The sequence below is a fragment of the Babylonia areolata genome, chromosome 2, assembly GCF_041734735.1.
Source record: "Babylonia areolata isolate BAREFJ2019XMU chromosome 2, ASM4173473v1, whole genome shotgun sequence".
Taxonomy (NCBI): domain Eukaryota; kingdom Metazoa; phylum Mollusca; class Gastropoda; order Neogastropoda; family Buccinidae; genus Babylonia; species Babylonia areolata.
In genome coordinates, this window is record NC_134877.1 from 53,782,817 (window position 1) to 53,909,216 (window position 126,400).

The 126,400-nt window shown below is 40.3% G+C and overlaps 2 protein-coding genes across 4 annotated transcripts; one reads left to right on the forward strand and one right to left on the reverse strand.

The window, feature by feature from the left end:
* Window positions 1-36,059: 36,059 nt before the first annotated feature.
* On the forward strand, window positions 36,060-96,475 carry LOC143275160 (uncharacterized). Of its 3 annotated transcripts, none has more exons than XM_076579160.1 (19): window positions 36,060-36,189; window positions 46,924-47,035; window positions 49,644-49,889; window positions 51,282-51,430; window positions 56,640-56,870; window positions 58,287-58,430; window positions 59,251-59,349; window positions 61,869-62,039; window positions 63,112-63,254; window positions 64,206-64,335; window positions 65,124-65,240; window positions 66,372-66,467; window positions 67,339-67,522; window positions 68,230-68,337; window positions 69,555-69,656; window positions 70,732-77,868; window positions 82,577-82,645; window positions 90,528-90,601; window positions 91,618-96,475. In XM_076579160.1, the coding sequence occupies exons 2-19, from the start codon at window positions 46,972-46,974 to the stop codon at window positions 91,729-91,731; spliced, it is 9,378 nt and encodes a 3,125-aa protein (XP_076435275.1). In that variant the 5' UTR covers window positions 36,060-36,189; window positions 46,924-46,971; the 3' UTR covers window positions 91,732-96,475. The 3 variants fall into 3 exon arrangements, with proteins under 3 accessions (XP_076435275.1, XP_076435277.1, XP_076435276.1); XM_076579162.1 differs by having other exon boundaries at window positions 70,774-77,868; XM_076579161.1 differs by lacking the exon at window positions 36,060-36,189 and adding an exon at window positions 36,277-36,556.
* Window positions 96,476-100,445: 3,970 nt separating this feature from the next.
* On the reverse strand, window positions 100,446-121,115 carry LOC143275196 (ras-related protein Rab-24-like). Its single transcript, XM_076579167.1, has 8 exons — window positions 120,907-121,115; window positions 116,270-116,401; window positions 115,395-115,463; window positions 114,609-114,755; window positions 110,497-110,596; window positions 109,760-109,810; window positions 107,855-107,914; window positions 100,446-106,906 (listed from the first exon to the last, which is right to left on the reverse strand). The coding sequence occupies exons 2-8, from the start codon at window positions 116,390-116,392 to the stop codon at window positions 106,842-106,844; spliced, it is 615 nt and encodes a 204-aa protein (XP_076435282.1). The 5' UTR covers window positions 116,393-116,401; window positions 120,907-121,115; the 3' UTR covers window positions 100,446-106,841.
* Window positions 121,116-126,400: the final 5,285 nt, after the last annotated feature.

A 126,400-nucleotide genomic window follows, 5' to 3' on the forward strand; every position in this document is an offset into this window, starting at 1 on the left:
GCGCGGGCTTCCCCTCCAACCCTTCCCCACCCATCCCAGCGACTTTCTCCCTCTTGTTTGTCCGCAGTCACTCACTCCGCTTTTCTCCCATACACGCTCTCTGTCTGTCCGTCCGTCTGTCTGTCTCTGTCCATCTGTCGCTGTCTTTCCTTGTGTCCCCTCCTTATTCAGTTTCATCCCAAGTGCGAGCGTAGCCAAAGATGATCGACAGAGACAAAAGAAGCAAACATGTGCGACCTCAGTCGACACTTTGTCTCAGCTGTCTCTGTGTTTGTGGACCCCAGAGGCGTTGAAACCGTCCTTACACGTGAGGAAAAAGACACTGCAGTGGAGGGTTCATTTGACGAACTTGTCGCCAGTTAAGATCGTTTTTTGTCAGTGTGTTTTGTGGTCAGTGATCATACATGAAGAATGATTTCTGATTGCATTTGATCATACCACTTTCATTGTCTCAACAGTCGACGACAGCTGGGATATACCTACGACTTGGAAAAATTGCTTGAGCTTTTTGTGTTCAACTGAGTATCGAAATCACTAACTTTGTGTTTCATAGTTTGTAGTAGAAAAATTGCTTGAGCTTTTTGTGTTCAACTATCGAAATCACCAACTTTTTGTTTCATAGTTTGTTAGAAAAATTGCTCGCTTTTTGTGTTCAAGTATCGAAATCACTAACTTTTTGTTTCATAGTTTGAACATTATTCACGATTTATTTATTTGACTCAAACCACTGAGTAACAAAAAACCAGGATTTTTCACTAAACTGACCAGCGGCCGGCGCAACGCAGTCTGGTGGAACACGTGTAACACAAAACAACCCCTCCTCTCCCCTCCCAAGACAGCACCGGGTCAGTGAAACTCAGTTACATATACAGATTGTGGTTATCAGTTATCAGATATATTCAGTTTGCGACGGTGAATTCATTACGATAGTTTCACCCCTAGACAGGCAACAAAAAGTCATTACAGTCTTCTACATCTGCGCAATATCTGTCAAATCATCATTTTTTTTTCTTTATTTTTATTTTATTTTATTGTTCTTTACCGTTTTACAAATATGATTATCTGAAACTGAGGCCGGTGTATCGCTCAAGCACTCGGCCGCCGGGAGCTCTGTGCCGCTGCGAAACGTCGTGTATTTGACAGTTTGCTGTCCTCTATTTCTTCAGTTGATAGTTTCCATTGCTACAACCAAACACCGTACAATGAAGGCAGTGCCATCGTATGCACAAAAAGAAATCTAAAATATTTCGCAAGATGTCGAAAAAACGAAGCCTGCTGTTTGCACGTTCCGCCGCCTCCGTCTCGTTGCTCGCAGATTCGGAGAGCCAATCAAATTCGAGTGTACACATCATGTGACGCGCCTCTATAAGTCATGCAAGCACGGGAATCTCCAGGGGTCTGATGTGCGTGGACTCCCTCCCCCACTCGCCCCCCGGCACCGATCCGATTTCTAGCACACACACGCACCACACACGTTGCCTCAATTTTATCAAGCAACTCTCCCTTTATCTTTTTATTTCTTCTTTATTCGCTGGGGTTTATTTCAGTCACTGATGTTATTAAGTGTTGGCCTAAAATGGAATGGAAAACAAATATTAACTTCCTTCCTGGCTTCCTGACGCTTCTGAGAGAATTTTCTTTTTCCAGCAGGGAAAAATTATCATTATTGTTATGATAGTTATTGTTATTATTATTAATATTATATGGTAGCCAGAAAAACTGATACTGACTTTCCCATTCAGTCGTCATGTGTTTTAAGCTAGTAGTTTACGAATTCCAGAAACACTTAAATTTACCTCCCCACCCACCCCACACAAACACACCTCCCGCCCTATTTTCTCCCGCTATTTGCGACTGAAGAAATTTCAAGAATTAATAACTTCGGGAAATAAATAGGTATACCGCAGGGAAATATTCTAGGACCAGTACTTTTTACTATTTTTAATGATGACCTTCCAGACTGTGTAGAATCATCTTGTAAAATCCGAGTTTGCTGATGATATTAAAATATATAATAAACCATGCAGCAGTAACACCCTGCAGCAAAATCTAGACAAACTCCAGGCTTGGACAGAGAAGCTGAATCTGTATTTTAATGTGGACAAATGTAAAGTGATGCATGTTGGTAGAAGAAATCCAAACAGGACATATACTATGCAAGTGAATAACACTAAAAACATAGTAAAATCATGTGACAATAAAAAAGACCAAAGAGTCACTTTTGATAGTAATGTTTCATTTGACCTACATATTCATAACTGCATGAAAAAAGCAAATCAAATGATTGGAATAATCAAAAGAACTTTTGATTATCTTGACTGTGATATTTTTTGTGTGTAAAACTATATAAAGCTCTGGTGCGACCTCACTTGGAGTATGGAAATTATATATGGTGTCCTTATCTGAAGCGACAATCGATTGCAATTGAGAGGGTACAGAGAAGAGCCACAAAGCTTGTAGCCTACATGAATGTAGGCTCATGTCTTATAATAATCGATTAACGTATTTGAATTTACTTTCCCTTACGGGTCAGTAGGATATACGTGCTGATCTCATTGAGACATATAAGCTTTTCAATAGTCATGTTGATGTATCTTGGGATCAGTTCTCTGCATCTCAGTACAGTTCCACAAGAAATACTGATGGAAAAAAGAAGTACAACGTTCAAATACTAACAAGAAAGTTTTGCTTCAGTAACCGAGTTACGAATGTATGGAATCAACTGCCACTGCATTTAAAACATGCACCATCAAGTAACTCATTCAAGAATCAAATGGACAATTCTACAAAATTCTTAAGTATTTTTCGAGAGTTTGATGAATAAATAAAATGTCATTAAATGAAGCGTCGAACCTTGACCAAAGTCTGTAACAGAATGTGTCATGAGATTAAAGAAGGGGCTGTTTATAAGCTTCAAAGCTTGTTTTTGTCCCTAACCTACTACTACTACTACAATTATAAAGTATTCTAAAACCTTGAAGATAAAGTTGAGATTTAAAAAGTTTAATCCTTAGTTAAAGGTACCGTAGTTTTATTTTAGTGTTGTTTTTGTTGAGATTTAAAAAGTTTAATCCTTAATTAAAGGTACCGTAGTGTTTTTTTTTTAACCCGGTGTTCGGTTCTCTCTCTCTCTCTCTCTGTGTGTGTGTGTGTGTGTGTGTGTGTGTGTCCGTGGTAAACTTTAACATTGACATTTTCTCTGCAAATACTTTGTCAGCTGACACCAAATTAGGCATAAAAATAGGAAAAATTCAGTTCTTTCCAGTCATCTTGTTTAAAACAATATTGCACCTCTGGGATGGGCACAAAAACAAAACAAAACAAAACAAAAAAAATGAAGCCTAATTATATGCAAATTGCATTTACTGTTATATTTATATTTTTTGTATTCTCTAAACTTGGCACTTTGATCTGATATTCTGACACAACAAGAGCAGTCATTATTGTCATTTTTTTGTTCAAACAGGAACTTCTTTTGCTAAGCATGGAAGTTTTATTTATTTTGCAAACGTTTTTGCTGCAGATAGTAAAAAAGGGAAATTACTCTGTAATTAATGCTGGGCAACTTAATTTGCCACAAGTGAGTCTTGAAGGCCTTGCCTCTCTTGTTTTAGTGTTGTTTAGTCACAGTTGTTAAGAAAATAAAACAAGTATACAGGACTCTTTCCGAATGGGGAGAAAACGACTAGCGTTGTAGCTCAGCGGGAGAGACTGTGTGGAAGACTACTTTTTCAGAGGCGCGAAGATTAGCCAACCTTCACCAGCTAGACAGCCAATCAAACTCCGGTTCCAGTAGACCTGTGCTAAGTTTAGCTGCCTGTTTTCAATGCGAAGCGTGTTTCAGTCATGTGACATCACATGGTCCATTGAAATAATTATCTCACTTGGTATACTGACCAACTTATTCTAAAACTGGAATGAAAACAGTACTTAGTAATCAGCTGTTTTTTTTTATATCATGATAACTGTTTTTTTTATGTCCTTTGAAATAAAAAATCTTATATAGTTTTTAAAGAACTTAATGTGGGAATGGAATCAGCCCCACTGATATATATATATATATATATATATAGTTATATAGGTCTATTATGTGGTCAGCCCTCACGCTGGCAAGCTGTGTGTGTTGCTTTCTGTTCGACGGGCGCTTGTATTTTATATATTATTCAATAATCGGCGCATGACTGCTCAGTGGCACGAGCAGGGTGTGCAAGCTTCTTGTTCTCTACACACACACACACACACACACATATATATATGGGATTATTCATAAGTGTTTGAGTGTTTGTGTGTGTGCCATTGCCAGTGTGTGTGCAGTGTGCTGGTGCCATTGCCAGTGTGTGTGTGTGTGCCTGTGAGCGCGCGCTCGAAAGACTGAGTTTCAATGAGTGTTCCCGCCATTTTCTTTCGTGTTCTATTTAAGTCTTTTGCTTCAAATTCTACTTATATTTCCCCCGCACGACTATGTAATTTCCTTTTATTATCATCACTATTATTATTCATTTATTCATCTCAGTATTTATCTATTATCTTTATTATAATAAGAACAAGAGAGGCAAAGCCTTCAAGACTCACTTGTGATACACTTTTTAAAAACATCCAAGCTTTTTATGTATTGAGTATAATGCATTTACTGTTATATTTATATTTTTTGTATTCTCTAAACTTGGCACTTTGATCTGATATTCGACCCAACAAAAGATCTGTCATTATTGTCATTTTTTGTTCAAACAGGAACTTCTTTTGCTAAGCGTGGAAGTTTTATTTATTGCAAACGTTTTGGTGTCGGCAGTAAAACAAGGGAAATTACTCTGTTGGGGAACTTAGTTTGCTTTAAACTGATCTTTCTCATCTTAAACATTACATTTTGAAATTATACTCAATACATAAAAGCTTGCATTTAAAAAAAAAAAGTGCATCAGAAGTGAGTCTTGAAGGCGTTGCCTCTCTTGTTTCAAAATGTAATGTTTAAGATGAGAAAGATCAGTTTAAAGCAAATTAACTCCACTAGCATTACATAGTAATTTCCCTTTTTTTCTATCTGAACCAAAACGTTTGCAAAATAAATAAAGCTTCCATGCTTAGCAAAAGAAGTTCCTGTTTGAACATAAAATGATAATAATGACTGCTCTAGCTGTTGGGTCAGAATATCAGATCAAAGTGCCAAGTTTAGAGAATACAAAAAATATAAATATAACAGTAAATGCAGTTCGCATATAATTAGGCTTCATTCTTTATTTTTTTGTGCCCATCCCAGAAGCGCAATATTGTTTTAAACAAGATGACTGGAAAGAACTGAATTTTTCCTATTTTTATGCCAAATTTGGTGTCAGCTGACAAAGTAGTTGCAGAGAAAATGTCAATGTTAAAGTTTACCACGGACACACAGACACACAGACACACACACAGACAACTGAACACCGGGTTAAAACATAGACTCACTTTGTTTACACAAGTGAGTCAAAAAGTAGATCACTGACTTATCATTTCTCTTCTTTACTACTGATTTTTTCCCCCCAAAGGCCGCGTGGCCTGACCGAGTGTCTTAGGTTACGCTCTGCTGGTCAGATCTGCTCAAGTTGACAGATGTGGTGAAGTCCTTTTTTTTTGTCAGTGTTAATAAGATTTGTTATCATATGGAATAAAAAGAATTGGTGGATGTGGTTTTGATAACTTGAGAAAAAAAAAAGCACAATGTATGTCTGTGTACATCTGCCTAAATCTGTCTCTAAAACAGTAGCCGCCATTGCTACAACAAATCACTGTACTGAAGTACCATGGTATATGCACAATATGAAAATGAACTCAAATTTGAAGCAAAAAGTCGAAAAACGAAGCCTGCAATTTCGTGCGTTCCGCGAATGTTGCTCGCGATTTTAGAAAGCCAATCAACTTCGAGCGCATGGATCATTTGACGCTCGTCTCAAAGTCATGCAAACACGGAACTCGCCTTTTTTTTTTTTTTTTTTTTCTTTTTTCTTCTCCAAATCATGTGCCTATGAATTCACAACTTCACGATAGGCCGTTTTCCGGTTTAAAGGGCGCTGCCATAGCCGTTACTATAAATAGTCCGTATGCAGTCATGTTCCGGTTTACATTGACAACATGAACAGAGAGAGATGAAAATGCGGTAGGCAGTGGCCACCACCATTCAGCACATGGTTCTTCCTACAGTAAAATAAATAAATGAAATGCTTAATGATGGTATAGAAAAGCCATATTACGACCACAACCCCATCTTGATGCAAAACTGAAAAAACTACTGCAGTAAACATCGGCCCTGACCTTATCCCTGAAAAACAGATGACAGAAGGCGAATGAGGATGTGTCAACTTTCTAAGTGACGATCGATAATAATACTTTATGCACTCGGCCAATACACGTGTGTAAAATAGAAATTGTCACTGAGCATTCACCGTGGTGTTAGTTTTCTCCTGAAGCAAGCTTTCAGGTGCGACCCATAAAATGTTGGGAAGTCACTGAAGCTGCTGTAATCGGGACATTTATAAAATAAAATATAAAGTATGTCTTTATCTATAGTCTAATCAGGTTTCTGAAATTAGTGATAATACTTTAATTACACAATATTATGTTTGCCCAGTTTTAGGGATATGTCAATGAAAGTCAATTCTAGGAAAAGTTATGTTTATCAAAGTTTATCATCATGCCTAAATGAACTATGAGCATGCTGTCTACAAAGGAATAAATGATACTAGAGCGCGCGCACGCACACACACACATGCACGCGCGCATACATGCATATTACAAACACTATACATGTTAATGTAGTAGGGAGCTCAGTTTTCATTGAAATTTACAAATCGGATAAAATTCACACCCAAGCTACTGCTGGCTTATTTCACAGTGGTGCTACAAAGTGTCTGAGTTAGTGATATTTAAATCTTTTACTTAATTTTCCCAAATTGGAGTATAACAACAACAACAACAACAAAATTTAAAGATAATAATAAAAGCATTAATAATAATAATAAGAAGAATGACAATAATAATACTAATAATGATTTTTTTAAAAAGTAGTAGTAGCAGTATAAAAATAGTAATAATAGTATTTATAAGGTGCAAACTACCTAGTGTGACCAAAGCAATTCCCATGAAACAATACATAAATACAATAGTGCATAAAACTATTAATGACAGACAACAGCACATGAAGATATACAAGAAAACTTTGGATATAAAAATACACATTGCAAATATCAATAAAAAATAATAAAATACACCTTACACACACTCTCTCTCTTTCTCTCTCTGTGTGTCTGTCTCATGCAAGCACACAAACACACTTGGTGTAGCTCAGTAGTATTTAAAGGGAATCTTTGGAACAATAATTGTTCTAACTTTTGTCATTAATGCTACAATACAATTAACAGTCAGGGATTGGTGGTGAAAGAGAGAAGTGAGGAGGGGGTTAAAATGGTAATAAAATTAATTTGCTCAACATTATCTTCAAACTAAAGCCCATTTCACCAGGGAGTTCTAAAGACTGACTGATGAATCCCTGTCAAAATGGACAATTTTGCTTTGGTTTTACCACAAACTGTACCTCTATCTTGGGGGATGTAAAAGTCTTAATTTACCACCCCCTCCTCTCTCCTTTGACATAAAATTGATGATAATGATTATCAAAAATATGCACAGCCCTGTGTGTGTGTGTGTGTGTGTGTGTGTGTGTGTGTTGAGTGAGAGAGAGAGAGGCTGAGGCAAAAGAGGGATGACAGAATGAGGTAGGGGTGTGTGTGTGTGTGTGTGTGTGTGTGTGTGTGTGTGTGTGCCTGTGTGTGTGTGTGTGTGTGTGTGTGTGTGTGTGTGTGTGTGTGTGTGAAATGCTTAAAGTTGTTTTAGGACACACTGCACTGCATCCACTGTAAAACAGCCAAGATCAGTCAAGCATTAACATCATAAGCAAATAAGCCTGTCTGCAGTATTTTCATGGATATAATATATTGTTTAAAATTAAATGTTTACTTAGTTTTGAAAATTTATTAGAGTAGACATATTGATTAAGCTCCCTAAATCTTATCTTGGACATTTCTCAAATTCATAGTACACAGAGGAAAAAATGGACTTTTGACATTCACTGTTACATTTTTTTTAGCATGATTTACTTTGACATTGGGTATGGATTAGTTAATAACTTTGTTAATCATCATATATTTGTGTTCATGACAATATCACAGGTTCTCTGTACTTATGGAGGAGCAATAACAAAAACATTTTTTGAATTTGTAAATGGCTCATACATTGGTCTATTCTTATTTTTAGCCTGTCCTCACTCAGAATGTCAGAAGAAGAAAAAAAAAGATAGGGAGAAAATTTTGCCCTTCCTGTAGCCTTTGTGGACAGAGAATAAATAAAACAGGTAGTAGTGTGTACTATTCACTCTGCACATAAAAGGTTGCACAGATTAGTTGCAAAAGAGCAGATCAATGTAAATGTTTAGGGATTGGAAAACTGTTCAATCCAAAGCAGGCCAAAATCACTGAAATACTGATAAAAATCAAAGTTACCAGCTGGCTGTAGGGGCTCTGAATAAATTGTTAGTCATGTATGAAGCATTCACTTTTGTTGTTGTTGTTGTTGTTGTTATTATTGTTGTTAAAGTTGCTGATAATTCTCATTCCTGACCACAAGTGGGGGAAAAAAGAGGATATAGGGGTGAAATGGTAGATCAGCAGATGATCAGCAAATTGAAGAAGAAAATGATAATCAATGGGAAAATCTGTGATATAAATATGGTGCAAATATTCAGAATTTACTATATTTCTTTTCATATTATCTATTCATTGACATCGGGTGAAGACTTTGAATTATTTGGTAAGGCAAGGAACTTAAAGGAAGGCATAAAAGCCCTCATGTGGTCTTGCAAGTTTAGCAGTACTCAAAGCAATATGAAATTAAATGAAAATTTGTAAAATTCCTAAAATACCTAAAACTGAGCATCATCCTGACATCATCAGTTTTAACCAAAGAGACCCTTAGTACTAGCAGTAATAATTTCAGATACCACCAACTTTAATTTCATTTAGTCCACTTGACAATTATATGCCATTTCAGGACTGATTAACAATCATGTTATATCATTTTATTGTATTCATAAGAATATGGATACTTCATTAATAACATATATAAATTATGCACATGGCAATTGTTGCTCTCTTTCTCTGCCACACAGTTTACACATATAGGCCTACACAATTCAAGCACTATCATGACTTTCAAGATACATACTTTTCAGAGCCCTCAAACACAAAATTTATCGTTTTAATCAAATTGTGCTTTGATTTTGTCATTGATTTACAGATCTACAATTTTCTTCTGTGTGTGTATGTGTGTGTGTGTGTGTGTGTGTGTATGCACGCAATTTATAACTTGGCACACGCGTTTTGTTTTTTTTGTTTTTTTTTTGCGTGTGTACGTGTGTGTGCACGTTCACGTGTGTGCGTGCGCGCGCACGCGCACGCGCACGCTTGTGTGTGTTGGCACAAAACATTGTCAGCTTCACATGCTTCAGTGTTGTTCACGGACGGACTCGACATCAATTCTGCCTGTCAGACAACACAGGCCCGATAGTGGCGTATTTAAGAGTGTGTGTGTGTGTGTGTGTTTTTTTTTGTTTAATGTCCCGTCACACATATCGGTGATTGAAGTGTGTGTGTGTGTGTGTGTGTGCACACAATTTATAACTTGGCACACGCGATTTTTGTTGTTGCGTGTGTACGTACGTTCACGTGTGTGCAACTGCTGTAAACAGGAAGACCACTGCACACGCACCGCTCAGCCATTTCGGATTCAGCCGTTTGAGGATAATGTTGTTTGGGAGCGTGAACTTGATTACGTTTTTGTGTATATTTAAAAGTCAGGCACTATGTATAAATTAAAAATCAAGCAAACCAACGTCGATTTTCGAATTTCGAATAAGAGAACTTATGTCGTATGCCGTCTCTAATTTTGTGTTGTTTTAACAGAAATGGTCATGTTGTCATAAAACAAAATAATAAAAAAAGTGAAATGACCAATCAGAAGTCAGTATGAGTGCCGTGTTTTCCTTCCGGCAAGTGACTGTTCACATGAACATGTGCGATCACTTGTCAAACGCGAGCGAACTGTGCGGGTCCAGCGGTCAAATGTTCCATTGACTCTGGTGAGTTAGATCTGAAACTTAAAAAAAAAAAAAAAAAAAAAAAAAAATCAGTATTTCTTATAATTTCGTTATTGGTCTTGTTCTGTTGTTGTTGTTGTTGTTTTTTTTTGTTTTTTTTTTTGTTTTGTTTTGGAAGATTTTCTCCGAGAATGGAAATGGTTGTTGGATGTCAATAAAGTGGGTTTCCAACTTCATGTGGTGTTTGATCAACACGAGATGAACCGGTTGATCACTTGAGTTAATGTTAACCGATGTTATGATCTTAGGAAGTTGAGGTCCAGTTCGGACCAATTGATCTAAAATATTTTTCAAACACTGTTCGGTCGAAATGAGTTTTTATAACACGTCAGGTTTAGATAATATTTCAATGCACTCTGCCTCACGTGTATACATGCGGTCACTTTGCTCATACCATGTTAGGGAAGAGACAGCTGACGTGAAATGTTTGGTCCATGCTGGTGGACTGACAAGGTCCTTTTGACTCAACTTTATTGTTGATGCACAAAATATTTGATTTATTTTTTCTTATGCTGATCTCAAGCAGGTATCACAGAATCACAGAAATGTTTGGCTATAGGCTAAAAGCCTTTTGCCCTCGTAATCAGTGTCCATTTATGTGCTTTTGGATCACTTGTTGTGAACAAACCCTTGTTTAAATCTGGCATAATGTATACAATATTTATCTACAGCTCAGTAAACATTTATCTCTGTGGAAAATACATGGTTCTTAAACTTTTTGTCAATGTGATTTTTGAAGGCGTTTACCGATGGTGCATTGATGGTGTCATAGGAAAGGTTATTCCACAGATTTATGATACGGTTAGTAAAGAACTTGCGGAACTGGTCAGTTACGAAATTAGTTTTGTTTATTTTGAAGTTGTGCCCTCGAGTTTTATCGTAGTTAGCCATAGTAAACAATGAAGAGGTGGTGCAAGGATCATAAATATTGTGCATGATCTTATATACTTCAATGAGATCACCTCTTAATCTTCTAAACTCAAGGCTAGGCATATTAAAAAGAGCCAGGCGCTCCTCATAACTAAGATCATGAGTGCTAATAGTAACCAGTTATACACTTGGTAAATCTGCGTTGAACTCCTTCAATCATATTTATGTGCTTTTTAAGGTAAGGGCACCATACTGAGTTTCCATATTCAATAATGGGTCTAACCAGAGCTTTGAACAATGGAATCATAATTTCGGGAGATTTATTAGTTATAGTTCTCACAAGAAGACCAGAAATTTGATTTCCCTTTTTCACTATATTATTTATATGTGCCTCAAAGCTTAGTTCTGGGTCCATCGTGATCCCTAGATCTCTTTCCGCTGTTGTACTATCCATTGTTCGAGTTACCCCCTTTTCCTGTATCGTGTACTGATACTGTGGATTATTCTTTCCAAGGTGCAGAACTTTGCATTTCTCGCTGTTAAATTGCAACAGCCAAGTATTTGTCCATTTAACCAGATTATGTATACACATTTGCAAGTGATCTCTATCTTCTGTATTTCGGATGGCAGAGTAAGCCTTGGTGTCGTCTGCAAAAATTTTTACTTTACAATCTACCTCACCAGGCATATCATTTATAAAGTATATGAACAAGGTTGGGCCAAGAACACTACCTTGTGGTACACCACTAGTTACCTTAACCTTTGATGATTTACTACTATTTACACTTACAAACTGTGATCTTCCATTTAGAAAATCTCTGATCCACAATAGTAGCTTGCCTTTTATCCCATAGCCTCCTAGTTTATTCATGAGTCTGTGATGGGGAACTGTATCAAAAGCTTTCCTTAGATCAAGGTAGACTGCATCGACTGGTACCTTCTCATCTAGCATGACTAACCAATCTTGTAATGTAACAAGTAGTTGTGTAACACACGAGCGCCCTCTGGTAAATCCAAACTGTTCTCTAGATAACAGATCATGTTTGGTTAAATGTTGGCAGAGAGCGTCTCGAATAAAACCCTCAAAAACTTTACAGACAACTGATGTTAGACTGACTGGACGATAGTTACCCGCAGAATTTTTGTTACCTTTCTTAAAGATAGGACGTACTTCTGCTTCTTTCCAAGCTTTTGGTATTTCACCCTTATCTAGTGTTCTATCAAACAAGATCTTAAGTGGGTGAGCAATAACTTCAGCAAGCTCTATTAATACTCGTGGGTGTATCTCATCAGGTCCTGGGGACTTTGATGGGTTTAGGCTCTTTAGAGCTTTTTTCATCTGTTCAACTGTGACCTCCACGTTGGAAATTTCAGTAACCTCTGTCTTACATGAAAACTCTGGGACATTTACGTTACTCTCCTCGATAAAAACACTAGCAAAAAATCTGTTTAGCACAGCTGCTTTTTCTGAGTCATTATGTGTTAAGGTGCCATCTTCCTTTATTAGATTAGCAATTTGTTCTCTTGGCAGAGTTTTACTTGCAACATAACGGAAGAATCCTTTTGGATTATGCTCAGATTCTTTAGCTAATTTAGTTTCCTTAGCTTTCATGTTTTTTCTTGACTCCCATTTTACCTGGTTTCTAGCACGTGCATATATTTTATAGTTCTCACTAGTGGGATATTTCTTATATTTTTTAAAGGCTCTACGCTTTTGATGAATTTTATCTAAAAGTGACTGGGGAATGGGATCACGTCTTTGTTTATTGGAGGGTCCTTGTTTGAATGATTTTTTTGGAATAAATTTGTTCATGGACTTTATTATTACATCATGAATAAATTCCCAGGTTTCATCCACAGATGTCTCATTTTTCAAAAGGTCATCCCAGTTTATCTCACCTACGTAATGCTTCATGCCTTCGTAATCTCCTTTATCTAGTTGATATTTCACAGAGTGACCAGATGGATGTTCCCACTTGATCTGAACATCAAAGTAGAGGGCAGAATGGTGGCTCTTCCCTAGAGGGGGCCAGTAATCCAAAGTGTAGATGTTTTCATAAGAGTTAGTAAACAACAGATCTAGCACATTAGGTTTTTGTAAACCTCTATAATGAGTGGGCTCGGAAACCATTTGTACAATGTAATTTTGTTGAACACAATCCAAAAATTTCGTAGCTGGGTGGTCCTCATTTTTACAACTTATCACATTTTGCCAGTCAATTTCTGGATAATTAAAATCTCCAGAGACAATAACCTTGTTTTTAAAACTGTTAAATACATAGTTTATTAGTTTAATTACACTAGCATGATCCTCATAATCTGAGTTGGGGGATCTGTACACTACACCAAAAATGATGTGCTCGTTACTACCAGGTAATGATATTTTACAAAAAATTGAAGGAGAAAAGATCCTTTCAATTTCTACAATCCTGGACACCTCCCACCCTTCCCGCACGAACAGACTGACACCTCTTCCCTTGTTGTTTGTAAAACCTGTATAACCAGGAAGTACAAAATTTTCAATTTTAACCTTGGAATTTTTTGGTAATACTTCAGTTAAAGCAATAATGTCAAAGTTGTGTATGTTACACAATAGTCCCAGTTCATTTAGTTTGTTTGTCAGCATGTCAGCGTTTGCATAATAACATTTCAGAGAAGAAAACTTATGAGAAAAAGAAGAATTGTTTGTTGGTCTATGTACAAAACACGTATTTACATTGTTCTTTGTTCCCTCGGCACTGGGAAGTCAAATCTGGGCAGGGCTACTTGCCACTGCTCCTCCTGCTTCTTCCCTCCCCGCTAAGTTCCTGTCCCTTCCGCTCTTGATTAAAGCATCTCTTTCAGCACGAGACATCACATCACCTTTATGCCAGACCACATCCTCTCCATTGTCTTTCCGCTGTCTAAACTCATCTCTCTTAACTTTATCTGCTTGTCTTTCTTTCTGAGTCTTGTCAGCAGCAATGCCAACAGACTTGAATGAGTCATGCTCTCTCAGTTTCCTGGCATTTCTCAGGATGTGTGTTTTGCATGCAGTATTAGTCAGAATGACCTTGATGGGTCTGGGTCTGGGGTTGGGATCACTTTGAGTTTGATCCCTTTTTCTGCCAAGTCGGATGATGCCATTCGTAGCCACTTTGCTACTGTCAAACTCTGGACTTACATGTGTAAGGATTTCTGAGATCTGCTTTGCATCATGCACAGCTGTGTCTCCCTGTGCCTTACTCTCACATTCTTTTACATTGAACAACACAATGTTGTTCTTCCTTTCCTCCTTTTCGTGCTGCTCATCGAGGTACTCGTTGACCTGCACCCGGATCTGATTTTCTATTCTGTCCTCCTTTTGCAGCAGCTTCAGGATTGCCTGGTTCTGCTGTTGGAGGGTTTTAACAATTTCAAAGAGTGCCTCCAGCTTTGCCCCCTGCTCTGCTATTCTGTCTCCAGGAGTGACATTTTTGCACTCTACCTCACAGAGGCTGCAGAACCATTTGAAACTTGTTGGTTTGGCAGTTTCCAGGAAGTCGTACACTGAGGGAGACACCTCAGTACACCCGAGATGGACCCATCCACTACACCTGTCACATTTAATAGATCTGGCATTTTTGCCAATTATTTTCGTGCAGATGCGGCATGGGGTGGGTACATCATCATCGTCCAGGTATACTATAGGGGAGGTGGTGCCGGATGAATGGCACTCAGCTGCAGAGCTCCCGCTCTTTGAGCGAGTCTTATCTCCAACTTTGGTCCAGTGTGCTTGACTGGCCGAAGGTGCCTTGGCACTGGCTAAAGGGCTACCATCATAACTTTTGTTACGTACTCCCTTGTTTCTGGTGTTAACCATCTTGAAATTTTGATTTTCACACACTCAGTCCCTTGGGATAAAGCAAGTTAAACTCAGATAAGATGAACAAGTAGATCACTCACCTTTATTTAGTTTCCAACAAATTGAAGAAGTTTTTGTCAGGAAGGATAGTCAAAATAAAGAAAAACGAAAAGCAGTGCAATAACAAAAAGTGGTTATTTAAGAGAATGGTGAGAGTAGTCGTGTCTCTGTTAAGTGTCACAACGTGATCGAGTTCACTCAAGTCATGCCACCATCACATCCACCACACAAACTAGCTGTAAGAGCCAGTTAATGGGCTTATTTCACCCTTTCTGCTAAGACCAGTTTTTTTTACACCACAGAAATAATAACTAAATAATTTGATGCCCAAACAATTAGAGAAAATGAGAGAAATAGGGTGAAAAACTGAGGCGGTAATTCAGTACACGTTCGCCATCATATCAATGTATGTAATTGTAAGCAACAAGTTTGCAAACTGGCACACTCATGGTGTTCTTTTTCCAACTGACAAACTTCTCAACTACTCAAGGTTACAGTGGTGGGGAGGAGTTTTTCCAGAACATAAGTTTATGTGTTGGCAAACAATTTTATTGAATATGAATATCAATAAACTAGAATTTAATCTCGAGATATATTTTAGACCTGGTAGGCCTGTTCTTCAGTTTTGAACTTGAAGCATACATAGTAGTAGTAGTAGTGTAGGGACTGGCAATTGACTGCCTAGGCCTCACGGCCTTTTTTTTTTTTATGTCCTCTTCTTCTTTTTCTTCTTCTTCTTTTTCTGCGTTCGTGGGCTGCAACTCCCACGTTCACTCGTATGCACACGAGCGGGCTTTTACGTGTATGACCGTTTTTACCCCGCCATGTAGGCAGCCATACTCTGTTTTCGGGGGTATGTCCTCTTCAATATCGGTCTCCTTTTATTTGTGGGATACATATGTTTTCTTTTACATGTTTTGTAAATCACTCATCAAAGTCAGTAAATTTTTCTTTTAGATTGATGTTCATGTCAAGATTTTTGAACACATTAGTATTTTGTGCAATTTTAGTTTCGATTGGTAGTGCATTCCATATTTGTGAAATTCTGTTAGCTAATGAATTTTTCCATAGGTTAGTATTACAGTGCTCTTTACAAAATTTCATCATTGAATTTCTTGTACTCTCATAATCCGACATTCTAAAAATATTATTCACATTGACTTCATTAAAGCAATTTAACATTTTGTATATTTCTGTTAAATCCCCTCTTAGCCTTCTTCCCTTTAATGAATGCAGATTTAAGTATATGTTTCTGTTGATAGCTCATTGATTTGCATTCTTTTAATATTTTAGTTGCTCTTCTTTGTACCCTTTCTATAGCTATAGATTGTCTCGAGGTATGGGTGCCACACAATATTACCATTTTCCACTTGTGATCTAACTAATGCTTTATACAGTTTAAGAAATATATCTTTATCTAAATAGGTAAATGTTCTCTTAATTATTCCTATCATCTGGTTGGCTTTATTTATTATATTCTGTATATGTATGTCAAAAGATGGTTTATTATCAAAAATTATGCCAAGGTCTTTCTTACTTTGACATTTTTCAATGTCCTGTGTGGTGTCTTCTATTATCATATGGTATTTGTTTTCTGGATTTTTTCTTCCCATATGCATTACTTTACACTTTGATATGTTAAAATATAGATTCCATCTATCAGTCCAGTCTTGTAACTTATATAAGTCCTTTTATAGTGTAGTATTATTTTGTGCATTGCCGTAAAGTTTAGTATCATCAGCAAATATTTTGCATTTGCTTTCTATACTTTCAGGAAGGTCATTTATGTATATTGTAAAAAGCACTGGGCCAAGTATGCTACCTTGTGGTATACCACTAACAACATTTTCATTTGTTGACATTTTTTCTCCAGTTCTAACTACCTGTGTTCTTTCTGACAAGAAGTTTTCTGTCCAGTTCAGTATGCTTCCAGTAATACCATATGAAGCTAATTTTGATAAAAGTCTTTGGTGTGGTACATAGTCAGATGCTTTTCTAAAGTCTAAATAAATTATGTCTACAGGTTTACCCATATCATTTTTGTGAGATCTCTCTGTCTAAAACCATGTTGACAGCCTGCATACAGATTGTTTGTTGTCATGTGTGATACTATAGCATCCCTGATAAAGGACTCCAAAATCTTACACACAATACAAGTCAAGCTCATTGGTCTGTAGTTTCCTGGTTCATGTTTTGACCCTTTTTTATATATATATATATATATATAGCTGTTACCTCAGCCATTTTCCAATCTTTCAGTAGGCGAGCAGATTCAAGTGATTTATTATAAATCATACTCAAAGGAAGAGCTAACTCTCTGCTCAATTCCTTTAATATTCTTGAAGGCATTTTGTCTGGTCCTTGTGCTTTGTAGGGGTCTAAGGCATGCAGCATCTTTTCTACTGCCAATGGAGTGACTCTTAAGTCACAAATATTAACGTTTTCTCCAAGGTTGGGTAAATTTGTCAAGGTCTCCTTAGTATAAACACTTGCAAAGAATGTATTAAGTGTTTCTGCGTTTTCTAGATCGTTTTCTGCTCAGCTTCCATCTTCTTTTTTCAGTACCCCTACTCCTGTACTAAGTTTCGTTTTTTCTTGCACATATTTCCAAAATTTTTTAGGACTTTGCTTACATTTTTTGGCAAAATTTCTTTCATAATCTTTTTTAGCTTTTTTAATGATTTTGCAGCATTTATTCCTTTAGTTCTTAAGAAACGCTTATACAATTTATATTTCTTTCTGATGATTCTCATTATTTTATTGTTCATCCATGAGGGTTTCATTTTTTTTCCTGTCTATTTGACACTTTTGGTATATAGATATATTGCACCATACACTTTCTTCAAAAGTAAAATTTGTTAATGTAGGACATTCTTGTGCTTTTAAAGATTTGGCCACACCTCTTTTCATTGTTATTAGTAAATATATCATAATTTGGGATATTACAGTGCATTTTAATATTTAATCTATTGTTCTGGTTTTTTTTGGAACTGTTTCTGTGAGTCCAATAACATGCGGTTTTATTTCACCTACTCTTATCTTGAGTTCCTCTATCTTATTGGAGAGGCTATCTGCATTACTATATAAGAGAACACAATCACAGGAAAACATAGATCACATTTTTGGTGGCATGCGTGGACTTAGTACCTCTGGTGGCTTTCTGGATCACACAGTGTGGGTAGAGTGACCCTGTGGGTGTTAAGTCTGCTTTTGAACACTGAGTGTTGGTGTTGTAGCCGGGGTGGCTGAATTCTTTGTTGGGCCAGCTTAGCAGACGACTTTTGTGACTCGCCGAAGGTTACTGAGGAAGTTGAAAAATCGGTCACAAGTTATCTCCCTTTACATGGAGCCATATGATTTTTGTCATCAATTTGTTAAATTATAAACAGTTTCATATAGATGAGATTATAGTTTTTATGTTATTGGACTTCAGAAAGATCATACTTCTCAACTGTAATGATATCATTTGGCCAGAAAGCCTATAACTCCTTCAAATTAATATTTATGTGAATGAATTTTGGCGCGATCTTCGAAATCCACTCAGTTGAAACATACAAAATACCTTCGTTTTCTACAAATCAGTATAGTTGCCGTGGATTTTAGATTGTGCATTAAAATGTAAATGATTAAACTTTCTTCTCGTATATCGCTTTCCGTGTACACCTAAGGTATAGGCATGCAATGGTACGAAATATCTGACAGCGTTTCGGCCCCACAAAACTCTTTTCTTCAAGCCATTGGAATTCGTCAATGCCGATTTGAGCAAAATATATATATATATATATATATATATATTTACAATACCTAGACATTTTTATAGCGTGTTTGCTGATGTTTACATTTCTGTTATTAATCTGATTCATATCATACATGTATAATTGGGTTGTAGTTGGTTTAAACGAAGTATTTCATTGCCGATCACTGGCGTCAGAAGCACTTGGCGACACGGGAGCTGTCCATTGAGTTTTCTCTTGAATTTTGACGTAAGAAATCTTTACTCTGGAAGCAGATTCAATAGATGATTTTTATATAGCTGGAAATTCAGGATTTTCAGTTGCTTAACTGGTATAATTATATTACATATCGCGACGTATTAATTGTTGTAATGTACAGAAATGACACATGAACTCGTGAAAAGCTCGTTCACTCAGTAACTCTTTTTGTTTACAGTTTTTAACTACATTTTTTGTAGAAAATGGTTTAGCTTAAGCAAAATGCTCGTCTCTTGCAGTTTTATGTGATCTGTAATATGTCTTTGTTAGTTCCCCAAGCTGAAAGTCAAACGCCGCTAAATTTGGTCAAACAAACACAAGCCTGGCCCCTCAAGGCTCGCGGAGGGCCGGTCTCGTGAGTCCACACCACTTCAGTGGTGTAACCACCCATGTTGCTCATCGTGAATCCTTCACACACATCCATATCTGAAATTGTTCTGTCACAATCTCAGTGCCAGCAGTTTACTGGGAACAATGCATGTGAAGTTGCCATGAAGGAACCCCCCACCCTGCTCCGTGATGATGTTTTAGTGGTGGTAATTGTGATGCAGCATTTGCAGGATGGCACCTACAAGTCTTCCACTGACAATAAATCATTTTGTTGGGAGCCAGCCTTGATGAGAGCCTTCTGAAGTGCAGATCACGACCGTCGCCCTTGAACAGCTCTGACACCAAAGGCTCTGACACAAACTCACTGCAGGCATGGGAGTGGGACGGGGAAACTGAGGCACCAAGACAGCAGGGCATGAGTGATCACAGGAACCGAGACATTATTTTCAGATTGACAATGGGTGAATGGTGATATTTCTGTGAAGATCCATTTAACTTTGGGACTACTTGGCAAGGCTGTACACTGCAATTCCTCTCATAATGATTATAGCCTTGTGCCAATCAGGCCTGAGAGATTCAGATACCTGCAGGGTGGGTGAAGAGACCCTAGCAGCATTCCCTGTAAAGGGGTTCCCATCCACATCTCCCCAGTCACTAGTCTCCAAAACTGACTGCTTCACCATGGTAGCTGGTGTCTGTAATAAACAATTGGGCAGCAACACATCCTAGGTTAAAACCTGGGACAGTGGAATTTACTTACCACCCTACTTTTGTTGTTGTTGTCAGTTTCATTGAAAATTATATTTACTGTTAAAACCCCCCTACACTTTCATGTTGTCATCTTCATCGTCATTACAACAGTTCCATTTCATACATTTCAGCTTTCTGATTGTTAGAACTGTAATTAGTACATTGTCACTGGAATTGAGATGCTGATCCACAAGAGCGTTGAGAGACGGTTTGAGTTTAGCTGATGTCTGGTTACAAAGGTTAAAGGTTGCATAGCTGTTTACAGCCATCAGGGCAGTGTAATAACATCTACTGTGTCTAGGGCTCAGCATAGTATTATTTGTATTTGTATTTCTTTTTATCACAACAGATTTCTCTGTGTGAAATTCAGGCTGTTCTCCCCAGGGAGAGCGCGTCGCTACACAACAGCAAACACCCATTTTTTTGTATTTTTTCCTGTGTGCAGTTACATTTGCTTTTCCTATCGAAGTGGATTTTTCTGCAGAATTTTGCCAGGAACAACCCATTTGTTGCCGTGGGTTCTTTTATGTGTGCTAAGTGCATGCATGCTGCACTCAGGACCTTGGTTTATCATCTCATCCGAATGACTAGCGTCCAGACCACCGCTCAAGGTCAAGTGGAGGGGGAGAAAATATCGGCGGCTGAGCCGTGATTGGAACCAGTGTGCTCAGATTCTCTCACTTCCTAGGCTGACGTGTTACCTCTAGGCCATCACTCCACACCTTTAGTAAGGTGGGGTCTAATCCTCTCCTGCTGTTTTCACCTTCCTCAACCAAGTCAGGTTCTCATTCACACCTGGGTGGAGTGAGGAAAGGTGGAGTGAAGTGCCTTTCCCAAGGACACAACACCGGGAGGAAACAGGGGATTGAACCCTAACCACTGGATCAGAAATCTGAGGCCTTACTGATTCTGCCACTCATTTACTCATTCTGCCATTCATTTACTTCTATTTCTCTTGTGTCTTCAAATGCTTGTAACCTGATGTTTTTCTTGTACATTATGATTATCATTAGTATCCAGGTACATGATAACCAAACAATGTAAGTATTCTGTTATAAAAAAAAAAGCCATAGATATTATTCTATTACGTGTTGTAGCTATGTTCACAGCAGAATGATTTGTTTGCAACCTCCTGTAGTCAGCTTGCGGTATGACCTACCAATTTTGTATGTCAGGTAGTAATCGTGAGATCTATAATGAACGAATTTATATATATATATATATTGCTCTTTAATTTTTGGCCAGTTGGCTCAGTTCAGCTTTTTCAGTGGTGCAGGACATTATATTGTGTTTTGCTATTGTCTTTTTGTTTGTGTTCCCCCCCCCCTCCCCCGCTTGTTTTAAAATGACACAGTTTTATGTTGTTGTTTTTCTACAGAATTTCACCAGGGATAGGTGACTTGTTGCTGTTCTGTTACATGCACTGTCCTACTGAACATCACAACGAACGTCCCCGGGAGCAACACACACACCAAGAACAGTTTTTATTACTTGTGAGAAACTGTCAGTGGAACAAAGTGGAAGAGGCCACTAGGCAAGGAGTGTTCCTGGAGCTGAGGACGTGGCTGTGAGGCAGGCAGTGAAGCGCCGTCACTGGAGTCCTGCCTTGTGCAGCAGGGAGTAAGTCATATTGTGCAGATGGCTGCCAGGCAGGGACAGTGGGACTTTGTGAAGCTGCTGATAACAAGTGGCTTGACTCCTGATGAGCAGGACTGGGTTTGCAACAGAGTTTTGGAATGTGGTCAGTCTGACTGTCTTGTTGATCTCCTCCACCAGGGTGTCAGCTCTGCCTTGCGTGAGAGAATTATTGACTGTGCAATAAAGGCTGTGGCCTCTCTCAGTGTTGAGGATGGTGCAGGTGTCTATCTAAAGATACTGGAAGCTTGTCAACCAACTGAAAGAGAACTGGGAAATGTAATCAAACGTGCTTTCTATGATTTAAGCTTTCTCCTAATTGTCAAGCAACTACTGACAGTTTTCACCAATTCAAGGAGACTAATCAAACAAATTTTTCCCACCATTCATGTGGGAACTGCTGATGTAATTTTTATGCACACAGTCTTGTGGGATGATGAACCAGATTTGGCATTTCACTTGTATGTAAGTCAGCAGATGTGGGAAAATGTTGTTTATATTTACGGAGACTCCCGTCTCACCACCAAAGTGCGCCGCTTTGCTCTGAAGCAAGCTATCCAAAAACAAGCATGGATGGCTGTCACAGAAATGACAGGCAGATCAGTGACAAGTGAGCGTGATCGACGTCATGCCTTCCTGCAAGCTGCACGATCGGGAGAGTGGCGCACTGCACTGAAGATCAGCAGACAGTGTGCCAGAATGAACAGCAGTGACAAGGTCTTTGCTCTGAAGATGTGGGCTGCTTTAGGTCTGTGGGAATGTGTAGAGCCTGTTTTTGAGACCTGGGGCTACCGACAGCAGATTTTGCTGTGCATTCTGAAAGAATCTATCGAGGCAGGGCGACTGGATGTTTTCAGGAATATATGTTCTCAAAGAGGTTTTGACACAGCTTTCATTTGCAGGACAGCTTTAGAAGAGGGCAAGAAAAACTTTGTGTTGGAATTCTGTCTGTTGATGGCTGATGAAAAAACCTGGAAAGATGCATCAGAATTTGCAGTAAAACAGCAAATGTGGGATCTTGTTAAATATTTGCTAGGAAAAAGAAATCACCAGTGGACGTCAATGAAACATTTTTGGAAGATGGAGGGTTTTAGGAAATGTTATTGGGTGCCTGATGATGCACAGGATTTGGCAGAGCTGTGTGAGGCATGCCTGTGGGGCATCAAGGAAAAAAAATATGTATGGCCAACTGTTGCTCCAGAGCTAAACTCATGTTGTGAAAAGCTGTTGCCTTTGCTGAGTCATTTGAGATTTTCATATAGGATTACACATGTGTTTGAAACCACACAGCTGCTGGAATACTGCCTTGAAACATCACAGGTGTATTTGGCTCTTGTGCTGTCTTTCCTGTCACACAATGAACACAATTTTCAGAGGATCCTGGAAAGGTTGCCTCGGCTATACATCATCTCAGGAGCATTGCAGGCTGTGTTTAGGAACGCTCTGTTTAAACAGGATTGGGGAAAATCTGCTGTTCTTCTTCAGTATCTCACAAGAGAAGAGGCCAGAGGTGTTCTGGATGAGTTCTGGTGGACCCTATATCATGATTTTAATGGACTGAGAAGAAAGTGCAGAGAAAAGGGTTGGTTTGAATGGGCAACTCTCATAGGCGTATGGGAATATCATTGGGATTATGTTCATGACGTTGTGCAATATTGCAAAGACACTGATGTTCTTGATGAGGTTGTTGGAACAGCAGCTGAAGAAAATGAATGGGGCATAGTGTCAGCACATCTGTCACGATGCTCTCAGAACTACTCTTTGCTGTGTAGAATTCTGTATTTTGCTGTAGAAACAGGGAACTCTGAGTTCTGTGAACTGTTGATTGGGAAAGTGAACCCTCTTCATGCACAATCTGAAGGACTGTCCCTGCTGTATGCGGCTGTGAACAGCATTGGAAACAAAGAAGCCATGGTAAAACTGTGTATCAGAGCTGGTTTGTCCACTCATCCTGAACAGTGGGACAGCAGTGGCAAGATGAGTGAATTTCCAGTGATGTTCAGTGCTTTACTTTCTTGCCCACAAGTTGTACACCTTTTGTACAGAGCAGGAGCTTGTTCAAACGGTGAGCTACACATATATAAGAATGACAAAATAATTGGAATAAATCAAAGAAGACATGGATATCCAGATGGATTGGAGCATGTGAATGTAATGGCCAGAACACCTCGTTCTTTGCAAGATTTGTGTCGCCAGATGGTTTCCCATCTTATTGGGTGTCAACCCTCTCGATCTGAGAGAATCTTATCCCTTGAAGTGCCATCGCTTCTCCATGAATACATTAACTTTGCTGACATTCTGTCATAGGAAGTACTCTCATTTTTTGTTTATCATTCAGTGATACTCACTGTCAGTTATACCCTCTGGCATGTATGGCAGCAATAAAGAACCACCAGTTTTGTCTGCTTTCTTCCAGTCTGAAAGGTACGGGAGGTGTGATTCAGTGCTATGAGTTCTCCTTCGACTGCTCTGTGCAAGGTGTTGTTTGGCCTTCCTCTCTTGCACCTATGTTTTGGTGTCCAGTGAAGGGGTGTCTGGGTGATGTTACATTGCTCTGTTAGCATGATGTGTCTGGTCCATTTCCATTGCCTTCTCATAATGATGCTATCTGTATTCTCTTGATGGCACTGGGTGAATAGTTGTTGATTGCCATTGGAGATGGGCTAGCAGATTTGTAGGATTCTTTTGAGGTTTTTTTTTTTTTTTTTTTTTTTTTTTTTTTGTATGAGGAAGGTTGACACCTTCGTTAGATCATCAGCTAGTCATACAGAAGCAATGTTAGTATAATAGTATTCTGCCTGACCACACTGAATGTTTATGTTCAGGAACAAATACCTAACATCTTGAATCAAAATATAATTGCATGTGATTAACGTTATGCTGTGGTAGCCTAGAGGCTAGACCCTGCTCCAGACACTAATCTCAGTAACTTTCTTAGAATATTCCAGCTAAAAAAAAAAAAAAAAAAAAAAAAAAAATATATATATATATAAAGCAGAAGCCTTTGTGCATCATTCATCATATAAGACTGGTTGTTTTGAATACTTGTGATCTGTAGTCCTGTGTAACTGATGCATTCATCTTCAGATTCATGACTCTTGTGTATTCATATATTTTTAGCTACCCCACTCTTCTACACCATTTCATAGGCATTACCACTATGTTACTCATCTTGAATCCTCCACACAAGGCCATATCTGTACTTGTTCTGTCACAATCTTGGTGCCACCAGTTCAATGGGAACAATCAGTGTTGTCATGAGGCTACACCCAACAGGAGACCCTGCAGTGATGTTCAGTGGTGGTTTTTCTGATGCAGTGTTTGAAGGATAAAATGTTTATTACACATGGTGAATCAGTCAGCTTTGGAGACCGATGTCTGGGAAGATGTGGGTGGGAACCACTTTATAGAGAGCGCTGCTAGGGTTTCCTTGCCAACCCTGCAAGTCTCTGAATCTCACTGTGATTGGCACTAGGATATAATTATTATGAAAGGCTTAGCAGCAGCAACACATCCTTAGTTAAAACCTGGGACATAGTGAGCTTACTTCCACCTATTCCTTTGTTGTTTTTATCTATTTTTATGTCATTTGCTGTGAAGATTATATTTTGTGTTAAGACTTCATGTCATCATCATATCAACAATTCCATTAAAATTACATGTTACATGTTAAAAAAAACCAAACAAACTTTTTTGTTTTGTTTTTGTAATGTAGAATGTTATGATTTTTTTATTACGTGGTCTGAAAAATAGTTCACACTCTCATGATCAAACTCAGCAGTCCACCCAACATGGCTCCGTAACCTTTCCCTAAATCTTTATCCAGTCAAGTCAAGCCACAAGATGGTGCAGAGTTAAATTCAGTCAACATGTTTGATTGCAGACAGAAACGTATCTGTGTGAGAGTGCAGCCAACAGCCAGTGTGTGTGTGTGTGTGTGTGTGTGTGTGTGTGTGTGTGTGTGTGTGTTTGTGTGTTTGTGTGTGTGTTGCTTTTGAAGTGGCTAATGAAGGAAATGCTGTCAGTGTGTAAAGTGCAGCTACTAAATCCGTAAATGGTGGCAGTATGTACTTGTTTGGGTCATTGAGTTCCCTCCCCTCCAATTTCTCTCTCTCTCTCTCTCTCTCTCTCTCTCTCTCTCTCTCTCTCTCTCTGTTCTTCCCTCTCTCCTTTAGTTTTGCTGTCAATGTGTTATGATGTTTGGATATCATGTCTTAAATGTATGACTTTTCTTACCTGAACATTTTTTACTGTCTAGTTTTGCATGATGATTGGAAAGGTTTCAGGTTCATCATTTATCATTTTATTTTACTTGTGTCTTAAAATGCTTCTGACCTGAATGTCTTCCTTGTATATATACTCATAATGATTGATATACAAAATGTAGCTACATCACATGATTTTAGTATGCAAAATGTACATGATAATCAGTCCGAGTATTTACCTATATGCCATGAGATGCCATGTGCAGAATGATTCAGGTTGGCTTTTCCAAGAAACAGATTTGAGGTATGTCAGGTAGTGATGGTGAGTTTAACTTGAACAGATACTAATTCTGTATGTTGAGGATTTTTCTTGTGTGTGTCATGGTGTGTCCATGTGTTGCTCCAACCAATTGTTCAATGGTATTTATGATGCTCACATTATGATGTGGTTTTGTGACAATGGGATGCTTTGTTCATAGTGGAGATTTGTTTGTTCACAGTAGAAATCTATACACATTTGTGTGTGATGGATAAGATGAGTTGATAAACACTTTGGGAGATTTTATGTTAAATATATGTGTGGAACAAAGTTTTCCTTGTTATTGATTGCTTGCAGTGGTTAAGCTAAATGGGGCTTGTTGTATTTGACAATTTTTTGAGAAGGGTGTGCACTGTTGGACAATGAGAGAAGGTATGGTGAAAGGTTAGATTTAACTGTATTTGGCTCAATGTCATCATATTTTTGTATTTGTTATATCCTTTGAGGGCAGTGATATCAAGCATGTGGTTTGATATTATGTTTGACCTGGACTTTGTGTATGTGTTGCAAGTGTAGTGCTAACTAATTTAGGATCTGCATTGGATGAATGTGTGCCTTCAGTTATGTCACATCATTGATGTAAGGTTATGCTCTTATGTTGAAGTTTCTTGTAACGTTAAGAATGTTGGGCAGTTGTTTTTACCATTTCATGCAATCTCTCACATTGTTGTTCCTTTCAAATTATTTTGCCACTGCTTGATGATATCTTATAATTTGCTTTTTTATGTCACATTTTGTGTGTGTGTGCATCGGGTTTCTACTGTGTCCCTTCTGTTCATGTGCTGGTGTTCATGTTTAATGAGCAAAAATCTAAGCCAGTTGCCGAGCTGGTAAGCAAAGACCGAAATCATTTGATAGGAAACTTGGTATCGGGAAGGGGAAGCAGAAATGGTGTACATTTATTTATCCTGTTGTGTCTTCTTCAATGGTGAGAAACAGTACCAGAAGACTATGTTGCAAGGTAACAGGAGTGAGACAGGATAGACAAAGTGTACTCTGCTAACAGTGAATTACATGGAAAGCTAAACTGAATTCAAATGACTATGACAGTAGCCATGGACTTGGCAAATACTATCAGTTTTTTACCTCCTGAGTGAAAGACATGACAGGACTCCTGTAAACTAAAAACTCTTAGAATGAAAAACAGTTCTATTACTGTGTCAGTTCAGTTTATTGAAGTTTGAACAAATTGTTTTATTTGATTTTGATGTAGCATGATAGGCTGTGTCCAAAGTGTGTGTGTGTGTGTGTGTGTGTGTGTGTGTGTGTGTGTGTGTGTGTGTGTGTGTGATACTGGGGAAGGGATAGCAAGAAAGAAAGAAAGGAGAGAGAGAGGGGGGTATGGAAATTTCTTACGTCAGGAAGTTAAGATAAACATACAAATACAATAAACTGATATCAGTGATAAAAACTGTTAACTTTACTCAGGAATTGAGGTTTTTATGCTGAATTTGAACTTGAATAGAAATGTTTTGTTTCACTGTGAAGACAGTAATTTCACTTTGGTTATTGATTTTTTTGTTTGTTTTTTTTAAACCTTATTTGCTTGACCTGTGTTGTGTACTTTAAAGCTTCACCTCCTGTTTTCTGTTTTGATTTGCTCTGTACTTGTATTAAATGCATGTGTCGCTTGAGTCATATATTATTGATGTTATGTTTCTATTAATATATTGACTACCAGTTGGGATGCCAGAAGCTCTATCATGTTATAGACAGTATCCCTCCCTACCTTCTGGAAATTCTGTGCTGTAGTTTCCTATTCTTTTATTGTTCTTTGTTTCTGGTTTCGGTCCTTTACTGCCTTGTTGGTTTATTCAACCTTTTTTTTTTTTTTCAAAATCAAATTCTTGAAAACAGTGTATTTCTATATTCTTAGACTATACAATGTAAGATGTCTTATTTTTTGCACCCAGGACGTGTGAGTTGTTAGTTCATATTTTTGTTCTTTTTTCCTTTCCTTTTTTTTTCTTTTTCTGTCATTGTGAATAATTTCGTGTATCATGTGTAATTTATTGTGTTCGGGTTACAAGTTACTTTTTTTGTCATCCTTTTAAAATTTTTATCATCATTATTATCTTCTTTTTTTTTCCCTTCAAATCATTTTGTCACTGTGTGATATATTTCTGTATTTCCGTCATTTTTGTCACTTTGTCGACACCCGAGTGCGTTTGTGCATGAGGAATATCTACGTACCGGATGCTTGCTCCCGTTTATGTAGGCAAGGAGGAGAACGGAACGTATGCGTGTTATTTTGTAGCAAGGAGTAGAAATTCTGTTCACTATTCCCATTGCAATTCATGAAGACTGTATTGCACAGCATTGATGGTGAGAAACATTTTCACAAGAAAGGGATTTTTACTCTGCATAATTCATTCATATCTGATTATTGACCTGTCTTTTTCACGTGCTGTTTGTGTTCAGTCTTGGACGTTCCAATTTAGATTTGTGTCCACAGTTTCAGTGTAACATTTTGTGTGTTTCCTCATGCTTTTCATTAGTTTGTTTTGACAGAGAGCCAACTATCAAAGGGCTAGTATTGTTGGTGGTATTCTTTTGCGTTGATTTTGATTGTTCTTTTTCTGTTACCTATGTAACGACATGAAAAATGAGAATGTTCTGTGACTTCTGTTACTGTGTCAGTTCAGTTTATTGAAGTTTGAACAAATTGGTTATTTGATTTTGATGTAGCATGATAGGCTGTGTCCAAATTGTGTGTGTGTGTGTGTGTGTGTGTGTGTGTGTGATACTGGGGAAGGGATAGCAAGAAAGAAAGAAAGAAAGAGAGAGAGGGGGGTATGGAAATTTCTTACGTCAGGAAGTTAAGATAAACATACAAATACAATAAACTGATATCAGTGATAAAAACTGGAATTGAGGTTTTTACGCTGAATTTGAACTTGAATAGAAATGTTTTGTTTCACTGTGAAGACAGTAATTTCACTTTGGTTATTGATTTTTTTTTTTAAACCTTATTTGCTTGACCTGTGTTGTGTGCTTTAAAGCTTCACCTCCTGTTTTCTGTTTTGATTTGCTCAGTACTTGTATTAAATGCATGTGTCGTTTGAGTCATATATTATTGATGTTATGTTTCTATTAATATATTGACTACCAGTTGGGATGCCAGAAGCTCTATCATTTTATAGACAGTATCCCTACCTTCTGGAAATTCTGTGCTGTAGTTTCCTATTCTTTTATTGTTCTTTGTTTCTGGTTTTGGTCCTTTACTGCCTTGCTGGTTTATTCAACCTTTTTTTTTTTTTTTCAAAATCAAAGTCTTGAAAACAGTGTATTTCTATATTCTTAGACTATACAATGTAAGATGTCTTATTTTTTGCACCCAGGACGTGTGAGTTGTTAGTTCATATTTTTGTTCTTTTTTCCTTTCCTTTTTTTTTCTTTTTCTGTCATTGTGAATAATTTCGTGTATCATGTGTAATTTATTGTGTTCGGGTTACAAGTTACTTTTTTTGTCATCCTTTTAAAATTTTTATCATCATTATTATCTTTTTTTTTTCTTCTTCAAATCATTTTGTCACTGTGTGATATATTTCTGTATTTCCGTCATTTTTGTCACTTTGTCGCCACCTGAATGCGTTTGTGCATGAGGAATATCAACGTACCGGATGCTTGCTCCCGTTTATGTAAGCAAGGAGAGAACGGAACGTATGCATGCTATTTTGTAGCAAGGAGTAGAAATTCTGTTCACTATTCCCATTGCAATTCATGAAGACTGTATTGCACAGCATTGATGGTGAGAAACAGTTTCACAAGAAAGGGATTTTTACTCTGCATAATTCATTCATATCTAATTATTGACCTGTCTTTTTCACGTGCTGTTTGTGTTCAGTCTTGGACGTTCCAATTTAGATTTGTGTCCACAGCTTCAGTGTAACATTTTGTGTGTTTCCTCATGCTTTTCATTAGTTTGTTTTGACAGAGAGCCAACTGTCAAAGTGCTAGTATTGTTCGTGGTATTCTTTTGCGTTGATTTTGATTGTTCTTTTTCTGTTACCTATGTAACGACATGAAAAATGAGAATGTTCTGTGACTTCTGTTACTGTGTCAGTTCAGTTTATTGAAGTTTGAACAAATTGGTTATTTGATTTTGATGTAGCATGATAGGCTGTGTCCAAATTGTGTGTGTGTGTGTGTGTGTGTGTGTGTGTGTGTGTGTGTGTGTGTGTGTGTGTGATACTGGGGAAGGGATAGCAAGAAAGAAAGAAAGAAAGAGAGAGAGGGGGGTATGGAAATTTCTTACGTCAGGAAGTTAAGATAAACATACAAATTCAATAAACTGATATCAGTGATAAAAACTGTTAACTTTACTCAGGAATTGAGGTTTTTATGCTGAATTTGAACTTGAATAGAAATGTTTTGTTTCACTGTGAAGACAGTAATTTCACTTTGGTTATTGATTTAAATTTTTTTTTTTTTATGAACCTTATTTGCTTGACCTGTGTTGTGTGCTTTAAAGCTTCACCTCCTGTTTTCTGTTTTGATTTGCTCTGTACTTGTATTAAATGCATGTGTCGCTTGAGTCATATATTATTGATGTTATGTTTCTATTAATATATTGACTACCAGTTGGGATGCCAGAAGCTCTATCATTTTATAGACAGTATCCCTACCTTCTGGAAATTCTGTGCTGTAGTTTCCTGTTCTTGTTTCTGGTTTCGGTCCTTTACTGCCTTGCTGGTTTATTCAACCTTTTTCAATTAATAATGTACAGGATAAGATACTGTTCACTTTCCCAGGAATTGAGTGTATTGCAATTTGAACTTGAATAGAAATGTTTTTTTCACTGTGAAGACATTATTCATTTGTTATTGATTTAATTTTTTTTTTTTTCTTGAACCTTATTTGTTGACCTGTTTGTGTGCTTTAAAGCTTCACTCTGTTTTCTGTTTTGATTTGACTGTATGTACAACTGCAGTGTCGTTGTCATGTATTTTTGTTGATTTATGTTTCTATTAATTTTACTAACGCTGGAATGCAGAAGCTTCTGACCTTATGACAGTATCCTAACTTCTGAAATCTGGTTCTGTAGTATTCCTGTTTTGTTTCTGTTTCAGGTCCTATACTGCTTGTGGTTTATGTCAAAAGTTTTTTGAAACTTTTTTTTCAAAATCAAAGTCTTGAAAACAGTGTCATTTTATATATCCAGACTATACAATGTAAGATGTCTTATTTTTGCACCCAGGATGTGTGAGTTGTTAGTTCATATTTTTGTTCTTTTTTCCTTTCCTTTTTTTTTCTTTTTCTGTCATTGTGAATAATTTCGTGTATCATGTGTAATTTATTGTGTTCGGGTTACAAGTTACTTTTTTTGTCATCCTTTTAAAATTTTTATCATCATTATTATCTTTTTTTTTTCTTCTTCAAATCATTTTGTCACTGTGTGATATATTTCTGTATTTCCATCATTTTTGTCACTTTGTCGCCACCTGAGTGCGTTTGTGCATGAGGAATATCTACGTACCGGATGCTTGCTCCCGTTTATGTATTGCCTACAAGGAGGAGAACGGAACGTATGCATGTTATTTTGTAGCAAGGAGTAGAGATTCTGTTCACTATTCCCATTGCAATTCATGAAGACTGTATTGCACAGCATTGATGGTGAGAAACAGTTTCACAAGAAAGGGATTTTTACTCTGCATAATTCATTCATATCTGATTATTGACCTGTCTTTTTCACGTGCTGTTTGTGTTCATTCTTGGACGTTCCAATTTAGATTTGTGTCCACAGCTTCAGTGTAACATTTTGTGTGTTTCCTCATGCTTTTCATTAGTTTGTTTTGACAGAGAGCCAACTGTCAAAGTGCTAGTATTGTTCATGGTATTCTTTTGCGTTGATTTTTGATTGTTCTTTTTCTGTTACCTATGTAACGACATGAAAAATGAGAATGTTCTGTGACCTCTGCTGTGATTTAGTTAATAACTTCATAAACTGAAAATTTCAACTGTAGTATTGACCTGATTCAACGACTTTCTGACCATCTATGTTGCTGTTGAATGAGAGAGAGAGAGAGAATGTGTGCAACTTAAACTTTGTGATACCTCTGTGTGAGAGGTATCAGTGTCCTATTATAGTGATACCACATACTATTACATATTGTGTGCCTTTGAGGCCCTTTCACTGGGAATTTGTGATTTTTGAATACTGAGATGTTGTGCTAGCTGTTTTCACTTGGTGCTTGTAATTCATGTATCTTGGAGCATTCTGCAGGAGTCTTCAGTGCATATCCAGTGTATTGCATTATCCATGCTGTTGAAGTGAACAATGTGGAAATTTTAGTTTATTGTTGAACTGTATCATTGTGAATTTGTATGTTCATGATCACTGATGGGTGCTGTTTGTCTATTTCTCATCTAGGTATCTAGCTACTATAGCTATCTGTGTGTGTGCATGTGTGTGTGTGTGCATGCACGAGAACAGTGCCTCCCTAACCCTACCCATCCCTGCCCCTTTATCATGATGAAGTTAGAACACACAACTGAACCACTCGAACACACACACACACACACACACACACACACACGCACACGCAGACATGGCACACACATGCACACACACACGCACACATGCACACACACACACACACACACACACACACACACACATCTCTGTCGGTCAGTTGAATTAATTGCATCATTCTGTTTTCTGTCTCAGTGTGATAGATATCGCTGTCGATAGGCGATTAGCTACAAAGACACTGTTATGTTCATTAGTCTTGACTAGGCTTGACTATTATAACAGTCGCTTGGTCAGTTGGTCCACCAAAGTATCTTCTCGAAAAGCTCCAAAACCCCCAAATGGTGCCACCAGGTGAGCTGGTCTGAAAATTACCTGGACAGATATAAGACCGGAAAACCGTTTTGAAATGTCACACACCTCTCCAACAGCCTGTTTACTGACTACCTTTTCAATACAGAATCAGCTAAGCTCGCATCTATCAACTTTTTATCTATTTCTGGCACTTTTTTATCTTTTTCTACCCCCCATCATGTCAACTCCATTTTTCTGATAGGCCAACTCATCTCCTTGACATCTTTTGTGTCGGAACAATGTCTTTTGGTCACCATTCTTTCTCTTTTTATAGCCCAACTGTTTGGAACCAAGTGGCTCTGCAGATCCAGTTATCGTATTTCCCTGTGTGGGTGGCCTGCAGCTCAGGCTCTTTTCTTTCCGACCCTTCAGTGATTCAAATCATCCCTGAAAACCCATTTTATTAGAACTGTTGTACAACACCATTGCGCCACTCCACTGGTCTCGGTGTGTCATGGTGGCTTCTCATGCCCACGTGCGCCACAATGTCGCGCATGTGTGTGTGTGAGAGAGAGTATCTTTTGGGATGGCATGTCACGGGTAATTGAAGACTAAAGATTTAAGGGGATGCATCGAAATCTATGTCTTCTGAAGTGAAGGGGAGGGGGACTGATCCCACATCAACAAAACAAAAGTCAAGGGAAGGAACACTTGCGAACACCCAAAATCTCGAGAAATAATGGGTTGGCATGAATTGTAGCCCTTGCACTACATTGTTAAAAAAAAAAAAAAAAAAAAAAAATCATTGATTTTTTTTTCCTCTTGTCAAATGTGGGCATGTACTACTGCACATATTGTGTGCGTGTGTGTGTATACCAGTGTGATCGGGTGTGCTGTAGGCCAGTGTGTGTGTGTTGTTTTGGTTCAGTTCGGCCAGTTTGCCGGTCTGCCAGCATATTTGCCACAGCAGCCTACGTACATCATAATGAATACTGAATGGGAGTTACTGAAAAAGCAGCTATACTTAGAAAACCTTGAGACCATACGTGTGTATATGTTTAGTTTTTCTTCTCTCTTTCATTGGTTCACAAGCGTACAACACTAGTGTGCGCGCACTGAATTGCACAAGCACACTCACACACACACACACACACACTGGCGCACACACTGTGACACCGGGCTGCCACATTCACTAACACTGACGTTGGCGCGCGCGCGCACACACGCACACATACCGGCATCGGTACACATACACACCGTGACACACAGTCACCTGACACACTACACTACACACACAAACGCGCGCGTGCACGCGCACACCCACTGACACACCGTGGGAACACGCACGCACATGCACACACGATTACTACACGTACTGACACACACATTACACACAAGCACAAACACTCACACACGGAACACACACAAATTGATTGATATATAAACACACGCACAAAGACACTCGCACACACACGCCGACATGAGGGGACTTAAACGGTGTAGGCAAATAATCAAGGGAGCTAAGACGTCGACCTGAAACACAGATATTATTTTCATTTAATATACATGTCTGTAATCTGAAACTACGACTACATGACGAAGCCCTGCAATGCACTCAAACCCTGAAAAATGCAGTATGGCAGCCTCTGATGATATCATGTCCTGAGTCATTGGTACGAACGCGAACGCCTATCACAGTTTCTGAAGGAATGCACTTTGATTGTTGCCCACTAATGTGGATGAAGAAATGATAGGAAACAGAATTTGAATTTGAAGCCCATCGCCAGTGCGGCAGATGACACCAGTATCAGCAAAACACACAAGTGTTTTCAGAGGCTACTGCTCACTATGGAATGGACAAAAAATAACTTGATTATTAGATAGAAATAGTAATTAGATAAATCAATTATCACTGAGCAGCAACAACATACAGCAACTGAATCACAATAATATAAAATGTACCGTTACTCACTGCTACTTACTACTACTACCACTACTACTGCTACTGACTTGGACATACATACATACATACTGTTAAAAAAATCTGGTCACATCAATTAGAAAAAGAAAAAAAAAAAAAGTGGTTCAAGAAACGTGCACGAAAAGGAACTGAACATTAACAGCATGGAAAGAATCTAAACGGAACTAAATAAACACCACCAAGGCACCCGAATTTAAGGCCTAGAAAAATCTATGGATACCAGCCTGACATTGTATATATATATATATGTGTGTGTGTGTGTGTGTGTGTGTGTGGCTCGATCTCACTACTTGGGAATACACGGATCGTGTACGTACACTAATTAGCTAATATACAGCCCACTGACAGAAGTTTGTCTCCAACTGAATGTGTGTGCCTGCAGTGACAAAGTTAGCGATTCAGCGCCTCCTAAAGAATTTTGTTACCCATGACTGACATGAAGGAGACGGATTCAGTTGACTCCCTCATCTCCTTTAACCCTCTAAACTTGAAGACGTCAGTGTGACAGTTGACACCACTTAAACGCCGTAGATCTTGACATTCGATTCTCTTTCGTGTTTCAGTTTTCTTCAGCCAGTACTTTGAAACAAGATGATAAAACGAACAAACAAACAAACACACGCAAAGCAAATGCCAGTGCGCACACAACAGAAAACTAGCTGTTGCTAAAACGGCCTTTATCCGATGTAAAATCATCTTATTTCACAACACACACAGACACACACACACACACACACACACACACATTTAAATGCATATATCTTAGAGATAGAAGAGGAGGGGATGGGTGCGGACGGACACAATTAAGTGGGTGCTCGAATGTGTGCATGCGTGCGCCCGGTGCGTGTGCATAATGCATGCGTGTGTGCGCACATGCATCTCTTGAAGCACACACACACACACACACACACACACACACAGTTTTATGTTCAAACAATCCGTACAAGGCTTCTCCCCATCCCGTCCCCCCAACCTCCTGATTTTTCTGTGCTACAATCAAATTATAAATGTGAACATAATCTCTGAAAATCTGCACGTTGTTTCTGATCTTTGTTGCACACATGGGCCCAGTTGTCGGCCTCACGCGAAACGGCACGAGTATGTAACGTTATGATGCAAACTTTGCAGCCAATCTTACGTGCAAAAGCGCAGGAGTGGCCACAAATGAAAGAACAGCCAGTTTCATTTGCATATTCAGAAGGACGTACAACAGAACAGGGATAGAACTGGGTGACTCAGGGAACGGGTCGACTTGTTGACAGTTTTCGGTGAAAGGTTTAGGTAAGTGGTCAAGTTGCTTGTCTAAGATTGTTTAGACCTTATTTTGCTCTGTGAGCGGCTGTTTTAATAAGACGCGCCGCTGCACAGTGAAGTAGGCCAATGCGGAAGAGTGACGATCGCTGTCTGCTAAGCCTAGCGCCAGCGTGTGTGAAGGTAGACAGGACGCCACCTGTGTGCTTTGATGAGTTGTTCAGTTGATCATTTTCATGGCAGCCATCAGTTCAGGAATTTCTGATTATTTCTTATAGACTTCTGAAGTTTCTGCATTGTTTGCTTTAGCAAAACGAGGTCTTACAGCATACTGGAGAAGCGGCACGGACGCCGCCATCTTTGGTGCAGAACTTCCCTTCTTTCCGACATATCGCAGGTGTGTCGACCGAAACACGGTCTGGGCTGAATATTGCAGGCGGTGTTCTGTAGTGTTGACTCGGCATCATGTGGGGGCAAAAATGGGGGGAGAAGGGGCGGGGAAGAAGAAAAAAAAAGAAGTAAGGACCGTGAGACTAACCAACCACTTTTAGTTTTACCTAAATTGTTAAATCAGTGTGGTCTGGCATTTTTTTTAAATCTTTCTTTTCTCCCCCCCCCTCCCGACCCCCCTCGCAAGTCATGTAACGATGCATTGATGAAGGGGATTTTTCGCTAAGTTGGTAGGTGCACGGCCGATGAGTGAACGGACTCGGATATGTGTGTGTGCACAAGCGCGCGCACGCTGGCAGTTGACGTGTGTGCATGACATGTAATTGTGGAGATGGGCGTTATCAGTGTGACACGAGAATACATGCATTATGAAGAGGTGCATGTATGTCAGAATGAGGGACTCACTCAGTCATATTCCATAAAATATGAGTGTGTATATGTGTGCACACTCACATGTGCATTCCTGCATTCATGCATGCTTGTTACATTTTCTGTCTGATTATGTGTGTATATCTGCCAGTCAGCCTTATTTGTCCATGAGTATGTCTGTCTCTGTTAATCAACTTACATTCTGTATTTCATCTTTCACTATATACATTTTCATTTTTGTGACTGATTGTGTATGATATAAAAGCAGAAAGTGGGAATGCACTTTGATATAGGGAAGGTCATGAAGTAGCTGGCTTGATAAGATTATGACCAGCAGATCATGAAACATATTGAGACAATCAGAGAAAATGGTGTCATTGTGTGGGGGCACACATGCACACACATACAGACATGCATATATGCATGCACAAAACACACACACACACACACACACACACACACACATATGAAAACAGATACACCAATCCAGTCTGTCATTTCAAAGGATATTAATTATATTTATAGAAAATGAATAATGTGTGTTTAGTATTTTATTTGATTTCTTTCAGTCGTCACAATTCATGAGGGCATTGTGTGTGTGTGTGTGTGTGTGTGTGTGTGTGTGTGTGTGTGTGACTTTGTCAAGGGGTATTTTCATGATTTTTCAGTTTTTATTTAAGTTGTGATATAGAGATTGATGTGGTGCCTGAGTGGCTTAACTATAAAGATTTATAGTTCAATCACTATAATATTTCATGGTTTGCACTCTTGCAATGCCCGGTGAATGCAGTTATAATTTTCTTACATGAAGAATTACGTATTTTAATGTATTACTATAGCTGTTTCTTTTTTAAAATAATTTTAAAATCTGTGTGTGTGTGTGTGTGTGTGTGTGTGTAAAAAACTAAAATGAATATCAATTCATATACATATATATCTGTATTTGTATTATATCTATTAACATGTATACAAATCACAGGAAAAATATGGTTTGATGCATGTAAAAGGCCATTTGTAGTTGAGTAAAAATGGGAGATGCAAGCCATGAATTTATGCACGAAAAGAGAAAAAGTTTCAAGTTCATCTTATATAGAATTTCTAAGTCTGATCTGTTTTATCCCATATTCCCAGTGCTGGTAAACAGTGAGTGATTTGTCCCTATTTTCATTTTATTGCCAAAGTAGGCAAAACAAGCACAAAATTTCATGTATGTATGCAAAAGCATTTTATGAATATGTATCTTGACAGTAGGGAGCATAAACTTGTGAATCCTGGTATTCTGGCTGCTGCACACTGCCAGCTGATGTGGGTAGACTGTTTCAAATTGCTGCTGGTAGTTTTGTAATGTTGCTGCTGCTGTTTTTGCTGCAGAAGCTGTTACAGCTGGTACTGAACTTCTATTGCTCTCAAGTATTGCTCCTGTTATTACATGCTACTGCCACCATTTTTGTTTTGAAAATGAGGAATGTATTATAAAAATTCTCTAAACTAGAAACGTAAAAGAGACAGTCCCCTTCATGTGTTCATGAGTGGCATTTGTTCTCAACGACTGAGCATACAAAGAGCTGGAGCTACATTGTTGCGACCAGAATTTAATTTCATAGAATTGTAATGCATTTGGTCACCATTATTCTCACTGATTGTGCTTTATAATGATAACATTAATAGTAAGAAGAATATAATTTGATTGGTTTTTTTTGTCACATACACACACAAACACACACACACACACACACACACACACACACACACACACACACACACACACACTCACTTTGTTTCTTTCTTTTTCGCCATTCTCTCCCTGTCTGGCTGTATCACTTTGTTATCTGGTCACACCCACTTCCCCCTCCCACTATCCAGACTCCCCCCCCCCCTCTCCCTTCTCTTTCCAGCAGTCTGTAGGGCTCAGGGGCTGCCACACACAGCCACCATGAAAAAAAGGTCAGTGGTTACAGGAGAGACTGTGCTGTGTACTTGCTGTGGTACACTCATGTACATATATATTTGGGTGGCTCTTCCTTGACCCCCCCCCTTCCCCCATTAAGTCTTCAGGACTAAGGAATTTACACACACACACACACACACACACACACACATATATATATATAGTCCTGAAGACTTAAATGAGGGGAGGGAGGGGGTGGGGGGAGGGGGTGGGGGTCAAGGAAGACCCACCCATGGGTTGGAAATGCTTGCTGCAGATATAATAGACCAGGCTCTTCAGAGTGTGTGGGAAGATAACAGAATGATAGGCCCTCATTGTTGTGGGACACAGGATGCTCATTATTGTTGTGAGCCTTGGGAAGAGTGTGGTACTGGTAGTGCTGAACTCATCCATGAGTTTGTTATGTCTTAATTGATGGCTGCACTATGCAGGCTGAAAGAATGTCTGTCCATGGGCATGTTTGTGAGAAATGCACAGATGGATCAACAGACACAAATTGTACAGATGCACAGTACAGAGACACACTGAAGCACTCACACATATGCACATGAATACTCACAGACATGGACACTCGCATGCAAATACTCGTCTGAACTTGTGCAATCACACATGCATGCTCTTGTGCATACGTGATCACGTGCGTACATGATCATGTGAGCTCGTGCATTCAAATCACTCACACATCTTAACCTGTAATGTTAGGAAGCAATATATATATTCCAGCACATTTATAACACTCAGTTCAAATCATTTTTGAACCACCAATATATATATATGTGTGTGTGTGTGTGTGTGTGTGTGTATATACACATACACACATATATAAATATATATATATTTTTTTTGTTCTTGTTTTTTGTTTCATTATCAAACATTCCAATCAACAGATACTTACATATGTAGGATTTAGTTTTCTTCTTCTTTATAATCTAAAAATCAGGAATGGTAAAATATCAAAGCAGTAAGAAATCACACACTTGTACACGTGTGTACACACACTCAGCATTTACATTTAGGCCACATTTCCCATATCCAGTTCATACTACTGCCCATTTTTTGCCCCCTCGGCCCCCCCCCCCCGCCCCCCCCCCCCCCACTCCCCTCTAGTCTTCCACTGCTCCCCCACCTCCTTCCTTTTTTTTCACTCTTAGTCACTAGTCTTAATGAACAGATGAAATATTAATGAACAGCAACAACACACACAAACTCACACATACGCACCACATGCACACACAAGCTTGCATTTACGCACATCACCATCATTATTATGGTCATTTTACTATTTTATGTTTATTGATAAAAAAGCCTGAGGTACTGAAAATGAATTTGAGGAAAAGATAGCATATAATGAGATATATATGTGTATTATTATTATCAGCATACATGTATATATACATCTCCAGGTTTTGAAATAACCTGAGGAAAACAATGTAAAACAAAGCGAGACTGACATAACATGAGTAAGTGCAGAATAAGGCAGTGCATTGTACACAGGCATGATTTCATATTCATGTCTGCACATGTTTACACACAGGTGCACTTGTGCTTTCACAATCACACACATGTTCAGGCACACACAATGTCCATCTGTGCATTTCGCACACATTTCTTTCTTGACCTTCCCCTTCTGCCTATCCTTTAAAATTTATTGCTGAAATCTTTAGGATTTCATGATTTTAAACTGAACAAGCGCACACACATGCACACCCCACCCTTTGCATTATGCACGTGCATTAACACATTCATAATGTGCTTTTCATGCACAAATATACCCATGCACACACACAGACAGAGAGCTATGCATACATATGTGTGAGCGAGCTCTCTCTGTGTCTCACACACACACACTCACATAGACAACACACAAACACACACACAAACACACACACACACACACACACACAGAAAAAACATGTCTATAGCTGCTGTACAAATATATACATGCAAACTCTGGCTCTCTGTGTGTATCACTGTATGTGTATGTTTGGAATTGCATTGTGCACTGTTGTGCAGCAAGTATGATCGGGTTGTGAAAAACCTGCCCCAGATTATGAGCTCTCTCACACTAAGTGCTCTGGAGTGTTTACACACACAGACACACTCTCTCTCCCACACCCCACACAACAGAGGAGGGGGAGAAGGTTGGGAAGAGTACTGAATGAATGAGGTGAAGTTTGACAGTAATCCCTTTGCAGCCAGTGGAATGCCAACAGAGCTGGCCTGGCTATCTCCACCTGTGCAGGCCCCCTGTCTGCTCTCAGCTCTTGTTACAGGGCACACAGACAGAGGCTTCTCTCCTGTTACCCTGCTGCTGGGGTACAAAGGATTCCTTTTCCCCCTGCCTGTCTTTCCATCTGGCCCTCTTGTTCAGTGTGTGGACTGACTCTCCACCTTCCCTGCGCCCGACCCCCCTCCCGACCCCCCTCCCGATCCCTCTCTCTCTGCACATACAGATTGCAGCCCAGGGCAGAGTGTGAAGCACTATGTTCTGTTAGGTGGATAGATTGGTGTAGTGTGTGTGTGTGTGTGTGTGTGTGTGTGTGTGTGTGTGTAGTCACCTGTTTTTCCTGTTTACCTGTCAGGGGGGTGTTTGCTTTTTGCAAAAGTAAGGGCAGGTATGAAATTCACAGATCTTATCTTGTGTTAGTTTAGTGGCTGCTACAAGCCAGTGAGAGGGAGAAGATATTTAATTATAGTGTGTGTGTGTGTGTGTGTGTGTGTGTGTATGTGTGTGTGTGTGTGTTAGAAACTGAGGGGTAGCTTAATTGTCTCCATACATGTGTGTATGCATGGATATGCATGTGTATTTAATGATGTATGCACTTGAGTATATTATATCATAATGTGATTGAATTTTCTTTGATAACGGTAGTGGAATAAGCAAACTTCATGTTCACTTTTTGTTCGGGCAAAGAAAAGTGTGCTGTTCATGTACTTGTCATTTCTGGTTATTTTTTCCCGTTATGAGTTTGTTTACATGTAGAATGTAGTAATATTTATTGATCTGAATGGAAGTTGTGTTAATTCAAAGGATCCTCACACACTCAACACACTCCCCCATCCCACAGCTGAGTGCGAACCACACATGAACATGACAATAGCCCAACGAAAAGGTCAAGAAGTAAAAGTAAGACAATAAAGTGATGAAAACATGAAAGTAGTAAATCACAGCAGGTTTATCACACAGTGAAATAAAATAACATATTTAAGAAGCACTGAAATGACAGTTCTTGTCCAAAATGCATTATTGAAAGCGATGAAAGTTGTATATGTTCTAATTTGATACTGATTTATCATGTAAGTTTGTGTGTATCATATGTGTGTACAGCTATTTATATTATTATTCATTAATTCATATTTAAGTGATTTCTTTTTTTGTTTGTACTAGATGTGGCAGTGGGGGTTACTAATAAGTTACTTCACTAAATTCAAACCATAAACAAGCGTTAGTGCTACAACTGTATGACAAAATGTAGCCATCAACACAACTCAAAAATAGTTCTATTCTTCTAATTAAGTGCATCTCAAACATTTCTTGAAACACACACACACACATACACACAGAAAAAGCAAACATGAGAAAAGCTTCATAATGAAAGTTGATTTGAAAACCTCAGTCATTGGGTGTCGCGGTCCATGGCACATTGTCTCACCTGAGCGGCTCAGGGGTCAGGTCAGGATGGGGTCATCCATTTTGTGGGGGAGAATAGGAAGCAGGTTAATATGGAGGCGTGTCAAGATGTCTTGTACACACAGTGCGGTATGGCCAGGTGACAGAGTGCCTGGTGGATAGCTTTCAGTTGTCACAACTGTGTGGGTGGTGAAAGCTTGACAGGCATACCCCACGTGTCACCTCCACCATGGTAATAGGATGAGAGAATTCAGCAGGTGCTTCCGTATTTTTGTGTATTGTATTAGGTAACTCTTACTGTTAGGTTCTTAAGCAGGAATTAACTCTACAGACTACAGATGAAAAAAGTTTTTTTTTTTTTTTTTTTTTTAAAAGAAGTTTTTTCTTCCCATTATGTGTTTAATAATAATGATAATGAAACATTTTCGTAGCACACCTTATAAATCATACAAGACATCCCAGTGTTTGAATATATGTGAACTTGCCGGACTCCAGGAAAGATGAGCGCAGCTGTGCCAGCTCATGTTCAGTCCCTTGTGTGATCTGAAACACATCTGTAGATGGTGGCTTTATTTATCTTTATTTTATTTTCTTCTTGTCAGGCACATCAAGATACAACCCAGAAATGGTTTTGTGATTGTTGACAAAGTTGATGTAGTAATATATTATCAACAACAAAATTCTGACACTGTTGGGTGTGGTGAGTTTTGTGAAGGTCAGTATAAACAGCAGTGTTGGAGGGTTTGGGGGAAATTAGTGACATACTTGATATTTATAGCCACCAGTCGGCAGGGAGAAAAATATCTTATCTCTGTGTTTGTTTTTGTTTGGGAGGGGTTGTGGGTGTGGGTGTTAGTAAGTTAAAAATGGTGACAGTGGATTTAACAGAAACCCACTGAAAATCTTTCTGAAAGTTAATCAAGTCACCAGAGGGCAATTTTATCTAACTTAAAAGTAAGAAGGATTGATTTTAGAAGGTAGAACATTTTTATGATAATCTGTGATTTTTGGCTCATGTTTGTGAATAAAATAAGATCATGTAATGTAACACTTTCAGTTGTTTGTATGTGTGTTAGATTTTAGTTGATTTCTGTTCACATAATTTTATATCAGATAAACTTTTCCATATTAGCTGACCAGTGGAACAGATGCCTAAATGCAAAAATATAGTTGTTAATATAATACAACATGCTTAGATGATTTTTTCTTGTTTAAAAAAAAAAGAAAAGAAAAGAAAAAAAAAAACAGCATACCGAATAGATCTTTTTTCATCAAGGACTTGATTCATATACTAGCAACGACACTGTGGCATATCAATCTGCCACTTTGAGCTGATGACCAGACAGGAATAGTACATTTCAGCATGTGGCAGATTGATATAAATACCTCCAGTGTCATCAGCATATATGTTGTTGCAAACTGTTCTTAATGTATGAATTTTGCAAGTTGTTTTTGAAAGTCCAGTGGGTTCGCTGTTATATATTTCTCTCTCTCTCTCTCTCTCTGTCTGTCTCTCTCTCTCTCTCTCTCTCTCTCTCTCTCTCTCTCTCTCTCTGTGTGTGTGTGTGTGTGTGTGTGTTTTACACTTGTAAAGTATCAGTTTATCTGGAAATAATTTGTTTACACCAAATTTGGCTTACGATTTTTATTTTAATGAGTTCTTTTCATATGTTTCAGGAAATACTTTGTTTACACCAAATTTTGCTTACAATTTATATTTTAATAAGTTCTTTTTTGATATGTTCAAGTGGTATGACAATACCCGTTACCACTACAACTGGGTAGGGCACTGGATACAAAAAAAACATTTTCATAGTCATTTTCCTAAACAGTACATTTGGATTTTTTTTCCAACAGGCTCTAGCACTTTTGTCATACAAACTGACACACAGCAGCATTCTTTCTCTATGTCCCATCTGTCTGAAACCAGCTCCCTCAGCAGATCAGGAATTCTTCTTTTACTTCATTAAGTTTTTTCTTGAAAACCCACTTAAAAACAAAAAAGGCACTAATGTAGAATACCACAGCACTACTCTAGTGTTTTCATTGTGTAATTCTGTTCTCTCTCTCTCTCTCTCTCTCTCTCTCTCTCTCTCTCTCTCTCTCTCTGTGTGTGTGTGTGTGTGTGTGTGTGTGTGTGTACCGGTTTTGGTCAAGCACATACAGTCCTATTTAGAGAATTGGCATTATATAAACTCACATTATTTTTCTTACTGTTCTTCATCATTGTCATCTTATTCTTCTTATTTACATCAGAAAGGTAATTTTGTCAGAAATATTTGTTTGTCTAGTTTTGTGCACATGGTATCGGACAGGGTACTTTATGATCCATATCCAACAAATATGATTTTTCGACATTGTGACAGAACGCAAGTGTCAAGCTTATTTATCTTTATTGTGCTGTAAAGATAAATTACAAGGCACATCATTGTATGATATATATATCCATTGTTATGATGACACCAGCCTGTTTGCACCCATGGCTATATAATCAGCACAACCCCCCCTTTGCTTCATTTGTTCACTGTTCACTGAATACATCACGCAGAAGCTTTCAACAACCCTAGCATCAGAAGAAAAAAGTTAACTGTGTTTCTTCAAGCGTCAAATCCAGCTGTTAGTGGGACTTCTGTTCAGGTTTCTTTGTGTTTCTTCAAGCGTCAAATCTTGCTTTTAGTAGGACTTTGGTTTGGATTTTCTAGAGCCTGCTGCAGGAGTCAAAAGCTGAACATGAAAAAAGACAGATCCATAGGGTTAGATGTTTTCGAAGAGTTATGGAAAAGGGAGTTTTCATGACTCGTGTTTGAAAACGTGTCACAAACAGCTCTCAGTATCTCCATAGTACGCACCACCAAGTTGACTCAAATATTTTTGATGATTTCTTAAGTTTATGATTAGAATGGCATTTTTCCTTTCATGCATATCATTTTTGTTTTGTTTTTTTATGCTTATTCAGTTATATGTGAGTGAATGAGTGAGTGTGTATGTATGCGCATGGGTGCATGCATATGTCCGTGGGTGCGTGTGAACCTAACAATACCCTGAGAAGCATTGAGTTTATAAATGTGTTTAATTTATTGAAATAAGGAAGTGGGGGTAAACACACCCACTGAAAAAAACAAAAAAACACTTGCAGGGGAACCCTGATGATGATGGGAATACCTTTTCAAGGGCTTTTGATTAGATAATCAGATGGTGGTAGTGGCTTCTGACTGGAAAACAGCCTTGTGATTTGTTATGATTGATGTTGTTTGGTTATAATAGTCCTTTTATATAATATAATAGGTCATTCTGTGGTCGGTTCTCCATGGTGGTTGAAACTTAACCCTTTCAGTACCAAGCCTATTTCATGGTCAGTGACAATTTACTGCCAAGGGATGTTTTGGTCCTGCAGGATGATAATTTAAAAAAAAAATCTAGTATGGAAACTACTGAGAGAAAGCGTATACCCTGTTTTTGTTCTGAAGGAAATTTGAACACACTATCCAATTTATGACAATTAATGATTTTGTGATAGGAAAATTTCCTTTGTGATAGAAAGATTTCTACAATAACGCGAAAGGAAATTTTTGTCCTGGGGCAGTTTTTTTTTTTGCACATTGGAAAGGGGAGGTAATTTTCATCCTGGGGCACTTGAGGGATTTAGAAAAAAAAAGTTGCATGTCTGATATGTTGTTAGATGCAGTTAATGTCATCTCACTTTTGCCTTTGGGCACACCTTTTGTGTGAATTTGTGTATATGAGAGGCAGGAACTAGAGATACACCTTTTCTGAAAGTTACAGCAATATTATTTTTACCAAGATTATGTTTGATTTGTTTATTTTTCTGCTTTTTTTAAATATTTTTCATCCAGTTTGTTTTATCTAATACATATTTTCTATGTGTTGTTACAAATTGTGATTGAAAGATGTTGAAAAAACAAAAAAACAAACAAACAAACAAAAACAACAACAACAGCTGAGCAGTAGTTTGTGAAAGTATTATTACAGATTGACATATAAGCTTACAGTAGGGCCAACAGCAAAGAGAGAGCTGTATGAGCATTGGTTTCTCCATTGCTATGGGAAGTCATTTACAGCTTAGTCTTTTGTGAAGGACTGTGACTCAAACTTGGAGGCCAGATTGTACTGGCTGTAAGTGCTGCTGTAGACTTGGGGGCTTGTTAGCTTTTGGGAACCATCCCAGTGCTGACTGTCCTAAAACTCTCTTGGCCTTGGGAGTAGGGATGTAACTTTGGCAAGGTACTCTCCACTATAATCAAATTCTAGCCCAGATAGTCGGGATGGCAGTTGCCTCCTCTGCTGTTGTGGTGGTCATAGTTGGATATGACTGACTGTCATACATTTTATTTTGTGTTGTGTGCAGGGAGGAAGGCGGGACTGGGAGTGAGAAGTGTGGTCACTGCCGTTCAGAATGAGTGAGGGACACCGGATGAATGGGCCTGCCAGCCCCACTGGGAAATACATAGACACCATTGGTAAGTAGACACACTGGGGCTGGGAAAAGATGTCAAGACCATTGGTATGTAGGCACACAGCCTTATCGCTTTCAGTATAGTGTTTTTAGCGAGTTTGTGTCTTAACATTAAAAAAAAGTTTTAGTTATGTGTCTTTTTCATACCACGTTTTGTTAAATGCACTTAGATATGCAGGGTAAGCACTGTAAATATACAGGTAAATTATTATTATTAAAATTCTTAGTAGTAGTAGTAGTTGTAGAGGTATAGTAGGAGGAGAAGTAGCAGTACTTGTTTCTCTATAGGTCCGCACACAACTCTTCCTGCTTTTTTTTGTCAAACCAGTGAGAGGAATCTACTTCTCATAGTTGCGTATAGCTCAGCCAGCCACATTGGGTCGTATCAGGGCTGGTATCAGGGTGCAGTGAGAGGAATCAATTTATCTTTGTTGCTTATAGTAGTTGTACTGTTATAGCTGAGGCAGCCTCACTGGGCTGTATCAGGGCTGCAGTGAGAGGATTCTGTTTATCTTTGTTGCTTATAGTAGTTGTACTGTTATAGCTCAGGCAGCCTCACTGGGCTGTATCAGGACTGCAGTGAGAGGATTCTGTTTATCTTTGTTGCTTATAGTAGTTGTACTGTTATAGCTCAGCCAGCCAACTGGGCTGTATCAGGACTGCAGTGAGAGAAATCTGTTTATCTTTGTTGCTTATAGTAGTTGTACTGTTATAGCTCAGGCAGCCTCACTGGGCTGTATCAGGACTGCAGTGAGAGGATTCTGTTTATCTTTGTTGCTTATAGTAGTTAATAGTTATACTGTTATAGCTCAGCCAGCCAACTGGGCTGTATCAGGACTGCAGTGAGAGCAGGATTCAGGTTTTGTGTCAGTCATCGGTCATTATTGCATACAATTTTGAAATGACCCATCGATGTGGCAGCTACTCGGTCACTAAATCCATCATGCTAAAAGGGCCATTGTAGATTTCCCTTATTCTCCTGCAAGACAGCCATGATTGCAGTTTCAAACTGTGTGAAATGATCACCTTGGGATGAATAAGGGGACAAAGCATGGTGTCCTGAATGAGTGTAGGGTTGTTATTTTTTAGGGGAAGGGATGGTTTGAGACGGGGGTTTTGGAGGGCGGCAGACAAAGCATTTGATTTATGGCAGCAGTTGCTCCGGAGGAAAGTTTGAATGTCAACCCTTTTAGAGTCAAGAGGGAGCATGAGTATTCAGGAAATTGGCCTGTAACTGAAAGTAGATGTCCAAACTCCAGCAACACTCTGGGACTGCTTTGAGTTTGACCCAGTGATAATGACACTAGGCTGTGGTGTAGGAAATATAGAGACCTTGAATGAAACAGTCTCAGCCTTACAGTAGGCACTGGCAGGCATTAAAATATAAAACCCCAAACAGTGGTTTGTTTTCTTTTTTATATAGAGAACTCATTGAGTCAGACACTATGGTTCTACCTCTTCTGGTTCTGGAGATATCACCTCCTGAAGATTGTACAGTTCGTGACAATACTGAAACTACTCTGAGGGGTGCATTGTCAGAACTCTTTATTTCCACAAGCAAACAAAACAACAACAACAAAACACACACATTAATTCTCAGTGATCTCTTATTAACATACATATGGTAATATAAAATCTTGCAAAAATATCTCGTTGATGCCACCACAAAGAACATTAGAGAAGAACAATTTGGCCTGATAAGCCATGTTGGCAAACCAGTATTTCAAACTTGACACTATATAAACCAGACCCAAGGCAAATATTTGTTTAGGTGTATATATGTATCATGTCTACTTTTTTCAGCTAGGTACAAGGTCAAATATTTTTGTTACTGGGGCTGAAACTTTGCATTAGGGCCAAAATCGGCCACAGTGGAGACATGGAACAGACACATTACCTAAAACAACTGTAACTTTTGAACCAGTGGATGGACTTAGTTCAAATTTGGACACAACATGTAAAATACGTTCTATTTTAAAAATGATTTGGATTTAGATGTAATACAGTTTTTTCACTAAGCAGACCATTAACTGGCTTAAAACTGCGACTGGGCAGATGTCATGGATTCTTGTGCTCACAACCCAAAAGTAACTTTCCTGGTTTTAGAAAGTTATAGTTCTGTAATGTAAGATCTTATTGATTTACATTTAACAGCATATAAACTGGTTCATTTTCATTTCTTTTGGAGGTGAGTTGCCGAATCAGTGGTGCTGTTTCAGTGGTGCTGTTTCACACTGCTCATCCTGACTTTCTGATAAACAGCCACATCCTGATAGATTCACTGCAGTCCCATGCCTCAGGGGATGCTGTGGCAGAATCAGTTAGTCTTTTGACTTCTGATTCAGTATTAAGCAATGGCCAGGATTCAACATGGTGTTGTGTCCATGGGAAAGACACATTACTCTATTTTCCTCACTCCATCCAGGTATGAATGGTTTACCTGACTTAGGCCTGGGAAGGTGAAAAAGGTGGATGGAAGGGATTGGGTCCCACCAATGCAGAGTCCCAGACAAAGGGAATATTGATTTACTGCCGCTGTAACCCTTAAAGGCTTTTGGACCTTTAACTTTAAATTTGTAACAGACTGACACAAATGTCTTGACTACCAACAGATCCCGATGACCCCGAGTACATCCGAAACCTGCAGCGGCCAGCAGAGGTGAAAGAGGACATGAAGCAGATGGAGGGGCGATCACGAGTGTCGGTGGTGCTCAACTCTCAGGCCTTCAAGGAAGAGCTGGAGGCCATCATCCAGGAGCAGATCCGTCAGGGCGGGCCCGAGTCCCTCTTCGCTCTTCAACAGATTTCGGACCTCCTCCTTCCTCAGTCACGAGGGGCCTACTCTTCTTTCGGCAGATGTGAGTCTTGTGTGGCTGTATGCGTGTGATGTGGTGCAGGGTGTGTGTTCAGAATTAAAGTACCGTAAAATTCAGTCTATTGAGCACACTGGTATATAAGCTGCACCCACTAAATTTAGGAATAAATTTAATTTCAAACAAACATAAGCCGCACTGGCTAATAAACCGCACTTATTTCTGGTACTGGAACACATACTAATACTACAGAAAAGCTGTCAATACTGTAGGTTATGAAATAAACACAAGCGGGAACAACACAAAGAAAAGCAAGTGAAAATACTGCTAGCGCCACAAAAAAAAAAAAAAATGATTACAACGAAAATAAGATCCATAATTTAGGGATAGTCACATTTATTCAACGTCATCCTGCTAACTGAATCCACTGAAATCTTTGTCTTCAGTGTCCGAGTTGAAGCGAACCAGCACAGCTTCCTCCGCCATCTTGTCACTTACATCAGCCTCGCTTTCACTTCATGAACATGAACGCAAAGTGGAGGTCGCTGCTGGTTCGCCACTTGCACTGTCGTCTGCTTGGTCGATCGTCTTCAATTTGAAGGCTGCATCATAGGCATTATGTCGTGTTTTCAGCATGATGAGGGTGTATGCTTGAGTAGAGTAGAACTGAATGCTGATCTGAAGGCTTTAATGTGTGGGGATTTGATTTATAAAACGTGAACAGTTAGCACACTATCATGAAGTTCATCCAAAAATTCATGGACAGAAATCATGATTTTGGTGAGTTGAAAGGCAGCTAAGAATAGATGAGAACGTGACACTCCCGGGATCGTTAAAATCCTCAAATAAGCCGCATCATTGTATAAGCCGCAGAGGTTGAGGCAGGGGTAAAAAGTCGTGGCTTAAAGACCGAACTTTACGGCATGCGATCAGCTCTTTCAGCAGATGTGAGTCTCATGTGGCTGGTTGTACTGTATGTGTGTGATATGGGCAGAGTGTATGATTAATAGTAGTGTGCAGTCAGTAGTAATTATAAATGAGCATCATGCTCACAAATTTTGGAATTCTGCCACCAGCGGTTGTTTTCAGAATGTTCTCAAGCTGATGTGTTTTAGAGTTCTCTTGTTCTGATTCTTGGTGTTAAACAGTGCTGTGATGGAATTGATTGATTGATTGAGTGTGTGTGTGTGTGTGTGTGTGTGTGTGTGTGTGTGTGAACTAGTGCATGAACTAGTGCATAATGTAATTTGTAAGATAAAGTCATGTGCATCACAGAAGTGCACACACACAGAGACACTGACACAGACACGGACACATATACACACAAATACACTCACACACACTTGCAGACACACATACATGTATGCATGCACCCATTCACACTGAGAATCTCAACTTTGCAGAGCTATGATAATGTGTGTTCTCATGTATTTGCAGCGTCACCTGTCATTCCTATCAATGACATCCGAGGAGTGGAGACCCTGGGCTATAGCAAGCAGGAAAAATTGCTGAGATGCAAGCTGGCCTCTTGCTACCGTCTTGTAGACCTCTTTGGTTGGACACATGGCATCTACAACCACATCAGTGTGAGTAATTTTACAACAATGTTAACACTTGTTCATGTATTGTGGAGTGGTGGCCAAGTGATAACACATTGGCCAAGGAATCAAGAAAATCTGAAATGATGGGATGAACCCCTGACTTGCCAGAATTTTCTTCCCTGCCACTATTGGTCTGGATGTTAGTCATGTGGTTGAGATCATAAACAGGTCCTGTGTGCAGCATGCACTTAGTGCGTGTAAAAGAACCAGCTGCACTAAAAAGAAAAAGTTGTCCCTGGCAAATTTCTGTAGATAAATTCTCTTTGATAGGAAAACAAATGCACTTGCAGGCAGGAAAAAAAAAGGTTGGCACTGCACTGTAGTGACATGCATGGGAACAAAAGTGTTGTCTCTGGCAAATTCTGCAGAAAGAAACCACTTTGCTAATAAAACAAATAAATTGCTGACAGAAAAATGAAATAAAAAGCGCGTTTCTTTGTGGTGACAACGCTTTTCCCAGGGAGTGTTGCCCAAATTTCATACAGAGAATTCTGTCATGGCAAAAGAAGTAACACATTATAACAGTACAATACAATGTACTTTTTGACTCATATGTTTTTTTAAAACAACGCATTTTTTTACTCTATGTTTTTCTATTAAGATTTTTTTTTTTGACTTGTGTTTGCATCAAGTTAAGCCCACAATCATTCATACACTTTACTTTCTTCACTGGCAACTATATCAATGTTAGTACACTTACAAGCTTTCATGTATACACTTTCACTCTTCACTGGTGACTGCAGTCAGGGTAAGTACTTCTACTTTTCTTTCTTAACCCTTTGACTTACTTTTCTGTTTTGGTTTAGAAGCATTTGTTAATTATATGAATCAGAATGCTGTGTAGACCAAATGAACGTTTGGGTCAGTGATTCAGTTACAACTGCCATAGATGATGTGCAGGAACAATAATCAAATTGTTTGAATGCAGTTAACATACATGTCTTTTAAAAATTTTTCTCTGATTTTTTTCTTCTTTTATTTCACAGATGTGTGTGTGTATGTTTGAGTGAGGTCAGTCTTTTCAGGCGTGGCTGCGTGTGATTGGGTGCTAGCCTGTACATTGAGTCTGAATTCACAAAGAGAAATATGTGATTCAAATGCTATTCATTCTTCCTCTTCTTCTAACTGTTGATATTATTATTATTGTTCTTTTTTTTTTTATTTTATTTTTTATTAAGAGAACACACTTTGTATTCATGTACTGATATTTATTGGTGTTTTGAAAACATTTCACTGGTTGACTTAATGGTATATACATCATTACATGTAAATAAACATTTAGATAAACCCAAGACGTTAATGCTGCTTTAATTATTAGTGACTTTTCATTATAAAAATGGCACTCAGATTTGCTTTACATAAACTCAAGAATTTAATGTTGCTTTAGTTATTAGTTATTTTCATTTTAAAAATGGCACTCAGATTTGTAAATAAAGAACGCAAATTTAAACTTAATTTCATTTGAATTAGGATTCATACCACAACATTCAAAGCATATGTCTGTAGAAGAGGGGTCATCAATAGCATTTTTGCTGTGAAGCGTTCGACATTTGTTTTCTATTGACTGTTATGGTGGAGTGATGGCCTAGAGGTAATGCGTTCGCCTAGGAAGCGAGAGAATCTGAGCACACTGGTTTGAATCACAGCTTAGCCGCCGATATTTTTTCCTCCTCCACTAGACCTTGAGTGGTGGTCTGGACGCTAGTCATTCGGATGAGACTTTAAACCGAGGTCCTGTGTGCAACATGCACTTCGCACACGTAAAAGAACCCACAGCAACAAAAGGGTTGTTCCTGGCAAAATTCTGTAGAAAAATCCACTTTGATAGGAAAAACAAGTAAAAACTGGAACGCAGGAAAAAAGAAAAAAGGTAGTGTTGTAGTGTCGCGAAGCATTTTCCCTGGGGAGAGCAGCCTGAATTTCACACAGAGAAATCTGTTGTGATAAAAAGAAATACAAATACAAATATCCATCTTTGAGGGGGAATGGAGTTTGGGGTTGGTGGAGGGGTGGTGGTGGTCAGGGGCAGGGGATATGAGGGAGACAGTACCAGGAAACAAACCTTCATTGTGTTGAATGGTGTCATTTCTTTTTTTCCTTTTTTTTTTCTCCTCAAGTTAAGTGGAGTTGAGTGTGTGTTCACTGCCAACTGCCAAGAGGTACTGGTTTAGCAAGGACAGACACATAGGCTTAATGGTTAGAGTGTTAGACTTTTAGCATGAAGATTCTGGGTTGAAATCCTGGTGGTTGTGTCTTTTGGATCAAGAGCGGAGATATTTTTTTGTGTCTCAGGTCAGCGGACTTGCTAAACCTTCATGTGTACACACATGTGAAAGATCATTAATCAGAACATGGAAGATCCCATCATTCATGTCAGAGTTTGGAGTGAATTATGAAGACATCAAAACAGAGTAAAGCTGCATAAATGTGGTCCTAAAATGGTCGTACACGTGTTTTATGAGACACACTGGTAGATATGAGTGACCAAGGAAGTTGAACACAAAAGAAGCAGCAGCAAGGAATGTCCTGGAAATTTTGATCTGTGAGTCGAAAGATATTGAGATATATGTATATCTGTATATATCTGTCTATGTATATCTGTCTATACACACACACATACACACCCACACACACACACATATATGTGTATATATGTTATATATATTCATACACACACCCACACACATATATATATGTATGATATATATCTCTCTCCTTCTCTCTCTCTCTATATATATACTCAAAGTAATAGCCCCTCCCCTCCTGTTGAAGAAATACAAGCAAAAACAAAACGAAACAAAAAAAAGCAAAAAAAAAACAAAAACAAAAAAAAACTCGTCTGAAAAACACCACATTTGAAATCCCCATACCCTTCCCCTCCAAAGAATATGGGAAAAAAAGAAGGAAAGAACACACAACCAAACTTATGATAAAACAGAAGGAAAAAAACAACAGGCAGGGCAGCCCTGCAATGCACAGCCTCGTAATTGCTGCAGCGTTGTGAAAGTTGAAAAAAAAAAAAAGAGAGAAATTTGGAGCTGTCCCAGACCAACCCTTCCTCACCCCCCCCACACCCCCCACCTCCCCAACCACCCTCCTCCCCCTCACTCTCAACATAAAGGGATGATGTGGCCCCGGCATTATTATTGGTTCGGCGGCGGCGGCGGCGCGACCTTTCAGGGTGAGGGCAGTCCACTTCAGGGGCGACATCCTGTGGCAGGAGCCAGAAACTGAAAAAGGCCATGCTGCATCACACCACACTACACCGCACCTCCCCTCCCTGTACTTGAGTGCTTGGGTGTTCCCAGACTGCCGGGAAACCAAGCCCGACCGACTGCTTGATTTTCATGGCCTCTGAATAAGCTGTTTGGTTTGGGGAGAGGGTTGGGGGGTGGGATGAAGGGTGGTGGTGGAAGAGGTGGTGGTAGTGGGTGGGGAAGGAACGTGACGTTACACTAGAGTGGCCTGTTTTTTTTATGTGTGAATTGTTTTTGAATGGCCTTGGTAGTGTTTGTGTGTGAGTTGGTGGTGGTGGTGGTGGTGGTGGGGAAGTGGTGACTGTGTGTGGTGTGTTGAGTAATAGTGTGTGTGTGTGTGTGTGTGTGTGGTGAGTAATAATATTAGAGAGAGACAGAGTGTATGTGTGCGTTCCTGGGCTTGTGATCCAGTCACAAATCTCAAAGAGGCTGAATCTTGCCTTCTCCATTGTCAGTGCCATGGGAAGCATGACTATGCACATATAATTTTATATGTGTAATCTGTCAAGCTTAAACTATAAAAGTGTACATCTAAAACAGATACAGACACAGATGCACACAGACAGACAGATACACTTAAACCCCCACCCACCCTCCCCCCACACTTATACATACACCCCTACACCAACCCCCTCCCCACCCTGCCACACCTCCACCTCCACAAATACCCCTCCCCCCCCACCCCCTGATCCCCCCTCTCCCCCACACAAAACAGAGAGATAAGAGAACTGTTCTTCCGGTCAAATATCCAGTCAAAACTGTGAATAGAGAACAAACTTGTATGTATCGAAACAAATAAAATTGGTTTAATTTGAAACTACTTTACATGTTTCTGAAACTGAGATATGGATAACATTATTTTAAAGTGCGGCTGAATTGTATCTGTTGTGTATAATGAGAACTATCCTGATTATACCGTAGGATCCATGACGTAACATTAAAAAAAAAATCTCCTTTAAATTTTTTTAAATTTTAATCTTTTTTTACAATTCTGAGTGAATGAACTGAGAACTACATAATCTGTATTATGACAGGGTGAAAGACCTTTTTTTTCTTGATGTCATTTTGCAGTACCGAATGGTTGAAGAGAAAACTGCTCTGTTTTTAAGACTAGATGAAAAATAAAACATTAAAAGACTCTTTTGGTAATGACAAATTAATAAATGGGGACCTCACCTGTTTCATGTGAGGACTAAAGACTAAGGATATTTTTGCAATAACAGGTCAAAGAACAGAGATATTTTTGCAATACCAAATCAAAGAGCAGAGATATTTTTGCAATACCAAATCAAAGAACAGATATTTTTGCAATAACAAATCAAAGAACAGAGATATTTTTGCAATAACAAAGAATAGATATTTTTGCAATAACAAATCAAAGAATAGAGAACTACCCTTTATATTTTATCTTGAGCTTATCTTAAGCTTGAAGGACCATTGCATTTTGGTGTACAGCATTTATTATTTACTTTGTGTATAAGTGTGTGTGTGGGCATGCGTGCATGTGTGTGTGTGAGTGTGTGTGTGTGTGTGTGTGTGTGTGTGTGTGTGTGTGTGTGTGTGTGTGTGTGTGTGTGTGTGTGTGTGTGTGCATGACTGAAGACAGATTTATGCAGGAAACAAATGATGAGTGCCAAGAGGCAGCTTGTTGGGCAAATGATGCTGGGAGCTTGGTCTCTTACCAAAGATAGGCACTGTATATCTATCTTTATATCTATATATCTGTCTTATTTATCTATCTATATATATATTCTTATCAGTCAATCAGTTAATTACGTTTTGTGTGTGTGTGCGTATGTGTTTTGTGTGTGTGTGCATGTGTGTCTGTGTGTGTGTGTGCATGCGTGTGTGTTTGTGTGTGCATGTGTATGTATGTATGTATGTATGTGTGTGTGCTTGCATGCGTCCATGCGTGTGTGCCCTACGGCGGGTTTCAGGTGCGAGTGAGCCAGGACCAGGAGCACTTCCTGCTGAACCCCTTCGGGATGCTGTACTCTGAGGTGACGGCCAGCACCCTGGTCAAGGTGGACGTGCGGGGGGAGGTGGTGGACACGGGGTCCACGGGGCTGGGCATCAGCAAGGCAGCCTTCTGCCTGCACTCCGCCATCCACCAGGCCCGCCCTGACATCCGCTGCATCATCCACCTCCACACGCCTGCCGCTGTCGCTGTGAGACTTGTTGCTCATTTCTGTTGTTTGTGTTGTGTTGTGTTTATGGCTTTCTGTTGTTGTCTGTTCTGCTTTTTTCTTCGGTTGTCTGTTGTACTGGTTTTCTGTTGTTGTCTGTTCTGGTGTTTTCTTTGGTTGTGTGTTGTACTGGTTTTCTGTTATCTGTTATATTGTTTTCTGTTGTCTGATGTACTGTTTTGTGTCATCAGTTGTGCTTTTTTTTTCTGTTAAGCTGTTTTCTGTTGTCTGTTGAGACTCTATTTAGATTTCTGTTGTCTGTTGAGACTCAGTTGATTTCTGTTGTCTGTTGTGTTGTATGGCTTTCTGTTGTCTGTTGTTCTGTTTCCTGTTGTCTGTTGTACAAGTTTATGTCATCTATGTTACTGCTTTATGTCGTCTGTTCTCCTGGTTACTGTCACCTGTTGAACTGTTGTCTGTCATTTATGGTACTGCTTTTTGTCACCTGTAGTATTGTTTCTGTCTGTTGTACTGGTATATGTCACCTGTTGAACTGTTGTCTGTCATTTATGGTACTGCTTTTTGTCACCTGTAGTATTGTTTCTGTCTGTTGTACTGGTATATGTCACCTGTTGAACTGTTGTCTGTCATTTATGGTACTGCTTTTTGTCACCTGTAGTATTGTTTCTGTCTGTTGTACTGGTATATGTCACCTGTTGAACTGTTGTCTGTCATTTATGGTACTGCTTTTTGTCACCTGTAGTATTGTTTCTGTCGTACTGGTATATGTCACCTGTTGAACTGTTGTCTGTCATTTATGGTACTGCTTTTTGTCACCTGTAGTATTGTTTCTGTCGTACTGGTATATGTCACCTGTTGAACTGTTGTCTGTCATTTATGGTACTGCTTTTTGTCACCTGTAGTATTGTTTCTGTCGTACTGGTATATGTCACCTGTTGTACTGGTTTTCATTGTCTGTTGTACTGTTTTCTGTAGTGAGTTCTGTTGTCAGTTGTGCCATACTGCTTTATGTTGTCTGTTGTACTACTCTCTTTTATACTGCTTTCTTTAGTCTGTCTTGTGCAACTTACTTTCTTCAGTTGTACTGTTTTCTGTCATCCGTTGTACTGTTTTTTGTCAGTTGAACTGTTTTCTGTCGTCTGTTGAACTGTTTTTTGTCAGTTGTACTGTTTTCTGTCGTCTGTTGTACTGTTTTCTGTCATCTATTGTACTGTTTTTTGTCAGTTGAACTGTTTTCTGTCGTCTGTTGAACTGTTTTCTGTCATCTATTGTAATTTATTTTGTCATCTTTTTGTACAATACAGACATTAAAAATGATTTTTTTTTATTTACATGTTTGGATAGCATCTGTCATCAGCTGGTAGAGATACTGATCATTTATCATTTCATGATGATAAAAAAAAAAATGTATATATTGTTTGATAAAAATGTGTGCAGGTATCAGCCACCAAGTGTGGTTTGTTGCCAATATCCCAGGAGGCCTTGATATGCGGGAAAGTAAGTTACCATGACTACAACGGACTCTTGGTGGATCAGAATGAGAAGGACCAACTGGCCAGAAACCTGGGACCCTTCAACAAGGTGATTCTTCAGTGTGGCATAGGGCATCCTTTTTTTTTTTTTTTAACTAAAAAACCCCCAAAAAAACAGCTTTAAAAAAATCAAAACAAACAAAACAAACAAACAAAAAAACAAAAACAAAACCCAACAACCAAAGAAAAGAAAACAACAAGCAAAAACATGGAGATTTCAGATACACAGACACATACACACCCACCAAATCCTGAGGTATCTTGACGAATCTGGTCCTGTGAGAATCATCCTTTCCTAGTATTGTAAGAATTTTTACATTGATAATATCTAATGGTAAATGCTGGTTCTGTCCATGCTTAAGTATAACTTTGTGATTGTAGTGAAGGGAGGGGGTGGAGGGTACTGCCAGACTTCCAGTTCATGTGTTCATTTTCTCAAGGAGGCACCATTGCGTTCGCACAAATCCATATATGCTACACCACATCTACTTATTATTTATTGTTTGGTGGATCATGCCTTTTTTTAATATTCATTTTGTGAACACACTGGATTGAGTTGTTGTAATGTTTTATGTTATGTTTTATATCTGGGGCGCTTTTAGCAGCATTAGTACTGGATATCGTGCTATAGAAAAGTTATGAATTATTATTATTATTATTTAAGCAGATGCCTGACCAGCAGCAGTCATGTAAAATTTTGTGAATCGATTTTGTTCATGTTGTTTGGATTTGAAATTTTTTTTTTTATGTGCGCCCCTGTTTTTTAAAATTAGAATTTATTAATTATTTTTGTTTGTTCTTCTCTTCCTCATGTTTGTATTTGAAAAATGAATGAAAACGTTGGAATAAAAGAATGTTGGCATGTTCAGGTGATGTTCCTGAGGAATCATGGTGTGGCAGCCTGTGGAGAGAGCATTGAAGAGGCCTTCCACTATGCCTTCAACGTCATGGCCGCATGTGAAGCGCAGGTAGGTGGAAACTTCACTAACTGGTTTTTCCACTGAAGCAGTTTCAGTTTTCAGTTTCAAGGATGGGTTTAAGTGTGTGGACTGATCCCTGTGTGTGATCAATTTGGCACCCCATGTAACCGAGCATAAATAATGAACATATGTAGCAGTATGTTAATGATTTGGATACATGTAAAGCTGTACTGTGATTTTGGAATGCGTACAAGTTTGGTGTTTTTAATTTGTGGATTTAGTTTTTTTTCCTGAGACTAGTATATCACATGTAGGAAACACTGCATGCCATATTATCTCACCCAACCCATCGCAGCGGAAACCAACCCTGCACAGCCAGGCTCCACTAGATTGCCACTTACACATCATATCACACCACATCACATTGTGTCACACCACACCACATCTTGTCACGCCACACCACATTGTGTCACACCACACCACATCTTGTCACACCACATTGTGTCACACTGCACCACGTCTTGTCACACCACATCACATTGTGTCACACCACACCACATCTTGTCACACCACATTGTGTCACACCGCACCACATTGTGTAACACCACATTGTGTCACACTGCACCACATCTTGTCACACCACATCACATTGTGTCACACCACACCACATCTTGTCACACCACATCACATTGTGTCACACCACACCACATCTTGTCACACCACATTGTGTCACACCGCACCACATCTTGTCACACCACATCACATTGTGTCACACCACACCATATCTTGTCACACCACATCACATTGTGTCACACCGCACCACATCATGTCACACCACATTGTGTCACACTGCACCACATCTTGTCACACCACATCACATTGTGTCACACCGCACCACATCTTGTCACACCACATTGTGTCACACCGCACCACATCTTGTCACACCACATCACATTGTGTCACACCGCACAATATCTTGTCACACCACATCACATTGTGTCACACCGCACCACATCTTGTCACACCACATCACATCTTGTCACACCAAATCACATCTTGTCACACCACATCACATTGTGTCGCACCACACCACATCTTGTCACACCGCACCACATCTTGTCACACCACATCACATTGTGTCGCACCACACCACATCTTGTCACACCGCACCACATCTTGTCACACCACATCACATTGTGTCACACCGTACCATTGTGTCACGCCCTTCTCCCACCATGAATAATGAAAATGTCTAGGGATACATTAATTTCATGCAGACAGAACCCTCAGAAACATGACGCAGACATGCCTTTTTGTCTGTATTTGTTCTGGAAAATCAACTTAAATGTCACGCATAGTTGTTTCCTTTTTTGAAAGGGGGAGTTTGAAAAGGCTGTGAAATGATATATCAAACCAGCATGGCAAAAACGAAAACATGTGAGAACTACACTGATAACCACTTTTAACAGCAATTCAGGAGTTGTGTGCTCAGAATTTTGTTGTTGTTTTTCTGTTGTCTGTATACATGTGCTGATCCGTTACTTCTAGCAAATGTTACATGGTGTTATTGATAATTTTGGTTTGTTCAGGATTTTTGGAGGCTGTTGTATTGATATTAATAAAGAATGAGGCCAGGAGATCAAATGATTAACAAACAGTGAAGAGTGGTAACTCTCTCCATTGATAGATTTTAGGGTATACATTTGGAGTGATGGCTCAGTGGTAATGAATTTGCCTAGGATGTGAGAGAATCTGAGGGCGCGGGAATGAATCCCACATTCACCAGAATTTTCATCCCCTCCACTAGACCTTGAGTGGTGGTTAGAATGCTAGTCATTCGGAAGAGAGAATATATCGAGGTCCTGTGTGCAGCATGTACTTAGCGCACGTAAAAGAACCTATGGTAACTAACTGGTTGTGCCTGGCAAAATTCTGCAGAAAGATCCCCTTTGATTGTAAAAAGAAAACAACTCTTGAAGACAGAAAAAAAAAAAAAAAATGGTGGTGCTGCACTGTGATGACATGATCTCCCCAATGAGAGCAGCTTGAATTTCACCAGAGAAATCTGTTTTGACAAAAAACATAACAGAACACATACAGTGTCTGGTAATGTGAACGATGTATGTATGTATGATAATCGTGTCTGACTATGACCATGAGAACAGTAGAGGAGGCAGCTGCTGTCCCTGCTACCCGGGCTAGAAATTGATTTTAGTGGAGAGTGTCTTGCTCAAGTCAAACCCCCACTCTCTCGGCCAAGAGGGCTCTAGGACAGTTGGCGTTGGGATGGTCCCTACAGGTCAATTAGCCTTCAAGGCTGCAGCACTAAGAGCCAGTTCAATCTTGCCTTCCAGTTTGAAATTTTATAGTTCTTCACAAAAAAACTAAGCTGTGAATTGTGAATTCCCATGAACTCAGCATGACGTTGCAGTGTGTGTGTGTGCCAGGTGAAGAACTCAGCATGACAGTGCAGTGTGTGTGCCAGGTGAAGAACTCAGCATGACAGTGCAGTGTGTGTGTGCCAGGTGAAGAACTCAGCATGACAGTGCAGTGTGTGTGTGTGCCAGGTGAAGGCCATGTCTGTAGGCCTGGACAACCTTGTGCTGGTGGACAAGGAGACGCAGGAGAAGACCTTCAAGGTGGGCAGCCAAGGGGGAGGGGGCGCTGACACCTCAGGACGCAAGTGGCGCTGTGGAGAGCTGGAGTTTGAAGCCCTCATGCGCACTCTGGACAATTCAGTGAGTAGTGGCTGATTCTGTGGTTCTTTTATAAGAATGACGACAATGTACATTTGTATAGCGCCTGTTCTCTCTGCGAGTTCAGGGTGCTTTACACGAGAGGAAAAGTTACAAGTTACACCACTCACGACCACACTCTCCCCCTCTCTCATTCCTCATTATCGCAAAGTGAATTGAGAGACACGAGAAGCAGGAAACCAAGAGTGCTTACAGATAGGTTCTGAAAAGATGAGTTTTTAGTGAAGAGCGAAATGGTGGAAGGAGAGGATTGGGCCCTGCCTACCTATGCTGATCCCTAGATACATTTGATGTGAATTCACTGTCCAAATGGCTTAAAAGTTCATGCGGACCTAGTATTTTTTTATTGATTGTTTCATTATCTGTGGGGACCTAGTATTTTATGGACTGTTTGATTCTCAAGGGGACCTAGTATTTTATTGACTGTTTGATTCTCTATGAGGAACTGTTGACTATTTGATTCTTATGGAGACCTGTTGACCTAGTATTTTGTTGACTATTTGATTCTCTATGGGTATCTAGTATTTTGTTGACTATTTGATTCTCTATGGGTATCTAGTATTTTGTTGACTATTTGATTCTCTATGGGTATCTAGTATTTTGTTGACTGATTCTCTATGGGTATCTAGTATTTTATTGACTTGTTTGATTCTCTATGGGTATCTAGTATTTTGTTGACTATTTGATTCTCTATGGGTATCTAGTATTTTGTTGACTGATTCTCTATGGGTATCTAGTATTTTGTTGACTGTTTGATTCTCTATGGGGACCAAGTATTTCAGTGACTGTTGATTCTCTATGGGGACCAAGTATTTCAGTCACTGTTTGATTCTCTATGGGGGCCAAGTATTTCAGTGACTGTTGATTCTCTATGGGGGCCAAGTATTTCAGTGATTGTTTGATTCTCTATGGGGGCCAAGTATTCTAGTGACTGATTCTCTATGGGGGCCAAGTATTTCAATGATTGTTTGATTCTCTATGGGGGCCAAGTATTCTAGTGACTGTTTGTCTGGCCACATGGTGGCTTCCTCACAAACGTGGAATGGTGGTGCAGGGTTACCGAACAGGCCATGTGTACAAGCAGCCCCTGATGAAGCAGGAGAAGAGGGAGAGGATCAACAGCGATGTGGAGGTGCCCCCTGCCTCCAGCTCCTTCACTTATGTGTTTGACGGCGACTATGAACACTCCAAATACGTGTAAGTTTGTTTGTTTGCTTGACTGTTCATTTGTGTGTGCGTTTTTCTCTGTCTTAAAGTGTGGTGTGATTATTTTTTGTGATTGTTTCTTCATATATGCATTTTTTTTCTCATGTATGGTGTATTTGTTTTCTCTGTCTTAAAGTATGGTGTAGTTATCGTTATTATTTTATTGTGTAATATATACTAGCCTGAATATCCAGAATACTGTTGCATATATTTTTATCTGCCAGTATTATTACAAGGCCTCAGGTTGTTTGTTGAAATAGGATCCTTTTCTTTTTCTTCCCCCCCCCCCCCAATCTTAAATTATGGTATATCTCTGTTACATTTGTATGAGCATTGACATTAAAGTGTAAACCCTAGTACTTACTTGAAAGTGATATGATGTAAATTGAGAAGTGAAATTGAGAATGATCTGATGTTCTGACTCTTCTTTTAGGTAAATCATTTTCAGCTGATCCCATGGTTATAGTCATGTTATCGTTGTACCCTTTGTCCAGCCAGCCATGAACGTTGCATCAGGGCTATCACTGCAGGCCCCTAATCTCTCCCCTGTTGCAGTTAAAGGCAATATTTGAAATAAAGGCAATATTTGAAATAATCTTGTGTCATATGAGTTCATCTTTCTTTGGCAATTTGTCAGTAGTTCACTCCTGTCTTCTTGATTTGAAGAAGTATTCAGATCTCTAGTCTGTGATCTGTAAAGGAACTTGTGGTTTCTGCCTCATTTTCGTTCCCAGATTCTTTCATTTTCAGGTACCATTGGATCAATATTAGAATACTTTCTGCTCTGAGATGGCCCTGAGCGGTTGGCTAACATATTAGGTGGAGATCCTTTACCAATGAATTTTGAGTGCTGTATCGGGGAAGGCAAAACAGAGTGTGGCCTTTTGACAGTGGAATGGTTGTGTGGAAATGCCTTGTTCAGAAGGGGTGTGTCTGTTTCAGCTCCCCCATCAAACTGGCCATGGAAAGACAGAAGCAGGCCTACAAGGCTGGGTGGTTGACCTCACCCAACGTCTACAAAAAAGAGGAGATTGAGGAAATCGGCACCACTACACCCAAGAAAATCACCAAGGTGGGTTGTGTCAGCAGTGATCAGAGGGCTGCGTGATCTACTGTGATTTGAGTGCATACATTGTTTCTAAATTGTGATGTGAGTGAGGACTTTATTTCTGGGCTGTAAATTGAGTTCTGACATTGTATCTAGACTGTAATTTGAGTGCAGACATTGTTCCTGGACTGTAATTTGAGTTTTAACATTGTTCTTGGACGGTAATTTGAGTGCAGACATTGTTCCTGGATGGTAATTTGAGTGCAGACATTGTTCCTGGACAGTAATTTCAGTTTTAACATTGTTCTTGGACGGTAATTTGAGTGCAGACATTGTTCCTGGATGGTAATTTGAGTGCAGACATTGTTCCTGGACGGTAATTTGAGTTTTAACATTGTTCTTGGATGGTAATTTGAGTGCAGACATTGTTCCTGGATGGTAATTTGAGTTTTAACATTGTTCCTGGACGGTAATTTGAGTGCAGACGTTGTTCCTGGACGGTAATTTGAGTTTTAAAATTGTTCCTGGACGGTAATTTGAGTGCAGACATTGTTCCTGGACAGTAATTTGAGTGCAGACATTGTTCCTGGACGGTAATTTGAGTTTTAACATTGTTCCTGGACGGTAATTTGAGTGCTGACATTGTTCCTGGACTGTAATTTGAGTGCAGACATTGTTCCTGGACGGTAATTTGAGTGCAGACATTGTTCCTGGATGGTAATTTGAGTGCAAATATTGGTTCTTGACAGTAAATTGAGTGCAAACACAGTACCATGGACTGCAGATTGAATGCAAATATTTCTTCCCCACAGTGGGTACAAGATGGAGAGACGCGAGAGCAGAGGTCCACAGCAATCAGAGTGGAGAGCGCAAACCAGTTTGCTCCACAGGGCAGCAATCCCAAGGAATTCAAAGAGAAGCAGAAAAGTGTAAGTGGATATTGGATCTTCTTTCATGGTTACATCTTGGTATCTTGGTTTCTGTGATGACTGTCTTTCAATAAAGGAAAATTCTCCCCAAAGTACTGCCCTGTCCTTGGTTTTTCATGACAGTACTTTGAAGAGTGAGCAGAAAGAAAAAAAATCAGAGAAACAAACAAAAAGACATCTGTTGCATTTTACGACAGAAAAGGGAGGGTTGGGAGCGGGATAACTGCAGGACAGTTGTGTGCATAAATACTTATTATATTGCATTGCATTTTTGTTGGTTTCTTCTTCTGTTATTCTTTCTTACTTTTTTTTGGTAGTTTTATATATTGACTTTAAACTAAAAGGAGTTGACAACTTTTTGTTTCTTAGTTAAATCAGTGGGACCAGCCCTTTGTTCACTTGCTTTCTTTTATGAGTGTTGAGTGCCTGGACACTACTCATGGGAATGGTTAAGACTGTCTTACTAGAAGTAGTGCCTCTTGACTACTACAGGGATTTGGTGATGGGGATGAATGAGGGGTAAAGGAGAGAAATGCCATCTCTCACAGCGTTTCTTGCTCCTGAAGTGGACACTTTAACCTGTCACTTCTCCCAGTATTTTACAGGGAAAACAAACTGGAAACCACCCAACAAAAGAAAACACATAGCAGGTGTGTGACATGTTGATGATAACCATGTAAAAAAAATGTCACATTTATCCCGTGTGACATTTTGTTGGTGAACTTCAGAATGAATGTCATGATGAGGAGATCTGACATTGTGTTCACAACCTTTTCAAAGAAGGTCGTGTCATTCATGTGTGACATTTTGTTTGTACCCTTTTGAAAAATGTCATGTTGAACTGGATGTAACATTTTGTATGTCGTTAACTATTTATTTGTGCAAAAAGGCTGTGTTTTTCTTCTGTTGCTGGAAAGTGTGTTGCTTGTGACATGTGTGATGCAGTGTTTTGCAGTTTATGTAATTGTGGAAAGAAACTTTTATGTGTGTGTAGATTTTGTGTGTGAGTATGCATGTGAATTTTTATGTGTGTGTGTTAACTCGTTTTGGATATATCTGTGTGTCTGTTTGTTTTTAACTGGGTAAGTGCATCTATGACTTATTTAGTGATGGATTTTTATGTTGTTACAGATAAGGAAGGATTACTATGAAGAGAAAGTGTCTGCTGGCCCACAGTCCAAGATCCTGGATGGCATTTCAGCTTGGGATGAGATGGCAAAAACAAAGGTATGTGGCAAAGAAAAGAAACACTTACTTTTCCTTTTGGTAGACGGACCAGTTTTTTTTCCATCAAGTACACCTAGTTTCAGTCATTACTTCCTTTCTGGTACCACTTTGTTTACCGACCAGAACAGTGACATGGATTACAGGATCTGTAGGATGTGTATTTGACCTTCAGTTTGTGTATGCACAGCACACAAAGGTGGATTAAGGCACTAGCAGGTCCATACATATATTGATTTTGGAGGACGGAGAAACACAAATGACCAACTCATAATTCACCAAGCACTGCTGCTAGGCTTGAACCAGTGACATTGGTGGGGAGTGCAGTGCTGTCATTTGTCTGTCAGGACCATCAGGTCTTGTGACCGTGCTTTGTCCATTCCAGCCACTGTTATTGTTTTTGTTTTTATTTCTGCAATATATCCCCGCTCCCTATGTCCAGTTCGTCCCCCATTCTCCATACCCATTGTATGAGTGTATATGGGTGTGCTGAAATGAATGAATGCCTGCGTGTCTATATCATTTTGTTGTGAAAAGACAACCAAGGAGAAAAGAAAAGAATAGAATTCAATAGAATGTGTCTTGATTACCAAGTGTACCAGTATTGCAAGGAATGTTGCAGAGGATAATACATAAAAGGTACAAACATGAATCATAAGTCATATACAAACACAAATTCAGTAGGGTTTTATGCACACATGCACATACATATGAGTGTTTATGCTTATGCACACTCATTCACACCCATGCCCCCCCAACCCCATCCCCACCCCCCACCCCCACCCCCATACAGCATATCAGTGCTTACACATACTTGACTGTGTGCCACACACTGCACATGGCAGAAGAAGAAGAATGGTTTGTGCTGTGTCAGGACGGGGAGCAGACAGTGGTGGTGGGCGCGGCATCCAAGGGCATCATCCAGCGTGACCACCAGCACAACGCTGTGGTCTACCGCTCCTATTACGCCGCCAACCCCTTTGAGAACATGACGGAGGAGGAGATTGATGCCTACAAGCAGGGACTGGAGCAAGGGAAGCAGCAGGGAGAAGAGCCTGGTAAGGGAACAGACCCACCCCCTCCCCACCAGAAAAAAAACCCAACCAACCAACCAACCAACCAACCAGAAACATTGTAACTGTGCTTGTTTGTAACAGGGAAGCGGGCGTCATTCCTGAACCAGGACAGTGTCATTGTGTTGTCTCTTTGTTTTAATCCATTCAGCCCTTGGTAGTTTACAGCCTTAACAAGCTTCCTTGCCATACTGATGGAGATAAATATAGGAAATATTCTGAAATCAACCATTTTCCCCCAAAAAAATTGATGTGTGGACACAGCTGGAAATACTGTAGAAGTTAGTTCCCTTTGCTTGCAGTTAATGCCATTTTCACTTTGAGTTATAGTAGATGTGTGGTGTGTGTGCGTGTTAATGTGTGGAAGGGGTGTGGAGTGGTGGTGGAGTTGTATTGGGCAGCAAGGCGTTGAGCTGTGAGCATTGTACTGTCTATTCCCAGCTCATGCATACTCTCAGAAGCATGCACAACATACAGTACACAATACAACATTGCAGCCAGTACATGGATTCAACCCTTGCTCTAGAAGCATAACCTGCGTGGCCTTTTTCTGATTTTTACATATAACATCTTTTAACTCAAATAATAGAAATCTGACTGATCATTCAAATCCGGTTACATCTTTTAACCCCAATAATAGAGAACTATCGGATCACTGAAATCCAGTCAGACACTACAAGTGTTGCTTACAGAAGACATCCCAGCACCCGAGGGTCAGCTGATCTCATCGGAGGAGCGGAGGCAGAACATTGAGCGGTCGCGGGAGGAAACACAGGAGGATACACAAGAGGACACAGAAGGTGAGTTCATCACAGGCATGACCTCACTCTGGGTGCTTGTCTTAACCCTCTGTTGTTGTACTGGTCCTCTTTTGTGTTCAGGATCAGTATTTTTTTTTATATGGAATTTTACCTTTCTTTTACCATTTCGCCTCTATCCATACTGTGAAATTTCTTGTGTTGTCATTTTGTTAAACACGGCATGTTCATTGCTGTTGTGATACTTGTTGATAACCCTGAGTGTTTTTTGATGTTGTAATACTTGCTTGCTAATTTCTTAAGACTCGTTGTTGTGGTCTAAATGTACTGTCGTTTTGTGGAAAGAATGTTGGTGTTGTTTTGTTTTGTGAGCTTTGTACCTGCATTGTGAGTGCTTGGTTATAGGTATGGATCATAGGGAACTGTGTGATTTATCTTCATTATTCTGTTTGGCAGTAAAGTTATGAAGGGGATTGAGAGACTGGATTTTGCATGTGGCTATTTGTGAATCCATGCAAACATGCATGTGCGACACCTTTGTAGGCACATGGTACTGGTCTTTGATCTAGTCCTTGTCAAACATGGCATAGTTGTTGGCCCCAGAGTGCATTTTGTTGAAACCCAGGATTAGCTCAAGATTACAACACAGTTATAGACTGTTACAGAATACTTGTTGTTGAGCCTCAAGGTAAGACCAAGATTACAATATGGCTATATATAGTGTATCCAGTCTTCAAATGCAGTGCCTGACTGGCTACAGTGAGAACATAAACACTGTTGAAAATTCAGAAGTCAAAAGCACAGATCACTGTATGATAGCACAATTAGAAAAGCTTGTGGGCATGATAGATTTTGCATTACTTGTATTTCGTCAGATGCAGTACCCCTGAAAATGGAATAGTTGTGTGAAATGCTTGTTTTGAACCTTGTGCAAGTTGTCTGAAGTGCTTGTTTTGAACCTTGTGCAAGTTGTCTGAAGTGCTTGTTTTGAACCTTGTGCAAGGTGTTTGAAGTGCTTGTTTTGAACCTTTGTGTCTTTGTTGTCTTTTTGTGGTATTTGCACCCGTGTGGAAAGTGGATGCATGAGTTTGAACCTGTCATGTGTTGCTTTTTTACCCCCCAGCTCCCAGTGTTTTGGCCACAGTGTTGTGTTTGTGTGTCAAAGTGGAGTGGCAGTAACACAGACTTTGAGGTGTTTGTGAAGTTGTCAGCATTTGCATGTTGTGTGCCGTAGCTGAGAGGTGCATGTTTTGTTGTAGTGAAGAGAGCACAGCCAGTGTCCCCTGTGCCGGTTGTCAGTGATGAGAATGCACTGAGAAAGGAGAGCAGCAGCAGTGTTTCACCGCCTTCCTCTCCCAAAGGTAATCACTGCGTCTACATTCACAGATTGTAGACTACACTTGACCTGTGTATGTGCAGTTGATCACGTTTTGTCCAGGGAGGACTTTAATGTCTTACGTAGTTCTAGAATCTTACTTTCTACTAACTGTATTTTCATAATAGAAAAACCCCACACAAAGAACATTGAAAACACAGGAATCATTTGACAGTAGATTTTTTTTAAAGCAGACATAGTTTGACTGTAGTTGATTTTAAAGCAGAAATTCCCCCTTTTTTTATATATAACAATTTAACATTTGTTGAGCAACTGGTGGACTTGTATCTTTATTCAACTGTTGTACTGTGTTCACAAGCAGTAGATTTTTTTTCTGCAATACATGTATAAAGGTTCTCTTTCTGTGTGTGTGTGTGTGTGTGTGTGTGTGTGTGTGTGATCTTTCTATTTAGATTTTGATGTGATGAAATTAAAATGTTTTGTCCATTGCCCTTTGTGCATCAGTAGTGAGATTAGTTTCACTCAGTACATGCTGTGTGGATGTAGAGCTGGGAAGTATGGATTTAAGATTGCGGTTTTGCGTTTTGTGCAGCATGTTTGTCTCTGATGAATGCATGTGTGCATTGAAATGCATCGGTTTTGTGCTGATCTGTTTTCTGTACTTGCGACATGTGCTTGTTCTTGTTATGAGTTTGAAGTGTTGAAGCTTGGTAGTATACCTTTGGGGCTATGTTAGGAGCTTGTCACAGTCTTTTAGGCTGATTCAAAGTGATGATAAATTTCTGATTTTGATTTTTCTATTTGGATGTTCCACAGAATCTTGTTTTGTTTTGTTTCTCTGTTTGGTTGTCTCTTTGTTTTGTAACTCTAGGGTCTCATATGTTACTTATTATTTTTGGGTCTCATATGTCAGTTGTTACTTTAGGGTCGCTTATGTTACTTAGTCTTCCACTGTCTGTCTCTGTTGACACCTGCAGCCTGCAGTCTGTGACAGCATGTAGAGATCAAGCAGGACTAGGTGTTTTTGTGTTGCTTGTGTTGTGTGGCCCCCCCGCTGTCCCAACCCCTGGACACTTAGTGTTTGTGTTGGTGACTGACAGAGGCCCAGGCGGTGAGTGCACAGTCTGCTTCCCTCCCCTTAGCCCCCAGTCTGGAGGAGCTGGGCCTGGGGGGACTGGTGGACACCGTGATGCAAGCGGTCATGGCCTCTGCTCTCTCCTCCTCTATCAGGGAGCAACTCTGCTCTCCAAATCACTGTCCCACACGCCCCAGTCAGGACCTAGCACCTCCCAGCACTGTCCCCACACACTGTTCCCATCCACCTCCTGTTCCTTCAGCAGAGCCAAGCCAGAGAGTTGTTAGCACAGAGCATGGTTCAGCCTGTGGTGAAGTGGTCAAGACCACTGTAAAGACCAGTGAACAGCAGGTTGATGTTCCTGTGAGTAAAACTGAGCTATCCCAGGCTCCGCAAATTATGACAATGCAGCTGGAACCCACCAAACTGTTCCAAGGGAAACCAGGGGATGGGGTGATGAGAATTTCTTTCTCCATCCAATCCAAAGTGACACGGCGGAGAGGCAAAGGGCCGAAGTCTTCATGGCCTGTAGAAAATGTCACCATTGTGCAGTCTCAGCCCGAGGTCATGATGGTGCAGCCCTCAGAAAGTCACCCACCCAAAGTTCTCCAAGAGCAGCAAAACGTTGTCCTTGTTCCATCAGTAAAAGAAGAGCCAACCATCAGTGTACCTGTCAGTCCAACTTACCGGCAGAAACCATCCAAAAAGCATTTCCATTCTTCCAGCAAACGTCAAGGATCGACCAAGCTGGCCAAGCCTAAAAAGAAGTTCTCTCGATGGTCACGAAGAGGTTTGACCCATCCACTGTCCCCTGTAAAAGAGGAGTTCTTGGAAGGAGAAGACATCCTGGAAGCTCTGCTGGCACGGCAGAATGTTGAGGTGGATACAGATGAAAGTCTGGAAGAGTTGTTGCTTATGACTGATGACTATAAGGAGAACTTTGTGCCTGAAGGGCAATCAGAGAAATGTCAGACCTCATCCTCAGCCGACAGAGCAGCTCCTATTGCCACAGTGGAGGATCTGGATGAGAGTGGCTCTCTGACCCCTGTCCATGCCCAAAGAGAGAAGCCTCTGGCAGAACCCGTTTTTATTGTCCCTAAGGCTGCGGTGATTCACCCCTCACGCGACTACCCTGTTCAGTGTCATTACTTGTCAGCTGCACCCCCTCCCTGTCCACCTGAAGAACAACAGTCAGCAAATGATGAGTCCAGTGCATTGATCAAGGAGACTGAGGAACCTGATAGAAAGATCACATACATAGAAGAAGAGCTAAAATTTGCTGATGAGGAAATGTCTAGCACCTTCCCAGAAGCCTCTGATGGAGACATAGCGCCAAGGAAGCAGGAAGAGGGTGTGGGAAGTGCTGGGCCACTTCCTCCAGCTTCTGGTTCCATGGACCATGTCCAAGAGAAACTGGAAACACAGATAACAAGTGAAGCACTGCCTGACTTGTGCCCCTCAAGCCCTGAAGCCCCTGTGAAGGAAGATCAGAACAGCTCTGTTTCTCCAAGTGCAGATCAGCCTGAGTCAGCTTATGATGAAACAGAAAAAGCACAAGAGCTGACTGTGGAGACAGCTGATGATGTTGAGTCATGTTCACTAGTTGTGGACACTGGTCCTGACATTGACATTGCACCAAAGTTTTCAGTTGGTCCTGTTCTTACAGCTCCATTAGCTGCTCAGGAAGAGGACTTCAGTGATATTCCAAGTGACGCCATCAGTTCTGCTGCTGATGAAAAGACCAAGACTGCATTGTTCCAATCTGATTCAGCATCTCTGGAGAACTCTCCGATAGTAAACAGCCCTACTTCGGATGGGTTCCCCCCTGAACCCATCTATAGGGAGCTGCACAGGGTGCGCAGCCTGGAGGGGGATTTGGATGAGCCAGGCAGTGTGCAGAGACGGCTGAACAAGGGCCATGGTGCAGTGCGACGTGCTCAGAGTGTGGGGCCAGCCCTCGACAGCTTGGCGGGAAAGAACCGCAATGTGGCGGTCATAGACGCTGTGCTGCACACCGTCACCATAGACCCTGCCAAAATTGCCCAGTCAGGGCAAGACGTGGCCACCTACCTTGCTGGGGCATCTGAGCAGACGTCCATGTCCAGTGACCAGAAGAAGAGATGGACATTGATGGACAGTGTGTCCAAGTCCTTGGAAACACTGGACGTGAAGGATCTGGCCAAGGAAGGGTCCATGATCTACGGGAGGTCCCTGAAAATCCACATTCAGGACGGTAACATTCCTCAAACATCCACACCGTCTGAAACAAAAGTAGAATCTTCAGGAAACATACCGGAGGATTCCAGTGGCAAAGAACAGGCTAGCCTGAAAGGCTCCCAGTTGTATAAAGATGATGTAGTGATCATCACCAAGACTCCAATGGAATTTTCAGCCATCTCACCTCAGATGAAAAAGGATATATTGGAAGAGGAGGGCCCATTGGTGACAAGTTCCCCAAAACTGGGCCGACGAAAAGAAGGCTCTTTCAAGAAGTACCAGTCCAAAATGGGCAAATCAGAAGAAACACTGCTAGAGGTTGCCCCTCTGTCTCCAGAGCGAACACACCAAACCGCCACAAGATCCAAAAGTTTCCCAAAGAACTATGGACTGATTAAGAATCGATCACGAGAAGCACTCTTGGATGATGAGCCTTCACTGCAAAAGACAGACAAAGAACGAGAACTGAAGACCAGCTCACACAGCATGGATGAAGTTTCTGACCGCAGTAGACACAGAAAGAAATCCCGCCAAGCTCGAAAGAGTGACCCGACTTTCTCATACAGTACTCAGGATACCCCATCACCGTCTGATAACTTCCATACAAACAGCCTTGGAAGAAGACGGTCAGAGGAGCTGTATCGAGATGACATACCTGCTGCTGCCAAATCTTCTGACAGTGTGGATCGGAGTGGAAAAAACAGAGAGGATAGGGATGAATCCCACAGGCAGAGGAGAAGACAGCTGTCACCAGAAGCAGGCAGAGAACAGCCAAGGAGGAGGAGTCGCCACAGGGAGGAATATATGAAGGAGAAGGAGGAAGGGTTCAGGGAGGACACAGTGGGAACACGGAACTCAGGGTCAGAGAGGAAGAGGAGGACGCATGAAAAAGAACGCACAGAGGAGAAAGAAACTGTTTTGGATGACGAGCTGGTAGGAAAACGGAGTTCGGAGAGAGAGCACAGGAGGAAGAGGGGGTATGAAAAAGAAAACACAGAGGAGAAAGACACTGTAATGGGTGACGAGCCAGTAAGAACACGAAGCTTGGGGAGAGAGCGTAGGAGGAGGAGGAGGGATCATGAGATAGAAAACACAGAAGAGAAAGAAGCTGGCAATAGAGACGAGCCAGTAAGAACGAAGAGCTCGGAGAGAGATCGAAGGAGGAGGAGGGGTCATGAAGAAGAAAACACAGAAGAGACAGAAACTGTTAAGGAAAACAAGCCAGTAAAAATGCGGAGCTCAGAGAGAGAGCGAAGGAGGAGGAGGGGTCATGAAGAAGAAAACGCAGAAGAGAAAGAAACTGTTAAGGAAAACGAGCAGGTAAAAATGCGGAGCTCAGAGAGAGAGCGAAGGAGGAGGAGGGGTCATGAAGAAGAAAACACAGAAGAGACAGAAACTGTTAAGGAAAACAAGCCAGTAAAAATGCGGAGCTCGGAGAGAGAGCGAAGAAGGAGGAGGAGTCATGAAGAAGAAAACGCAGAAGAGAGGGAGGTGGCTTTGGAGGATGAACCGGTAAGAAGGCAGAGCTCAGGGAGAGAGAGGCAGAGGAGGAGGGGTTATGAAGATGAAAACACAAAAGAGCAGGGGGCGGGTTTGGAGGAGGAGCCTGTGGGAAGGCGGAGCTCAGACAGGGAGAGATGGAGGCGGCGAAGAGACACAGAAGAAACATCCGACGCATCCGTGGATAAATCTGAGGACAGGGGGCAGGAAAGGGTGGGAAAAGAGACACACATTGATGAGAACAAAGAACAGAGGACACTGAAGAAAACCGAGGCACAGATCGATGAAGAAATCACTCCCCCACCTCCTCCAAGCACAGATTGGCAAGACACTGAAGACTTTCCTCCTCCTCCTCCTGATCTGTATGACTATGAGAATGAGGAACAGATGGAGACAGTTTTGGATGACGCTGACCCCGTAAATAATTCCCAAGATGAAAACTCACAGCTGCCAGCCTATCCAGCCAAGGACAGTCATTATTCTGAAAGAGTTGAAGAGGAAGACGAAGAGAAACAATCCGTTCATTTGAGACGACCCAGGGAAGAAGAGGAAGATGAAGAGAATAGACCCCCACGTGTGAGACGACCCAGGGAAGAAGAGGAAGATGAAGAGAATAGACCCCCACGTGTGAGACGACCCAGGGAAGAAGAGGAAGATGAAGAGAATAGACCCCCACGTGTGAGACGACCCAGGGAAGAAGAGAAAGATGAAGAGAATCGACCCCCACATGTGAGACGACCCAGGGAAGAAGAGGAAGATGAAGAGAATAGACCCCCACGTGTGAGACGACCCAGGGAAGAAGAGAAAGATGAAGAGAATCGACCCCCACGTGTGAGACGACCCAGGGAAGAAGAGAAAGATGAAGAGAATAGACCCCCACATGTGAGACAACCCAGGGAAGAAGAGAAAGATCAAGAGAATCGACCCCTACGTGTGAGACGACCCAGGGAAGAAGACGATAATGAAGACAGTCGACCCCCACGTGTGAGACGACCCAGGGAAGAAGACGATAATGAAGACAGTCGACCCCCACGTGTGAGACGACCCAGGGAAGAAGACGATAATGAAGACAGTCGACCCTCACAAGTCCGAAAACCACAGACTGAAAAAGCCAGAGAGACAGAGCTGATCTCCACTGACAAGAGCACACTAAACACTGTTGAAGATGAGGTTGAACTGAGGAACATGAAACGTGACAGGAAGCCAGCAGCAGAAGAAACCACATTCATGTCCTCCTTCAAACAGCCGGTGCGCAGCAGTCAGACACTGGGAGAAGACTTCCCCTCGCTGTTGGTTAAATCAGATTGGTCAACTGCGGCAGTCACGGAGAAAGGGAGGTCCAAAAAAGACAGCAAAACGGAGGAGCGGACAAGCCCACTAGAACCAGAAGGCACCGTGCCTATTGCTGGTAACTTAGACAATTTGGAATACAGTGATGAGACTTCCTCCAAACATGATGAGCCGGAGCCGCCCACTCCCAGTGAAGAAGAAAAGCCCAAGACGTCCAGAGCGCGTCAGAGAGCAGAGCGCCGACGTAGGAAGAATACAGATGATGACAAGGAAGCGTTCGGAACAGATGTTTCAAGCCATAGAAGTTCCAGACACAGTTCAAGAGATGACCTGACTCGTCAGGACAGCCACGGTTTCAGAGAACCGAGAGACCTTAAGAGCAAGAGAAATTCAGCAGAGAGTGAGAGATCCAGAAATATTGAAGGAAGCAGAGTGTCAAAAGACCGAGACACCAGAGCCTCAAGAGACAGTCTAAGTACACACCATCAAGCTTCAAAAGAAAACCTTTCAAGAAGAGCAAGTCGAGACTCTGAACTGGCTGACACAGATATTATGAGTTTTGACCAAGAGCCAGGAAGAGGTCGGGGAGACAGCAGTGGCAGAAACCTTGACAAGGGGGGAAGTGAAGTGGAAAGTGAACGGCCCAGATCAGAGGGACGTGTGCGAGGAAGAAGAAGTGGTCACAGTGACAGGCCCAGAAGGAGCAACAGGCTGGATGAAGAAGACAGGCAGCCCACTGTCCCTCAGATTAGAGTGCAGACAGCATCCCGAGAGACCCTGGATGAAGACGATTTTGCCCCCCCTATTCCTCCAAAGCAGCACAGGTCCATGGAACGTTTGTCAGAAATGGACCGGGCATCGCGCAGATCCATGGAACGTCTGTCAGAAATGGACCAGCTTCCACGCAGATCCATGGAACGTCTGTCAGAAATGGACCAGCCTCCACGCAGATCCATGGAACGCCTGTCAGAAATGGACCAGCTTCCACGCAGATCCAGGGAACGTCTGTCAGAAATGGACCGGGCACCGCGCAGATCCATGGAACGTCTGTCAGAAATGGACCGGCCTCCACGCAGATCCATGGAACGTCTGTCAGAAATGGACCGGCCTCCACGCAGATCCATGGAAAGCCTGTCAGAAATGGACCAGGGGCCGCGCAGGTCAAGGTCAAGGGAAATGCTAGATGTGCGTGATTCGCAAGACATGCCTCCTGATCTACCTCCAAAGAAAAATAAAAAGACCTTGTCTTGTGTCAGTGCGCATGATGGAGAAAGCAATGTTAGCTCAAAAAAAGAAAAGAAGTCCAAAAATCGTTCATCATCAAAAGAACAGAAAAAAATGCCTCCTCCTCCTGCTCTTCCTGCATCTGAAGAACATTACGGTGAAGAACCGAGGAGACGGAGAGGTCGTCCAGATTTTAATCATCTGAAGGTTCCTGGTGATTCATTCCACAGAGAAAGGTCATTTGACACGTCAGTTGAAAAAGACAGGAAATCACGTGGTTCACAGGAACCAAGAGACACCAATAGTTCATACCCACACTACGATGACACAGATGTGTTTGATGGGGCAGCACATCAAGAAAGAAAAAATCACACAGCAGCGGAAGACGGGAATGACTCTCCCACTCACACTCCCCGCCCAGCTCGAAAGATTTCAACAAGCAGTCATGGTTCCGCGGCAAGAATCGCCCGATCTGTGTCCTTTGATGACGGTTACACACCCACGATGTCCCACCCACCACATCATGACAAGTCAAGAGAATCGCTGGCCAGTGAGGCTTCATTCCACTCCACCAGCTACAGACCGCGGTCCTACTCTGGAGCGAGTGAGACCAGTCTGGCCAGTAATCCTTTGACCTATGAACCATGGCGGGCCAAAGCCGCTGCTCAGCGACAGCATGCCAGATCTCACAGATCTCGGTCACAGGGAGAGCCCACATACAGCGCGAATGCTGGTCGTCGACGCAGGTCCCGAACCCCATCTGCGGGAGATGTCAATCGGTTGTATCAGCCCCGCAGCACCCGGTCTCGACCCTCCATCCCCGATGCCCCCTCCAGAACCCCTGCCCCATCTGGCCGATACAAATCGCGCAACCCCCCTCTGATTGCTGATGACAGCTTCTCTGATTCATACGGCCATGGCTATGGCGGTGGTAAATGTTTTCTTTTTCCTTCTTTCTTTCTGTACTCCCTCCCAACCCTGCATGCCTGTTCAGTATCGTGTCCTCAAGACTGCCTCCTTCTCAACTTTTCTAGCTGGCATGTACACAGGAGAGAGATTAGTGGCCAGTGTGCATTTATCACCATGATTAACCTGTAGCCAGAGGTGTGGCTTGTTGTTTGCAGTCTGAAGCTTTTGTTGTGTGCATTTCTCTCCAAGCCGTGGGATGCTAGTCAGGAGAAAGGGGTGGGAATGGGTGACAAACTCCACGTGTCTTTTGATGAATGTTTTTATAGTTTCATTGGCGACATCAATCCCAACCAGTTAGTTGTAGAAGGATACCCTGAGAAGTTGCTCACAAATAACCAGTGGGTGCTGTACAACAGGTGCCACTGTTACAGATACGGCATGAGATAACGGTTGTCTGATACTTTGTTAAGGAGGAGGCTTTCCTTGGAGAACATGGACTGTTTCCTGCAGTAAAAAAGAAAAGCCATTAACAAACACTGTATTCGATTGATGCTATGGATATGGTGTGTATATTGTTGATATATTGAAGCACTGCTGACTACCCTTGATGATACATTGTAATCTGGAAGAGAATGGTATTGCAAAAGCTGATATATATATATATATACAGTATATGTGTGTGTGTTGTGTGTGCAAACAATAAAAAAACAAGGAAGGACTGACCAATTCATCTGTATTGTCACACTTTGTTAACTCTTAACCAGATGGGTGGGATGCTAATACCCAGTGATTTTTTTTTCAGCAAGAGCAAGCACCAGTCATTGTGATCAGATATGAAGAGTAATTACTGCTGATAGAGAACTTTGCTGTTTAAAAGGTGTTAAAATGCTATCAGCTCTGTAAAAACGACAATAGTGTGGACTGAAACAAACTGAATTGTCATTATTACTTCATTCTTTGTTTTGATCTAGTTATGTGATGTGTGTGTGTGTCTGTGTCTTTGCGTATGACTGTGTGTACATAAAATCAATTGTTACAACTTATGACAACTGTAGTCTGTATGTATGTGTGCATTGTTTGTGTGTTCTATAAAGTAGCTTCTGCCTGCCAGATGCTGAAAGTTTCAGCTGGCATTTGTGGGGCACTTTTTTTCTTTTTTTTTCTCAATCACTGTATGTATCACTGTGTGCACTTCACTGTTCCCCCTGAAAATCCCCTGTGGAATATCAGCATTTTTCTTGTTATACCAGTAGTTACTGGTTTTATTGATAGCTAATTATAGGAACTTATCTAGAAATTTGACTAAGGTAACTTAACTATGAATATAACTACATGTTTGATACTTGTAATTGTGGATAATGAATTAACCCAGAAGTTTGATGCGGGTAACAGTGAAATCTTAATGTTAGTCAGAAATATATTTCAGATGAATCTTGGTAAGTATGTCCTCATACTCCATGTGTGCAGAATCATACAATTAATTGATTTTTTTAAATAAAAAAAAAAAGGTTTTCTTTTAAACTATTGTAAAGGCATAAACTGGCTTTATTGTAAAATTCACAACTGATACTTTCTGGGTTGAAGCAAACAGGGTGTATACTACTCCAACTGAGTACTTTTTGGTGACTTGCTGTTTGAGAATAAACTTTTGTTGACTCAGTGTTTGAGAATAAATCATCACACTTTGAGTGATAAAGAGAGAGAGAAAAAAAAGAAAACTCCACTTGTCAAGAATAATATATGAATTACAAAATAATTATTGATATAAAATGAAATAAAGTATCTTACTATCAGGCAACATAGCACGATAGCAAAAGAACCAAGCATAACAGGGGAAAAGGAAATTACTTGTGTGTATGCTCTCAAAGAATACGCAGTTTGTGCAACTACCTTTCCTTTGTGCAGTCTTATCTTGCATGCTTTGTGGACCCCAACTTAAGTTCTTAATTTTTTTCACTGGGGTCATCCACAGGCTGTCAGGATTTTTATACTCTTCTAGTTGAGTGTACCACCTGGGGTATGGAAGGACCAAGCTGATTTCTCTTTCCTGCAGTTGTTCAGCTGGAATGGGTTGAGATGGAGCCAAGGTGATAATCTGTTTCTTTATGGAGGCTTTGGTTGTTTGATAGTGTATCTGAGGGTTTGGTTCATTTGATAGTCTGTTTCTTTTGAGGAGGCTTTGGTTCATTTGATAGTCTATTTCTTTTGAGAAGGTTTTGGTTCATTTGATAGTCTGTTTCTTTAGAGGAGGCTTCTTTGAGGAGGCTTTGGTTCATTTGATAGTCTATTTCTTTTGAGAAGGTTTTGGTTCATTTGATAGTCTGTTTCTTTGAAGAGGCTTTGGTTCATTTGTTTTGAGGAGGCTTTGGTTCATTTGTTAGTCTTATTTCTTTTGAGGAGGCTTTGGTTCATTTGATAGTCTGTTTCTTTTGAGGAGGCTTTGGTTCATTTGATAGTCTGTTTCTTTTGAGGAGGCTTTGGTTCATTTGATAATCTATTTCTTTTGAGAAGGTTTTGGTTCATTTGATAGTCTGTTTCTTTAGAGGAGGCTTCTTTGAGGAGGCTTTGGTTCATTTGATAGTCTATTTCTTTTGAGAAGGTTTTGGTTCATTTGATAGTCTGTTTCTTTGAAGAGGCTTTGGTTCATTTGTTTTGAGGAGGCTTTGGTTCATTTGTTAGTCTGTTTCTTTTGAGGAGGCTTTGGTTTATTTGATAGTCTGTTTCTTTCGAGGAGGATTTGGTTCATTTGATAGTCTATTTCCTTTGAGGAGGATTTGGTTCATTTGATAGTCTGTTTCTTTTGAGGAGGATTTGGTTCATTTGATAGTCTGTTTCTTTTGAGGAGGATTTGGTTCATATAATAGTCAGTTTCTTTGAAGAGGCTTTGTTTTTGTTTTATTAGTATATCTCTTTTGGGAGGCTTCGTTTCACTTTATTGTCTGTTTCTTTCGAGGAGGCTTCAGTTCATTAGGTATTCTGTTTCTTTTGAAAAGGCTTTGGTTCCAGTCGTTGATGTTCATAAACTGAGGTCTGTGAAATGGGACCGAGGTGACTTCTCCCTACAGTGGTTTTCATTGTCGTTTTTACCTGTTGGAGGCTGTGGGTTGAAGCTGGTTCCTCTGTCCTTCAGAGCTGTTGTGCAGACTGCCCTGAGACTTGGTCCAGGCTGGTTTAGAGGAGAGGCCTGGCTGCATTTATTTTCTCTCTTTCCATCCGGGGCTTGAGTTCCATGCCTTTTTGTTCACATACTGAAACCTTCAGAAACAGCCATTGAGTGGTGAGAATAGTGTTGCATGAGATGGAAAAAAAACACAAACCCCCCCCAACTATTTGTTTTCTAGAATCTGTCAGGTTGGGATAAAAGCTTTAAAAGCTGTTACTGCAGCATGTGAGTTTTGTGCTGTGTGGGGGCATGTACACAGGGAAAGGTGTGGGGTGGGAGGGGGCATGAAAGGTGGGTGGGGGATGTACGTATTACCTCATACTAGCACTGCTAACAAGACCTGTATGTAACCTGGAATAACAGACTTTAGGCATGCTAGTACTGGGCTGAGTGAACAGAAAGATACATTTATCAGTTTGTTTTTTATTTATCGGCACTAATAAAGAACAAAAAGACAACTATGCAAGTTTGATTTTATTCATTGGTACTTATGATATAAATTTATTGGTTTGAGTTAATTCATTGGCACTAAAAATATGATAATTTTATCAGTTTGTGTTTACTTTTTGACAGTAAAGAATAAGTAACAGCTACAAGTTTATTTTTACTCATCGTATTTGACTCTATTCCAAAGACATAAAGCAACCAGAACAAGAAATATTTTCAAACAAGATTGCTTTTTAGTTGTCAGAGTTCAGCTGTCAAACTTGATTTAACACATTGTTGCTTGTACAAGGAATCTAGGTTTTAAGGTTGATTTGTTCTGCTATTTTAGTGTCTTATGAATCGTCATTTTCCTGTGATCATGTTTTCTATATCAGTATTGCATTTGAGCATTTGAAGTTTGAATTACTGATGAGTATAAATTACTATAATTAGTTTGAATTACTGATGAGTATAATTTACTATGATTTTCTTTCATTTTTTGATTAACCTCTTTACTAACAGTGATAGGTTTCAATACTTCTGTCCTCTGTATGTTTATTTCATTGTATTTCTTTGAGTGCTTGATGCATATCACATTTAGTATTTCATTTTTTAAAATCTGGTTTTTTTTTCTTTTCATTTCATTTTACAATTGAAATACATGGATATATTGCAACAAAACACAAAAATAAAATGAATGAAAGTAACATGACATACATGGGGAAATAGGTAATAAGGTTGGGCATCAGAAACTGTTCACATGGCACAATGAATCACTGTATAAGCATATTGTAACAACAGTTTTTTTTTGGGGGGGGCAATTGTTTTATTATATGCTGGTGTACATACCACATCCACATATTTTGTATCACAGTGCATCCAGCAGACTTAAGGGATAGTGATCTCAACGACAAACCAGATTTCAAATATTCATGGACTGATAGTCGTCTTTATGTGATTACCATGCACATTGAAATTCAGGTAATGGAGATTTTTGCATGAGAATGTTTTCCATGTGTCAGTGTTGTGAATGATCCTGATCCCTGCTGCCCGTGTCAGTGTTGTGAACGATCCCACCCTTGTTCCCTGTGTTGATGTTGTGGCATTGTGTGCATGGCTCTGTGTTGCTGCATGTTCGCAGAGCCCGCTGAGCCGCCAACACCAACTCGTCGCTCTCAACCTGAAAGGCCGTCGCAGAAACAACGGCACCGTAAGTTTCAAGGGGGAAAGAAAAAAAAAAAGAAATGGCAAGTCCTGTTTCTATGATGGGTGATGGTGGTCTTCTTCTTCTTCTTCGTTCGTGGGCTGCAACTCCCACGTTCACTCGTATGCACACGAGTGGGCTTTTACGTGTATGACCGTTTTTACCCCGCCTTGTAGGCAGCCATACTCCGCTTTCGGGGGCGTGCATGCTGGGTATGTTCTTGTTTCCATAACCCACCGAACGCTGACATGGATTACAGGATCTTTAACGTGCGTATTTGATCTTCTGCTTGCGTCTACACACGAAGGGGGTTCAGGCACTAGCAGGTCTGCACATATGTTGACCTGGGAGATCGTAAAAATCTCCACCCTTTACCCACCAGGCGCCGTCACCGTGATTCGAACCCCGGACCCTTAGATTGAAAGTCCAACGCTTTAACCACTTGGCTATTGCGCCCGTCATGGGTGATGGTGAGCTTGGGCTCTGTGGAATACTGCACAGTCTCAAAATAGAGAAATGAAACAGAAAATATGGTGACTTGGGGTCTGTGTGAAATACAGTGCAGTTTGAAAATAGATGAACAAATGCAATAAACTTGATGGTGAGTCTGGAATCTGGGCAAAATGAAGTTGAGTCACAAAGTAGATAAATAAAAGAAATAAAAAATGATGGTTAGGTTTGGTTGTGTTAAATATTGTACAGTTTCAAAATAGATGAATGAACAAAACTGCTGAGCTTGAGCTCTGTGGGAAATATAGCACAGACTTAAGATAGATAAATCAATAAGGATTGAAATGTTAAAAAAGAATGAAGAAGAAGATAAGAAGTGAAACAGATCAATCAAGAAAGACTGAAATGTTAAAAATAAAGAAAAAGAAAAGAAGCAAAATAGACGATAAACACTACCCCCGAAAACGGAGTATGGCTGCCTACATGGCGGGGTAAAAACGGTCATACACGTAAAAGCCCACTCGTGTACATACGAGTGAACGTGGGAGTTGCAGCCCTCGAACGCAGAAGAAGAAGAGGAGAAGATGATAAAGACTGACATGATAACATGAAAGAAGAAGAGGAAGAAAAGAAGCAGCATGAGTGGGAAAGAAAGCAAGCACATTGTGAGTCCATTTCTTTGATGTGTGGCAATAGGTGATAAAACACAGGCACCATTGTGCATCCTGGATGGAGGGTAAAAACAAAACAAGAGGCAAAGCCTTCAAGACTCACTTGTGCTTCACGCTGTATCCTGTAAAGGAATCATTAGGAGGAAAAAAAAGAGATTTTAAAAATGGTTGAAAAGTGCTCTGTATTAAATATGATGGATAAGCTTGGGGGAAGAAAAAATAAAATAAAATAAAATAAATGTAATGTTTAAGATGAGAAAGATCAGTTTAAAGGAAATTAAGTCACCTGGCATTAATTACAGAGTAATTTCCCTTTTTTACTATCTGCACCAAAACGTTTGCAAAATAAATAAAACTTCCATGCTTAGCAAAAGAAGTTCCTGTTTGAACAAAAAATAATAATAATGACTGTTCTTGTTGTTGTGTCAGAATATCAGATCAAAGTGCCAAGTTTAGAGAATACAAAAAAATATAAATATAACAGTAAATGCAGTTTGCTTATAATTAGGCTTCATTTTTTTTTGGTGCCCATCCCAGAGGTGCAATATTGTTTTAAACAAGATGACTGGAAAGAACTGAATTTTTCCTATTTTTATGCCTAATTTGGTGTCAGCTGACAAAGTATTTGCAGAGAAAATGTCAGTGTTAAAGTTTACCACGGACACACAGACACACACACACACACAGACACACACACACACAGACAACCGAACACCGGGTTAAAACATAGACTCACTTTGTTTACACAAGTGAGTCAAAAAGGGTCTTATTCACTGTTGACACAAGTGAGTCAAAAAGGGTCTTATTCACTGTTGACAGTATTTCATACTCTTTCTCTAGATAATGGCTGCGTGACTGTTTTCCTTCCTTTGGTACCAGAAGGACAGCAATATCCCATCTTCTCTGAGCAGATATGCTTAATTGAATTAAGGTGTTTGTTTTATCTCTGTTGTTGGACTAGTTTAATTAGACTGAAGGCATGTTTGCTGTCTCTGTCAATGAAAGACTGGTTTGATTAGATTTAAGACTTGTTTGCTATTTTCATCTCTTTTTATTGAAGGACTGATTTAGTTAGAATTAAGACTTGTTTGCTATCTTTGTCTCTCTGAAGGACTGATTTGATTACATTGAAATTGTGTTTTGAGCCTGTCTCTGTCACTGAAGGTCAAGTTTAATTAGATTGTAGTTGTGTTTGCTGTCTTTGTCTCTGCGATGGAAGGACTGGTTTAACTCCTGTCCTCTGTGTGTGTAGATGAACACCGATTATCAGGCTTCAGGGAGACTAGTTGCTGACTACAGACGGGTATACAGTAATCTCTCTCTTCTCTCTTGTCACAAACACTGTGGTCAAAGTGGATCAGACACGCTGTGTGTGATCATTGGCCTGTAGCCTTCACTCTCTTTTTCAAGTGCCTGTGATGTTTGTTCTTTTCTGAGTTCACAACCTGTGTTGACGGTGTAACGTTTTCCTGATCGGTTGGGTTGTTTGTATTGTTCATTTAATTTTTTATTGATTTATTTTGTTGTTGTTGTTTAGTGCCATTCACCGTTCAGTCTCTAATTCTCTCACTCTATTTTTGTGGTAGATTGTGTACTAGAATGAACCTGAAGATATTCTGTTCAGTAACTATTCTGTTTTTGTAATGTTCATTTATATTGTGCACTTTGTAGAAGTCTGTTAAAAAAAAAATGATGTTACTTTCTCATTGGGAAAAGGGCATTAAAGATAAAAGATGATTATATTGTGAGTAGAGAGGGAAGGGAGGTAACTTATAGGTCTCCTTTTATTGGTGTTTTTCTTTCTTATTCATTTATTTATTTCATTTATCCTGATAATCAATCTGTATATCAGTCTGTTTATAAATCTGTGAATAAATCTATCTATCTGTCTATCTGTCTGTTTATAAATCTATGAATAAATCTCTCTATCTGTCTATTATTTACCCATTTTTACAACAACAACAAAAAAAGCCCCTGGTATTCATGTAAATGTATAGCTGATATATAATGGTGATTATTATGCTTTGGTGTATTTAATGTTATAACATGATGTCTTTGGTACAAGAAAAGAAGAAAAAAAAGTATTTAGTACCCATGAATGTGTGCACAGTATAAGAGGGTGTAAGTGGGATTCCTCCAGGAATATGTTTCATAAAGTGAACCCCATCAGTGTGCTTTCGATAGTTAAAATAATGAATCACCACACAGTCCTGAGATTTTAAGTCATTGACCCCTAGTACAGTAGACAACTTTGACTCAAGGTACCTTTCTGCTTCCTGGATGTTTTCAACTTACAATTTGGACCAGATGGGGGAGCAGTCTTTACTTTTCTACTTCTTGTTTGTTTATCTTTGGTTTTCAAGCCTTGTCAGTTTTACTTTTTCTTTCCAGACTGAATCATTTACATTTTATCATATGTTTTGTCAGTCTTATTTCAGTTTTACTTAAAGCAGAGGGTTTTGCTGAGACAACCTTTAGGCTGTAATTGTATGTATGTATCAGAAAGGCTTGAAAAATAAATTATTAGACAGACCTGTAAACCCACCACATGTAAAAACACACCAGTCTTTCAATACTTAGTTTTCATGGAGGTGAACCTGGTTACAGTCCAGTTGTCTTTTATTAGGGTTGAGTTTTGTGAGTGTGTAGATATACAGAGTGTATTGTAGAGTTATGAGTGGGTTTGACTTGTGTTGTGGGTGACTGTCCTCAGTACTGTGCTGTGTGTGCCTCACTTTGTGCATTGATAAGGCATTGATATTCTGTCATCGCATCCACTGTTAACCATGGATTCTTTTATCATCAAAAAGTCATGTATTTTCATCGTATTTGTAAGTGTGTTTTTCTAAATGATTGAAATCATGACTAATTTTTGTGGGTGCAAATTATTGACATTGTTTTTCTAAATGCTTTAAATTGTGACTTTTTATTCAGATGAGAAAAAAAAGTAGCTAATCTGAGCCAAAATACATTATTTTCTCTGTGTGAAAGAAACATTTTTTTGTGTGGACAGATTGGATGTATGTGTGAATGATTTGTAGGAAGATTAGAGTCATTATTATTATTATTGATACTTGCATAGCACCTATCTTAAGTCGAAGATCAGGCTGTAAGTGCTTTACAAACATGGAGTCATGAGCACAGCAGGCTGCCAGCCTGGATAGAGCCAACTGACAGCTGTCTTCAGGCACTCATCGTTTGTTTCCTGTGTCATTCAATCAGACTTCAGTCTTGTGCAAGCCCACACATGTAGTCATGTAATGTTAGGTAATACCATTTGTGTGACACGTTCCACTTAAACATGTTTCGTGAGGAATTGTTTTGTTGTTGTTGTTTTTTCTTTGTGGAAAGTGGGATACTGGTGAATGATTGTGTGATTGTTTTTCTTCTCCACCATGGTCTGTGTGGCGATAGCATTGAATGGATAGTATTGTTCAGGATTCCGAGCCTGTGTAGAGAATCACATTATCACAGTGACATATTCCCCAGCAGGTGAAGGGGTGTGTCATTCCAACCCATTGCATGCCTGTATGTTTTGCTTGGAGCTAGGTAAGGTATTAAAAAAGGAAGGAGAAAAACTGAAAATAATTTGAAATATTTTTTTCCATGTTGGCCATATGTTGCAGGAAACACAAATACTTGACTAAGGCCAGTGTTTATGGCTACATTTTTTTTTTTCTGTGTTGTTGATTTCAGAAATAGCAGTATTGAATCTCTTGGTCTAGGGGGGCAGTGTGGGGTGGAGAGCAGGGCAAGGAAAGGTTTAAACAAGAGAGAAAACAAAAATTTGTAAAAGAAAGCTAGAATCACTGAGGAAGAGTTCAGCAAACTCAGTAATATTGGAAAAAAAAAAAATCTGCAAGAATTGTAAGTAGTTTTACATTGCATTGTTGAATCTTGGTGATTCTGTTATGCTTAGTAGTCTCTTTCGGTTGTGTTGAAGTTGATGCAGTGGTGGCTGGACCACATGGGAGAGAAGATTGGTGAAATTCAGATACAGATGATATTATTCTCTGTGTGTGTGTGTGTGTGTGTGTGTGTGTCTCACTATGCTGTAACACTGTCTTTGAGCTTAGTGTTGCTGTGTTATCAATCAATCAATACTTTATGATTAAAAGTCTAAAAAGGATTATGACTGATATTGGTGATTTTTGTTTTAGATGTATGCTCATTGACTTTGACTTCATTTAAGGGTTGGCTTTTATTTTATGATAAAACTTTGTCTCTTAGATGAATGATTAAACCTTTGTGCAGTTTTTTTTTTGTTTTTTTGGTTTCGTCCTCTTGAGTTTTTATGTAACATTTCCCTTAAAGGTGTCATCACTTAAAGAAAAGAAAAGATAAATGTATTTCATTCAAGTTTGTTTTCCAGAACATGTTTTTCTCAATGATAAGAATCCAGAAATTGTGTGTCTTTATGTAGAAGAGACAAGTGTAGTACTGTGTTTGCCTTCCGTTGACTGGCAGTATCTCCCACACTCTTGATTCCTTGCTTTCTGGTCTTCATTGGTGGGGTTTGCCTGCTGCATGCTGGTATGATGAGGGTGTGAGTACCTGACGCTGGTATGATGAGGGTGGTATGATGAGTGTGAGTACCTGAGGGTGGTATGATGAGGGTGTGAGTATCTGATGCTGGTATGATGAGGGTGGTATGATGAGGGTGTGATTATCTGATGTTGGTATGATAAGGGTGTGAGTATCTGCTGGTATGATGAGGGTGGTATGATGAGGGTGTGAGTACCTGATGCTGGTATGATGAGGGTGGTATGATGAGGGTGTGAGTATCTGATGTTGGTATGATGAGGGTGTGAGTATCTGCTGGTATGATGAGGGTGTGAGTATCTGCTGGTATGATGAGGGTGTGAGTATCTGATGCTGGTATGATGAGGGTGGTATGATGAGGGTGTGAGTACCTGAGGGTGGTATGATGAGGTTGTGAGTACCTGAGGGTGGTATGATGAGGGTGTGAGTACCTTAGGGTGTACATGAGGGTGGTAAGATGAGGGTGTGAGTACCTGATGCTGGTATGATGAGGGTGGTGTGATGAGGATGTGAGAGGATGTGAGTACCTGAGCGTGGTATGATGAGGGTGTGAGTACTGGGGCAATTGCAGGACAGCTTTCATTTCTAGACATTGTTATTCTGGAAGCACGCAAAAACCCAGCTAAAGTCGGAATCATTTTTGACATTTATTTCCTTTTGAGAAAGTTGAAAAATCACAGATTAACATATGAAAAACAGAATTGATCTGTCTATCAGAGTTTTTTTCTTTCTATTTTTTCAAAGTTGGTGTACCCCTAAAGAACAAATGGAGAAATTGGCTCATGAAAAATAGATACATTTGGCTGCTTATAACTTTAGAACAAGAATTATCTTGAACATGTGTGTGGTGTTAAAAGATTCTGACATAATTTGAGAAAAGCCTGGAGTCAAATGTGCCAAACATTGCAACTGAATTGACAAATTTGTGCAGCAGTACCAACAGTGCATGCACATGAAAACATAAAAAATACTACAGTTTCAGACAGTTTTGTGCTAAAATACTTAATGACAGCTAAGATAAGACTTCAGAGATGTGAAATTTGTAAAAATCTTGATTTTCCTCATTTTGACCCTAATGACATGTTTTTGTGCATAGCTAAGAATAGCTGGCTGCGACTCGAGCCAAGTTTTCATGTGCTGCGTCACATATGATCCTTTCAGATTGTCAGTCACTGTCAGGAAGCGGTGTTTGTAACTGTAAGTCAGTAAAATTAAATGATTACCACAGTCGTGTTTGTGGTGGATGTCTGTGGAAGATTGACCACAACTGTCGGCAAACCTGGTGCAGAACATGATATAATGATAAGGCTTATGATAATGATGTGCATGTATTTAGCCCATAACCCTTGGTGGAAAGCTCATTTAACAGTTAATTTGGTATGAATACGAAACAGGAATATAATTTTTTTTAAAAGATAAGATACACTGGTTTTAAAATTGTAACATCACCCACAACTCGCACACATCTCACACCTCCCCCCATAACCCCCCACCCCCACCACACACAATGAATTGATTAAAAACAATAGTGATGTGTACTCAGTCCTGTTCTCAAGACAGCACACAAGACTGTCACAAAATTAAAGTGAAAAAGGTGTTGGATGAAACTGTGATGCCTAAAAAAACTAAAAAAAAGATCCCACAGAACCTGTCATGGTCTTTGTCTCTCCTTACTGTTTGAAACAGACTCTGTGTGTGTGTGTGTGTGTGTGTGTGTGTGTGTGTGTGTGTGTAAGTATTCATGTCTGAAGGTGTGAGTGTAAATGCATGCGAATGGGAGTATTTGTGTGTGTGTGTGTGTGTGTGTGTGTGTGAGAAAAAGGTAGAGAAAATATATCTCACAGGTATGAGTCCTACATATGTATGTATATACAGACCAGTGTTGTGGTGGGTAGCATGTGTGGCAAGAATTTAAGAGACTAGAATTTTTTTTATGTAACTATTTTCTTCATCCTCCTTTCATCCTGTAACACTGATGTGGGTGCTAGTCTTTTTTAAAAATAAATCTTTTTTTTTTTTTTTTTTAATATACATATGGCAAACCAAGGATTCGTTGCAACAGAGGACTTGTCCTTAGCAAGAATTTATACCAGAAAAAATTCTCCAACTCTTTGTGTGAACAGTGAAATTGCCTTCAGGAGGTTTACAAGGTGTGAAATCAGTGTGATGTAATTTTATGTGATGATGATGATTGTGTGTGTGTGTGTGTGTGTGTGTGTGAACAGGTGAGGGGGATGGGGGCCTGCCAGTGGACAGTGCCAGTGGAGGAGAGACTCTGGAGGAACGCAGTAGCAAGGAAGTAAGCCAGCTTTCTGTTTTGTTTGGTTTGGTCTTGTTTTGTTTTGTTCTTTATTTAGTTAAGTCCATTTCATTTCATTTCATTTTGTTATCTGATTATTGTTTGTTCTCTTCCTTCACACATTTCTGGCCTTTTCATCACATCCATCATGTTCTGTTTGAAAAGGGAAGAGAAGGTTGTGTGGGAATGAGAGAGAAGTGGAGAAGATAACGGTGTGAAGGAAGCGTTACTTGGTGTCTTCCTCAAGTGAACTTTGGCTCGGAAACAGCAGAATGCTCTAACCACTACATCACAATCAACACTTACAATGTTCGTATGCATGCAAGCGCGCGCACACTCACACACACACACACACACACACACACATATGTTGTCAGATTTTAAAGACTGGAATGGGCAATAGTTGTTCATTCTGCAGTGTTATTTGCCTATATGGCTGGGTTTTTTTTTTAACATACTTTTTTATGTAGCTTTGAAGTCTTTGTTGTCCTTTTAAAAGATTTTTGGTAATCTGGGGATGACAGATTGAGTGGAATAGTTGTCATCCTCAGCACAGCCTAGTCTTATTTACCTTAAGGAGCTTGATGCTTAAGATAATACCTCATGAACCATGTTGTTTTGCAGGTTTTGGGTTTTTTTGTTTGGTTGCTTTTTTTTAGTCAGATTTTTCCCCCATATGTGACAGGGTGTTGTAGTTGGGCAGTCCTGGTATGGCCATGTGCGGTTGGATGGACTGTAAGCAGCAGTGTCAAAAGCCAGTTCTCGTTGGTATAGATTCTCTGATCATGGATGCATATAATGATACAGAAGAAATGTTACCACTCAGAATAAAAAATAAAAACTTACTTGTATATTTTGATGGTTTCACACTATCTTTCCATGAAAAGTTGAATTTAGTTGTATGCTTTAAATGTTTCTCAGGACGATGGTGTAAAACCAAAGAAATATACAGGTAAGTTCAACTTCTGATTCCAAGTGATGAATTCCTTCTATACCACGCTGTTGTGTGCTGTCAGGGCTCGCCCACCAAGGAGGCTCCGTCCCCCACCAAAGACAAGAAGAAGAAGAAGAAGTTCCACATGCCCTCGTTCTCCAAGAAGAAGAAGGACAGCAAAGAGAGCACCCTGTGAAGTCACTGTCATTCCTGCTGACCCTTGACCCCTTCGTGTGGCGAGCGTCTTTCACTGGACTGTTCTGGGCGGACCTGGGCCGTCCTGCCTCCTTCGCCTTCTCTCTGTTGTCCTCCTTTCTGTATAGACACTGGTGGTTCGTTTCACCGCAACTCCCTTCAGGCCTGAGGAGATGGGTCTATCTGTCAGCGCTGGTTTGGTCTTCATGTGGGTCGGATTTCTTATTCTTGCTGCTGTTAGGTGTGTGTGTATGTGTGTGTGTGTTTGTTTGTGTGTGTGTGTGTGTGTGTGTGTGTGTGTGTATGGGCATCTGCGATATCAAGAGACAGAGGGAGGAAAAAGTAGAGATTTTCCAGACACCCAATATACTGTTTATGTCCATTTAAAAGGAGAAAGAGAAAAAGGTGTTGATTTTGTTTTCAGACCCTGCGTCTTTTGTAGTTTGTAGAGTACATAAAGAAAGGCATTTTTTTAAATGTGTATTAGTTGTTAACAGCCAAACATATAACAATTGAAGTAGATAAGATGAAAGATGAATGGAGAGATGAAAAGAAAGATATAAAGATGTCATCTTTTTTTCTTCTTTCATTCTTTGTTTTTTAATTGTAGTTGAACATTTGCTGTTGGGTGACAGTGATACATGTGTAGTATAGATAATGTTAATGGACCACTGAAATACAGTGTATTGCCTGACTGGATTTGTAAGTGTGTGTGTGTATGTGTGTGTGTGTAAGTATGTATGCACTGGTTTGCGAGAATGTGACTCACACTTGTGTGTACTAATATGTCTGGTGTTGTGTGTGTCTTTTCATTTATTTGCCAAATTTACTGCTTTTTAGACCTGTCAGTTTTTCACTGGTGTGCTTGGTTTACTTTGGGAACCTGATGGTGTGTTGCGCAATATCAGTCAGTCATTGCCTTATCGGTGCTGTCACGCCACTCCTGGTTTGTCACTGTGCTGACCGTTTCCCCGCACTTCCGTCAGGGAGGTGCGCTGATCATGGTCAGATCATATGTTGTCGACTTTGGTCAGTCTTGGTTATGGTTGATTGAGCAGTTAGAAACTGTCTTACATCGTTTAAGTGTGTGATTGAACAGTGAAAAATTGTCCGATACATCGTTTAAGTGTGTCTGGGATTCAGAATTGATTGTTTAAGTGTGTATTGAATTCAGAATTGTTGTTCTGAGTCACAGCAGACTGAGCAGTGACAGTTTGTGGATGTGTCAGATCAGTAACATTGTAACCACTGACGTGGACACACACCACCCCTTCCTCGGTCCCTGCTCTCTATTGAAAGCTGTGGTTGTCAAGATACTGCACTGCATTGCTTATCCAGGTTTGTGAGTGGACTTTTCCAGTCGTTTAATAAAAATCATTTTTTTAGAAACACATTTTTTTTTTATATGCCAGTGTATGCTGGTTTTTTTTTTTTTTTTTTTTAGACATTTTTATATTGAGGTTGACTTTTTTTTTCATATTGAGAAAGTAAAGAGTTTTTAGATGCTGCTTTTAATTGCCAGTAATGCTGTCCAATTATAGTTTTGAGTGTGATTCTATTTGCTTTTTTTTTCAGTGAATTCTTTTAGCTGTTGCCATGCTTGCCATGAGTTGTAGAACTACTTTTCTCTTTTTACCAAGGTAACTAGTTGCTCTTTCGCATTTATACTTTACGTTGCACATTATTGCAGTGGTTTTATATTTTAACTTTTAAAAACCCAAACAAACAAGACATTGTTTCTGCAAAATATGTGAAGATTTCTGAGGTATTTTGCAGTATATGTTACTGTCTTATTCCAGTCCTTTAAAAAACCCAAAAAAACACAACACAAAAATTAACATTTTGCTATTCAATGTAGCAAGGACTAAAATGGATGGGGAAGAAGAAAGAAGTGATGGAGAAAAAGGAGAAGACAGCTGAACAATTTACCACCAACCACAGTTTTGATGTAAGCCCTGTAAATTGCATATCTTCAGAGCACTGCATGCTTTTGGTCTCATGATGGGGTTGTATCTTAAAAGCTTGCACCTTTCTTGCATCGTTAATAACACAGTGTCTTTTTGATAGAATCTTCACCAATGACCCCTTGAGGATTACATATATACCAGTTGATGCATTCTGAACATAGTTTCTTTTTGGTGAAATCTTCACCACTGAATCCTTGAGGACTACACATGCTGTATTGTTGCTGTATTGTGAGCACATTGCCTTTTGGGTGATATTTCCCCACTGAGTCCCCAAGGACCATTGTGAAGGGAATCTTTGTGCGTCGCCCAGTACCACTTGGAATATGAGAAGTAAAGACAAGCACGATACTTTGCAGCTTGCGTTTGTGCATACATGCACTTGTGTACATACGCCCCCCTAAAAAACACTGCAAATTCTGTTTTGTATATGTTTGGGTGTGTTGTTGTGGATGCCTTGTATATGTTTGTGTGTGTTGTGAGTGTGTATGCATTTGCTTTTGTGTGTGTGAGTGTGTGTATGTGAACTGATAGGTGGAAAGGAAATTTAAAAACATATAATTGAATAGCTTATTTTGTATTGTCTTATTGTACACTCTTTTTTTACATGTGAATATATGATCCTGATGTTTATAGGCTTTTATGTAACTTTCAGCACATTTCAACCACTTTCTTCTTTTATTCTTCAGACTTGTAACAGGTAAACAAGTGTAGAGCATTTTACTGTAAACACTGGCCTACAGAGCTGGTTTATTTTAGTTTTGACAGTAAAAGCTTTATCATAACCATTAGATTTCTGAGTTTTGGCATTGATGATGAAAACCTTTCTTTTTTGTAAGTGCTGATCTGGTGAGCTTTTCACAATTATCTCTTCACTGCCAGAGCTATGTGTACACCATGATTTAGCTAAGGAATTATATATATTTCCTTTGGTTTCATGTAATCATGACAACTTACTGACATAACAGGGATATTGGCGCAGAATGGTGGCTATACATTAGATTTCCAAGGGGGCAGATATTTGTCCCATTGTTGTTTTTAGGAGAGAGGGGCAGGTTGTGTTTTTTTTCTTTGGGTCATTATCATATATGTGTTTTTTTTTTTATCCCTGATAACTCAGGACGAGTGGGTGGGTTATGAAGGTTGAAAGTAGAATTAGATCCCTTTGCTGTCCTGAACTGATTTCACAAAGTAGGGAATGCTAGAGTTGTAGAGGAAGACATCACTATGCAGTTGAAGGGCTTTTTGTCTGAAGTTGATGATCACCGGAAGTAACTAGCGCAGCAGAAAAGGGATTTGGAAAATTGTTCTTTGATTGTCGTAAGAAAGTGAGTTTTTATTTTCAACCACATTTCATATCCTGTAATTGTTGTATTCTGTCACTACCTGTGTAACCAAGACTCACTTATGACGCATGTATTCATCACCAAACTTTTTAAAGAACAACAGAATGTAACAAATCGACTTTTTTTTTTTTTTCAATAAAAAGGTTGGGAAAAAGATGTTAATGGTGACTAGTCTGGGTTTTTTTTCATATTATTTTTTTTCTTTCAACTTTTGGTGCGTGTTTTTGGCTGAGCTTTTTTTTTTTTTCTGCCTTTAGCTGTTGTTTGGTCAAATACTCAAGAGACATGTATGATTTGTTGTCTGCAGTGTGCAGGTAGTAGAGGGGTTCAGTGGACAGAGGGAAGCTTGGTCAGTACTGATGGAGGGCATCAGTCGTTTTGTCACAACATCCACTGTGTGCACTGTGCCACAGGTTGAGCAACATGAACATGAGAGCAACTTCATAGTCATCATCTGGGTTTTTTTTTTTTTACGAAACCACCTGTGTCTTTATGAATAATAATAATAATGCAGATTGACACTCACATCTTCTGGGAAGGGAGCTTGAGGCATTTACAACAAAAAAAATCTATATACATATATTCTGTACTATTGATACAATTTTTTAAATAAAAAGATCTGACTTTGTGAACAATTTTCACACCAGTTCTTGATCAGAATACCATGCAGGCCAGTATGTATTTTTTTCGGACCAATGATGAAAACCGATTTATACCAAGAACTTAGAACATGACCCTTTAGATCTGGGGTAAACAGAGAACTGGTGGCTTCCAAATAGTCACATATTTCATGGTTTTGCCATGACTCAGAAGATGTCCTGTAAAGAGGTTGTTTGTAACATACTTAGAAAGGAGTCTATTGGTTTGTTGGCTTTTTAAATAATTGCCTTTTTTTTAATAGTTTGTTTGCATTTATTGTTGTCACTCCTTTGCAAAGGGCAGCAATATGTCAGATTTGTCTTTCTTTTATGTCCTTTTTTTTTTTTTTTTTTAACTAAGGCTGACTGATCTGTCATTAAAAAACTGAAACCCTCTAATATCTGCTTGCTCTGATGTTGTGTGTAACGTAATGCTGTTGGAATTTACCTTTTCAGAGGATAGAAACAACATGACATTTGACTGGGAGAAACAACAGGTGTAGCTGGACATAATCAGTTAGTACCTTAAAAACACACTGACCAAGCTGCTCTTTCATAACCACGTTCAGTCCTAACCCAGATCATGGCTTTTATCAGTCGTAATCCGGAATATGGTATATGTTCTTCCAACAGTGTTTGTTCATTATTTGTTCTTTATCCAGGGTAATATTTGTTTTATGTTCACAAACTCTCTTTTTATTTATTTTTATCAGTTTGTTTGGTTTTCATTAGTTAAAATGTATGTAACTGTGTACCGATACCAAATATTCAATGACTGCCGAGTGTTCAAATTGTCCTTACGCTGCTGGTCAGGCATCTGCTTGGCAGATGTGGTGTAGCGTATATGGTTTGTCCGAGCGCAGTGACGCCTCCTTGAGCAACTGAAACTGAAACTGAAACTGAAACAAATTGTCCAAACAACATTTTGATACAGTGTAGTGCACTGTAGTGTCAGAAGATAAAATCTTTCATCCTGGACATAACATTAACAGGTTGTGGCATGTCTGCAGGCTTCAGGAATGATCTGCAGGGAAGTGGTTTTGTTTTCTGATGCACTCACACTTCACGCCACAGTTTATGACAGAATTTTTAAAGGCCATTTGAAACCAAGACCAGAATGCATTCTTGTCAGCTAATATATCCCCTGCCGGAGTCTGCACTAGTTGGGTCACGGTAAGTATGTTATTTAAACGTAATTTTAGATAGAAAATTTCCTTTTAAAGGCAGGGATTTTGTAAAATCTGTTATATATTCTTTTGTTTGATGCATTTATTTATTGATTATCTCTTGATTATTGTGACAAGCTTTGTGTAAAGACATGTTTGTGATTCACACATCCTTTTCTGATTGATTCATATATCTGCACATTGGTGTTCACATGGTATGGTCTCACAAGAGAGGCTGCCAGAAGACAGAGGGACTGAGCTAACTGATTCTTGTTGATGGAAAGCATGGCCAAGACATTGTGCACTCTTTTTCTGCATAGCAAATGAAATACTGTTCTAAAAATGTTCTTGAAAAAAATACGTGATGACATGTTTCTTGGTTCTGTGCGATCAGCTGGGCCATAGGCAACTGTTTCTTGGAATGGAAAAAAACAGGGCAATAGATCATGTCTGTTGAATATTCCCAAGTGCAGCTTGTGATTGCTGCTGTTCATGAAAGGAAAGAAATATTAAACAATTAAAGTTTATGAAAGGAAATAATCACTGAACAATGAAGGAAAAGAACTAGCGGCCATTTTTTTTGGATATGTATGAAATGGTGTTTTGGAGCTTCATAGACATGACACTAGCATGCATTGCCTTTCGTTGCATGTAGGTGGAGACTTCAACTCCCATGTATGCTTATTTTTCATATAAGAGGGTTTACTTTCTTTCTGACTTTGCTGTAAAGGCAGCTGCACTCTGTTTTCAGGGGCATGCATCTGTTAAAAGGCAGTCACACTGTTTTCAGGTTTTTATGAAGAGATGAGAAAAAAGGGGGGCTAGGAGGAATACACAGTATGAAAAGATAGTCACAGGTGTCTCCTACTTTGTCTCATGCCATCAGATCGACATCCTTTCCATTTTGTGGTGGTAATCTCAGGGTTTCTTCCTGTATTGTAATAGATATATTTTTCTCTCCCTTTTTTTATATCCATATATTTAGGATGATTGTTTTGGAAAAAAAAAGAATCAAGCTCACAATCCTATGCTCAGAACAGTGTTTTGATTTGTACTTTTAAAGACAGGAGGAGCTGGAGACAGGAGTCACAAGGTCTGCAGATCAGCATGGTAAAAAATTCACAGTATATTGAAGTGAAAAAAAAAGCTAAACGTTGGGATGTGCAGCTTGTTGGTCTTTCCCTGAACATTCCATTTTGTACACACCGCTCAAGGCAGGGATGTCAGAGGCAAGTAGTGAAGGAAAACGCACCTTTACACTGTGATCACACACCGCACACACACACACATGCACAGACTCACTCACTCACTCAATTTCACTGTCTCTCAGGCTCACTCTGGCTTTTCTTTTTTATTGCATGGCTCAGTACGCAGGAGGAGACTGCATTAACACTGTGGCTCATTGATTAGAACTCCAACCCCTCAAAAAATAAATAAATGATTTTTTCTAATCTTTGAAGAGGGCTTTTCAAATTGCTTGTATGCAGTTGTGTGATGATGGTGGTGGTAGTGCATGATGCATTTCTTGTCCACGTCTTTGCCATCCCCCCTAACCCCTCAAAAAGAAAGTGTTTTTTTTTCATTCTACTATGTGATTTTTGTTTCCCATTGTTTTTAAATTAGATGCTTGAAAAAAAAAATCTGTACATGTATACCATGCAGCTTCATGACGTACGTTTTGCCCATGTCAGGAGTTTTTGCTTTCCTTTCCTTGTTTTGTTTTCTGCAGATATTTTAACATCTGACTTAGCTTTTAGGTCAGGAGGAAACTGACGAAGTCCAGTTTATATTGTAGAGCTTGACACAGCTTGCGTTTGTGAAAAGAATGTGCATGGGATGTAAAAAGAAAAAAAAAAGTAAATTACTCTGCCTGTTAACACATAACAGAAAAGGGGAGGAGGAGAGGGAGAAGTACAGTTGATGAAATTGTAAAAACACTGCTCAGTTTATTGAAGAGAAGTTTCTGTTAACTGTGCTAACACTTTTTCTTCAATCTTTGATGCAGTGTTTTGGTTTTCATTTCGAATGTTTGAGATTTACTTATCGTTTCAAAGATAAACAAATTAATACATGTTAAGGAAGAAAAAAGAAAAGTTGAGAAAAGAAATGGCATACACTGCAGTACTTTGCAGTTAATAATGAAGATGGCTCAATGGGTATGTTGTAGGGGGCCATAATGGTTGTGACTTGACTCAAACCTTTTTTTTTTTTTTTTTTTTAAACCTTGTGTGGTGTGATGTGTGGTGCACCAGACTTTTTTCTTTATCCTTCTTTTTTTTTTTTTTTTTTTTTTTTTTTTTTTTTTTGTTGTTGTTGAAGTCTAAGAGATAAGCAAAAAAAAGTAAAGACAAATTTTACATTTCCTGTCATGGTACTACGGCTTGTAGTCTGGTATGTCTGTACTGCTGCGTCAATAAAAGTAAGAAGGGAAGCCTTGCATTTGTGTTGTAAACTGTAAAATGCTGGTGTTTGCTGTGCCACAGGGCTTGTGCATGGTGTTGACAGTGTGTGAATGTGTGTGTGTGTGTGCATGCGCAAAGAACACGAAGGTATCGCTGTTCATCTACATGATTTGTTGCTAGGATACTTCAGAAATACCTTTGTTTTTTTGCTCTCAATCTGTTTCTGTCAATCAGCTATTTGTTTTTGAAAATGTTTCTCACTCTTCTGCATACACACCAAATATATATATATATATATATATATATATATATATATATATGTACATATAACTCACTGCATTTATCTTCACTAGAGATATTTTTTGTAAGTTTAAGAATGTATTGAACATGGTTATATATAAATCTACATTTTTGGCCAGAAAGGGCCTGACATTGCTTTTTTTTTTAACACAAAAGAAAGACCGGTTTTCGCATTCAGATATAAGTTTGCTAACTGATGCTGTAAGGAACATTCTGCTTCTAGCAGTGGATATTTAAGTAAACAGTTTGATTCAAACAGTATACATTGTTGAATTACAATAGATCATTTGATGAGACCATGATGTATCTGCATGTGTTCAAACTGAAGTCGATTTAACAAGCAAAACATGAAGTGCAGGAAAGCAGTATTATAACTAACAACACCACAGTGATGTATAAAACAGCAGCCTTTTATTCATCAAAAGAGAAATACTGATTATAAACATTCAAATTCCTGTAGTCTTGCTGAAAGAGATGAAATGTGAAACAACATTCAAGATTTATGCACCATCATTTGGAAAAAGAATTGGGGTTTTATTCCTCCCTAGCTCTTCCTTTTGTTTGTAGTTTACCTTTCTTTCATTCCAACACAGTTGTACATATTTATAAAAGTAGATCACCATTTTTTTTCTCTGGCTTTCAGTTATATATAAGGTTTGAATAAGAAAAATATATGAACATTCTCCTGAGACATTACAATGTGAATAATGATATAAAATAGTTGTTTGCTCCTGTAATAGAAAAAAATATGCATATATATGTACACACACACACACACATGCATAATATATATATATATATATATATATATAATGTACACACACACACCAAGATATCACACAGAATGATAAAAAATAAACTTTAGTTCAGTTCATATCAACACTGACTGAGACAATGTACAGAATGGTGGAACCAGTTTAATTCATGTATAAAGATGTATAAATTCCATGTATAATTTAGATTATATATTCTGAGACATCATGAAATTCAGAATAATGGAAAATAATTTTCATCAGCTGCTTTTGATTTCATAAACTTCCAAAATATTAGTATGACATCTGAAAATGACTTTCTGCTGTTTTGAAATTTCTGGCTTAAAATAAATGGTATGACATCTGAAATGCACCAATTAAAAAACAAAGAAAAAAATAAAGATCCACAGGTTTAAAAAGAAAAAGAAAAAAAAAAGAAAGATAAACCAAATAACTTTTATAAAGACCAGCTTGTGTGGGTTTTGATTCTGACCAATGAACAAGCTTTCCATAGTATTGTTTAGACTTTTTGTCACAAGAGATTTCTGTGTGTGAAATTCGGGCTGCTCTCCCCGGGGAGAGGGCGTGGCCACAGTGCAACATCACCCACTTTTTTCTTTTTTTTCTGTCTGCAAGTGTGTTTTACAATGACAGTGGTTTTTTTTTTTCTACAGAATTTTGCCTGGGACAACTCTTTTGTTTACTTGGTTTTTTTAAATTTTTAAAATTATAAGTGTTCAGTGCAAGCTGCACAAGAAAGGCCAGTTAATCATCTCACCCGAAATACTAGCACCCAGACCACCGCTCAAGATCAGGTGGAAAGGAAGTAAAAATCCTGGTCTGCATGGGAATCGAACCTGTGAACACTGGTTTCCTAGTCAGAAGCGTCACCACAAGGCCACCACTCCAATGATCAGACTTGAAGCATCAATCTTTAGAGAGGAGGGTTGTGTGTATTTCACTGACAGCACCTCTGTGAACAGGCCTGTTTGATTCTCACTGTCAACAATGGTCACAAACTGGACCAGCCCCCCTCTTCTTCATTAACTTCAGCTGTTCTGTCGCCAAAAAAAGCCAGCAGTTGTCTTTCTTTTTTTACTTTTGTAAAAAGTTGAACACACATGATGAACGTCTCTGTTAGCAAATATTGTATACAAATGCGCGCGCACACACACACACACACTACATGACGCATTCTTTGGCAACATCAGAAAGCCTCCAGCATGTTGTGAAAATGACCTGAAAAGGGTTTAACTTTTGTCACTTATGAGCAGCCATGCATATGTATCATACAAGTGAAAAGGTGTTAAAAACACTACAGAAAGTTTTATTTAATATGCACACACACATGCACACTGTGCAACATTAAAAAACTGCAAACAAAATGAACATGACTTGGCAAGCATGGGAAAATATTTGGCTTCATCATGTGAAAATGACCAGATGTTAATCACAATCATTTAGAAGCGGTCACTCACTCTCTCTCACACATAAATTTGGGATAAAGTACTGCAAAAAGCAAACAAAAAAATACAGTGTGAAAGAATACATGAGGATAATGAAACAAAAAGAAGGAATGGCACCTTGGTATTGCAAAACACATTATCTTTGCTTTTGGACACTGACAGGTGATGAATACATCATCAGATCTAGATCACTCCACATAAACCTTCACAAAAATAGATGTGGTAAAGTAGTATCCAACATGAAATTCAACAAGAACTGACCTCTGAAGATTCAGCATCTGGCATAACAGATAGCTGACCTTGTGGGCTCAGTGACCCTGACCTTGACCTCAATGGAAAGAAGAGAGGTGGGTGAGCTGGAGTTGTAAGGCCATACTGTGTTCGTTGGTTAAAGGTTCACACTGAGATACAATATGTGACACACTAACTCACTTACTGGCCAAATGATCACCTCAGGAAAATGGCTTCATTTGGATTATGACCTACCAGTTTGACACACCTATAATTAAATCAAAACCATTCCTGGTCACAACTTACTTTGCCGTCTCGTAAGACAGTTGGAGTTGGGATTTGGTGGGAAAATAGATAAACACACACACATAGGCTGGGGTGAGGGTTGAGTAAAATTGTACATACAGTTCAGCTGATCAAATATAATTCAACTTGAAAAATAAGAGAAAGGCACAAAAAGAAACATCATGATGAAGGACGCTGGGTTTTGTTGTTTTTTAACAAGTGACAAGGCTATAAAAAGAAACACAAGAAATTCCTTAAAAAACTGAATCAAAAACAAAAAACCTTCATGGGCCCAGTCAAGACAAATAATGTAATTCTGCCTTCAAAGTGGTGAAATTACCTTTGGGTAACATCACAGAAAAGCAGTTTTCATTTATGGTTATGTGAAATGATTACATATAAACTGAAAGAATCTGCAAGAGAGATAGAGATGGAGATCCAGCCAGCAGGCGGATACTTCTCCTTTTCCCTGAATGCTATCCTTCACGCTGATCAGTCCAAATACCCTGAGGATGGCCACACCTGGGCTCGTTGTCGCGTGCCTGTGCCAGAGATTTGTCAATAAGAGGTTGGAGCTCCGATAGCCTTTCACAGCCATTGGGGCATTGAACTGATATCCACTGTGTATCGCGCTTGGCGTAGGAAGGTGGGGCCCAATCCTTTCCTTCTGCTCTTTCAACCTCCCCAAACCGAAGTCACATTCCCAATCACATCCGCCTGGAGTGAGGATCGGAGTAAAGTGCATTTCCCAAAGACAACAATACAATGCTGAAATGGGGCCTCAAACCCTGATCATTGGTGAACACTGGATCAGAAGCCCAATACCTTACTGATCTTCTATCATTGTAAGGTCCCCATCAGGCCACCCACAAGAGAAGAACCTGCACTGCTGCTGGATCACTTTTAGTTTCAGTTCTGATTCCACATCAGCAGGCTACAGCTAACAAAGCCTCAAAAGCCTGACAATGACAACCACTTTGTCAAAGAGCCAGACTGAGTGAGTGTCCTCACTAAAGTGGAGACTACGACCACCACACTTCCCAAACAAGTGTAACATAAATCTGCCAGAACCATGTACTGACACAAAATTACTGCAGGCACAGAAACGGAATGGTAATCGAAACAGATCACCATGTGAGCAGGGCATGAAAGGTCAAAGAATTCCTGTTCTTCATATTTTTCATGATCAGATATGTATGACATAACAGTACTGCAGTTCCCTATGGACTATTTGTGCTGGGACTGTGACAAACGAGGCTTGATGTGGCCATGTGCGGGGGACTTGAAATGAGTGGCATGGGAGTTATGCCACTGAAATGCTGCAGATGATGGGATAGAAAAAACAAAACAAAAAACAAAAAACAACAACAAAAAACAACAACCCACAAAAATAACCAACAAAAAACAAAACAACAACAACAAAAAATGCTTTAAAAAGCCCTGGTAAACATGTCTGCATGTATATGCACACACACAACACACACACATTCTGGCAAGACAGTGCCTCAGATTAAAAGTATTAAAGACATACTTCTGTACTCCATTACATTGATCTGAAATGATGTTCTCTTTTATAGAAGCAAGTGGAGGGTTTCTGGACTGTTAACCACCCTTTGAATTTTTGTACCACATTCTATCTCTGCATATACACAGGCACTGATACCTCCATTTCCAAGCACATCAAACAAAACAAACAGAAGAAACACTAACACCATTGTAATGTTGTGATACCAACATCATGTCAACATTCATATCACTGGAATTGTGGCATGCTTTTCAAACATATCAATAAACAGGGGCAACAATAACACCTTGGAATTTTTGTATGACTTTGTAACATTTTGTAGATATATGAAAATACCATCGAATATCACTTAAAGTGGAAAGATGTAAATTTGAAGAGTAACGATATATAAAAATGAACATTCTATTTTGAAATTGTTAGCAATTCTCTTTCATAAATAGGATTATTAAGGAACAATAACACCTTTGGAATTCTGATGCAATTTTCTCACATATTCACACGTAAACAGGAATATAGATAATACCGTTGGAATACTGGTATCAGCACATCTAAATATGAACAGACACGTTAAAACCTTGGTAACTTAGGAATGACTTTTCCAACACATCCATTCATCAATAGGTACATTGGCAAGACTTTCTACACACACACGCACACACACACACACACACACACACACACACATGCACGCACATGCACACACACACACACACATATATATATACAGAACAGAGACAATACCTTGGAAGTAAGGAACAACTTTAAACACATTAACAAAACACAGACATTAGATCCGTGCCTTAACTTGTGCACTGACTAGCAGTCGAGGCTATGATTCAACAGACTCTGATTGTGATGGACGAAAATGTCCAGCGGCTGCTGAGATATCACTAGTTCTAATTCATGTTAATGTTAATGGTCCACTGCCTTTCACTGATACCAGGACAGTCAGTCAATATTCACTGTGTCTAGGGCTCAGCAGAGGGAGGTGAGGCCCAGTTCTCACCTGCTGTCATACTGATCTACACTGACCAAAGTCATGTACTCTTTCATACCTGGGCAGAGTGGGAGAACTTGAATTCAAACTCAAATGTTTTACTGAGGGTATGTATCTCTCTCTCTCTCTCTATATATATAGTGTGTGTGTGTGTGTGAATGTATATGTGTATCAATATATATGTATGTGTGTATACACACATATATATATATATCTATATATATATATGTGTGTGTGTGTGTGTGTGTATGTGTATGTGTGTGTGTGTGTGTGCGCGCGCACATGCGTGCATATGTGTGAATGTATGTATCAATATATATATATATATATCTATATATATATGTGTGTGTGTACACACACACACACACACACACACACATATATATACAATATATATACACGGGCGCAACAGCCGAGTGGTTAAAGCGTTGGACTTTCAATCTGAGGGTCCTGGGTTCGAATCTCGGTGACGGTGCCTGGTGGGTAAAGGGTGGAGATTTTTCCGATCCCCCAGGTCATCATACGTGCAGACCTGCTAGTGCCTGAACCCCCTTCGTGTGTATACGCATGCAGAAGATCAAATACGCACGTTAAGGATCCTGTAATCCATGTCAGCATTTGGCGGGTTATGGAAACAAGGACATACCCAGCATGCACACCCCGGAAAGTGGAATATGGCTGTCTATATGCTGGGGTGATAAAGGTCATACATGTAAAAGCCCACTTGTGTAAATATGAGTGAACGAGTTGCAGCCCACGAACCCAGAAGATATATATATATTCCTTTGATGAATAGAAAAAAGGGGAAGAAAGAGCATGCACACATGCCTGTTTCATACACTGAAAACATAAACTGTGTCAGTCAGTTTTTTCCCCTGTGAATGGGCAAGGCAAAAAGCATTACATGTAACTCTTTCGTCTACTGTAAGAAAAAGTTAAAATGGTAAACAATCTCAAAGCCTGTCATTGCCATCTGGGCAAGCAAGGCAACGACCAATGGTGCAACTCTTACGTCCACCACTGTAAATGTAATACTCTCTGGAAATGAAAGCAGCATGCAAGCAACAAAAACAGTATCAAAAAGCAATGCTGTATATGTGTCAAAATAATAATAATAATAATAACACTGACAGTATTTACATAGTGCTGAATCTTGTGTAGAGACAAATCAAAGCACTTTCACACCAGTCATTCACACGCATGCATAACTCTAAAACTGAAGAAGAAACTGAAGACAAGAAAGAGGCAGGGGAGGGAGGCAAAAATCACACACACACACACACACACACACACATGCATATACACACATGACATGTCTGCATGCAAGCACACACACACACACACACACACACAATGCACATGCATATACACACATGACATGTCTGCATGCAAGCACACACACACACACAAACACACACACACACGAAAATTATGGTTCCTCCAAAGGACAATACAATAATTTGGCGTTCAATCACTATGGCAGAAAAAATAAACATCTGTTAACATACATTTTGAAATGATACAGAAACATTTCGATAAGATACAAAACCTATATACTTAATATCAAACAGCATCAACAAATTTACCCCTTTCCTCCAAACAACAACAACACAACAACAACAAAAATCAAAACAATTATCCATGCAACACCTTCCAATCTGCTGCGGAATAATACAAAAATATATTTCTGAAGTAACAATTATCATCATCAAACTGACAACCTCTGCTGTTCCCGTGTGGTGATAAATAAACAAAAATACATATCTGAAGTAACAATTATTATCATCAAACTGACAAACTCTGCTGTTCCCGTGTGGTGATACATAAACAAAAATACATATCTGAAGTAACAATTATCATCATCAAACTGACAACCTCTGCTGTTCCCGTGTGGTGATACATAAAAACCAGATCTGATAAATATATGAAGAACACAATTCCTACCATACAGACATGCTCCAAGGAGCCCATGATGCGAAGAGGCGTGGTGGTGATGACTGAAGCAGGGAGGGAGGCAGCATGGGAAGAGCGGCGAAACACTATCTGCATGGACAGCGAGACTTGCGTCCAGGGGTCTCTCCAAGCTTGATGCAGTCCTTTTCTTCTGCACCACGACAGATCAGATCCATACAACAATGATGATGTTACCTGGCTGTGTACAACAACAACAACAACAAAACAGTAAAGTACAGTGTAAAGTTTCCTTTACTCTGAACTGAAAGTTTGAACTTTGCTGAGGAAGGTGGTGAGAGACCACCCAAATATACAAGTCAGTTCCGACTTTCGATTCTAAGTAGAGGAAACTTTCCACTGTATATGTCCAATTTCATACTTTCGATTCCAAGTTGAGGGAACTTTCCACTGTATATATCCAAGTTCAGACTTTCGATTCTAAGTTGAGGAAACTTTCCACTGTATATATCCAAGTTCATACTTTTGATTCTAAGTTGAGGGAACTTTCTGTTTACGTATCTAAGTTCAGACTTTCGATTTTAAGTAGAGGAAATGTTCTACTGTGTGATACTGTATGGATACCACTATCAGAGAATCTTTACCAATGAAAAGAAAAGTAGACGAATTTCCTGTAGAACGTGTTCCAGATATTCTCACCAGGTTTTAACTCTGTCCTGACAGGTGCTATAAGATTTTCAAGCTTTGGACTTTCAATCTGAGTGTCCTGGATTCAAATGTGGGAGCTGCATTCTACAAATGCAGAAAGAAAGATAAGAAAAGAATTAATTCCATCCAATAGTTTTTGATTTTTCCGGCTAGGATGGAGATGACTGCAGGTGAGGATGACTAGAAGAGCCACTTCACAGTGTGCGTGTGTGTGCGTACGTACATGCATGTGTGTGTGTGTGTGTGTGCGTATATGCGTAATTGCTGTGTTTGCATGAATGTGTATAAATGCATGCCTGAGTGTGTGAAAAGAAAGAGACAGGACAACTCACAGAAAAAAAAAAGATTTAGAAAACAGGGAGAGAGACAAGAGGGAAAGAACTGAAGACAAAGAAGGATGACAAACGGAGTGACCACAAAATGTCAAACTTACTTTCCAGTGTTTCAGCCCTTGCCTTCACATAGTCTTCAGCAATTTGTGTGAACAGTCTTTCTGCAAGAACACAAACATCACGGTAACTAACACTCATGGTAAAACACGCTCACTTTGGCATCATTCATGCAACCCCGACACCCCCTCCTGACACCCCCCCTCCCTGACACCCCCCCCCTGCCCCCCCTCCCTGCACCCCCTCCCACCCCCCCCCCCCCTCCCCTAGCACGTGCACCCTCCCTGAACACACTTCACGAACCCCCCCTACCCCCTGACATCCCTCCCCTACACCCCACCCCCCTCCCCTGACACCTCCTCCCCTGACCCCCCCCTCCCCTCCTCCTGACCCCTCCTCCCCTGACACTCCCCCCCCTCCCCTGCCCCTCCTCCCTGACACCCTCCCTCCCCTGACCCCTCCTCCCCTGACACCCTCCTCCCCTGACCCCCCTCCCACACCCCTCCTCCCCTGACCCCTCCTCCCCTGAACCCCCCCTCCCCTGAACCCCCCCTCCCTGACCCTCCTCCCTGACACCCCCCTCCTGACCCCTCCTCCCTGACCCCTCCCCTACACCCCTCCCCGACCCCCCCACCCCCCCCCTCCCCTGACCCCTCCCTGACCCCTCCTCCCCTGACACCCCCCCCTGACCACCACCACCACCCCCAATCCCCCTCCTCCCCTGACACCCCCCCCCTCTGACACCCCCTCCCCGACCCCTCCTGCCCCAACACCCCTCCCCTGACCCCTTCTCCCATGACCCCCGCCCCCTGATCCCCCCTCTCCTGACCCCTCCTCCCTGACCCCTCCAACCTAATATCATGGCATCTTTAAGTCTCCCTGTGTGAACAACAACAAAAAAAAAAAAAGGGGACAGTGACAGCGTCGCACCCCTGCTGTCATTAACATGTTACAAGCGGATGGTTCTCACAGTGATCACAGTGATAAGGAGGATGAAGACAAAGAATACCACATTTCTAACGACCAAAGCTACAGGCTGTAACAGGTGGTTGAATGGTTACAGCACTGGATTCTAGCTGGAGTTTCCCCGATTTCAGTCCCCGGTTTGGTGCACCTGGTAGGTTAAGGGGTGGAGACTTTTTCCTATCTCCCAGGTCAACATATGTATAGATCTGCCAGTGCCTAAGCCCCCTTCATCATGTGTATTCGCACACGTTAAAGATCCTGTAATCCATGACAGCGTTCAGTGGGTTATGGAAACAAGAACATGCACAGCACGCACACCCCAGAAAATGGAGTATGGCTGCCTACATGGTGGTGAAAAAAGCAACAAACAGTCATACACATAAAAAGTTAAAAGTTACATATCTGTGTGTGTGTGTGTGTGTGTGTGTGTGTGTGCATAAATGAAACATCACTGAATGACACAGGAGACGAATGATGAGCACCTAGTGGCAGTTCTCAGTCGGCTCTACCCAAGTAGGCAGTCTGTTTTGCAAATGACTCCATGTTTGTAAAGCACTCAGAGCTTGGCCACTAACTAAGGATAGGTGCTATATGAGTGTCCATATCATCATCATCATCGTCGTTCAGACACCCACTGGACATGTGATGGGGTCTCTGTGGGGGAACAAAAGGGAGAAGACTGGCCATCCTGGGTGAGTTGATCATTTTACAGACAGAGCAGACAACAAGTGCAGTCTACAGACATGCCTCTGAAAAAGTGGGAGATCTGCTAAACCTAAGAGATGACAATGGTCACACATGTTGTAACACACTTGTCTGTATGTCTGAAGCGTCATTATGTGAGTTGACAATAACCTGAAGAACAAACACTTGTCTGTGCAAGGGCATGTCTTAGAGTGCTCCAACCCACAGACATAGAAAAGGTAGATATGGACACACACACACATTGCAGTTCTTGTTTCAATTTCTCTAATGCCACTCACCTATGTCTTTCCCAGTTTTGCTGGATGTTTCGTACAAATCTGCCAAGCAGTCTGCACACAGATCAAACAGTCATACACATTAAAGGAATCACTCCACAACTGAAGTGATTGCAACTCAACACATAAAAGCAAAGAATGACTCAGCCAGGAGCACACACTATAATGTGATGGAGTCTCCGATGGATGAGTAGGCAGGCAGGCTTATCTGTCGGTGTGTGTCCTCATATGGGAGAAGAGGCCGATTCTGGATGCACAGCACTTCCCACTGCCTGACCAGTACAGGTGACCTTTTTTTTTAGTGAGGAGGAGTTGTGCAGTCCCTTCCCCACTCTCACCTACCGAGGCTCACAGTCCCACAGGTGCAGATACTACCACGTGTAGGATGGCCTCGGCAGGTGCAGGTTTTTTCTTCGGAGCTCTGTCTCCTAGGAGGACTTCCAGCCAAGGATAAGAGCTTCCCCTGCCCTTTGGTCATCCTCTTCCGCCTTTACAGCCATTGGGAAAGGTTTCCTCCTCCGCCTGGTCCATTGTTGGGAGACTTCACATGCGGCAGGTAGTACTGGGTTACATGGTACCAGTAGCAAGGGCTATGCCCCTGACCTGACACACTATAAACTCAACACATAAAAGCAAAGAATGACCCAGTCAGGAGCACACACTATAAACTCAACACATAAAAGCGAAGAATGACCCGGTCAGAAGCATGCACTATATCTGTGATGTTAATGCAGACGTACCGACAGCCAAAGACTTGGCAGCACTTTTGCTGACAGCTCGCAGTTCAGGATGTTCCTCCACCAAGTCATATTTGGTGGCACAGATGTAGATCCTGCAGTTCTGCACACACAAAGGTACCATTCACTGAGACAGAAATTCACAGGTGGCCTTGTGGTAACACGTCCATCTAGGAAGCGAGAGAACCTTGGGATCAAATCCCATACATGCCAAAATTTTCTCCCCCTACACTACACCTTGAGTGGTGCTCTGGATACTAGTCCTTTGGATGAGATGATAAACCAAGGTCCTGTGAGTAACATGCACTTAGCGTGTATAAAGGAACCAATGGCAACAAAAGGGTCATCCTTCCAAAAATTCTGTAGAAAAATCCAGGAAAACAAATACACTTGCATGCAGAAAAAACAGGCAGCGCTCTCACTGTAGTGACATGTTCTCCCTGGAGAGATCAGCCTGAATTTGACAGAGAGAAATCTGTTGTGACAAAAGAAATAGATTTCAAATTCATAGCTGTCCTGGGGACCAGTACATAAAAAATATCTACTTGTCCCTCTGAATTTCAACGTGCCCTCTGAACTTCTGGTAGTGCAATTACAAGTCAGCAGACATAATACATTACATAAACATACAATATATTACAGGAAAAGAAAAACTGGGTGAGGAAGGGAGGTTTTAAAGTGAAAACACACACACACACCCACACACACAAACCACCAATGCTTTTTACAGTCTTATTCTTGTTGCTTATAGTCCAGCCGATCGCACAGGGCCATATCAGGACTGTCAAACCATACAAATGCTCAACCGCATCAACACAAAACTGTCACATCTACAAAAAAACCCCACTAAGACAAACCCACAAATCACAGTTCATGACACAGTATCCTAACCATTTAGCTCCTTATGGCAAATAAGACTAGGCCATGCTGAGGACGCCAGCCATTCTGCTTAATTTATCATCCCCAGATTACAAAAAAAAAAAAACAAATCGTAGAAAAGGAAAAAAAAACAATACTTCAAAGCCAAACAAAAAATACATAAAAAGGCCATATAGGCAAATAACACTGCAGAATGGGCAGCTAGTGCCCATCCCAGTGTTTACATCTCACTACCTAATCACCAGAGCAAAACAGCACAGACAGTACATCATAGACTGCGGAAAAGAGAAAAAAGTGTCAAGGCTTGCTTGAAAAAAGAAAGGGGAATGGACTGGGAAGGCAGAAAAAGGAGACAACAGTGAAGATAGAAAAAAGGCAGAAACAAAGAGAGTGACAGAAAAGAGGAAACTCTAGCACATAATTTCCAGAAGGCGGGGATGCTGTTTATACTGAAAGACTGCTGGCATTCCTACGGGGGGTTCTTACGGTCAAATAAATAAACAATGAACTGGTGCTAAATAAGATGATTACCATTCAGCTGAGCACAAAAAAACCCCAGTAAAGGACAGACACGCACAGAGTTAAAGCAACACCATTGATTCTAAACCCTTGACAACAACATTTAAACAGAACACATTTCCTTTTAATCCCCATGTCAGAAAGATGAAGACCATTACAATACATTAACCAAGGCTTGAAGCTTACCATGGCTGAAGGCAATCCACAAATTAAAAAGAAAGGTTGAAGTTAAAGGTCCCATTGCCACAGCCATTGTACCCATTGACACATGTGATAGTGAGGAAAGTCAGAGTGGAGTGTGGAGTGAGGAAAGTCAGAGTGGAGTGAGGAAAGTCAGAGTGGAGTGAGGAAAGTTAGAGTGGAGTGAGGACAGCGTGGAGTGAGGAAAGTCAGAGTGGAGTGAGGAAAGTCAGAGTGGAGTGAGGAAAGTCAGAGTGGAGACTGGAGTGAGGAAAGTCAGAGTGGAGTGAGGAAAGTTAGAGTGGAGTGAGGAAAGTTAGAGTGGAGTGAGGACAGCGTGGAGTGAGGAAAGTCAGAGTGGAGTGAGGACAGCGTGGAGTGAGGAAAGTCAGAGTGGAGTGAGGAAAGTCAGAGTGGAGTGAGGAAAGTCAGAGTGGAGAGTGGAGTGAGGAAAGTCAGAGTGGAGTGAGGAAAGTTAGAGTGGAGTGAGGAAAGTTAGAGTGGAGTGAGGACAGTCAGAGTGGTGTGAGGAAAGTCAGAGTGGTGTGAGGAAAGTCAGAGTGGAGTGAGGACAGAGTGGAGTGAGGAGTGAGGAAAGTCAGAGTGGAGTGAGGAAAGTCAGAGTGGAGTGAGGAAAGTCAGAGTGCAGTGAGGAAAGTCAGAGTGGAGTGAGGAAAGTCAGAGTGCAGTGAGGAAAGTCAGAGTGGAGTGAGGAAAGTCAGAGTGGAGTGAGGAAAGTTAGAGTGCAGTGAGGAAAGTTAGAGTGGAGTGAGGAAAGTCAGAGTGGAGTGAGGAAAGTCAGAGTGGAGTGAGGAAAGTCAGAGTGGAGTGAGGAAAGTGTGGAGTGAGGAAAGTCAGAGTGGAGTGAGGAAAGTCAGAGTGGAGTGAGGAAAGTCAGAGTGGTGTGAGGACAGCCAGAGTGGTGTGAGGAAAGTCAGAGTGGAGTGAGGAAAGTCAGAGTGGAGAGTGGAGTGAGGAAAGTCAGAGTGGAGTGAGGAAAGTCAGAGTGGTGTGAGGAAAGTCAGAGTGGTGTGAGGAAAGTCAGAGTGGAGTGAGGAGTGAGGAAAGTCAGAGTGGAGTGAGGAAAGTCAGAGTGGTGTGAGGAAAGTCAGAGTGGTGTGAGGAAAGTCAGAGTGGAGTGAGGAAAGTCAGAGTGGAGAGTGGAGTGAGGAAAGTCAGAGTGGAGTGAGGAAAGCCAGAGTGGAGTGAGGACAGCCAGAGTGGAGTGAGGACAGCCAGAGTGGAGTGAGGACAGCCAGAGTGGAGTGAGGACAGCCAGAGTGGAGTGAGGACAGCCAGAGTGGAGTGGAGTGAGGACAGCCAGAGTGGAGTGAGGACAGCCAGAGTGGAGTGAGGACAGCCAGAGTGGAGTGAGGAGTGAGGACAGCCAGAGTGGAGTGAGGACAGCCTGAGTGGAGTGAGGAACATCAGAGTAGAGTGCCTTTCCCAAGAACACAACACCATGTTGAAATGAGGCATTGAACCCAGATCTCTGGTGATCCACTGGGTCACTATGCCAGTGCCTAACTGATTCTGCCACAGCACCTCTCATAATTCTCTCTCTCTCTCTCACACACGCACGCATGCACGCACACACACACACACACACACGCACACACACACAGCTTGTGTCAAACACTTACATCAAGACAAACTTCTGGCCCAAGACAGTGCAGGTGTCTACATCAAAGTCTTTTTTCTTTATTTCTGCATTCATGGGCTGTAGCTCCCAAGTTCACTTGTATCCACTAGTGGGATTTAACTTGCATGACTGTTTTCAAACCCAACCACATAAGCAAGCATATTGATTTCGGGAGTGTCCATGCTGGGTAATTTCATTTTTTCCATAACACTGAACTCTGACAAGAGTTACATGATCTTTCACATGCGTATTTGATCTTGTGCATGTATTTCTCTTTTTATCACAACAGATTTCCTTGTGTGAAATTCGGGCTGCCCTCCCCAGGGAGAGCGCGTCGCTACACTACAGTGCCACCCATTTAAAAATTTTTTTTCCAGCGTGCAGTTTTATTTGTTTTTCCTACCGAAGTGGATTTTTCTACAGAATTTTGCCAGGAACAACCCTTTTGTTGCCGTGGGTTCTTTTACGTGCACTAAGTGCATGCTGCACACGGGACCTCGGTTTATCGTCTCATCCGAATGACTAGCGTCCAGACCACCACTCAAGGTCTAGTGGAGGGGGAGAAAATATCGGCGGCTGAGCCGTGATTCGAACCAGCGCGCTCAGATTCTCTCACTTCCTAGGCAGATGTGTTACCTCTAGGCCATCACTCCACTGTACACACAACGGCAGTTAAGGTAGAAGCAGGCTGGTCATCACCAATGAATAATAAAGACCTGGGAGATCAGAAAAATCTCCACCCTTAACCCATCAGATGGGTGATACCGTGATGGAACACAGGACTCTCAGATCGAGTCTAATGCTCTAACCACTGGGCTATTAACCCATCACCTATCTCTACACAAGTAAAATACCATGATACAATGTATCCCCAGTGTCATGGGCACTGACTCACCTCCTCATGTTGACGTAACTCCCCGATCCAAAAGCGGATGCGGTCAAAGCTGGATTTGTCTGTCAGGTCAAAACAGAGAATGGCTGCCTTGGCACCGCGGTAGTAGATACGACTCATGGCTTCATAGCGCTCACTCCCCGCTGTGTCCTGTGCAGCAGTGTCTTCAGTGTCATTTGTCACTCTTACAAGTATGCTGGTTACAATGTCTGTGGTAGGAAAGTGTAATTGCACACACACATGCAGGCATGCACATGCACACATACACACACACATGCATGTGCACACATACACACACATGCATGCACACACATACACACACACTCAAACACACACACACACACACACACAAACACGTGGAGATGGATACACTCACAACCCAAATGGGGTAAACATGCAGACTTGTTATTACGCAAGTACAGAATGACATCAGGTACTCTTTCCTTTTACTTCATTAATTCTTTAAAATCAATCCAAAAAAAAAAAATCCAGTTAATTTCTTTTCCCACAAGAAAACCTGACCCATTCTAATCAATTCACACAAATTCTGGGCAAATGCAGCATCCTGGATATGAAGAGCAACAGACACCCAACAATATCCACACCACATTCAAAACAATGACCACAACCATCAACAAACACTTCACAGTTGTCACTCTAGAATTCACCTCCAAAAATGGACAATGGCTGCCTATATGGCGAGGTAAAAACGGTCATGCTTGTAAAAAGCCCACTTGTACATGTATACGAATGAATGAGAAGACGACTCTAAAATTCAAATCTGCTCACCCAGATTCCCAGGATCACTGTGCTTCCATTGATGGTGAGACTTTTCGCTCCATATGCTGCACCGATTGTCTGCAAACCGAAATCCATTGGTAATTTGATTCAACCAGTGACAGCTCAACAACCAGAAAAACTTGCAAACCACAGATAGATCAAGAAAAAAAAGTGATCAACTAAAATATTTCTGTCGAAATGCTTTGCGCCATGATATTAGCATAATGCTGCATTTAGTTCACATCATCATACCAAAATACCATAAAAATATTTTTTTTAAGTCTGTGTAAGCATTTGTGTGTGTCTGCATGCCTGAAAACATGTCTACAAATCATTACATAAATACATTTGTAGTTCTGATGCGTATCCGGTCAGTATGTGAAAACATGCCATGAACAGACAGTTATATCCAAGGAAAATGCAGACAGATCTGAAAAACTGTTACACAACATCCACCTGTGAGGACAGCAATCAAAAGTTCGTAAAACATTTAAGTACGTACATCTCAAAAAGAAATCCTTGAGATAATAGAAAGAAAGCAAGTTCTAACAAATGTTCTCATTGAATAATAATACCGAAATAAGCATTCATATGGTACTGAATCTTGTGCAGAGACGAATCAAAGCACTAACACACAAGTCATCCACAGGCATGTACAGCTCTAATTCAGAGGAATGAAAAACAAAACATAAACACATGTAGATAGAACCCAGAGAAACTGCAGACCTGGATGATTTACCGGGACCAAGCACACACCATTTGCTCTATATTTGTCGCTCCACTAAAACAATAAATATGAAAATGAAAAAACAACAACGAAAGAACTGTCATGAAGCTTCATCATTATATCTGAAAAAAATATAAGAACAGACAAAAAGGATTACATTCTGATATGGGACGGTGTCCCCCGTGAACTGGTTCTTGAGGTAGCGCTGCACCACGCAAGTTTTGCCGACGTACGATGAACCCAGCAGGACAACTTTGGCATCAATTTTGGCCCCTGCCATCTCCTGTGTCTAAAACCAGAAAAAATACACATACACATACACATCTGAAACAACCATTTCTACACTGCAAGTCAATGATAATCCACTCAGAATAATGATCATCCACTCAGAATTATAATCATCCACTTCAAATAATGATAACTGATAGTTCTTACCTCATCATATACAATGACCTATGTACCAATCAAATCTTAAAAGTATGATCAAGCAACTATTTAAAGTGAGGTTTTACCTACAAAGTCAAAATTTTGTCAACTTACACTAACAGTCAAGTTATGAAACTCTGTAATGTTGCATAATTGTCAGATAAGCAAATCAAGCATGCTAATAAGGTTATAAATTACTATATGCCACACATTTATAGAAATTTAAAAAAATCCACACAAACACACGCACACTCCAATGAAAACTCTTCACAATGTACACTGGCAGTATAGTTGTAGGGAAAAGCTTGGCTCAAAGCCAACACATAGTGGTGGTGCATAAACCAGGACTAGATCCTTCACAACTTCAAAACAGGATAAGATGCCTTCACTATGACTGTGTACCAGCACTGTTAGAAAAGGTCACAGTTATTCTACATTATCTTGAGAGTGCGGTCATATTCAACTTTCTTTTTGGACAGAGTTTGTAAGAGATTTAAAACAAGAGTGTTTAGAAAATATACATATACTGTACACTACCTATGTCAGTGTGATCATGTACAATTTTTTCAGGCAAGAAAGAAAAGTGTTTAAATTGTGACAGACTTGTTCTCGACCATGCAAAGATGCTTTTTGGGAATGATAAACAAACAACACCCCCCCCCCCCCCTTAAAAAACAACAACAAAAAACAACTGATTGAAGTTTCTCTCACATTTTGATAGCCAATTTCTTTGTAGAGTCATTAAAGTAAAGCCAACACTATAAATGTTCATAAAAGATAACAAACAGGCAAAAGAAGTTGACATGCTCATTTTGAAAACAACAACAACAGCAAACTACTGAAAGTAACAAATTTGAGCAGAAATGGGCACCATACCCATACCAAGATTAACTTTAAAATATCACATGGAATAAATTTATTCATGAACATTCATTGTTCTGCCTACATTATTTTGATGTGAAACTGTCAATATACAGAGCAATATGATGTTTGTACTTCTTAATGTACAAACTATATTTGTATATCTCTCTGCAAACCCCTGAATAACAACTGTTAAAAAATGGTCACAACTGAAAATGGGATCCTGTTGTAGCCAATGTATACTGTAGTGTACTATAAACTTAGTGGCAGTGGTTGCACCAGATGCTGGTTGACTGAGAGTTTATTATGATTTCAAAGGGAAATTGCTTCAACATGCAGCTGTAAACATGCCATACACAGTGCTTTGGTGGACAGATGTGTGTGTGTGTGTGTGTGTGTGTGTGTGTGTGTGTGTGTGTGTGTGCGCGCGTGCGTGCGTGTGTGCGTGCGTGCGTGTGTGTGTGGTGTGTGTGTGTGTGTGTGTGTGTGTGTGTGTGTGTGTGTGGTCTTTAGTTTAATGTCTTTCCACTTGAAGTGATATTAGACCGTGTGTGTGTGTGTGTGTGTGTGTGTGTGTGTGTGTGTGCACTATATTTTCTCTTTTTAGGAGCTGCCATGATGCCATCTGTTAAACATTATGCATCCCAGACCTCAAGTTAAAAACAGTAAGGGGAGGTGACAACATACAGTCGCTGTTGGTTCTATGCATGTAGAAACTGGGAGTACAGGCAGAGAATGTGTGTGTGTGTGTGTGTGTGTGTGTGTGTGTGTGTGTGTGTGTGTGTGTGTGTGTGCATGTGAGAGAGAGAGAGAGAGAGAGAGAGAGAGAGAGTGTGTGTGTGTGTGTGTGTGTGTGTGTGTGAGAGAGAGAGAGAGAGAGAGAGAGAGAGAGAGAGAGAAGAGTGAGTGAGTGTGTGTGTGTGTGTGTGTGTGTGCACGCACAGATACTCTGTGTGTGTGTGCGTGCTTAAATGTGTACATGCATGCATATATGCTTGTATGCACATTCGTGTATGTGTGCATTTGTGCACTATTGTGTATACATTTTTGTGTGCATGCGTGCATGTGTGTGTGCACATATGTGTACATGTGTGTGAGTGTGTTCATTTGTGTGCATGCTTGTGAGTGTGTGTGTGTGTGTGTGTGTGTGTGTGTGTGTGCGCACAAGCACTTATATGAGTATGTATATTGATGGAAATGCATTTGGATGTAGTGTGGTGCGGTACGGTGTGTACAATGCGAGATCTGGTGATTCTTGGCTCATCTACTGCAAATGAAAAGCCAGGCGACTTTATTTCCACAGTCTTCATGACTGCTGGGCAAAATGTCTCTCATCAATCTCTGTATAAATGTAAATTTATACTCCACAAAATTTTCAAAATGTGTTTTTGGTGCAGGTCATTTTCCTACTTTTGCACACTGTGAAAGAAATCACACTTTAAAACAAGAGTTACAGGTTAAAAGTCATGAAAACTCTATGATGATTAACAAAGTTCTCTAAAAGTACAACAGCCTTTCCTCCAACACTGCAGAGAGATCAACCATGCAGCAAAACACTGAGGGTTAGTCTGCACAAACCAAGAAGAACGTCATCTTAGTACACAGTTCCTGCCTATCAGTCAAAGGAGACATTTTCCTTTTCTGTGGTTTTCACATTATCTATTCCATTTCACTCCATACCCTCCAAACACAGTCACACCCAGATTTGTGTGCACTATTCCCATATTCTGCCATCCACAAGAAGCTAGAAATGAAGTCAACATGAAGCCACAGTTCAGAGGAGACCCTGCACCACTGCTGAGTCACTCTGGTCATGTCTAGCTATGCCTCTTCTGATTCATTATATATATAGTTTTACACCTATATATTGAGCCCCCTGCTTATCACAATAATCACTGGGATAGACTGAGTGAACATCCCACTGGAATTCCAACTAAGAAAAGTCCCAGAAGTATTAGATGTCATCTGGAACAGCTCTGCCTGTGAATATTCATTGTGCCAAACATTCAGCCTGAATGGATCACCACTTTGACATGGTCAGGAAGCTTGAGTGTCTCAGTCAATGACCCAGACAGCTATGCCAGTTGGAGCTTTAGCTCCTGGTAACACCCAAGCTGGACTGGTCAAAAGTCATTGACCAGACAAAGTGTGATCCCTGGTCCTCTTGGTCAGGGGTTTGGCTCTGGACTAGTGACCCAGTCCCATAAAAAAAAGACTGCATCTATAACAGAAACCACAATAGCAACATCACAAAGCTGCTTGGTCCACAGAGGTTCCAATTCAGAGGGGCCTATGATGTGAGCTGGTGAAATGCAAGAGGCCATTTCCCCTGCAAATCTTCTTACCACCAAAACAAAAACCATGATAGGGACCTGAAATATCTTGACCCTGAATGAAATAAGTAAAACAGCCATAGGCACAAGTGAAATGAAAAGATTAAACCTTAAAATTATCATCCTTTGAAGGAATAGTTTGAATGACACAAACAAAGAATCTGAGGGATAATTTATTGTTTCCTTCGTTTTGACTCGTGCCAAAACAAGCTGCAGGATTAAATGGTTATCACATGTGAGCACTGAGAACTTTGCTTCTTTTGTTTTTTTTTTGTTTTTTTTTTTAATGACTTAAATGCCTTGACTTAATGAAAACAACACAATAATAACACAACAACTGGAACTTCTTTCTGTCTGAATCCAGCCTTCTGGGATTACTTGGACACTTGGGGTGAACCGCAAAATGTTGTAGCTGCTAGCTTTTAATTTGCTTTTGAGTTTCTCACTAGTGTAGGTCTGTATGTTTTTTGTGCAACATGGCTCAACAGCACAGCAATTATGACTGGCTGAATAAAGAAGGTGGTGATAAGTTATCTGTCTCTCTGTCTCACACACACACACACACACACACACACACACACACACACACACACACACACACACACAGAGTGACAGTCAGTGACATACATCAACACACTTTCTTGCATACAGATACAGACAGATATGGATAAACATACACAGAGACAGACAGACGCATATCCATATGGATATATATACACAGAGACAGACAGACAGACACACACACTTATAACATATATAGACATTCACACACACACACACATACACACTGATATATATATGTATATATATATATATATATGTGTGTGTGTGTGTGTGTGTGTGTGTGTGTGTGTGTGTGTGTGTGTGTGTGTGTGCATATCAGTATATCCATGAACATCAGCATCAACGTACTCAAACATACACGTGGGTGTGCGCACATTCTTTTAACTCTACAAGATGTTTAAATGTGGTCAACAAAAGTTCAAATCACCAAATAAACAATTTGTTCAAAACCATGACACACACTCTGACAATGACACTGGTCATTGAAAATCGGAATTTCCAAAATGACTCCATTCTGATTGTACCCACAAAATACAATAAATTGTTTTACTTCGTACATGACAAAAAAACCAACAACAAAAAAACATACTGCTACAATCTTCAAGTTTACCTCAAGAAAGTGGTGTCACTCGTTTTACGGTAAATGATAATTTCACTCTCATGAGACACACCCTCCCCTTTCGAAGCTGAGCATCAGCTGAGCGGACGACGAGGAAATGATTAGCCGGATAGTGTTAGAGTTCTTTCCCGTGTCGGATGTCATTCAGTGCTGTTGTCGCCATCGAGCTCAGTGGATGTTGCGGGCGCGGAAGCCACTCATTCAATATATTAGACTGGTAATAGTGTCGAGTGTGTCAAATGGCCCTTAGGAATCGAAAGCAGAATCGGGCTTACACTGAATTAGACGTAAGCACACACACACTCACAGACTGACACACACACACACTGACACACATTCTGTGATACACATACACACACAGACACATGACACACAGACACATCACACACACACACACACACACACACACTCGGCACACCGTCACTCACTGATTCACACTCCAAAGATCTTCCCGTTTTTCACCAACTCACTAGTCATCCGCCAACCCCTCCTCTCCGTCGTTAACGATGACACCGGGTCAAATGTAAAAATCGATACTATAATAAAAATTATTGTCCACAATAACCAGTATGTTTGACGGGACACAGACACACACAGGCATCTCTCTCTCCCTCTCTAGGCTCTCTCTCTCTCTCTCTCTCTCTCTCTGTGCCTCTGTGTGTGTGTGTGTGTGTGTGTGTGTGTGTGTGTGTGTGTGTGTGTGTGTGTGTTATGCAGAACTGGATTTTCTTTTGTTTCCGTGGAACAATCAGGTTGCTGAACATCAGCTGTAGAGAATTCTTCGGTAGTGCCGTGTTGAAACAGCGTTTAATTGATATGTACATTCAAGAACTGATGGTCTTCAGCAATAAGAGAAAGCAACAGGTATGATTTGTACAGATGATTTAAACATGTCTATGGAAATGAAACATATTTACAGTCCGTCAGTTTATTTAGCTTTGGAGTGGCACTGACACAAATTAGATTTGGTGTGTTAGCGTTGAACAGTTACTTACATAGCTACACTGAGTAAGAATCCAAGGGAAAGAATGTGCAATGTTTGCGGACAGGCAATTGAAAATGAACATAATTTTATTTATATAATTGTCCCTTATATACCGACCTTAGGAAGAAATTTCTGAGAAAATTTGTACAATATTCCTTTTCGAGTTCACAGGCTTATAGATGGTAGGAACGAAAATATCAGTCGTGTTGTTTCGAAGTTTATTTTCTTGGCTATGAAAAGAAGACAGTGTTTCCTTGAAGGCCAAAGAACTGTTTTTGTTTTTGTTTTTGTTTGTTTGTTTGTATTCACCAAAGGTTAATAAGGTTATTTCTGAAGTAACATGAAAATGATAAGAGCATAAGTGACTCAACCCTGTCTACAGATTAAAGTGATACTGTCTGCTATAGTCATCTGCTCATGTTTACCTTACACAGATTCATATTGTGAAAGTGAAACTGATGTCATTTGGTGAGTTCTGTTTGCTGTCTATTCGTGTAGTATCTTTCGTTAATTGCTAATTAACCTTCCCCCAAACTCCCAATATATATATATATATATATATATATATATATATATATATATATATATATGTGTGTGTGTGTGTGTGTGTGTGTGTGTATATTATGTGCCCATGGCCGAAATGCATTAAACATTCATTCATTAATCTCTCTCTCTCTCTCTCTCTCTCTCTCTCTCTCTCTCTCTGTGTGTGTGTGTGTGTGTGTGTGTGTGTGTGTGTGTGTGTGAACATGTTGTGCCGGAACCGGAGAACGGCGAATAACGAACTGAGTAGGCGGCTATGAAAATCAGTGATATCAAAGTCTGTGTGTACAGACTGCGATAAATCTAAGGCGGTAGAATTCGAAGCAGCCAAACGGCAAAATCCAGTTTCAACTAAGAGACGTCGCTACATCTTACTTGCTGAAGAAAAAAGTACCTGCCTAAAGTCAACACTCTGCTCAGTCCTTGGAATCCTCACCAGAAACAACTCCGGCCATAAACTCTACCACTGTGGCGTCAAAGGAACACCGCATAGATGGATTAAAAATTTCCTGTCAACCAGAACGATCAGTGAGAGTGGTTCTGGAAGGGTACAGAGAGACCTCCGAAGGCGTCAGAGTGGAATCAGGGCTCGGTATGGTTTGGAAGCCTGCTAAAAACTTCCCGGGGCGGAACGGGATAAGAGATTCCATGAGTAACGTGTGGACGCCACTGATGCATATTCAGAAAATGATTACAAAAACTGCTGCAAAGATCTTCAATAGGCCTTCACCCTTTCGCAGCGTTCAACACATGTTCATAGAATAAAACCTCTTTGTCTCTTGATGCTCACTGCCGTGTATATATTGTCAGTTTTGCCCGTGGAAGATCCCACACACACCACCGAGATGCATCCAGACGCTCCCTCGTCTCGTAGTTTGTGACTTGTTCATTTTTTTTTTTTGGTCCACATGGTAAGCACTGTACACACTATTCCCTCCTCTTCCCCCGCGGCCACTGAACATGCTGTCTGGCCAACTACATAAAAAAGAGCTGAATTAAAATCAACTCACGTCGGTTGTAATTCAAGCCCTTTTTATTTCTTTAGAATTATATTTCATACAAGCGTTGATAAATGCAAATCAATAACTCTGAATATATCTGTTGGCCTTTTGCTTAATTATGCGCATGATGTCCTAGCCTTCGGTTTATCTCTCTCTCTCTCTCTCTCTCTCTCTCTGTGCGCGTGATTGATGCGTATCGTGTTGTAACTTGTTCAGCAAAATGTTTCATTGTACCGTGGGTTCAGCTTTAGGTGTGTGATATCGGCCTAACGCCAACTGAAAGGGGAGGGGATCGACGAGAAGGGTGTGAGGGAGGGAGAGGGGAGTTTTAGGGGGTGGGAGAGGGGAAAGGGGGTGTGGGTGGGGGCCGGTATTGCCCGAGGAAGAAACAGGTGTAAGGTAGGTGTGGTGTTGACATGACGTTCTCAGACTTCAGAGACAATCCTTTTAGCGTGCTGTTGTTATCGTTTGGGATCGCTGAGTGGACCACAGGCACGTAACTTCTCTCTCTCTCTCTCTCTCTCTCTCTCTCTCTCTCTTTCACACGCACACAGACACACACACACAGACCGAGACACACACACACACATATAGACAGACAGACAACCAGTCACACACACACACACACACACACACACACACACACACACACCTAAAATAGTGGATACAGAAAAAGTAGAAATATTAATAATATCAATCCACCTGACTATCCAACCACGAACCTTGGACGAGCAACAACACACATCCACATACACATCCACATACACACTCACACACATACACACACGCGCGCGCGCCGGCACACACACACACACACACTGACCGTGACACTCAGAGACACAAACTCTCTCTCTCTCTCTCCATGTCATTGCCTTACCCACGCATACGCACACATTCTTAGAAAACTGGATACAGAAAAAGCGAAATATCAAATCCATCTGACTATCCAACCACGAACCAATGACGAGCAACCACACACACACACACGCACACACACTCTCTCTCTCTCTCTCTCTCTTTAATCTCTGCTCTGTACAGATCGAGGAACCAGCCGGTTAAAGCTGGAGCCGGACACTCTGATATTGGTTTGAGAATGAAGTCGGCCACGGTCCCTTTGAGGCGCACAATTTGTTCAGCTGAAGAAAGGTTTTACATGCTTGTTGTTCCCATCTGTCCGGCTGGACTTGACGCCTGTTTCACAGTCAACAAACCCGGCCAGTGTAAAGAACAAACGTCGCGGTATCCCTCAGTTTCTCACATGGGTCCTTTTTATTGAAAATTGGCTGGCAGCAAGCTCTCTCTCTCTCTCTCTCTCTCTCTCTCTCTCTCACTGTGTGTGTGTGTGTGTGTGTGTGTGTGTGTGTGTGTGTGTATGAATATTATTACCTCCCCACTATAAATATGAACATAAACTCGTAATGAGGTAATTCCAGGGTAAATGGCCGTCACTTACAGCAATCTGAAAATGACGATCTGGAACATAGCCTACAATATCTATCGCACTGAAAACTAGCTGCTTGATTATCTGACGGCTTCTTGAAGATTGTCTTCAAAGCACTCTGTCTAGGGTATCCCGTTGAAGAGTTTCCCTTGTAGCACTACAAATATAATATCATGCCCACGCAACTACAGTTAGCCAAACGCAGTTTAACATCAGGTTTGGTGACATAATTAACGTTCATTGGTTAAATTAAAAAATGAACGCATCAGTCGATAGGGATAATTTAACCGTCTCTGGAGAAGAAGAGAAAGAAGCAAACAATCAAACAACAACAACAACAACAGCAAATGGAGGTGGGGTATTCACTCTGACTGATACAACCGGGACAACAACATGAACGGGTGGACCAGAACAACACTATGCATGGGTGGACGTGTAGAATGACTTTCTTTTCATGTAGAATGACTTCCGGGAGGACTTGTACTCACAACCTTAATACTCTGTTTGCATGTACAGGTGAAAAGTGGTCTGAAGATTAAAATCACTGCTCGCATTTCCAGTTGACGTCTGTGGGGACAAGGAAAGAAAGAACACCGGAGAATACCTATCACACGGAATCGATGTGTTGATGGATTTTTATTGTTCTGCTGATGCACTTTCGGTGTTGAATAGCCAATGTTGAGAGTGGCTTTGTATTTTCACTTTCAAGTGTATACATTAAATCGTATTAGATTCTGTAAACCTATGTCTGAATTAAAATCGTTGGGGGGTAAAAACATACAAAAACCACTGGCCTGTGAAGAACGTGACCGTCGGGTCCAAAGATAGGGAAGTATTGCTCATGTTCAACAGCTTGTGCTGACACGGTAATTCCCTGTGCACTTTTCTGAACTTTTCTGAACCTGCAGGTTGTCAGCTCTTCTTTGAATTGGACTTTATCTTTCAGTTATATGGCCGCTCGTGGCTTCAAATCAACGCACCTGTCATCACAGAAAACTGTACACTGCGGCATGCTGGGCTGTGAACAGGGAACTGATATAGGTTGTATTTAATCAAGAATCTTCATATGTTTCCCCTGTTTTTTATTTTTATTTTATACTAACCCATTACAACCCTTCTTGTCAACAGGTGTGAGTCTCATGTAGGCCAATGCTCAAAGGATGTGATTACTGGCGTTATTGCTCTATCGTTTAATCCGGAAAATGAAACACGCGAACCATCTGGGAAAAAATATATATCGTCCAATTTGTGCTCTCAAGTATGGGAGAGAGGAATTGGGAAAGGGAATCCTGTTAGATATTGATATGGATGCTTGTGGTATCATAACTATAAACGGTATCTGTGATAAAAGGTTCCACTGTTTTCTTGTACGTGATTTTCAGTCGGTCCGGTGTTCTGCTTGTGCAGCCAATATGATATGTGCCTTGCTGGGAAAAGATATGCACGCCCATCATTTGTGTGTGTGTGTGTGTGTGTGTGTGTGTGTGTGTGTGTGTGCGTGCGTGCGTGCGTGCG

Coding starts and splice junctions, on each gene's coding strand:
- LOC143275160 (XM_076579160.1), top strand. CDS start 46,972: ATGAGTGAGGGACACCGGATGAATGGGCCTGCCAGCCCCACTGGGAAA. Junction 47,036..49,643: donor GAAATACATAGACACCATTG/GTAAGTAGACAC, acceptor GACTACCAACAG/ATCCCGATGACCCCGAGTAC. Junction 67,523..68,229: donor GCAGCAGGGAGAAGAGCCTG/GTAAGGGAACAG, acceptor TGTTGCTTACAG/AAGACATCCCAGCACCCGAG.
- LOC143275196 (XM_076579167.1), bottom strand. CDS start 116,392: ATGGCAGGGGCCAAAATTGATGCCAAAGTTGTCCTGCTGGGTTCATCG. Junction 114,756..115,394: donor CAGTGATCCTGGGAATCTGG/GTGAGCAGATTT, acceptor ACTGCTGCACAG/GACACAGCGGGGAGTGAGCG. Junction 110,597..114,608: donor AGTTACGTCAACATGAGGAG/GTGAGTCAGTGC, acceptor TTGTGTGTGCAG/AACTGCAGGATCTACATCTG.